The sequence below is a fragment of the Equus quagga genome, chromosome 13 (genome assembly GCF_021613505.1).
Source record: "Equus quagga isolate Etosha38 chromosome 13, UCLA_HA_Equagga_1.0, whole genome shotgun sequence".
Classification (NCBI taxonomy): Eukaryota; Metazoa; Chordata; class Mammalia; order Perissodactyla; family Equidae; genus Equus; species Equus quagga.
Genome location: NC_060279.1, coordinates 14,348,072 through 14,492,250, shown reverse-complemented (window position 1 = coordinate 14,492,250; position 144,179 = coordinate 14,348,072). Strand labels below are relative to the sequence as shown.

Genomic DNA, 144,179 nt, shown 5'->3' with positions numbered 1-144,179 from the left:
GTTTTTCTATTTAAAGCTGTCAAGTACTGTTTAATCAGTGATTAAGACCACAGATTTCTCTAGAGATGGATCAGATCATATAGCCTAGCTCAGTGGTTTTCTCTTATACAGGTTACAATCCCTTATCCACAATTTGAAATTCAAAAATCTATAAAAGTCAGTTTAGAAAAGACTTCATTTGAGTACAAAACCTGAGCTAAGCTGATCTAATTTGGTGGCAAAACTTAGGCTATAGTGAGGGTATTTAAAATCTTTATTTATCTCACTTGGCGCCAATATTTATTCATTTTGGTGCAAAAACACAAAAACATTGATGTGTTTGCTCTTCCAGTCTTTATCAGGGATGTATTATGCTAAGAGACGGGAAATGCACCAAATTGCCTTTCTAAATTTAGGGGGGAAATTGATTTTCAAAAACTGTTCTCCATGAGGCAAGAAGAAGACTTTCTTTTTTCTTTTTTTTTGAAGAGAGAGTCAGGGATATTTATTTTATTTTTTAAAGATTGGCACCTGGGCTAACAACTGTTGCCAATCTTTTTTATTTTTCTGCTTTATCTCCCCAAACCCCCCCTGTACACAGTTGTATATCTAGTTGTGGGATGTGGGACACAGCCCCAACGTGGCGTGACAAGCGGTGCGATGTCGGCGCCCAGGATCCGAACCCTGGGCTGCTGCAGCGGAGCGCGCAAACTTAACCACTCGGCCACGGAGCCAGCCCCAGAAGACTTTCTGTTTCTCCTTGGATGTAAGAACAAGATGGAGGAGAGGAGGACAGTGGACACAGGCATATGGCAGAAGACTTTTCGCTTTATCCTGTCACCCCTTCCTGTGACCTTCCTCTCCCAAATCTTCAGCAAAGTTCCTAAACTAACAATACGCATTTTTGTGAGTGGATTCGTGGGGGTGTGGGTACAAGTGAAGAGGTTTGGCTTTGCACCTGCTTTGATGTGAGTCAGAAAAGAGGCAGCACAGGTGGATATATGAGCACAGAGGCAGAGAGAAAAGTGAGAAAGTGCGGCTGAGAACTCCCAGAAATTGGGGGCGGGGGGTGGGGGGGGTGGTGGTCTTTTCTCACAAGGCCTTGGCATTGGGATTCTGGTAGGGTGTAATCAATTATCTAAGGAAAAGGGGCGTGCTACCTCTATGAAGGTCTGAATTTCATCTTGCATTTAAATGTATTCAGCTCTACATTTTCTCCTCTCTCCCTGTCCTAGTCTCCGTCATACAAGTGAAGCATCTATCCTCTCTTAAGGATAGTCATTTCTTGGGAATCAGGAATTATCGAATTGCATTTCAAATAATCACACTGCAAAAACAAATAGTATAGTCAATAGTCAAATGATTAAGAGCATGAAACTTTTAATCAAACAAATTGGGTTTGAATCCTTTCACAGCCAGAGTAAACCTTGGGAAAATTACTTAATCTTTCCTAGCCTTAGTTTCTCAGCTGCAAATTGGGAGATAAATACTCCCTACCTCTTCAGGTGGCACCTAGGGAGATTGCGTGGCCCAGTGCCTTATGCACAGGTAGTGTGCAATAAATGATAGCTTTAAAAAATGCTGAGAGTTCCCAGGCTCCCTGACTCCTCTCCATGTGCTTCATGTTCACATCACCATCACACATCCCTTTTTACTTTCACACTTTAGCCAGCCTTTCTGAGCAGGTCTCCGTCCACCTCCTCTCCTCCGGCTCCTCTCACCTGTCCTCATGGCCAGGACTGACTGATGCACGAGACTAAACAACCACTTTACAGCCAGTGCAGCTACTTTCAAGACTGAATGTGGTCAGTCTCTTCTCTTGGAGGCTACAAATATTATTCATTAAAACAATGTGCTGAAAAGTATTATAACTATACTGAAGTACTTTCTCATGATTGAGTTAAGGTAATTGGTACAGCAAACTGAGGGTAAAAAGGTGTTTGTGGCTCAATGGGGACATAGTACCAGTGCCCACACCCTAAAAGCTACATTCAGCAACAAAAAGATTTAGGGATCTATGTTTCCATATAAAGCAAAGTTGACATCCAATTTCCATTTTGGCATGGGCCACCAGAAGATATTTAGGGATGAATTGGTTCTTGAATAAAAACTCACGAAAGAGCTATGGGGTGATACAGTAAATGAGTATGGAGCCATCTCTTATTCAGATTTGTAACCTCTGTAAGTGGTTTCTGCAACTGCTGTAAAACCTTAAATCAAAGGAGAATGATTTAAAGAAACAGAATTAGTTTGCCTTTGGTCTGTTTTCAGCCGCCTAAAACATTGGCAAGATATTAACATATTTATCTTTTTTAACACAATTATGTATTTAGCAATTCATTCATATGGTTGGAAGCTTCTTTGGGTACGTGAAAGCTGGGAGTATTAGCTAATGTTACACATGGGGATAGAGTCTATAAGTGATTTACTCAAGATTATGCAAAAGATCTGAATAGATCTAGGAGCTCATTGTTGCACTACAGTCTCTCTTTGCCATCAAGGATGTGATATTTGAGCCAGCTCTGGTGTTCTAGTGGTTAAGATTTGGCGCTCTCACTGCCATGGCCCCAGGTTTGTTTTCCTGGTCATGTAACCACATGTACCCGTCCATCAGTTGTCATTCTATGGTGGCAGCTCACAGAGAGAACTAACTAACATCTAAGATACACAACCATGTGCTGAAGCTTTAAAAAAAGAGTGGGTGGGGGGAATGTGATATTTGTCTTGTTCCTGATCTTAGAGGAAAAGCTTTCAGCTTTTCACTATTGAGTATGATGTTAGCAGTGGGTTTGTCATATATGGGCTTTATTATGTTGAGGTACCTTCTTTTTATACCTAATTTGTTGAGAGTTTTTATCATGAAAGAATGCTGATTTTGTCAGGTGATTTCTGTTGAGATGATCGTAGGATTTTTGTCTTTTATTTTATTAATGTGGTGTGTCACATTTCTTGACTCACATACGTTGAACCATCCTCGCATCCCAGGGATAAATCCAACTTGATCACAGTGCGTGATGCTTTTCTGTTCAATTCTGCTTACTAGTATTTTGTTGAGGATTTTTTGCATCTATGTTCCTCAGGGATATTGGCCTGTAATTTTCTTTTCTTGTAGTGTCCTTGTCTGGCTTTGGTATCAGAGTAGAGCTGTCCTCAGGAACAAGACAAGGATGCCCACTCTCACCACTTCTATTCAACATAGTACCGGAAGTCCTAGCTACAGCATTTAGACGAGAAAAAGAGATAAATGCATCCAAATTGGGAAGGGAGAAGTAAAATTGTTTCCATTTGCAGATGACATGATCTGATATATAGAAAACCCTAAAGACTTCACCAAAAAACTGTTAGAATAAACAAATTCAGTAGAGTTTCAGGATACAAAATCAGCATACAAAAAAATCAGTTGTATTTCTATACACTAACAACAAACTATCAGAAAGAAAACAATCCTATTTACAATAGCATCAAAAAGAATAAAATACTTGGGAGTAAATTTAACCATAAAAATGAAAGACCTGTACGCTGAAAACTATAAGACACTGATGAAAGAAACTGAAGATGGCACAAATAAATGGAAAGATATTCTGTGCTCATGGATTAGAGGAATTAATATTATTATAAATATCCATACTACCCAAAGTGATCTACGTATTTAATGCAATCCCTATCAAAATTCTAGTGGTATTTTCCACAGAAATAGAAAAAAACCCCACTAAAATTTGTATGGAACCACAAAAACCCCTGAATAGCTAAAGCAATCTTAAAAAAGAAGAACAAAGCTGGAGGCATCGTATTTCCTGATTTCAACTATATCACAAAGCTATAGTAATCAAAACAGTAGGTTTTGGCATAAAAAGCACAGGTCAATGGAAGAGAATTTAGAGCCCAGAAATAAACCCATGCATATACAGTCAGCTAATCTTTGACACAGGCCCCAAGAGCACACAATAGGGGGAAAGGATAGTTTCTTTAATAAATGGCTTTGGGAAAACTGTATATCTATATGCAAAAGAATGAAACTGGACCTCTATCTTACACTATTCACAAAAATTAACTTCAAATGAATTAAAGACTTAAATGTAAGACCTGAAACCATCAGACTCCTAGAATGAAACACATAGGGAAGAACTCGTGGACATCGGTCTTGGCAGTGATTTATTGGCTATGTTACCAAAAGCAACAAAAGCAAAAATAAAAAGCTACATGAAACTAAAACGTTTCTGCACAGAAAGGAAACAATCAACAAAATGAAAAGGCAACCTCTAGAAGGGAGAATATGTTTACAAACCGTATGTCTAATAAGGAGTTAATATCCAAAATATAAAAAGAACTCATACAACTCAATAGCAAAAAGACAAATAATCCAATTAAAAGTGGGCAAAGGACCTGAATAGACATTTTTCCAAAGAAGACATACAAATGGACAATGGGTACATGAAAAGATGCTCAGCTTCAGGAATCATCAGGGAAATACAAATCAAAACAACAATTAAATATCATCTCACACCTGTTGGGATGGCTTTTATCAAAAAGGCAAGAGATAACAAACGTTGGTGAGGATGTGGAGAAAAGGAAACCCTTGTGCACTGTTGGTGGGAATGTAAATTGGTACAGCCATTGTGGAAAACAGTATAGAGGTTCCTCAAAAAATTAAAAATAGAACTACCATAGGATCCAACAATTCCACTTCTGGGTGTATATCCAGAGGAAATGAAATAAATGTCTCAAAGAGTATCTACACTCCCATGTTCATTGCAACGTTATTCACAATAGCCAAGCTATGGAAGCAACCTAAGTGTCCATCGACAGATGAATGGATAGAGAAGATAAGGTATATATTTATCTCTAATGGAATATTATTCAGCCATGAGAAAGAAGGAAATCCTACCATTTGTGACAACATGGATGGGCCTTCAAGGCATTATGCTAAGTAAAATAAGTCAGAGAAAGACAAATACTGAATGATATCACTTGTATGTGGAATCTAAAAAAGCTGAACTCAGAAACAGAGAGTGGAACAGTGTTACCAGGGGCTGAAGGGTCGGGGAAATGGGGAGATGTTGATCAAATAGAAACTTAGAGTTATAAGATGAATAAGTTCTGGGGATCTGATATACAGTATGGTGACAAGTTAATAATACTGTATTGTATACTTGAAATTTTGCTAAGGAAGTAGACCTTAAACGTTCTCACTACACACACACACAAAGGTGACTGTGTGAGGTGGTGGATATGTTAATTAACCTGATTGTGGTAATCATTTCACAAAGTGTATGTCTATCAAATCATCACGTTGTAGACTTTGAAATATGTACAATTTTATTTGTCAATTATACCTCAATAAAGCTGGAGAGAAATAAAGGACAGCAACATCATAACAAAAACAGCAAAAGGATGTAATGTTTGCTCTAAAAAGACTTTATACAGCATATTAGTAAGCAGGTGAATGGGCACAGGGAGAAGAATGGTGTTCTAGGAACCGGCAAGCTGCGTGAAGACACAAGGGGATCATTCGATACACCACAGTGTGGACAATGCTTAGTTTTGCTGGCATGGCCCAAGTCTAGAGCATTTTTTATTCAGCCCAAAGCGGGCCCCGTAAGTCAGTATTTTCTTCTTATATCAGAAGTTATAGTTAAAAATCTACCATATAAATTTACTTATTGTCTCATATTTCATGTCTTGTAGAGCAAACTGCCCTATTTCCTCTGGAAATTTCTTTGAGATTGCTCTCATACCATTACCGTGGTTGTCTAGAGAAGAGCCCTAAATCTTCGTACTTGGTTCGGTATTGCTCTCAGGGGTCTCGCATCAGAAATGATTTGCTCATTGTCATTGGACGTGTACTGCTACTCGAGTCCCTCCTTCGCTATTTCACATCCACGTTCACATTTGTAGCTTTTCACGGCATATTACCTCATAAATCTATATCCCTTTTCTCTTCCCAGGCCATTCTGTCCGAACTTGTCTCAAGTCTCCTATACTAAACATACATGGCATTCTGACGGCTTTGCCTAATGGGAGTCAGCGCCTGCAAGCGGGGGGGTAAATGCCCGCGTGTGGTACGGGAGGCGACTGGGCTGTAAGGATGGTGAGTAAGGGCCCTTCGCAATACCAACCTGTCTTTCTTCTTGATTACCAGTCTCAAGCGCTGTCCTCATTTCAGCGGGCTGATGGGAGGCCAGGCCCCAAAGGTAGAGGCTGATGCTCAAATCTCCTAATGGAGCTTGACAGCGAGAGGATTAAAAGCGCAAGTGCAGCACCCAGAAAGCAGCGCAGGGAAGCGCACGCCTCCTCTCGGTGCCCCTTCGCCTGCCGCTGGCTTTCTTTTAGAGAGCTGAACAATAAAGATAAATCTTTTCATAGAAACAGAGGTTTAAAAAAAAAAGAGCGATGAAAGGGCTTGGGAGAGAGGGAAAAGAGGACAGGAGTAAACAGTGCTGTGAGGTTTCCAGGGGCCAGGAGCTGGGATTGTCTGTAGAACAAATTCCTTTTGGGAAACGGAGATATCAGTGTGCAAAGGACAAACGACAGTTGCAGTAATGCCACTGTGCTAGCCAGATTCAGTTGTAAAACCAGGCCAAGTTTCAAGGCTACTGACTTATTCTCTCAGGGCAAGTGACAATTGCTGTAGGCAAGGGAGCGGCTTCTCAGAGTGCAGCAGCCTGGTGACTTTCCCTCCCCTGACAACCTCGGCAGCGTACCTCGTGGGCACTACTTTTCTGTACTACGTCTCTACTTTTGTTGCCTTGTCCTGTCATTGAACTATTTGACCTGGGTATCACTTGCCTCCCCAGTGAAACTCTGAGATCCGTGGGGGTAAAGCAATGCATGAAAACTAGTTCAAAAATATTTACAGAGGGTCTATATTACATACCCAGCTGAAGAGAATTCAAAGAAGTTTAAGGGAACTCACAATTATAATTGGAAAAATAAGACCCATGCACATGAAACAACTGCATATCAGTGCAAGGCAATGATTGATTGAAGTCACAAATACATATAGAATGAATAGACACCAAATTGCTTTGAAAAAGGAGCCCATGCTAGGAAGACTACAAAAGAGGGCTTTAAGAAGCAACAGCTCCAAGAGGAGAAGCTTCAGGATGCTGCCATTCAGCTGGCAGGAGGAGAATCAGAAGGCTCCATTCGGACTCTGTCACCGTGAAGGTGAGAAGGAATGTTCTTCTCTTGCCAGAACACTAGCTATGCAGCTGGGTACAAATAGATATATTTACTAGGAATCTAGGATTAACTGATTCTTTAAAAGGACTTACATGCTGCACATATGCCCAAGTTTTGGAACAAATGTGGATCTACTGCTTGGGACGTGAGATGGTGCCTTGAGGCCCGGGACTACAGTAACTCAAGGATTAGCACCACGAACCCTCTCTCCCTTCTGCTAGGGTAGTTTACCTTGGTTCTAAGTTATCCAAGTTGCTTTATCTTTTTATCCCTGTGGCTTATCTTTGGCCATTTAAGTGATTATAAATAAATAATGACAACTGGGGAAATATGTCTATTTGGCAGACATTTAGCAAACAAAAAAACAGAACAAACAAACCAGAAACATGCCAACACCACCCCTCCCAAATTATGACGGGAAAATATGGAAATGCCAGAGAACCTGTGTGGAGACAAGGAATTCACTGGGTGCTCTCACATCTGTACTATGATCAAGCTGAAGGTGGGACAGAGCAGCAGCGAGAAAAAGGACAAAGATCACTTACTGCCTGGAGTCCGGTCCCTGGCGGCACCCTCCAAAGCAGAGAGCTGTCATCTAATCTCATCCTGCCAACACCAAATGCACTCCGACAGGCCATTACAACACAAATCCCTTCCGTTTACAGTTCCTGGAAAAGTAACTTTCATCTGTAGTGGCCAGAGATTCAATCATTCATAACTCTGGGTGATTCTCTGAGTCACTGTACATTCCCAGGACTCAAAAAAGATGATCATAGGTTGAAAACGTTTTTAGGGAAAAAATGAACTTTGAATAGACATAGAAGAGACTAGGGATAGGAAATATCATAGTAAGAATAGCTTGGTGCCCGCTCTGTGCCAAGCCCCAGGCTCGGCACTTTAAATACGCAATTTCATTTAACCTGGGCAACAACATTCCAGCTACTGTCCCATTTCTCTGCCCACTCATGGCAAATCTCTAGAATGAGCTGTCTAACGTTGTCTCCACTGTCTCATTTCCCACTCATTCTTCTACCCATTAGAATCGAGGTCCTGTCTCTACCCTCCACTGTCAAGGTCACCAACCCTCTTCACATTGGGATATCTAGTAGACATGTCGCTATGTCCTACCCCCTACCTAAACTTTTGGCAGCATTTGACAGAGCTGACCTTGTTCTCCTTGAGAGCCTCAAAGGCTGGTCCTTCTCAGGCTATTTTATTTTTCTTGTAGGATCTATCAGTATCCAGAGCTATTCTGTTTCCTACACTAGAATGTAAGCTCGTTGAGGACAGCGACTCTGTTTTGTTTGCTGCTCTAATTGCCCCTGGGATAAGAAATTGGAAGATTAAGGGAAATGGATGGGAGGGAAACTTTTCTATGGAGACCCTTTTAAATCTTTTAAGTTTTGTACGGTGGGTATGTTATTAACTATAAAATAATAATTGCACAAAATTTCCCAAACATTGGGTTTTATAGTATGGGAAGTTAAAGGATCTTGAGAAGTCATTCATTCCTCTCCCCTGTCTGTTACAAGACCACACTGAACTGCCCAACATATTGTTTTAGAGCAAGAGGAATGGAAACACATGGGAAGTGATTTTTTTTTTAAATGTCACCTCTTTTTTTGTTGCTGGGAAAGATTTGCCCCGAGCTAACATCTGTTGCCAAACTTCCTCTGTTATTTTCTTCCCCAAAACTCCAGTGCGTGGTTGTATGTCCTAGTTGTAAGTCTTTCTTGTTCTTCTACGTGAGCCACCACCACAGCATGGCAACTGACAGATGGGTGGTGTGGTTTTGTGACTGGGAAATGAACCCGGGCCACCAAAGCAGTGAGAGCGCTGAACTTTAACCACTAGGCCCTCAGGGCTGGCTCAGAAAGTGATTTTTGTAGGTCACTTTGATAGTTAATTTTGGTATTCTTGCCATTTCACTCAAACCCAGATGTATTAGCAGTTGTTTTATTAGACATTGTAGGTATCCATTCATCAATCTGAGAACATGTTATACTTGGGAAGACGGGCATTTTTCATCAACAGTATAGTCCTGGGAAAATGTGTAGTGGGATTTCTTGATGTTGATTGTCCTTGGAAACTGGGAGCCAGTTCAGGTTTTATTAAACCTGGCCCTGGTTTCTGGCCACAGATGCAAACTTCTCATCTGTAATTAAGCAGCTGATAACTTTGCAGGGAAGAAGGGTGATTCGTGAGCCCAAGATAGATTCAAGATGGTGTGTGCCCCTCTCTCTGCCAAAGTGTCAGACGTGACCTCTGTAGGTCTGGACCAAATGGTGTGAGTCATCGCTGAGATAAGAGGATCGTAAATCATGGAAACAGATTGAGGCCCTCTGCAGGGTTCTTGTCTTGAGTCATTCTTCTTTTTCTGGGAACCACTATGTTTGGGACAACCCTTGAGAGTTCGTGTTCTGATACTTGCCAAGACTGAGGTTGTGAGCAACAGATTTACATCCATAATGTCATTCAGCGATGAAGGATATTTCCAAGTTTCACTAGAATTCATATTTACTTTTAGATTAACTAGTATTAATCCTTACCTAAATTCTTTTAATTCCAAAAGTACTCCAAGTATTATTACAAAAGCTACTATTCCAAATTCCAAAGCTACTATTAAGGAAAGCTATTCATTCTTAAAGATTTAGGGGCTCAGACATAAGCTGATATAATCAAAGAAGGGAAAATAAATTACATTTATTAATTTCCTCTTACATGCCTGACACAGTCGAGATGTTGGCATGAATTTGGGGAAAGAAGTGTCAGTGACCAATATCCTTTGTAAGTATTCTTCATGAAACGTGAGGTGGACAGCAATTGCTCTTAGGAGAGAATCCTCAGCATAGAACCAAAATGACTTACAAGAAGAGGCATCTGGACTTCTTGATTCTGATTTCTAATGTTGTCCTCTGGGCAGTCGTAAGCATCTAAGCCTGGAATATATAAAATCCTAGGTTCGGTCTGAGCCACACTTTAGGGATAGGATGTGCATGGGGCATGGAAACATTCATGGTCCCACCCCAGACCCACTAAATCAGAAAACTTAAAAGTGAGTCTGTTGACTGTGTAGTCTAAAAGCTCCACACGTAATTCTGATCCACGTCTCTGATTGCGATCCATCACTGGACAGCGCCATCTTTCCCCTAAGCCGCCTCTGGAGTCTATGAGGTCAACAGCTCCCTGCTGGATCAGACAGAGGCTTTTGCTCCTATCAAAAGGCTGTTTTTATTAATTTTTTCCTCATATATAATCCATATGCCATAAAATTCACCCTTTTAAAGTGTACAACTCTGGGGGTTTTAGTTTATTCATAAAGTTATGAAACCATTGCCATTATCTACAATAACATTTTCATCACCCCCAAAAGAAATTCCATACCTGTTAGCAGTTACTTCCTGTTCTCCTCTCCCCACTAGCCATTGGCAATCACTAATCTACTTTCTGTCTCTATGGATTTGCCTATTCTAGAAATTTCGTATAAGTGGAATCATACAATATGTGGCTTTTACCATAATGTTTTCAAGGTTCATCTATTTTGTAGCATGAATCATTATTCCATTCTCTTTTATGACTGAATAATATTCCATTGTATGATATACCACATTTTGTTTATCCATTGATCAGTTGTCATGAAATGGTTAGGTGGTTTCTACTTTTTTGGCTATTATGAATAATGCTTCTATAAACATTCATGTACAAGTTTTTGTAAGCACTAACTTTTCATTTCTCTTGGGTAAATAGCTAGGAGTGGAATTGCTAGGTCATGTGGTAATTCTGTGCTTAGCTATACTGTTTTTGAAAGCAGCTCCCACATTTTATATTCTCACCAGCAATGTATGAGTGTTCCAATTTCTCTACATCCTCACCACCACTTGTTATTATCTGTCTTGTATAGTTATAGCCATAGTGACTGTGAGGTATTACATTGTGGTTTTGCTTTGCTTTTCCCTGATGGCTAATGATGTTTAGCACCATTTAATGTGCTTACTGGCTATTTGTTTATCTTCTTTGGAGAAATGTCTGTGCAGATCCTTTGCCCATTTTCTTTTTAAAGATTTTATTTTTTTCCTTTTTCTCCACAAAAACCCTCGGTACATAGTTGCATATTCTTAGTTGTGGGTCCTTCTAGTTGTGGCATGTGGGATGCTGCCTCAGCATGGCTCCATGAGTAGTGCCATGTCCACGCCCAGGATTCGAACCGACGAAACACTGGGCCGCCTGCAGCGGAGTGCACGAACTTAATCACTTGGCCACGGGGCCGGCCCCACCTTTGCCCATTTTTTAATTGAGCTTTTTGTCTTTTTATTATTGAGTCGTACGAGTACTTTATATATTCTAGATACAAGTGCCGTATCATATATATATTTGCAAAAGTTCTCTCCCATTCTCTGTGCTCCCATTTTCACTTTCTTGATGTGTCCTTTGAAGTGCAAAAGTTATTAATTTTGATGAAATCTAATTTATCTGTTTCTTTTGTTGCCTATGTTTTTGGTGTCATACCCAAGAAATCATTGCTAAGTCCAAGATCACTAAGATTTATGCCTATATTTTCTTTTAAGAGTTTTATACTTTCAGCTCTTAAATTAGGTCTTTAATCCATTTTGAGTTAATTTTGTATGTGATGTGAGGTAGGATTCAACTTCATTCTTTTTCTTGTGGCTATCCATTTGTCCTGGCACCATTTATTGAAAAGATGATCCTTTTACCCATGAATCATCTTGGTGCCCTTGTCAAAAATCAATGCCATAAATGTATGCATTTATTTCTGGACTATAAATTCTATTCCATTGATCTATGTATCTATCCTTGTGCAAGTGTCACACAGTTTTGATTACTGTAGCTTCATAGTAAGTTTTGAAATCTGAAAGTGTGACTCCTTCAGCTCTGTACTTGTTTTTTTGCCCAAGGCTGTCTTGGCTATTCTGAGTCCCTTGTACTGATATATGAATTTTAGGATCAGCTTGTCAATTTCTACAAAAAGCCAGCTGGGATTTTGATAAGGATTGCATTGATCAATTTAGGAGTATTGACATCTTGACAATATTGTTTCCCAATCCATGAACATAGAAAGTCTTTTCATTTATTTAGGTCTTCTTTAATTTCTTTCAGCAAAATTTTGTAGTTTTTTAGTGTACAGGTCCTGGACTACTGTAACTGGAACTGCTTTCCTAATTTCATTTTCAGATTGTTCATTACTAATGTATAGGAATACAATTGATTTTTGTATATGGATCTTGTATCCTGAAACCTTGCTGAATTTGTTTCTTAGCTCTAATAAGTTTCATGTGTGTGTGTTTATTAGGATTTTCGTTTCTACAAGATCACGTTATCTGCAAATAGAGATTTTTTTTCTCCTTTCAAATCTGAATGCTTTTTGTTTCTTTTAGTCATCTGATTGTCCTGCCTAGAACCTCTAGTATAATATTGAACAGAAGTGGCATGAGGGCACATCCTTGTCTAGTTCCTGGTCTTATGAGGAAAGCTTTCAGTCTTTCACCATTAAGTACCATGTTACCACCGGGTTTTTCATCAATGCCCTTTACTAGTTGAGGAATTTCTCTTCTCTTTCTAGTTTGCTGAGTGTTTTAATAATGAAATGGTGTTGGATTTAGTCGAATGCTTTTTCTGCATCTATTGAGATGATCGTGCGGTTTCCTTATATATTTTTAAGCTATTGTCTTAGCGGTTGCCATAGGGATTACAACTAACATCTTAATTTATAACAATACACTTCAGATTCATACAAACTTTCAATTCAATTTCAGTAGTGTGATGATTCATTCTATGTGTCAGCTTGATTGGACCATGGGATGTCCAGATATTTGGTCAAACATTATTCTGGGTGTTTCTGTGAGGATGTTTTTAGATGAGATTAACAATGAAATTGGTAGACCAAGTCAAGCAGATTGCCTTCTCTGATGTAGGTGGGTCTCATTCAATCAGTTGAAGGCCTGAATAGAACAAAAAGAATGACCTTTCCCCAAGTAAGAGAATTCCTCTTGCCTGCCTCCTTCAAACTGTGATGTCAGCTTTTTCTTGCCTTCAGACTTCAGCTGAAACATTGGCTCTTCCTGAGTCTCAAGCCTGCTGGCCTCAGACGTGAACTGCACTGTCAGCTCTCCTGGGTCTTCAGCTCACTGACCAACCCTGCAGATCTTGGGATTTGTCAGCCTCCATAATCACATGAGCCAATTCCTTATAATATATATATATATATATATATGTAAAAGATAGATATATATAGTTTCTGATTATATATATATATATATATATATATATATATATATATATATATAATCTCCTATTCATTCTGTGTCTCTGGAGAAGCCTGACTAATACAAATAGTATTCAAAAACTCTGCTCCTATATTGCTCTGCTTCCCCTCTCTTTGTGCTACTATTTTCATACAAACTACATCTTTGTACATTATATGCCCCTCAACACAGATTTATAATTATTACTTTATACATTTGTCTTTTAAGTCAGATAGCAGAAGAAGAGTTACAAAAACTGTCTTTTAGAGCCAGGCCTGATGGCCTTGTGGTTAAAGTTAGGCGCTCTCACCACTTCAATGGCCTGGGTTCATTTCCCAGTCATGGAACCACACCACCCGTCTATCAGTTGCCATGTGTGGTGGTGGCTCACATGGAAGAACTAGAAGGACTTACAACTAGGACATACAGCCATGCAGTGGGGCTTTGGGGAGAAAAAAAAAAGAGGAAGATTGGCAACAGATGTTGGCTCAGGGTGAATCTTTCAAAAAAAAAAACAAACCAAAACTGTCTTTTATATTTACCTGTGTAGTTACCTTTACTGGTGCTTATTTCTTTATGTGGATTTGAGTTACTGTATAGTGTCCTTTCATTTTAGCCTGAAGGACTCACTTTCTTATTGCTTTATTTTATTTTACTTTTTTGCTAAGGAAGATTCCCACTGAGCTAACATCCATTGCCAATCTTCCTCTTATTTTTCTTTTTTATGTGAGTCTCCACCACAGCATGGCCACTAACAAATGAGTGGCATAGGCCTCTGAACCCAGGCCACCAAAGCAGAGCCTGCTGAACAAACCACTAGGCCATGGGGGCTGGCCACTTTATTCTTTCTTATAGAGAAATTCTGCTAATGATAAAATTCTCTCAGTTTTTATTTATTTTGGAATGTCATAGTTTCTCACTCGTTTTTTTGAGGGATATTTTTGCTGGATACAGAATTCGTGGTGGACAGTCTTCTTTCAGCACTTTGAATGTATCATTCCACTGTCTTCTGGCCTCGATGGTTTCTGATGATAAATCAGCTGTTAATCTCTTTGGGGATTACTTGTGTGCAATGAATCACTTCTCTCTTGCTGCTTTCAATATTCTTTGTCTTTGGATAGATGGATTATGATGTGTCTAGGTGTGGATGTGAGTTTCTTCTACTTGGAGTCCATTTGGCTTTTGGTTTTCATCAAATTTGGGAAGATTTTGGCCATTATTTCAACAAATATTCTTTCTGCTCCTTTCCTTCTGAGACTCCCATTATGCATATATTGGTACACTTGGTAGAATCCCACAGATCTCTGAGACTCTGTTCATTTTTCCTTATTCTGCTCCTAATAATGGATAATTTCAATTGGATTATTTTTGAGTTTGCTGATTCTTCCTCTCTCTACTTAAATGTACTGGTGAGCCCCTGTAGTGAATTTTTCATTTCAGTTATTTTACTTTTCACCTTCAGAATTTCTATTTGGTTCTTTTTCTTTTAACTTCTATTTCTTTATTAATATTCTTTATTTCACAAGGCATCATTCTCATATGTCCCTTTACCTCTTTGAACATATTTTAAACAGCTGATTTAAAGTCTTTGACTAGTAGGTCAATATCTAGGCTTCCTCAGGGGCAGTTTCTATTGAATGCTTTTTTTTTCCTGTATGTAGACTATACTTTCTTATTTCCTTGCATGTCTTGTGATTTTTGTTGAAAATGGAACGTTTTAAGTAATATAATGAGCAACTCTGGAAATCAGATTCTCCCTCCTCCCCAGGGTTTGTTGTTGTTGCTGTTGGCTGTTGTTTGTTTAGTGAACTAGTTCTGTGAAGTTTGTATTCTTTGTCATGTGTGGCCGTTGAAGTCTCTGCTTCCTTAGCTTAGTGGTCAGCTAATGATTGGACAGAGATTTCCTTAAATGCTTAAGGCCAATAAGTCTCCCAGTCTTTGCCAAAGATCTCTGCATGCATGTTGGGGCACACCTTCCACATTCAGCTGGTAGTTTACAACTCTGCCTTAGCTTTCATTTTCTGCTTGCACAGAGCCTCAAGTTTAGCCAAAGGTGAGCACTTAGAGCCTTCTCAAGTCTTTCCAGAGCGTGTGCACAGCCTTGTACATGCACCTGGCTTTCTAGATTCCCAGGAATATGTATGTCAGAGCTTTTCAAAGCTCTATATGTACATCTCATTCCCTACTTTCCTTTTAAGCTTTTTGATTCATCTATTCTCCCAACTATTATCCAATATCTCAAGCATTCGCAAAGCAAAACAATTGCCTCTGATTGTTCTCAATAAATACCCCCTGGGGAAAAGGCTGTTTGCACTGGTTGAGCTCTGGAATCAGGTCAAATAAAGATGTACTTGCTAGTGGAGTCTTCCAGGGAACTGCTAGACAGGTCAAATAGTGAAAGTTCTCTGGTAATGGGGCTTTGAAGGAGCTCCAATCCTATTGTGTCTCTTCCGGTGGCTGCCAGGCTGCTGATTTTCACTGTGATTGTGGGCTGTTTGTTTTAAGTCTACCGTGGAGCTGGGGAGAGGGAGAATGGAAATTGGGCGAGTTAAAATGCCACAAAGTTTGCTCTTCTTACTAATTTTTTCTTGAATAAACATCCTGAATTGCTGCAATTGGTTAATATCCAGAGTTCTGAAAAAGTTGATTCTGACAATTTTCCAGTGTTTTCATTGCATACGAAGGAGATTTTTGTAGATCTTTACTACACTAGTTTCCCGGGTGGCTTTAGGTCCCAGGCTACTCTGTTGTCTCCTTCTCAATCTTAAATAGCCAGTTGGGACCCCAGCCCCCTCCAAGAGATCAGCTTATCTGTCTCTCTACTGCATGTCAAATAAAATACCAAATTTAGCAAAAGAAAATGATGCATTTTTTAAAGGAAAAGTGATTTGATTAGTTATAAATGATTCATTGGAATTGTGAAAATGGAAATTTTCTGTTTTCAAAAGACTGGAGGGGATATAACTGTAGTTCAACATTTCTCCCAGTTCTCCTGAGGCTGCTCTTCCTGGGGATATGGGGGAGTTTTGTGGACTCTTATGTGCAGCATAAGATACAGCAGGAGAGGCCAAATATCAATAGATACTGTCCTCTGAATAGCTTCAAGACACGTAGGTAAAATTCTTGTTTGGAATTTTATTACCTCTCTTCATACAAATAGATTGTGGAGACAAGAGATGGAAAACACTTGCATTTTCTGATAAGATCTTTGGACAGTTTCCTTTTCAAGGGGAGGTAATCTGATCCTCTCTATCCCCTACGCCTTCCTTTAGGCTTTCATTACTTCTATGTGGATTATGGATTATTGCAATAACCTCTTAACCGTCACTCTGTTTTCAGTCTTGCCTCCTTCAGTCTATGCTTCATATTTACTATCAAAGTGATCTTTATAACATGCATTTGAAATCCTTCAATGACTACTTATTGCCCTCAAAATTCCCAACTCCTTTGCATGGCCTGGAGGCCCCTTTTCATTTGGCTCCTGCCTATTTGGGCAGCCTTATTTCTCCATTATCTTAGCTGCACCCAATGATCCAGTCATATCGATCTACTGGGAGCTCCTCAAATACACTATGCCTTTGCTCCCCACATCTCTATGCCTCTGCACATGTGGTCTCTTTGCCTGGTGCATACCCACTCTCCATCTTATTTATCTCTCTATTTATATTCAAGCTCATTTGTCTCTCTATTTATGTGCAATTAATTAAGTGAAGAAGAAATGAAGACCTTTAAAAATATCCATGCACTAATTTAAACATTACTCAGTTTAAACTCAAGTCAAAAGTTTTGGGTCTTGTGATGGCCAACTCAGTAGAAAGTGTCCTAGTCACAGCATTGCGCTATTTCCAGCAGGATGCAAGGTGATTTGCTGGCAGGTATACACATTCTCAGTTGCCACATGCTACCATATGGTTCTGATATTCTCAGATTAATCGCTGTAAATGTGGGTGCTTTCTGAGAGAATTTTTAAACCGCAGGGAAAACACAAATTAACGTTTCCATAAGTCCCCAGAAGAAGCAGTGGAAAACCATTCCCATGAGTGCACACAGGTGCCAGAACAATAGTTGAGACTGCTGCCCAGATGAAAGTGCTGGGTCTAGAACATTGTTGAATATCACTATTTTTCTTACAATGAAAAAACAGAGGATCATGTAGCTAGTGAGGGTTGGGTGATCTAAGTAAATTAAAAACCTTTAATTAATAAGTACTTTGCATATAGCATATGCTTTTATAATGAGCTATTTATTTTCTGCTCGTACTTATCCATCAAAGTGTAATTCTCAAAATATTAAAAACCTAATTCTTAAACAAAAAATAGTTAGCTCATTTCAGTTTTATTTAACTCTTTAGTGATGAAACCAGCAGGATGGCAAAGCTGTTTTCAAAGACAATGTGAAAACTCAGAATTTTTATAACGAGTGGGGGAAGAAAAGGGAGGATGAGATAAATTTGCTAAGTTAGTTGCAAATTGGTTAACATCCTATAGGACGATAAACGATAACCCTTGGAGTCATCAGTACATTTGCGGAAAAGAAAATCACCTTAAAAATTTTAAAGATTTGTAAAATGTTTGGGCCATGGTCAGTTGTGGAAATAAAGTGTGGTAGGCTCATTAGAAAATGCTCTTAGCGTAACATAAAAGGTCAAAAAAATCATCTTTTACCTTCGTTACAAGTTTTCTGTTATTTTCCTTAAACTGATTTTTTTAAACGTTTTTTTCCCAACCAAGTGGAATGTATCTCCTACACTTCCTTTCTTTCTTTTGTGCTTTTGAAATCCCTTTTTAAGTGCTTTTGAAATATTTTCCAAGTATACGACCTTCAAAACCCAGCATAGGTGACAACTTCTGAGAAAGCTTCCTGTGATATATCCTGCTCTCCAGCCCTAGGCGCGGTCAAGCTCTGTGCCGCCAAGGATCCTTTCCAGGCTCACAGAGCACTATTCACAGCCCGTTCGGGTTGCTCATCTGCAAGTTCCCCCTCACCAAACTGTGAAATCCTCAAAGGCAGGAAGAATCACTTGTCTTCGGCAGCTAGTAAAATGTCTGGCACACAGTAGGTCCAACAACAATCTGTGTTGCTTGAATGGAGACGCTGAGCTTTAGCCATTCGGAGACAATCATCTAGACATTTCTTCACACTTGGTGTCAGTGTCTCCTCTTAGAGCCTGTTCCTCAGTTTAAAGTGGCTCCTTTGAGTTTGGGGGACCTGGCAACTTAATTTATCTTGGAAGAAATCTTTAACATCTTTCATTCTGTATGTGATTAAATTATACATTTTTGGATAAAGTGACAAAGAAATTGAAAATATTTTCCAAGTTAAAATAATACCACTTCAAGTTGCCATAGATGAGGAATTAGAAACAAGGGACCTACGCACTATTTGTCCAGAAAAGGGGAGGATTGATTAAGAACTGGGAGTTGTCTCAGTTATAATGAGGGTCAATGGAATGTTTTCTCCCTGGCACAACTCTCAGGATTTTAGTTAATTCTCGTATTCCTTTGAGACATAGTATCTAAGAAGGGCCTGTTTACACCTGGACATTTACAGCCTCGCTTTCTTCATTCATTCGTTGCCTCTCCAAAAGGCAGGCACTCAGGAAGGGTTCTCGGGACTGTTATATTCATTAAGTCATTAGCTCTTCCTTTGGATTTGGTTTTGTCACATTCTTCTGCTAGACAGCTAAGTTTCCTGGGAATTTTTATAGGGAAGACATCGGGGTTTGGGATAAAGTTGTAAGTGGATCCTGTAAGATTCCCGTTTTCTGTAGCTGTGGAAACTTTATTCACTTTTAAAATAAAAGTAACCACTGAACATCCTGCCTGGATGCGTGGCGGTTGTGGACAGCCTGCCAGGCTCTCCCTGAGCATTTCGTTCTTGGGACAAGATCTACTAAACTGATTGAAAATAGTTTTCTTGCTTTGGTGCTCAAGGTGTAATTTTTTTCTAGTAAAATTATTTAATTAATTTTTAAAACATATATATTTTTTGCAGTTCGAATCTTATTTATTCCCACATTCCCACTTCATCAAAGTAATAGGAAGGATAAATGCACAGTGCCAAAACGAGTTTAAAATACTTCCTCATAGGGCATTATTACCAAGAAACAGAAAAGCGTTATATCAAGCCAAAGATAAGGACCGATGGGAAAATTTTTCAAATTGTTGAAGAAAGTATGCAGAAAGCATAGATTCTCTCCCCTTTTTACATGTGTTGTTAAAAAAAAAGGGGGGAAGATTTAGTGAGGGGAATAGAGTTCACTATAAGGCAATAATAGTTACTAACAGTAATAGATAAAAGTTTAAACTGGGTAGCTAAATCCTGACTCTAAAATGTGGAACAAGGGTCAGTGCCACCTAGCAAGGGCCTGGATGCGTCATAACGGGGGAGGGCAGGCAGGGGAACTTCGTGGCCAGTCGTGGGGCACCGGGAACAGAGGTCAGAGGGAGAAGAGCTGAAAATGAAAATCAGAGAATGCTGAGGATCAAGAGGGCTCCCAGTTTTGCTGGGCCTGTTCTGCCTGACAAGATCTGCCAGGTCTAGGATTACTCTCTACAACCCTGGGCTGTCATCTAAGGGGTCCTTAGGTGGTCATTTTTACAAGAAGAAAGAACAGGTTCCTGCGACCGGGATTTCGTTGGTCCCAAGGCCCACATTTTCTTACCCCCTCTCTGCCTGGTCAGTTGCGCTAGGGCGCTGTTGTCTTTCAGTAAAGGATGAGCTCTTTTAGTAAATTTAATACCATGGAAACAGGAAGTTAGGCAGCCTGTGTCAGACAGGTTCATGGTGAATCTTTGAATTCCAACAGGACAGCCTCTCATTTAGCAACTAGTACCTGCTGAAGGTCTGCCCGGGCTGAAGGGGGAGAGGCAGAAGAGAACACCATCCTCCCGCAAAGATGCTTCTTTCCCCATCTTCTAGTTTATGCATTTCAGCCATGTTACTACTACACTTCTGCAAACCGCCTAGATTTTCCCAGTTAGCAATTGCACGTTAAGATGGTAATTTCCCTAATCAGTGATTGAGGAACACAACAGTGCAGAAACAAGGTGGGTTGAAATTGTATACAAAGCTATTGAGTAAACATTATTATCCCAGTTGTAATGGTTTTCTTTCCTCCTGGGACACTCGGGGGGAAATGATTTTCAGCAGCAAGTCTGCTTCTCTGAGCCCGTGTGTGTACCCGCACATCCCCCCTCTCCCGCCCCACCTTCCTGTTGGCGTCATTCGAGACTGACGCCAACAGGCTTCCTGCAAGCACTGGCTTTAATCTGTCTCTGCGGAGCTACCGCACTGGGGTCACAGAGAGGTTAGAGCAGATGAGCTCTAACTGCTCCTGCTCCATATTCACTGTGTTCTTCTCCTGGGGGTTCCCCAAGAGTAGGACAAAACTGGGGGGAGATGACAGGATATAAAGGACACCTGGGAGCTGTAGTGCTTTCTTTGGAAAGGGGCAAATGTGGCCAGTCTGGTCCAGTTCCTTCATGTTATCAGACAGGCAGGAACCTCAGCCTCACTGTAAGGTCCTTCTAGGTAGGAATTTTCTTGATGATTCTCGTATTCTTTTAGTTTAGCAAAGGGCCTGGCAATATAGAAAATAAACAAGTGTTTTGTTAAATAGCGGACAAAGCTGAGGATGTGGGACACGGTAATTGACTGGGGCAGAGAGGCGTGGACAGTTCTGTGCCCTGACCCAGAACGGCCCAGGACAGAAGGACCGTTCCAGCTGGGATGTCAGTGCACATCTCGTCTCTCCAGGCTGTGCACTCTCAGGTTCTTCACATATTTGTCATGGGACAAGTTGGAACACGGGGGATTTTATGCAATGGAAAGGAGCACAGGCTTTGGAAATCATTCATTCATTCAACAAACATTCATCGTGTACCTATGTGCTGTTGTTTTAGCCTCTCAGGATACAATAATGAATAAAATGGACAAAAACACCTGCCTGGTGGAGTTTATAGTCTGGTTTTTGGAGACAAACAATACACAATAAAAAGTTGTATCATAGGGGCTGGCCTGGTGGTGCAGCAGTTAAGTTCGCACGTTCCGCTTCTTGGCGGCCCAGGGTTCGCCGGTTCGGATCCCGGGTGCGGACATGTCACTGCTTGGCAAAAGCCATGCTGTGATAGGCGTCCCACATATAAAATAGAGGAAGATGGGCATGGATGTTAGCTCAGGGCCAGTCTTCCTCAGCAAAAAGAGGAGGATTGGCAGTAGTTAGCTGAGGGCTAATCTTCCTCAAAAAAAAAAAAAGGTTCTATCATATGTTAGAAGTTAGGTGCTATGGAAAAAAGTAGAGCAGAGTAAGAGGGAGCAGGAGGGCAGGGGTTGAGAGGTAATTTTCAAAATGACCTCTTGGGAGATGCAGACACTGGAGAGAGAACAGTCAAGGCAAAGCAAAGGGTGGGAGCTGCCTGTTTACACTCAAGGACAGGAAGGACAGTGTGGGTGGAACGGAGTGAGCAAAAGGGAGATAATGGGGGATAAGGCCAAGAAAGGTAACAGGGGGCACACATCACATACGGGCCTTGTGGGTAGGTTGGCAGACTTAGCAAATAAAAATGTGGATTCTCAGTTAAATCTGAATTTCTGATAAACAATGAATATTTTTTAAGTATAACCATGTCCAAAATCTTGCATGAGACATACTTATACTAAAAAATTCTTCGCCGTTTAGCTGAAATCCAAACGTAACTGGGCATCCTGCATTTTGTCTGGCAACGCCACTGGAGCGCCAGTGTTGGGACTCTGAGTAAAACTGGGAGCCCATGGAGGGTCTTGGGCCGAGGAGGGATTCCATCGACTTATGGTTTGAAAAGCTCTCTCTGGCTGCTTTGTGGAGAACAGAGTGAAAGAGCAAGGTGGGGAGCTGGGGACCTGACGAGGCTGTTGAAGTCTTCCAGGCTGAACACCGCGATTCAGACCAGGCAGTAGGAGGGAGGTGGTGAGAAGGGTCGGATTCCAGACACATTTTGAAGGTATAGCCAATAGGACTTCCTAGCTGATTGGGTGCGGGGTATGAGAGAAAGAGAAGAGTCTGTGATAATGCCAAAGCTTTTGGCCTGCATAGTTAGACGGAGGGAGTTGCAATCACCTCAGGTTACTGAGGACCCTGTAGGTGGCGTGGTTTGGGGTGCAGATGGGGCAAGAACATGAGTTCCATTTTGGAGCTTCTAAGTGTGAAATGTCCTTTGGATATCTGAGTGGAGAGCTCAAGCAGACATTTGAGTATGGAGTTCAGGAGGGAGGTCTGGGCTGGAGATATAAATCTGGGTGTCTTCAGCATCTAGATGGTGGTTAGAGCCATGAGACTGAGGAACTTGCCAAGAAAATGAGGCCTGCTGCCTCCAGCACTAAGAGACCAGGGAAAAGAGGAGGAGACAGAAAAGGAGATGTGAAGGATTGACCGACGAGGCCAACGAGTAGGAGGAAACACTAGAGAATGTGACATCCCTGAAGGAGAGAAAGGGTGTCAAGCGCTACTGATAGGTCAGGCAAGATGAGGAGGACTGACTCCTGGCTTCAGCATCGTGGAGGTCACTGGAGCCCTCCCAGGAGCGCTTTTGGTGGAGCGGTGTGGGTGGAATTGGAGGGGGTTTAAGCGGGAAAAGGACGTGTAATGGAGACAATATAGACAACTCTTGGGAGGAGTCAGATAAATTTAGTTCCTGCCACTTACTAGGTGTGACTCTGGATAAGTTACTTAATTTTTTGAGCCTCAAGTTTCTACTCTTGTAAAAAAGGAATAGTCATAGGGATTTTGTGAATATTAAATAAAATATCTAAAGGGTATGGCATATAATACGTACTTAGTAAATTGATATTATTAACATTATTATGACACAATATTAATTTCTTTCACCATGTGGGCAAGATCCTTAACCTTTCTGAGCCTCTATTTCCTTCTCTGTAAAATGGGAGTAATAACAGTACCTATCCGGTAGTGTTATAAGGATTCAATGAGATAATCTACATAAAGCACTGAGAACAAACAGCATGTGGCACATTATATGAACTCAATAAAGCTCTATTATCCAAGCAATTCTTTTGTGAATGCTGGTCAACCTCTTTTGTAAGCACAGTGCTGCCGAGAAGTGAACAGGGTGCTGAACTTGTGAAATAACTTCCTGTCTTAGATACTATCCTTGTGTTGATATGGCCTAAACTCATTAGCTTTTGTTGGCAGCTGTCTCTGCTGCTTTGTGATGTGTAAAGCCCTCCGCAAGTGATGGTTATCATAACTGACTCAGATCTCGTTGGGAGCTAACGCCACTCTCTGCACCATGGAAGCTGCTCGTCTTCACCTGGGTGTGAAGGCACAGGGTTAACAGCTGTGTTCCATCTCCGCAGAGACCCTGCACAGCACGCAGTCTCACAACACAGGATGCGGAGCTCCTGCAGGTATGCGTCCTCATTTTTGAGAATCTCAGGAAGCCAAGGACCTTCCCCCAGAAAACATACAAACACACAAAATTTAATGCCCTGGGATAAGAAAATCCTTGTAAAGACTCAGAATGCAGCTAAACTAAGAATTTTGCTTTTTTTCTACAACAGAAACTTATAAAGGAGGTAAAAAGCCTCTCTGCCTGGAAAATCCAAAATAAAGATGGAGAGGTGATATTTTTTTCTCAGAACTTTTTCAATGGAGCGAGATAGAATTAGTAATTGTAGTTTTCCAAATAGGATTAGAGACTTGTTGGTGTGTCCCCACCGCCTTCAAGGAATAAAGATGGACGTACAGGATGAAAGTCTAAGTGCTGTAAACAGGGAGGGCTCTGGCAGCTTCCTGTAGGGTCAAATTAGGAGAAACGTTAAACTGTAGGAAGGAAGATCATCTTATGAGAATTAATCTAAGACCCTTATTTCCCAAAGAATTCACTTATGTCACTTTTACTTTTTTCAAGTAAAAAGAGAGGTTGGACGAAGTGAGCTCTAAGCTCCATTTCCAACGCTACAATTTCACAGCGCTGTGAGACAGGATTTCAAGGAGAGGAGCTTTAGCACCAGACATGGTAACAGAACTCCTGTCCTCGAGCGCCACCTAGCAGTGAGGAGAAAGCAAAACCTAATCTCCAAAGAGTAACTACTTCATGTGACTTTTAGAACAAAATAATTTTTTTAAAAATCCAGCTTTGGTGAAATAGCCCCTTCACCAACTCTGCGCTGAGAAATAATTCGGGTGGAGGCACCCAGGGTTATAATCCCCAAGCTGAGTCTCGCGAGGAGTCCGGAGCTGCTTTCTCCTGCTCGCCCGTTTCAGCGGCGGGCCCTGCAGGCCGGGCCGTGTCTGGTCCTGGAGGAGCCCGGCGATGCTGCCAACAAACCCGCAGCGACACCAGGCCCCTAGCCCTCCGACAGACTTCTCCCACAGACGGCAGGAAATGGAGCTGGGTTGAAGTTTCACCTCAAGGTCCCGAGTGTCCCAGTTTATCTTGAAGATAAAATGATTACTGGTTGGTTTCTGCTGGCTGCACCGGTGGGCATGTTGTTTCAACACTTTCCGTGCTGCTGTAACATTTGGTCCGTGTTGAGAGAGGGGAAGAGCCACCATTCAAGCCTATGGCACCGCCCATATTAAATCTTTACCGGAGTTGGTGGGAATGTGCCGCCGTGAGAGAACAGAGAACATGGGATTTAGACATTAGATAATCAAATTAAGATCAGTCTGGGGGAAATGGGGAGTCGCTAATCAGTGGGGTTAAAGCTTCATAACGCAAGACGAATACATTCTAGAGATCTGCTGTACAACAGTGCGCTGACAGTTAACAATGTTATATCGTGTACCCGGAAATCTGCTTAGAGGGTAAATCTCACGTTAAGTGTTCTTACTACAATTAAAAATTAAAATAAAAAATTCAGTTGCAGTAGTCGATCACTACCCTGTCTCATTTATTTAAAGTAAAAATGACTTGAGCACAGTAGTTAACTCTTACTCCCACGCCGGAGTTTCTGAGGGGGGAACACTCCCACCTGTCACAGCGGCTCACGGCGTCAGAGATGCGGGGGACGGGGGTGGACGGTGCGCTCTGTCAGCACGAGGCAAAAGCGGAGGAAATGGGCGGCCAGGACGGGGCAGCATGAGGGGAAGACGCTCTCCCCTCACCGGGCGGTATGCCCCTCTAACCCCCTCGAGGATGCCCACTCCAAAGTTCACGGTGAGAAAGGTCAGGAGCCGCGTGTGTGGTTTTTTCTCGCGGCTGGATTATCCTCCTGGACCGCGGTTCTCAGCCCCTGCTGCTCACTGAACCACTTGGGACCAATTAAGTCAGACCCCGTGGAGGCTGATGTGGTCCAAGCTGTGGAAGTTTCTGAAAGCTCCCCCAGGCGATTAAAATCGAGGCCAGGCTTGCACCCTGCTGCCCTCCCCACCGCCTCGGTGACGCTCCGGAATGGTTAGTCGTCAGCTTTCAGTTTTCAGTGAGAATCCATCACTTAACCTTTGCCATCTAACAAATTTAAAGCTGGTGGTAGTTTCCCTGCTTATCTCTTTAGTTGCGTTAGCAATTTTTTTAAAATCACATTTTCTCACGCTACAAAGAATTCAAAACAGAACAAAAACTTCACAATGGCAATTTTCAAAGTAAATATATTCGCAAAAAGTATTAACGGCAGAGAAGTTGCCAAAAAACTAAAAAGGAGTTCTTGGGTTTCTTTCATTTCGCTTTTGCCCCTGGAGTTCAATATTTGGCACAGCTCTCTCTCTCTCTCACTTTAGCCCCAAACTGAGAGGCCACCAGACAGTCCACAAAAAGCAATTTACGTCCAAACTAATACGTTAACCATTTTAAATGAATTTCTTCTGTTTGTCCACTGAACTGGGGTCTGTGGTGCTGAAAGGATTTTCTGGAAAATAAACTGGGAAGTCAGAGGTGTGCCTCCAAGAACAAAGAACGATCAACAAACTGAAAGAAGCCAATTTGGTAAATCAGACTTTCCTGAACAGAGGCCAAGTGGCTGAGAAGCTGCACGCATTGAACTGCTTCTTTTTCTTCTTTGCACTTTCACAAACCGAACCAGGAAAATAACCAAATGAGGTTTATGCAGAAGAATAACCTTGACAAAATATTTCCAGTCTTTCTACTCAGTTCTCTTATCTGGAGGACATGCTCTTTATTCAATTTGAAATGCAAAGGTTAAATGGGATGTTTGATTAGACTCTTCTCGATAAAGCCTTCTGTTTTACAGATGTTCAGAATATGGTGTTATAGAAAAGGGATCAAGGTTTCAATCGACCTTATTTATATCATATGCTCTGTCCTGTTTACTCATTAATTCACTCAATAAAACTTACTAAACCTCTGCCACATGCCCGAAAAGACATGAAGGCGGCTCGGCTCGGGTGGCGGCAGTAAATCGAGAGAGAAATAGGTGGACTAACGAGATCCTTAGGAGGTAGAATTTGACAGGCCTTTCTAGAGGATCCAGTGGGGGATGAAGGCCAGGAGCAGTGAAGGATCCTTCTCCTAGGTTTATGTCCGAGGCAACTTGTGGATGGTGGCAGGGAACACCCCGGGAGGAGGTGGAGGTGGAGCCGGGGGAGGAGGGAGATTTTTCTGACCTTTCCCTGTTCAAGAAAGTATAGGGTGAGCTTCAGAAGTCATAGACTCCTAGAAATTAGGGAACAATTTTGTATGAATGTGTACTTTCTGGGAAGACAGTCCTCAGTGCTTGACATTTACTTAAAATAGTTAATGACCTCATGGTTCTACCAAGTTGCTCAAGCAAATGGTTTTTAATAAGGTTATGTCTCAAGAGTATTCTATGCTTATGATCTGGCACAAGCACAAGGTAGTATGAGTGTTAATCCCCTTCAACTTAACTGAGAGACTTGACAAAAATTCCATAAACTCTAGATTTGATACCAAAAATCGATTTCCACAATATGTTGAATGACTCTGTAAATCTGAAAAGGTCCTAAGCAAAGCCAGTACAGGATGCAGATTTACTGATAATTAATGACATGATGTTTCCTACAACTGATTTGGCTTTTATTGTAAACTCATCATTTTTCTCTTAAATCAAGTTGATTTTTTCCTCTGGTGAAGAAGATTGGCCGTGAGCTAATGTCTGTGCCAATCTTCCTCTATTTTGCATGTGGGACGCCGCTACAGCATGGCTTGACCAGTGGTGCACAGGTCCAACAGTTGACTTTGCTGAGCCTCGTGAATTTGGGTAAAGTCAACTGTTGGGCCAATTTCAAGTAGAACCTAGATAAAGACCAAAAAGTTTTAGTGGAGTAATGTTTCTAAATATAAAAAGTTTAGCAAAAATAAATCTGCATCAAGTGCACAAAAGGTTGTTGAAAAACACATTGTTTACCTGATCATAACAGATGTTCCACTGCCTAAAACGTGAGATGTAGAAAGCTTGCTATTACTTAATTACAGCCAAACCTTTCTACTCTGTTTAACTGTCCTACTCCAGATCAGTATAGGAATGTTATTACTTTTGAAATTCAGAAAAGAAAGGATAAACTTTTGGCTCTGGCCCATATCACGTACGTTTGCTTAACTTTCATCTTTCTAAGGGGAAGACAGGTGTCCACTAGGAGGAAGGATTCACGAAGAGGAATCAGGGAACATCCTCTGGGGATGTCCTTTGCCTAAAAGTATCCTAAATAGGACACAGAGAATCTTATTTAACTGACAGATATTTTCACATATATGAAACCACATATATTCACATATAGGAATTATATATTCATATTTCATATATATGAATTCATATATATCAGGAGAGATTTTTCATCAGAACATGAGTAACAACGCTGCAGTAACAGGACTCTTTGTTGAGGAGTCATTTGTTCCAGTAAGAAATGAACTGGGCTGTCTTTGGTTTCTATTTATGGTCCAGTGGAATGACAGACTAAGGAGAAGTTTGTACTGAACATCACCTCACTGGAGTTTGAGAAGCACCTGGAAATGACCTGCTTGAGGCAGAGAGCCACTGCAGCAAGGCCCCGACTGCGGGATCAGGAAAGCGCTCTCTGCATTGCGGCACAAGGGGGTGCTGGTATTCAGTGTGCACAACAGTCTCAAAAGAGAAGCGAAGACACTGGAAGATGGCTTAGAAGGGTTTGACATGTTGCTAGAAACAAGAGGAAGAAAACAAGTCTCTGAAATGTGGCCGTCAGGTACTCAAGAGGAGGCTCCAGGGTGAAGGAACTTCCAAGTTCATGGAATAAAAGTATTTGCCTACAATATAGCAAAGATTTGCAAAGGCCAAAGTACTTTAAGAATAAAGAGGTTGTGCCAAAAGTGAAGACAAATATTTTAGTCAAGAAGAGTGTCAAACCTCTGTTTTTTACAACCACACAAGGAAATTTTGTATTTTACTCAACTAAGTCTTTTGGGTCACATATTTAAGTGAAATCTTCATTCCTGCACAATCATCACACAAAAACTAATTACACATACAAAAAATCTATAGATATTTTTGACAAAACAAATTCCAACTTCACAAATATTTAAATAAATCAAACAAAATGCTCTTACAAACTCCAAAGTTTGGGCTAATCATAATTCCTGGATCCCAGTAACTTCCCGTTAGTTCTGTAACAAAAGTTTAGAGAGCAGAGAGAGTCATAAATCTGGTTTCCTCATCAAATTATTTATCTAAATTGCACCAAGAAGTAAACATTCTTCCTTGTAACTATTTTTCCATAAATTAAAAAAATCTTAAAAAATTTTAACAGAAATATAAAACAAAGTTTATACCAAAGAGAAAGCTAAAAGCATTTCCTGAAAACTATGCTTATCGGCAAGAAAATTTAGCTGTAAATAAATCCTCTACTCAGTATTGGGGTAGAGATATACTCAATTTCACGTGAAAAGTGGCACACAGTCTATTGTGAGTTTAAATATTGAAGAAGGCCTTGAATGAGAAGTTACAACAGTTTCTGTCTACACAGAGTTTAAAGGATTCTGGTTCCAACAGGCTAATGACACCAAAAGGTTACTAGGTTGACTGGTGACTGGCTGAATGAGAAAAATGACGCCTGTTAGGAAGAGAGCCACATTCAAAGCGCACAGATAGATTTAGTTGATAAGCACCTTGGCTGGCATCTTGGAAAATGTCAAGATCTGAATGGATTACAGGAAATGAAATCTTTTAAATGTCTTAGTGATGTCTCACGCAAAATTATGAATAATGCTGTCTGTGGCACTGCATATATAAAAAAGATAAATTTAATGCTGAAAAGATATCAAAAGTTTGTTAGAAAAGCCTTGCTACACAGTTGACATTTATATGTTAACAGGAAGCTTCAGAAAGATTGCTCTGTAAAAATGTTGGTTTCTCATCCCTGACAATGCCCTCCTTTCAGGTTCTTCAGCTGGAGAACGGGCCCACTGGGACTTAGGCTGCGCACATTCAAGAACATGAGACCTTCCTCAATCAGCCCCTCCCCCCAGCCCCAGGGGTGTGCTCAGCCATCAGAACAACCATTCGTCTGGACTCATCTACCAAACTACGTCTTCTGGCATCAAGTCATTAAACTACACAAGATGGAGTTGCAGTCTTTTCCTGTGGGAAATTTCCTGCGGGCACTGAGCTAGGAGAAAGCAGATACGGGAATTTAAGCTGTGTGACCATAGGCAAGTCAGTTTTCTTAGGCTTCAAATTTCCGTATGTAAGGTCCCTTCTAGATCAAAATTCTGTAATTCTAAGTCTCTAGGTTAGGCACAGTCTGACTGGAGGCAGAAGTCTCTCGTTATCTCCATGCCTTGAAATGGGCAACTGGCATCTCGAATGTGTGAGAATTAGAGGGAAAAGGGGTGGCTGACGGCAGCTGGAATGGCTCCTCTTTGGATATCCCACGGTGTGTTTTCGGATGGGAGAGGGGTATTGGCCACAAGCCACTGGAGCTAAAACCTGAGTGGCAATTAGTAAAGTCACTCCCTCTTCCATCCCTGAGGAGTTTATAACCAGGATTTTCCTATGTGTTCTCACTCCCAGACCCTCTCACGCACCTCAGGGCCCCTTTCCCAGTTAACATTTCTTGAGGACCTCTATTATTTCCAATAGGCCTTTAATGCCAAAAACGTGCGGAGGGAGGGCTGTTCTTAGTAGACGGCAGCCCATCTTTTGACAATAAAAGATAATTAACAATAAAACCACACAGCATCTACCTATCTTTTGAACATGACCTATTGCTGTTCCTGACCATACAGAGAAATTTGTTATTTTCAAATTATCCATTAAATTTGTTTGATGCTTTGGGCTATTTTAGTTAACTACCTAACAAAGCCCACCTTGTGGGTGAAGGTAGGTGAACAGATTGGTTAGGATATTAACTATTAATTACTAAATAGGCTTCTTTCAAAGTGTGTTGACACTCATCAGTTTGGGATGGCTTTGTCTAAGTGATTCTGTATCTGGCCATTTGCAAATGGAGAGGATTCTGAAAGAGCCTTAGTACAGTGATTTTATAATCCCGATCTAACTGGCAAAGCGTAAAATCAGTCACTGTCAGGTTACCCAATGTTGGCAGAGTTCCTCCGGGTAGTTGAGTCTGTTATAGAGAGGGTTACAGTTTGACCTAAATATGTAAATCTTGCTTCTACCAGATTCACCCTGCCCCAAACCCAATGACTGCCTATCTGGAGAAGTGAAATATATCACTCAAACTTGGTTTCTTCTTTAAGGGAAGAATTCTAAGAAGCATCATTCCAAAATGAATTTTCTTCTTTAGAAACAAATTGTAGATAATTACCTAAACCTATATGAAAAACAGAGCTTTTCCAATTCTTATCGCAGTTGCGTATGATATATCTTTGACTGTCATATGATATTCAACTGTTCACTGACCTTCCATATAACTCTTCAATTGTCTTCTCCAACAAAGACGTCTGACGTAAAATCACAAAAACTCAAATGGGAACCTGTTCTTTCTGTTGGGTCAACTATCAGTGATGTTTCCTGATAAAAAACTTTTTAATATAATGTCATTCTTATATGAGAATTAAAGGTGAATCTGGATTTTTAAATTTTAGTGCGTTAAACATGTTTTCTTTAAGGTTTTTAAATAGAAAAAAATATCAGTATTTGGGTTTAACTTTGTTTCATGGTTACTTAATTCTCAGAAAATTTTAGCCAGTAATACTCTAAATTTAAATGCACTTTTATATTTACTCTCATCTCACTCTCTTCCACAGTGGACATTTTGCGGATTACGTAGTTGAGAAGGAAAGAGGAGAAATTCCTTGTTGTGGAAAGAGAGAAAGGAACTAGGGGTCAGCTCTGCCCTTTACTGCCAAACAGGAGGCCTTGGAGGAGCGGGTGGCGAGGCGAGAACCTCGTCAAAGGCAGCCTGCTGGCAAGTCACACTCCTCCTCCGATTTCACTTCTAAGAAACGCTTCCGTATTGGATTTTTTAAATTTGGGGATAAGTCTGGTATTTTGCCACAAAGAAATTAGAATCACTCTCATTCTTTAATTTCATCTGTCAGTCTTTTCTCTTGATGATGTCATATAATATTTCACACAATTTGACGTCAGAGAAATCATGTTAAGTAAATGCTTACACAATACCACTGTTGAACTACTGTTCCATTCGGGCTCCTGGGAAGTGTGAGGACTACACAGATGGCTAAGTTTCAACAATCGGTCGCTATCATTTTGTTATTAGTCTTCAAGAAATTGCCTATACTGAAAGACAGCTTAATTTTTTAAAACGTAAAAGTGTTTACGTGACCAAAGCTTCAGGGTGTGGGTTTTAGTACTTAATCCTATTATTTCAAAGAAATAACGAGGGTAAGGACTGCAGCCCTGGATTCTCTCTAATATGGAAGGTTTCAAATGAGATCAAAAAAGCAGCCTTAAAATTCAGACATCCGTTTTCCTGGAGATAGGGATGTGAGAGAATTTTTGTCTTACTAAATATGGATCACAAAACATTAGTTTTTCAGTTTTCATTTATCATTCATGATATGTACAAGAAAAACTTTTACAGAAACAAAAAAACAAAAAAAATTAAAACTCCTTTAAACTACTACATTAAAGGTGGACAAACCTATACAGAATAAGAAATATGGTCAATAAAAATGGAAATTAACATTAATATCAATACACAACAAAGTGGACTATTGGCAAAGTGCAACTAACACAGTCACACAGGAAGACAAAGGCATCAACTATCAACATACCATTTCCTCTCAATACCTCCTCCTTATTTTGGCCTGAAATCCCCAAGCCCTAAGTATCTGGATTACTTTCCCTCCCTCCCCCCTCCCCCTCAGGCGTCCATCCTTTTCACACTGGGGTACCAGTGCAGGAGGCTCCTGGACGTGGCCAACCGCGCGGCAGCTCCTAAGGCAGCAGTGGCTGTACTTCGAGGAATGTAGAGCTTCTGAGGAATCTGGTGCTGAGGAGACAAAATGAGAGAAAGCTGGCCCATGGCTCCCTCACTCTTGTCTTTGAACACTGGAATAGCAGGGCTACTAGAAAAATCTTCATTCTTGAGGCTCCCTGGAGAGCTTTCCACTGAAAAAGAAAGAAAACGTCCGTCTTTTCAAGGGGTTCTCACACGCACCGGCTTCTCTCTCCCATTCTAGACATCTACTAACATGTGCTTAGTCATCTTCTGTTAGGTGATGACAATTGCTAATGGCAAATCAGAGAGGAAGGAACTCCGAAACCAATCAACAAATGGTAAGGAAATGAAGATGGGAATCAGGCAGAGATAGTATAAATTCTTGTCAGGATGAGGGCAAAAAAGAGAGTGAAAAAATGCACTTTCGAATAAGGAAGGGAAGATTTCTCCTAGGACATTATAAAAATGAATCAGACGTAATTTCACTTCCAGGTAAGAGTCCTCAAGCTCCCCTACTTCTTTACAGCAGTGAGCAAGAGGGCATTCAAAGGGCCTTCAATGGGCCTTCTCTGTTGCAAAGTGCTTCTAATCCAAGTCTTGTGCCAGCGTCAGAACAAAACTGACCAAGACTCTGGTTGCTTTGAAATTCCAAAAACCAGTTATTGGCTATAAAATGAACTCCTTAGGAGTTAGTTTTAACTAAGAAGAAAGAACCTTTTAAATGAAATGAATTGCTGGGAACTCCAATGTCTCAGAGTTCCAAACAGCCAAGGAAAGGCATTCTCACACTTGTGCTCTAGACCAGCGCTATTATTTATTACCTGACTGCAACGAGTGAAGGAGCTTTCGCCAGCATCTAAGCCGACACACTGCTTCCTTCAACAAAGTCCTGCTTTGGGAAAAAAAATCTAGGTGAGCTAAACAATGCGCTATTGTGTCGTCCATCATGGCGAACACTTCGTGGACTAGCACCAGCGTGCTGACTACATCCTGAAAAGCACTGCTCTAGACCCCAAAAACACAGATTTCAAAAAATTCAGAGAAAAAGCAGGCATAATGGAGTATTTCATTCATCTTTGCATCTTTAGCATCTAGCATGGTAGCATGTGGTAAATGTGCCAAATATTTGTGATGAATTATGTTCAAGGAGGATTTGACAGGGTAGTCTAAAAAGTAAAACTTTAGTGCCCACTAGAGAGGAAAAGAGATGGTGAATTCCAATGAAATTTTTTGGTGAGCTCATTTTAAAAGGTATAAAAATATGAAAGCAGGGACCATGATGAAAGAATTAAAAGAGGAGCAAAACTTCTGCTTCCAGACATCATGTTAATTCAAAAGGGATTGGAAAAAAATCTCTCTTGCTTTAAGCAACTGGAAAACTGGACAAAATAAGAAACAACAGCTTCCAGACACTGAAGACCAAGCGTGCAGGACACCAAGCCCTGAGAGAAAGGAAATAAATGAAGTGAGCCCATGAGTGCCTTAGCTCCCCGTCTGAAGATGATTTCCAGGCTGCACCACAAGGAGCGAGAATCCACACCGAGCCCGAGGTCGTACTGGGTTGAGAAGACAGAGTTTGTTATTCATAGAGGCCGAGGTGTCTGGACTTTTTAGGGGAAAAAGTAACAGAGAAGAGGCAGCTGCAGAGAGAGCAGCAGCTGGGATCTGCACAGTCGTCGGCCGAGCAGTGATCTGGCTCACACACATGAAGAAACCACCACGGCGGGGGAACCAACCTGAAAGGAGTCGGCAGAACAACCACTGGAGCTTCCATTGGTGCAAGCGGTTCATGTTCCCACCAGACACAGTGTAAAAAAGTCCTCACACACAGGACGTCAAGTCCCGTCAGTCCCCTCAGAAAGGTGCTGCCTAAATAGCAGGGCCGACAGAGTAAAGGTTCTGCTAGGCCAGGCTGGTGAAACTAAAAGAAACACAGAGATAATAAATCTAATTTCATTGCATCCCTCCCATCCAAACAGATGGATGGATAGATAGATACAGACAGACAGGAAAGGAAAGAAGGGAGGGAGAAAGGAAAAAATGAAAGAAAGAAGAAAGACCCAGCCAACAATGCAAAATTCACAGTGTCTGCCATCCAATAAAAATTACCAGACAAGCAAAAAAGCAGAAAAATATGACTACTAGTCAGAAAAAAATCAATCAGTATAAGCCAATTCAGACAGGATACAATTGACAGAATGCAGAAATGATACATATGCTCGATTCCCAAGACAAGGATTAAAATAGCTTTATAAGACTACTCCAGGTATTCAAGAAGGCAGAGAAAAATATGAGTATAAATGAGGAGCGAAATGGGAGATATTAAAAAGATCCAAACCAAGTCTCTTGAGATGAAAAATACAATTTCTGAGATGGAAAAATATACCGGATGGGAAAATAACATATTAAACACTGAACAAGAAAAGGTTAGTACACTTGGAGACATAGTAACAGAAACTATCCAAAATGAAACAGAGACAGCAAAGACTGGGAGAAAGAAGAGAGTATTGGGGAGCTGAGGAAAAACATGAGTGGCCTATCACATGTGTAACCTGTAACTGGAGTGAAAAAAAAAACGAGGAGGGAGGGAACATCAACAGAAAAAAATATTTAAAGAAATAATGAAGGAAATTTTTCTATATTTAATGGAAATTCTGAACTCACAGATCCAAGAAGCTCAATGAACCCCGGCAGAAGAAATATGAAGAGAACCACACCAAGGTGCCTTATAATCAGATCGTTGAGAACCAGTCTGCAAGAGAAAAATCCTAAAAGCAGCCAGAGAAAATACTTTACAGAGAACAAAGAAAACAATAACAGAATTCATGTCAACAGTGACAAGCAGAGTAACATCTTTTTTTTTTCTTTTTTTGAGGAAGATTATCCCTGAGCTAACATCTGCTGCCAATCCTCCTCTTTTTTGCTGAGGAAGACTGGCCCTGAGCTAACATCTGTGCCCATCTTCCTCTACTTTATATATGGGACACCTACAACAGCATGACTTGCCAAGCGGTACCATGTCTGCACCCAGGATCTGAACCAGTGAACCCCAGGCTGCCAAAGCAGAATGTGCACCCTTAACCACTGTGCCACCAGCCGGCCCCTGAGTGATATCTTTTAATGCACTGAAAAATTTGTTGACCTATCACTTTATATCTAGAAAAACAATCTGAAAGAAATGGAGGGAACATAAAGGCTTTTTCTAATGCACAAAAGCTGAAAGAACACATCAGACCAGCACTACAAGAAAAGTTTAAGTTCTTCAAGCAAAGAGAAAATAATACCAGATGGAAACTTGGATCTACAACAGGCACTGGCAGACTACGCCCACCGCTTGTTTCTTAAATAAAGTTGTACTGGAAAACAGCTATGTTCGCTCATTTGTGTACGCCTGTGGCTGTCCTGGTGCTACTTGGCAGAGGTGAGTGTCTGCAGTGTAGACTGTGTGGACTGCAAAGCTGAAAATGTTTACTTTCTGGCTCTTTAAAAAAAAGTTTGCTGAACCCTGATGTACACAATGGAATAAAGAGCACTGGAAATGGCAAACATGAGTAAACAACAAAAAATTTTCTCATTTTTAATTTCTTGAAAAGAGAAGTGACTGGGTAGCAAAAATAATAAGAGTGAATTCTGAGGTTTACAACACATGAAGAAATAAAATATATAACAATAGCTCAAAGGCCAGGGTGGAGGAAATGGCAACATGGATGGACCTTGAGGGTATTATGCTGAGTGAAATAAGTCAGAGGGAGAAAGTCAAATACCATATGATCGCAAAAACAACGACAAAAAAAACACATAGCATTGGGGATTGGATTGGTGGTTATCATGGGGGAAGGGGGAGGGGGGAGGGCAAAAGGGGTGATTAGGCTCACATGTGAGGGGATGGACTATAATTAGTTTTTGGGTGGAGAACATGATGTAATCTACACAGAATTCAAAATATGATGTACATCCAAAAATAAATTTAAAAAATTAAAATTAAAATTAAAAAAGGAAATGGAAGTAGGCTATTGTAAGGTTTTCATACTATACAGATAACAATCTGAGAATGATAATTTAAAGATATGGATTATAAATCCTAAAGCAACCATTCAAAGAGCAAAAACGAAAGAAAGAAGTAAAACTACTAAGTCAATAAAGGAAACAAATGGAATCATAAAAAAATAATTAAAAAGGAAAGAAAAGAGAAAAAAAGCATAAGAACAAATGCGAAAGATAGAAAACACCAAAATGGTAAATTTAAACCCAAACATACTGATTATCACACTAAATTATCCAAACACTCCAATTAGAAAGAAGAGATTATGAAATTGAATAGAGAAGCAAGACCACACTACAATACTGCCTACAAGAACTCCACTTTAAAGATAAAGATACATTAAAAGAAAAAAGGTGGAAAATGATATACCATGCTAATATAAATCAAAAGAAAGCTGGAGTGGCTATATTAATATCAACAAAGTAGATTTCACAGCAAAGAATACTACAGTGGATAATGAGTGTGTAATTTAATAATAATAAATGGGTTGATTCATCAATAGGGCATAATAAACCCAGTAACAGTGTCAAAGTACTTGAAACAAACCTGATAGAACTGAAATAAAAAAAGACAAATCAACAATATAATTGTAGAGTTCAACAATTCTCTCTCAATAATTGAGCAACTAGACAGAAAATTAGTAAGGCTATACACTATCCATCAACTTGACTTAATTTATTATAAAATACTTATCCTAATATCAGACTACACATTGTTCTAAAGTATACATAAAACATTTACAGAGATGAAACATATTCTAGACTATACAATAAGTGTTGTAATTTAAAAGGATTAAAAGTATGTCCCTTAGTCAAAGTAAGATTAATTAAAAATCAATAGATAAGAGAAACGAATTTGGAAAATCTCCAAACAACATACTTCTTGAAGAGAAAACTCATAAGGGTAACTAGAAAATATTTTGAACTGAATGAAAATAAAAACAACATATCAAAATTCATGAAAAAAAATTCATGAAATGCAGCTTAAAGCAGTGCTTAAGAGAAATATTATGAACATTTCATGCTAATTTTACAACTTGGATAAAATCTTTGAAATTCAAAACTACCAAAGCTCATTCAAGAAGAAACAGATAACCCAAAGAGCCTTATATCTATTAAAGACACTGAATTTGTAGCTTAAAAACTTTCCTACAGAGAAAACTCCAGGCCCTAAAGGCTTCAGTATTGAACTCTACCAAGTGTTTAAGGAAGAAATAACATCAATTCCACACAAATTCTTACAGAAAAGAAAAGAGCGGGGAACATGCCCCAACTCATTCAACGAGGGCAGCATTCTCTGGATACCAAAGCAAGACAAAGACATCACAGACACACAAAAACTAGAAACCAGTATCCTTCATGAACACAGACACAAAAATTCTTAAGATTTTAAGAAAAGAGCCCAGCACTCTATAAAATAAATAAGACATCATGGGGAGGACTGCTGGGAAGATGGCAGCATGGGAGGACTCTAAACTCACCTCCTCCTATGGACGCAACAAATCTACAAGCCCCTGTGCAACAGTGGCCTCTGAGAGAGCAGGAACCTGGATAAAAAGAACTCCCACAACAAGGGACAACACTGACAGAGGTGGAAGAGGCAGAAACACCCCCTCTGCTGAGGGAAAAACACCTTCCAGCTGTGGCGCTTCACGGCCGGGAGCAGTCCTAAGGTATGAAGCTTCTCCTGGAGGAGCGGGTGATCTGAGGAGAGCTTTGCCACAATAAGCAGCCTTTGAATTCAGCACAACTGAGACAAGTGCCATAATACCTGGCTTTGCTAGCTATTAAAATCAATGCGGAATAACCCCAGAGAAGGTGTCAATCACAAGAGAAAGAAAGCCTGCTCTTAAAGGGTCCATGCACAGACTCACCAGTTCTGGAAACCAACACAAAGACACCAGAAAGGTGCATAGACCTTTGGTAACAGAGACTCACTTGATAAACTCTGAGCGCATCTCAGAGATGCAGGAGATGGATGGGCCCACCTCCTCACGGACTGAGACACTGGCAGCAGCCATTATTATGACCCAGTACAGGCATGACAGATGCTGGCAGATGCCACTGGAGTTCTTCCCTTGGCCTCTTAGCACATGGGTTTGCCCCGCCCACTACAGCACTGATTTAATCCAGCTAAGCCAGAGGAGGCAACCCCCACTAGGGACTGGCCCCACCCACCATCAAGTCCACAGGGAACTTGTGGGCCCACACAGGTGGGGTGTGTGGGACCTCCGCAGCAGGGCAAGTGGGCCTGCCTCAGTGGGGCAGGGCATCCATTTGGGGTGGGACTGCATTGGTGGGGTGTGTGGGCCCGAGGGTTTGTTGGCTGCAGCAGACTTGTGCTGCTGGCCATGTCAAACAGCCACACAGGGGATCTGCCCCACTTCCAATGCCTGAAATGACTGTGTGCTGCCATGCTTGAGGCCAGCCCCACCCAGCTGTGCTCCTGAGAAAGCTGACAATAGCCTCACTGGCTTGAGGCCTACAGCAATTGTGACCCCTAAGCCTAGCAACCAGCCACACTGGGGGCCTGACTCACTTAAGAGCAAAACAGCAGCAGGTGTGTGCCATTAGACCTTGCAGCCAGCCATGCTGGGGCTTGCCCCACCTAATAAAGTGACTAAAGTGACCATAGCAGCCACATGCAGCTGAGCCTTACAACCAGCCAGCCCGGGGGCCAGCCTAGCCTACCTGTGCACCCACAGCACGATTAACTCCAGCACAACAGAAGGACACATGTAGCCCACAAAGGAGACACTCCTGGAACATTTGCATCTGGTGATGAGAGGAAAGCACACTACTGGGCCCTGTAAGGCATCTCTTACATAAGGCCACATCTCCAACATGAGGAGATGTAGCTGATCTACCTGATTTATAGATACAAGCACAGAGAAGCAGGCAAAATGAGGAGACAAAGGAATATGTTTCAAATAAGGGAAGAGGACAAGTCCTCAGAAAAAGAACTAAATGAAACAGAGATAAACCATCTACCTGATAGAGAGTACAAACTAATAGTCATAAGGATGCTCACTGATCTTGGGAGCAGAATAGATGAACACAGTAAGAATTTCAACCAAGAATTGGAAAATATAAAAAAGAACCAATCAAAACTGAAAAACTGGGGCCAGCCCAGTGGTGCAGTGGTTAAGTTCACACATTCCACTTCAGCGGACCAGGGTTGGTTCAGATCCTAGGTGTGGATCTATGCACTGCTTGTCAAACTGTGCTATGGCGGGCATCCCACGTATAAAGTAGAGGAAGATGGCTCAGGGCCAGTCTTGCTCAGCTAAAAGAGGAGGATTAGCGGTAGATGTTAGCTCATGGCTAATCTTCCTTAAACAAAACAAGACAAAACTGAAAAACTGAAAAATGCAAAGGAAATGAAAAATTCACTACAGGGAATCAATGGCAGAGTAGATGACACAGCAGAACAGATCAGTGAGCTGGATGAAAGAGTAGAGGAAATCACCCAAGCAGAACAACAAAAAGAAAAAAGAATTAAAAAGAACAAGGACAGTCTAAAGGACCTCTGGGACAATATCAAGCATACTAACATCTGTATTAATGGTGTCCCAGAAGGAAAAGAGAGAGACAAAGGAGCAGAGAACCTATTTGAAGAAATAATAGCTGAAACCTTTCCAACCTAACAAAGGAAACAAACATCTAGGTATACAAAGCACAGAGAGCACCAAACAAGAGGAAGCCAAAGAGAGCCACACCAAGACACATTATAATTAAAATGTTAAGAATTAAAGATAGAGAGAGAATCCTAAAAGCTGCAAGACAAAGGCAACAAGTGACATACAAAGGAAACTAGCTGACTTCTCAGCAGAAACTTCACAGGCTAGAAGGGAGTGGCATGATATATTTCAAGTGCTGAAAGGAAAAAACCTACAGCCAAGAATATTCTACCCAGCAAGGTTATCATTCAGAATTGAAGGAGAAATAGAGAGTTTTCCAGACAAGCCAAAACTAAAAGAGTTTATCACCAATAAACCAGGCTTATAAGAAATGCTAAAGGAACTTATTTAAGTGGAAAAGAAAAGACCACAATTTTATCAAAGAAAAAAATGACTGGTAAAGGCAAATATACAGTAAAGGCAGCAGATCAACCTCCTTTAAAGCTAATATGAAGGTCAAAAGACAAAAGTACTAAAAACATCTATCTCCATGATATGAGGTTAAGAGATACACAAAGAGGTTAAATATGATATCAAAAACATAAAATGTGGGGGGAGAGGAGTAAAAGTCTAGGACTTTTAGTAAGAGGTCAAACTTAAGAGACCATCAACCTAATATAGATTACTATTTACGAAGGTTATTGAACATGAACCTCATGGTAATCACAAACCAGAAACCTATAATAAATAAATGAAAAATTAAGAGAAAGGAACTCAAACATAATACTAAAGAAAGCCATCAGATCACAAGGGAAGAGAGCAAGAGAAGAAAGGAACACAGAAGAACTACTAAAACACCCAGAAAAAAAAGTAACAGAATGGCAATAAGTACATATTTATCAGTAGCTACTTCAAATGTCAATGGATTAAATGATCCAATCAAAAGACACAGGGTGGCTGAATGAACTTAAAAAAAAAAAGGACCCATATATACGCTGCATGCAAGAGACAAACTTCATACCTAAAGACACTCATAGACTGAAAGTGAAGGGATAGAAAAAGACAATCCATGCAAATGGCAATGAAAAGAAATCTGGGGTAGCAATACTTATATCAGACAAAACAGACTTTAAAACAAAAACTGTAACACGAGACAAAGAAGGGCATTACATAATGATAAAGGGAACAATCCAACAGGAAGCTATAACACTTGTAAATATCTATGCACCCCATATAGGAGCACCTACATACATAAAGCAACTATTAACACACACAAAAGGAGAAATAGTAACACAATAATAGTAGAGGACTTTAACACTCCACTTACATCAATGGACACATCATCCAAATAGAAGATTGATAAGGAAACACTGACCTTAAATGACACATTAGACCAGAGAGACTTAGTAGATATACACAGAACATTCCACCCCCAAAACGCAGAATATACATTCTTTTCTAATGCATTGAGAACATTCCCCAGGATAGATCATATATTAGGCCACAGAACAAGTCTCAATAAATTTAAGAAGACTGAAATAATACTGAGCATCTTTTCTGATCACAATGGTATGAAACTAGAAATCAACTATAAGAAGAAAACTGGAAAAGCCACAAATATGTGGAAATTAAACAAAATGCTACTTAACCACTATTGGATCAATGAAGAAAGCAAAGGAGAAATCAAAAAGTACCTGGAGACACATGAAGATGAAAATACAACATGCCAAAATTTATGGGATTCAGCAAAAGCAGTACTAAGAGGGAAGTTTATAACAATACAGGCCTCCCTCAAGAAATGAGAAAAATCTCAAATAAACAACAGTTCACCTAAAGGAACAAGAAAAAGAACAAAGCAGCAAATCAGTAGAAGGAAGGAAATAATAAAAATCAGAGCAGAAATAAATGAAATAGAGACCAAAAGAAAAAAAAAGAAGTTCAATGAAACTAAGAGCTGATTCTTTCAAAACACAAACAAAATTGACAAACCTCTAGCTAGTCTCACCAAAAAAAAAGGAAAGAAGGCTTAAATAAAATCAGAAACACAAGAAGAGAAATAACAATGGACACCTCAGAAATACAAAGGATTATAACAGAGTACTAGAAAAAGCTATATGCCAACAAATTGGATAATCTATAAGAAACAGATAAATTTTTAGAATCATGCAAGCTTCCAAAACTGAATCAAAAAGAAATAGAGAACTTGAATAGATCAATCACCAGTAAGGAGATTGAAACAGTAATCAAAAACCTCCCCAAAAAACAAAAGTCCAGGACGAGATAGCTTCCCCAGTGAATTCTACCAAACATTCAAAGACGACTTAATACCTATCTTTTTCAAACTCTTCCAAAAAATTGAAGAGCAAGGGAAAGTTCCTAACTCATTCTATGAGGCCAACATTACCCTGATACCAAAACCAAACAAGAACAACACAAAAAAAGCAAATTATGGGTCAGTATCCTGATGAACATAGATGCAAAAGTCCTCAACAGAATACTAGCAAATTGAAGACAACAATACATTAAAAAAATCATACTCCATGATCAAATGGGATTTATTCCAGGGATGTAGGGATGGTTCAACATCTGCCAATCAATCCATGTGATACACATCAACAAAATGAATAAAAGTCATATGATCATCTCAATAGATGCAGAGAAAGCACTCAACAAGATACAACATCTATTTACAATAAGTCTGAATAAAATGGGTGCAGAAGGAAGTACCTCAACATAATAAAGCCCATATATGACAAACCTACAGCTATTATCATACTCAATGGTGAAAAAATGAAAGCTATCTCTTTAAGAACAGGTACCAGACAAGGATGCCCACTTTCAGTGTTCTTATTTGACACAGTATTGGAAGTCCTAGCCAGAGCAATCAGACAAGAAAAAGAAATAAAAGGGATCCAAATTGGAAAGGAAGAAGTAAAATGGTCACTATTTACAGATGACATGATTTTATATACAGAAAACCCTCAAGAATCCACTAAAAAACTCTTATAAATAATGAATACTGTAAAGTGGCAGGATACGAAATCAGCATACAAAAATCAGATGCATTTCTATACACTAACAACAAAATAGCAGAAAAGAAATTAAGAATAGAATCTCATTTACAATCTCAACAGAAAATAAAATACCTAGGAATAAATTTAACCAAAGAGGCGAAAGACGTGCATACTGAAAACTATAAAATATTGCTGAAAGAAACTGAAGACAACACAAAGAAATGGAAAGATATTCTGTGCTCATGGGTTGGAAAAATTAACATAATTAAAATGTCTCTACTTCCTAAAGCAATCTACAGATTCAATACAATCCCTAGCAAAGTCTCAGTGACACATTTCATGGAAACAGAACAAAGAATCCTAAAATTTATATGGAATAACAAAAGATCCCAAATAGCAAAAGGAATCCTGAGAAAAAAGAAAAAAGCTGGAGGTATCACACTCCCTGATTTCAAACTATACTACAAAGCTATAGTAATCAAAACAGCATGGTACTGGCACAAAAACAGACACACAGGTCAGTGGAACAGAATCAAGAGCCAAGAAACAAAACCACACATCTCTTGTCAGCTAATTTTCAACAAAGGTGCCAAGAATATACAGTGGAGAAAGGAAAGTCTCTTCAATAAATGATGCAGGAAAACTGCACAGCCACATGCAAGAGAATGAAAGTAGACCATTATCTTACACCATACATAAAAATCAACTCAAAATTAATTAAAGACTTGAATGTAATACCTGAAACTATAAAATTTCTGGAAGAAAACATAGGCAGTACACTCTTCAACACTGGGCTTAGCACCATCTTTTCAAATACCACATCTCACCAGGCAAGGGAAACAAAAGAAAAAAAATAAACAAATGGGACTACATCAAACTAAAAAGCTTCTTCCCAGCAAAGGAAACCATCAACAAAACCAAAAGAGAACCTAACAATTGGGAGAAGATCTGCAAACCATATATGTGATAAAGGGTTAATATCGAAAATATATAAAGAACTCATACAACTCAACAACAAAGAAACAAACAATCCAATTAGAAAATGGGCAAAGGATCTGAACATTTTTCCAAAGAAGATATACAGATGGCCAACAGGCACATGAAAACATGTTCAACATCACTAATTATTAGGGAAATGCAAAAGAAAACAATGAGATATCACCTCATACATGTCAGAATAGCTATAATTAACAAGACAAGAAATAACAAGTGTTGAAGAGGACATAGAGAAAAGGGAACTCTCGCACTGCTGCTGGGAATGTAAACTGGTGCAGCCACTAAAGAAAACAGTATGGAGATTCCTCAAAAAATTAAGAATAGATCTACCATATGATCCAGCTATTCCACTTCTGGATATTTATCCAAAGATGACGAAAATACAAATGCATAAAGATAGTTGTACTATGTTCACTGCAGCATTATTCACAACAGGCAAGACCTGGAAACAACCTAAGTGTCCATCAATGGATGAATGGATAAAGAAGACATGGTATACATATACACAATTGAATACTACTCAGCTATAAAAAAAGATGAAATCCAGCCATTTGCAACAACATGGATGGACCTTGAGGGTATAAGCAAAATAAGTCAGATGGAGAAAAGTCAAACACCATATGATTTCACTCATAAATAGAAGATAACAACAACAAACAAATGCACAGACACAGAGATTACATTGGTGGTTACCAGAGGGGAAGGGGGGAGGAAGGAGGGAGAAACAGTTGATAGGGCACCTGTGTACAGTGATGGACGGTAATCAGTCTTTGAGTGGTGAACATGATGTAGTCTACGCAAAATTCGAAATATGATGATGTACTCTGAAATTTATATAACATTATAAACCAATGTTACCTCAATTAAAAAAAATCATGATCAAGCGGGCAGTATCCCAGGAATGCAAGGTTGGTTTAACATTGGAAAATCAATGCAATTCACCCTAGGAACAGCCTAGTAAAAAAATTCATCTCAACTGATAGAGAAAAAGCATTTGAAAAGCTTTAATACCCATTCATGATAAAAGCTATCAGAAATCTAGGAATAAACTGGAATCTACTTAGCCTGACGAGGGCATTTATGAAAAACCTACATCTAACATTATACTTTATTTGTGAAAGACTAAATCCTTACCTGAAAGGTGAAGAATAAGGCAAGGATTTCATTCTCACCTCTTCTATTCAACCCCATATTGGAGTTCATAATCAGCACACAAAAAAGGGAAGAAAGCAATTTTCACTGAAAGTAAACTGCTTTCCCCCCCCCCAGATGATATAATTCTTTACAGAGAATCCCAAAGACACGACCACCTAAATTTAGTAGGGTCACAAGATATAATGACAATATATAAAAATCAACCATATTTCAATAAACTAGCAACAATCAAAAATTAAAATAAAAATACCATTTATACACTAATTTAAAAACATGAAATACCTAGGGTTGAATTTAACAAAATATGAGTAATACCAATACAACTAAAAACTTCGAAATACTGCTGAAATTAAAGACTGAAATAAATGGAGCAATAGATCATCATCACAGATGAGAAGACTCAATATTGTTAAGATGTCACTTCTCTCCAAACTGATCTATAGATAAAAAAAAAAAAATCCCAATAAAACTTTTAGGTTTTGTGTAGAAATTAATTCTAAAATTCATGTGTAAAATGACCTAGAATAGCCAAAACAATTTGAAAAAGAACAAAATTATATGACTTTAAGACTTATTATAAAGCCACAGTAATCAAGACAGTGTATACACAGACTACTAGAACATAACAGCAAGTCCAGAAACAGACCCTCACATACACAGCCTATTGACTTCGACAGAGATATCAAGGCAGTTTAATGGAGAAAGGAAAGTCTTTTCAACAAATGGTGCTGAAACAACTGAATATTTATATGTAATCAAAATAAATATTGATCTTCCCATCACACCATATACAAAAATTAATGAACTGGATCACGGACTTAAATTTAAGACCTAAAACTCTAGAACTTTTCTGAGAAAATCTTAGTTTCTTGGGTTAGGAAAGATTTCTCAATAGGACACAAAAGGCTCAAACTATAAAGAAAAAATCAGTAAATCTGACTTCATCAAAATAAAAACTTTCGCTCTTCCAAAGACGTTGTTAAGGAAATGAAAAGGCAAGCCACACACTTGAAAATATTTGCAATACATATATATATCTAACACATATTTTGTGTCTGGAATAAAGAATTTTTACAAATGAATACAAGGATGATAATCCAATAAAAATGAGCAAATGCTTGAACAGGCAATTGACTAAAGATATACAGGTGGCATATAAGCATACGAATGATGGTCAACATCATTGGCAACTAGAGATATGTAAATTAAAACCACAGTAAGATATCACTTGACACCCACTAGAATGGCAAAATTTAAAAAGACTGATGGTATCATGTGCTGGCCAAGCCGACAGAGCAACAAAACCATCATATATTGCTGGTCTGAATACAAAATGGTACAGCCACTTTGGAAAAGATTTTGGCAGTTCTTAAAAAGTTAAACATGCAGTAACCATATGAGTGAGCAATTCCACTCCTAGGAACATACTGAATAGAAATAAAAAACATGTCTGCACAATGAGCTGTATGTGAATGTTAAGCAGCTTCATTCACAATGGCCCAAATCTGGAAACAACCCAGATATCCATCATCTAGTGGACAGATAAATAAATTATGGTATATCCACACAACTGGGTACTACTTGGCAATAAACAGGAACAAACTTTTGACAATGGAAACAAACTAAATAAATCTGTAAGACATTATGCTAAGAGAAAGAAGTAGGACATAACAACTACATACTGTATGACTCCCTTTATACAGAATTCTAGAAAAGGCAAAGTAACATGCCAGGAGCCAGCAAGTAGTGGAGGGAAGGACTGACTGCAAAGGGACATGAAGAAACCTTTCAGATTGATGGAAATGTTCTATACGATTGTGGTCGTGGTTATAAGACTGTATACTTTTGTCAAAACTCACAGAATTGTACACTTAAAAATTGGCGAATTTTACTGTATATAAACCTGATGCCCCCAGACACACTGAATTACAGAAAAAAAGAAGAGTGGTAAAGTAAAAGGAAACAATGGAGCCTAGAAATAATATGAGGATTTGAGACAAATGATACAATCAGCAATTTTTCAAGTTATGTTCTGAAAAAGATAAACAAAGGTTTTTGGCAGGATAGCGAACATTATATTTGCCGATTATACGTAAACCTACCTGAACTAGAGTGATTTTCTGGGGAATCAACCACTGTAGGAGCTGAACTGAGTGCTGCCGTGGACAGCTGAATTTGCTTTTCCTGATTCTGAACATCGTTAGGCTCAACCTGGTCCCCTTCTGCTGACTGCTGTGACTGGATAAGAGAGATGTAGAACTCCTCCAACTGGGGCAATGTGGAAGAATCTGAAGAACTCTTTAAGACTGGCTGCTGCAGAATGGGAAAAATGAGGCAAAAGCATGAAAAGTAACTGTTAGTATAATAGGAACAATTAAGCCTGTTTTGGTCCCTTACTTATATACAAAAGACAGATATTTTTCATATCATAATTAATAAACAAAACTCACTTTTTTTTCTTTGGAAGATTAGCCCTGAGCGAAGATCTGCTGCCAATCCTCCTCTTTTTGCTCAGGAAGACTGGCCCTGAGCTAACATCCATGCCCATCTTCCTCTACTTTATATGTGGGATGCCTGCCACAGCATGGCTCAACAAGCAGTGTGTAGGTCCACACCCGGGATCCAAACTGGCTAACCCCAGGCTGCCAAAGTGGAACATGTGAACTTAACTGTTGCGTCACCAGGCTGGCCCCAAACAAAACTCACTTTTAAGAACCTAGATACTCTCTAGGAAAAACAAGTCCTTCTCTAAATTAGTGACCATGAATTCAATTCAAGAAACACTTTTGAACACATATTATGAACAAACATGGCACTGAGTGCTGCCATGTACAGCTAAGGAAGAGTGGCAGGAAACAGAGAAATAACATTCAGTGAGCACTCACTGTCGGGCAGTGCTAGGCTATTTGCAAGCGTTTCTTCATTTAAACATTGGTACAACCATTCTAGGATAGGTGTTATGTCTGAAGACGACTATGGCTTCTTTCTCTTAGTGTAATGCTTTTTATGAGAGGCAGAGCAGGTTATCCAATGTCAACCAGGAAGTGGCAGGTAGAAATCTGAACTCAGCCCCATCCATGTTCTCTGTGCTCCACCACACCGCCTCCCAGCAAGAAACGATCCCTGTCCCTAAGGAGCTCCCGGTTCTCCATTAGGGAAACAGTCTATGTGCTGCAGCTAGCCGTGAAGGGAGGTATTCTGCAGTGTGAACACCACACCAGGAGAACACAAAGGAGTTAAAGGAAGGCTCCTTAGAAGAAGAGACAAAATGGAGTATTAAGAAGCAGAGTTTGAGAGAAAAAGATTAACGTCCCAAACAGAGGCTAAATTTGGGCTAAAGTAAATGGAGTGCCAAATTTTAACCATTAGATGCTATGTCGTACCTTATAGTCATTGCTGAAGTAGAAATAGTCTATGGTAACTTAGCAGCACTTACCTTCTGTGATGTTAACTGGCATTAACATGACTAACACAGGCCCTACCAGGACTAGGCTGTAACAAACTGACCCAAGTGGCTTACAGTCTGGGAGTGGCCTAGAGTAAACTGAAACAATGATCATACACAAACAGAAAATGCAGCTTTGTATGTTCTTCAGGTTCATGTGCAGTAGACATTTTAGATTAGCTGGTGTTCCTCTTTTGTCCTGTGACAAAAAATCTTGCTCACTTTCAAACATGGCTGGCATGAATGTGGCTTATATAATCATGTAATATACAAATGGCTACATGTGTAACCTTTTTTTGACAGAAAAAAATGAAACTCTAAAATTCCAGATGGCTAGGGCCAGCCCTGGTGGCCTAGTGGTTAAGTTTGACGTGCTCCACTTTGGCGGCCCAGGTTCGGTTCCTGAGTGTGGACCTACACCACCCGTCAGTCAGCGCTCGTGCTGTGGTGGCGGAACACATACAAAAAAAAACGAGGAAGACTGGCAGCAGATGTTAGTTCAGGGAGAATCTTCCCCAACATAAAATAAAATTCCAGATAGCTATACTGGCCATATAATATGGTACTTTGGGAAACCAAAGACCTGGATTCAAATTTTTGCTTGGTTTATGCAACTTACGTGTGTGCTTTAATTACCCTTTAAGTTTACTCTCACTTAAAATAAGGTTGAGCACCAGAGAGTTCTTTCAATAAAGCTTCAGTAACAATTCAGTAAACATTAATATGATAAATTTTACAGTTCTAAAGATCACTAGTCTAAACCAGTCTTTGCAGATGGACAAACTGAGGCTCCAAAAGGTAACTTGTTGAAACCTGTAAATTTAGTTGGTGGTAAAGACTAAGCCCTGGTTTATAAAACTCTCAGACCAAGTGCTTTTTACTGTATGCCCTGCTGCCTATTTTCAGTAGTTTAATAACAATCAAAATCAGAAATAAATTTTTAAAAGCTCTATCTCTTTTTTTTCTCATAAACATGATTTTGAAGAAAGATGCACTGTTACAACATATTTAAGACACATTCCGACAGATTTTCATGCTGAAAAACAAGAAGACAGGGGGATGCTTTCTAAATTTGAAGGACACTTTGAAAGCAGGTACCTGTAGTCAATTGAAACATTTAATTGAAAAGCAAGCGTCTCTTCCTCTGGAGTGGTCTAGCCCTGCTGCTCAAGGTGTGGTACGCCAACCAGCAGCTTCAGCATCCCCTGGAAGCTTGCTGGACATGGAGAACCTCAGTCCCCATCCTAGACTTGCTCAATCAGAACCTGCATTTTCACAAGATTCTCAGGTGATCTGTACGCACATTACAGTTTGAGAAGCACTGCTATATCAGATTTATCCCTCCATAGTTATCAATGACTGACTGCCCCATAGTTGTCTGAAAATATACCTTCATGGAACTAGAGGTTAGTGGCAGAAGCTCAAGAAACAAGTTCATGATTTCTGAAACATTAACATATGCGATCAAAAGCACAGCCCCAAACCAAAATAACACGCAACTGCACACCCACTAAGATGGCTATAATAAAAAAATAGATAATAACAAGTGTTGACAAAGATGTGGACAAACTGGAATACTCTTATATTGCCAGTGAATGTAAAATGGTGCAGATGCTTGGAAAAGTCTGGCAATTCCTCAAAACATTAAACAGAGTTACCAAATGGCCCACCAATTCTACTCCATGGTATATACCTAATAAAATTCAAAATATAGGTCCACACAAAAACATGTACACAGGGGCCAGCCCTGTGGCTGAGTGGTTAAGTTTGTGTGTTCTACTTTGGGGGCCCGGGGTTTTGCTGGTTCAGATCCTGGGTGTGGACGTGGCACTGCTTGTCAGGTCACACTGAGGTGGCATCCCACATGCCACAACTAGAAGGACTCACAACTAAAAATATACAACTATGTACTGGGGGGAATTTGGGGAGAAAAGCAGAAAAAAAAAAGATTGGCAACAGTTGTTAGCTCAGGCGCCAATCTTTAAAAAAAAAAATTACACAAATGTCACAGCAGCATTATTCATAATAGCAAAAAACTGGAAACAACTCAACTGTCCATCAGCTGAGAATAAACAAAATGTGGTCTATCCATACAATGTATTATTCAATCATAAAAAGAAATAAAGTACTGATACATGCTACATGATGAAACTTGAGAAGATTATGCTAAGAAGCCAGACACAAAAGGCCACATATTGTACCGATTCCAATTACATAAAACATCCCTAAGAATAAGCAAATCAATAGAAACAGAAAGTAGATTAGTGACTGCCTGGGGGCATAAGGGCCTTGGGGGGGGGGGGGCAGTGACAGCTAAGGGATGCTGGGTTTCTTTTGGGATAATAAAAATTTTCTAAAACTGCTGGTGGTGATGGATGCACAATATGCTAATATACTAGTGAATATACTAAAAGCCATTGAAATGTACACTTTAAATAGGTGAACTGTATTGAAAGTGAATTATATCTCAATAAAGCTGAGGAGCCAGAGGATGGAGTCTGAGCCCCAGCAAGGTTTGCAGCTGAGATCCCCACAAGGTCATGCTTTATGAGTAGGAGCCACATCTAAGGAGTTAGGACAAAGTGAAATAGAGCAGTCCATACAAAGCCTAAAACCAGCCTCAGAGCGTGTGTTAAGGTGAGTGGCTGGTATCTGCTGGGCACAGGACAGCTTACCCTCCCTGGAGGAGGGTGAGCCATCCAGTACCTCCGTAACTTTTTATCCATAATGTCCAACATTCAATTAAAAAGAATCATGAGGTACGCTTCCCTTTTCTCCACCTCCCCCACTCCCTGGCCCATGCCAAGAACAGGATCAAATGACAAGATCAACTAGGGAAGGAAAAAAAAAAACAGACAAAAACATACCCAAAGCTGATTCAGATATTGACTTTATCTGAAAAAGACTTTAAAATAACTATGATTAACATGTTCAAGAAAGTAGAGGAAGTGATAGGCAAAACTCATAAAAATATGGAGAATTTGAACAGAATTTAAATCTATAAAAAAGAAATAAATGGATATTCTAGAACTGAAAAAATAATATGTTTTAAATTAAGAACTCAATGAGCAGGTTTGACAGCAAACTAGATCCTGTAAAAGACAGGATTAGTGCACTGGAAAAATCAACAGAAAATCTCCAAACTGAGGTACTGCAAAAGAAAGAAAGTAAACAAGAGAACAGAGCCCATGAGGCATGTGGAACTTAGCCAAAAGTTCTAACATATGTATAAGTGGAATGCCAGCAGGAAAGGAGAGAGATAATGAGGAAAAACAATATTTGCTTAGATAAACGGGCCAGAATTTTCTAAAACTGATGAAGGGCATCAATCTTCTGATTCAAGAAGCTCAGTGAACCATAAGCAGGGTAAACCCAAAGGACATAACATCTCAATATATAATTATCAAAGAGCTGAAAGCAAAAGACAGAAAAATCTTAAAAGAAGCCAGAGGAGAAAAAGACGTTACCCTCAGAGGAGCAATGCTAACAGACAGCTGACAATTTAACAGAAGCCAGGACAAAATAGAATAACATCTTCAAAGAGTTGAAAGAAAAAAGTGCCAACCTAAAATTCGACACTCAGGGAAAATATCCATCAAAAATAAAGATTAAATTCAGAAATCTGGGAAATTAAACACAGTCCTGAACCACCACTGGGTCCCAAAAATAAATTAAGGAAAATTAGAAAATATCTTGAGACAAATAAAAATGAAACCACAGCATATCAGAATTTATGGGATGCACCAAAAGCTGAAGAGGGACATTTATAGTGATTAATGCCTAGATAAAAAAGAAGAAAGATCTCAAATAAACAGCCTGACTTAACACCTTAAGGAACTATAAAAAGAACAAACTAAGTCCAAAATTAGCAGAAGGAAGGAAATAAAAATTAGAGCAGAAATAAATGAAACGGAGAATAGGAAAAAAAATCAATGGAACGAAGAGTTGGTTTTTTGAAAATATAAACAAAATTGACAAACCTTCAGCTTGACTAATGAAGAAAAATAAATAAAATCAGAAATGAAAGAAGAAACATTACAACTGATGCCACAGAAATAAAAAGGGTCTTAAGAGACTACTACAAAAAAATTACACACAAGCTGGATAACCTGGAAGAAATGACAAATTCCTACAGACAACCTACAAAGACTAAAACATGAAGAAACAGAAAATCAGAATAGACCAACAGCAACTAAGGAGATTGAATCAGTAATCAAAAACCTCCCAACAAAGAAAAACCCAGGATCAGATGGCTTCACTGGTGAATTCTACCAAACATGTAAAGAAGAATTAATACCAATCTTTCTCAAATTCTTCCAAAAAACTGAAGAGAAGAAACATTCCCAAGCTCATTTTATGAGGCCAGCATTACCCTGATACCAAAGCGAGACAAAGACACTACAAGAAAGGAACACTACAAGAAAGGAAAACTACAGGCCGTTATCTTTGATGAACACATACACAAAAATTCTCAACGAAATACTAGAAATCCCAATACAACAGCATATTAAAATAATCATACACCAAGTGAGATTTATCCCTGAGATGCAAGGATGGTTCAACATATAAAAATCAATTAATGTGACACATGACATTAACAGAATGAAGGATAAAAAAAATCACACAATCATCTCAATAGATGCAGAAAAAAGCATTTGACAAATTTCAATACCTTTTCATGATAAAAATTCTCAACAAACTAGGAATACAAAGAAAATTACCTCAAAATAATAAAGGCCATATGAGAAAAGCCCACCACTAACATCACATTCAATGGTGAAAAACTGAAAGCTTTTCCTCTAAAATCAAGAACAAGGTAAGGATGCTCACTCTCACCACATCTATTCACATAGTACTAGAAGTCATAGCTAGAGCAACTAGGCAAGAAAAAAAAATAAAAGGCATCCATATTGGAAAGGAAAAAGTAAAATTATCTCTGTTTGCAGATGACATAATCTTATACATAGAAAACCCTAAGGACTCCACCAGTAAATTGTTAGAACTAATCAACAAATTCAGTAAAGTTGGAGAATACAAAAATCAACACACAAAAATCAGTTGCATTTCTATACACTAACAATGAACAATCCAAAAAGGAAATTAAGAAAATAATCCCATTTACAATAGCATCAAAAAGAATAAAATAACAAGGAATAAATTTAACTGAGGAGGTAAAAGATCTGTACACCAAAAATTATAAAACACTGATGAAAGAAATGGAAGAAGACACAAATAAATGGAAATACATTCCATGTTCAGGAATTGGAAGAATTAATATTATTAAAATGTCCATACTACCCAAAGTGATCTACAGATTCAATACAATCCCTATCAAAACATCAAGGGCATTTTTTACAAAAATAAACTTTACCCTAAAATTTGTATGGAACCACAAAGGACCCCAAAAAGCCAAAACAATATTGAGAAAAAAATAAATTGGAGGGATAACACTTCCTGATTTCAAAATATGCTACAAAACTATAGTAATCAAAACATTATGGTACTGGCATAAAGACAGACACATAGAGCAATGGAATGAAGAGCCCAGAAATAAAACCACACACATTCAGTCAGCTGATGTTTGATAAGGATGCTAAGAGTACACAATGGAGAAAGGATAGTCCCTTCCACAGATGGTATTGGGAAAACTGGATATCCACATGAAAAAGAATGAAACTGGACCCTTATCTTACACTATAGACAAAAGTCGACTCAAAATGGATTCCAGACTTGAACATAAGACCTGAAACTGTAAAACTCTTAGAAGAAAACATAAGGGAAAAGCTTCATGACACCGGCCTTGGTAATGATTTATTGGAAATGAAACCAAAAGCACAAGCAACAAAAGCAAAAAGAAACAAGTGGGACTACTTGAAACTAAAAATCTCCTGCACAGCAAAGGAAACAACACAATCACAATGATCATATATTATATGACATGCCCCAAACAGGCAAACCTACAGAAACAGAAAGCAGATTAGTAGTTGCCTAGGACTGTGGGAGGATGGGGAAGGGGTGGGACTGCTCATGGGTACCATGTTTTTTTTGAAGAGGTGATGAAAATGTTCTAAAATGAATTGTAGTGATGGTTGCACAAGTCTGTGTATACTAAAAATCATCTGCATTGTACACTTTAAATAAGCGAATTACATGGTATGTAAATTGTATTTCAATAAAGCTGTTATTTCTTAGAAACAAACTACATGAGAAATAAAATATAAAAGTCTATTTTATCCTGAAACTAAATCAACGCTCTCAAGAAATTTACATTTCTGGAACAGACTATTCTATGTAATACAGCATACTTTGAGTGCTCTCACACAAAGTAACCACATTCTGCAGGAAATAGATCACTCAGAAGGTTCATCTTCCACAAATCTGCTTTTCAACGAGTCTCCTAGATTTGACTCCTTTATTTTCAATGTAACACGCAAGAGTACAGAGGCCTGGTAGCCAAATTTCATGATTCACACAAATTGTGCTGCTGTTTTCAGGACACTTGATATATTTGAGAAACACAAAAGAAACAGATTTTGTTTCAGGGTTAGTACTTTCTGCCAAAGCAATATTAAAAAAACCTGGCCTAGATGATAGGACAGATACAGAGCTCATGAAAATACTATTTTCTCTATCCCAACATAGAGTTTAATCAATATTTTAATTCTAGCTTCGAGATTTTCTTCTGAAGAGATGAATAACTATATTAAGTTAATTGAAATTAATCTAAAAATCAACATCCATTTTATGTATATGTATTCTACCAAATGCTGAGAGAGAGATCATTAACCAGAATTTCACTTTCTAGAAATGAAAGCACTTGCTCATGAGAACCTGTCACAACATTCATTAGACAGTCACCTTCTGACTCCTGGCTGTGTCTGTACTGTTTTCCTGAGCGCCCAGTCCTTCTGGTTTTTGAACTTCTACTTTCATTCCATTCACAAGGCCTGAAGGCTGCCATGAATCATCCCACATATCTTTCGGCATAGAAAAACACCAATCCTAGAGAGAAAAAATTGCAACTATAAACTGAAATATAGTGCCACATGATCCAAACAGAAAATAACTTGGGCAAGGTAAAGGCAAGGCAGCAATGCATATTACACAGGAAAAGGTATTTATTAACTTTTTATGTCAGTGTGACTTTTCCTTCTTGCTTTATTGGTCCATAACCAACGTCTTGAATTCTTTTGAACACCCATGTGTTCTCATAAAAATAAATACAACTCTGTAGTATTTTCCTCAATACTGTTTTCATGGCCAGATGATTCTTAATGACCATCCAGTATTCAAATGGCACAAATAGTGAGGAGCAACTTAACTGTAGATATTTCTTCTTTCTAATAATTGTGGGAAATAAATTTTAGATAGATAGGCCCAATATTAGCAAATATTTGTACTGCAGAGATCCAGACGTTATATTATAAGGCTAATGCAACAAAAATAAAATTAGATAAAACAGTTTATTTACAGATCCTAAAACCATGATTAGGTGCCAAGAATAAAACAAAAATCACAATGATTGAAAGGGTAGACAGGTACAATAAGTACATTGTTTATTCTCTCCTGCTTCATCCTGTCCCCCTCCCTACCACGACCATCTTTGGGGGGAAAAAATGCATTCCTCTGAATTACTGTCTGATAAATCCTTTTGAATTCCAGAATGTATAGCTTTCCTGAGTCTCAGATAATTTACATTTCCTTTTTTCAGTAGTGATTTGCTTTCTGTTTCCCCAAGGATCTAACCTTCGGTGGCATTTCTTTACAGGATGGATATGGCTTCTTCCCATCAAGGCCTGAGGTAAATAAGTGGGAGACAGCATCACCTCCGTTTCCCATTTTAGTCTGCAAAAGCAACCAGTTCTCATCCCAAATATCATCATCTATGGTCACTGACTCCAGGCATGGCATTCCAGTGGGGATCTCATCCTGGAATGTATCAGAAGACAAAGAAAAACTTTAATTTATAGTTCCTGTAAAACGAGATTTTAAAATTTAGGTTTACAAATTTCCTGATTCTAGGTAAAGATGGCAGTTTGAATACAGAATTTATTCCCTTCTGAAACATCACTAAAATATAAGTAAAGAGATTTGGGGTATGGTCAAAGAGAACAGAAGAGGAGAAAATACTATCTACATTCTGGATACAGGAAAACAGAAAAGTGACAACTTATTAAGCAGTCTTAAGAAAGCAGAGTCCTGAGCTTGTAGCAGAAAAAAGCAAGCAGCAACCGCAATTGATACCACAGATACTGCAAAAGCTCAGGAATTGCTACTGTGAGGTTTTTGGAAGTGAGAGTGTAAAGTGAGAACGAAAATAAGAGCATTGGTTGAAAGTCTGTGTAAGCAGCAGTCAGATCTCCAGTTACCCTCCCCTATTTCAAGAACCTGGGAAACTATGCCTCTTCCTCCTGCTGGAAGACTAAAGGGTCTTCTGGAGGGTAGAACTGAAGGTGGAGCAAGCATGATAAAAAGAGTGGAATTAAGTGAAAGTTTCTATACTGAATATTGAGATTCCTGACTCTCCTTTCAATAGCAGGGCAGAGATGAGAATAAAGAACGCATGAACTTGAAGACAGTTCCATAGAAATTATCTAATCTGAACAACAGAGAGAAAAAAATTGGGAAAAAAATAAACAAACAAACAAACAGAGCCTCAGGGACCTGTGGGACAATATCAAAAGGTTTTAACATTTGGGTCATTGGAGTCACAGAAGGAGAAGAGGAAGAGCGAAGTGCAGAAAAATTATTTGAAGAAATATGCCTGAAAACTTTCCAAATTTGGTGAAAGACATAAGCCTACAGATTCAAAAAGCTTAGCAAACCTCAAACAGGATAAACCCAAAGAAATCCATGCCTAGATTGATTATAATCAACCCGTTGAAATCTAAAGACAAGCTTCTTGAATGTAGTGAAAGAAAAATGACACATTATTACAGAGGAACAATTCCAGTACTGCATATTTTGCATCAGAAATAATGAAAGCAAAAAAGAAGAAGAATGAAATTTTTAAAGAGCTGAAAGAAAAGAACTGGCAATCTAGAATTCTACATCCAGCAAAAATATTCTTCAAGAATGAAGATGAATAAATTCACTCTCAATGAATAAAACTAAAAGAATTCACCGTCAGCTGGCCTGCCCTAAAAGAATTGCTAAAAGAAGTTCTTTGGCCAGAAAGGGGATGGTACCAGAAAGAAACTGGAATATCAGAAACCAAGGAAGAACAACAGAAATAGTAAATATCTGGGTGAATAGAACAGACTATTATTTTCCTCTTGAATTTTTTAGAATACGTTTGAAGGTATAAAGCAAAAAAATACAACATTATAAATTCTCAACATATATAGATATTATACATAAGTATAGCAGAAAGGAAGGCAGTAAGGAGTACACGGTGGTAAGATATCTACCTTCCACTCGAAGTGGTAAAATACCGATTAATTCCTAGAGTAACCACTGAAAAAAACTATACAAATAGCGATAATAAAAATATAATAAAAATTTAAAAATAATAAAGTAATAGACCTAAAATCAAAACATATCCATAATTATATTAAAGGTAAATGGTCTAAACATAGTAATTAAAACTCAGATTGCAAGGGGCCGGCCCTGTGGCCAAGTGGTTAAGTCCGTGTGCTCTGCTTCAGTGGCCCAGGGTTTTGCCAGTTCGGATCCTGGGCATGGACATGGCGCTGCTTCTCAGGCCATGTTGAGGCGGCGTCCCACATGCCACAACTAGAAGGACTCACAACTAAAAAAAATATACAACCATGTACTAGGAGGATTTGGGGAGAAAAAGAAGGAAAAAAAAAAACCCAACTCAGATTGTCAGAATGGATAAAAAACATGACCAAACTCTATGTTCTCTCAGGAAACGTACTTCAACTATAAGGATGTTAGAAGTAAAAGGATGGAAGAAGATATACCATGCAAACACTCAAAAAAATAAAGCTGGAGTGGCTATAATGCTATCAGACAATGCAGGCTTCAGTGCAAAGAAAATAATCATGGATAAAGAAAAACATCTCATAATGATAAAAGGGTCAATTCACCAAGAAAACATAATCCTAAATGGATAGCGCCTAACACTAGAGCTTCAAGATAAAGAAAAAAGCTGACTGGAAGAAAGGAGAAAATAGACAAAATAAAGATTGTGGCTGGCGAATTCAACGTTCTTCTTAGTAATCAATAATCTAGTAGACAGCAAGGATATAGAAGAACTGAATGATAACACCAATCAACTGGATCTAATTGACATTAATAGAACATTCTACCGAACAATGCCTACATTCCAGGAACCAGAGCCCTCCTGGAGGGCCTCCTTGTTCCCTCAGACTGCAAAGGTCTCTGTGCTAATTCTCCCACAAGAAAACAGCTGGGTTGGCCAAGCCCAGGACTGTTATCATCATGAGTGCTGGCACGTAGCCCAGACAAGGAGCCTTAAGGACACATGGTTTACAGGGCATGTAGGCTAGTGCCCCTATACTATCCACCATTCTTATTCAGATTTCCCCAGTTTTACTTGTGCTTATTTGTGTGTGCGTGTTATTTAGTTCAATACAGTACCGACATGTGTAGGTTCGTGTATCCAACAGTGTAGTCAAGGTGATGAATAAATCTATCATCACAAGGTTCCCTTGTATTGCCCTTTTATAGCCACACCCACCTTCCTTCTACCAGCCCTCTCCTCACCATCCCTGATCCCTGGCAACCACTGATCAGTTCTCCATTTATAATATTTTGTCATTTTAAAAATGCTATGTAAATGAAATCATGTAGGCTTTTTTCACTCAGTGTAATTCCCTGGAGATTCATGCAAGTTGCTGCGTGTATCAACAGTCTGTTCCTTTTGTTGCTGAGTAATAGTCCATGGCATGTGTGTGTCACAGTGTGTTTCACCATTTGCCCATTGAGGCTGTTCCAGTTTTTAGCTATTGCAAATGAAGCTGCTGTGAACACCTGCTTACAGGTTGTTGTGTGAATGTAGTTCTCTGGAATAAATGCCCAGGAGTGCAATTGCTCGGTTGTATGGTAATTTCATGGTTAGTTTCAGAAGAAACTATCATCCTGTTTTCCAGAGTGGCTGTACCATTTTACAGTCCCTTCAGCAATGTATTGAGAAATCCAAGCCCACCAGACAAGATGCCCAACAATGGTAATACATCAACTGAATGAACGTGAGAGGTGTACCCAACCCAGTGCATATCAGAGGCTGACAAAAGGACGTGATGTGACAGTACATCTACAGACAAGAGCTAATCAAGGAGAGTCACTACAACCACAGATGGGCACTCCAAACAACTTGCTTTTTCCTCTGCCACAAGAGCTCCCTACTGAGACCCACACAGTCACTTGGTCCTGGGATGGGCAGGTGGTGCCCCACTGGTGTGGTCTCATAGCCCCCTGGAGAAGAGAGTTAAAATTGGGTATCACAGTAACACCTTCAGTTCCCCAAGGTACATTCATCCTTTCCCTCTGGTGTGTCTTGTTAGGCAGTTATGACCTCACTGTTTTAGTTCCTTTTAAACATCTTACTTTTTGCCCTTAGAACAACATCTGCCAACCTTTTCACTGCTTGGACACGCACCATTGCTGACATACAAAACCACTCCAACTTCTGGGTGTGCAGCGAGCTGCCTCTCTTCAACCATGGGGTTACCATGGCGTCTCCAAGCTGCCAATGCCTCTGTCTGGAGAGCCCTGCAAGAGTGGAGGAACGTTGTGCAGTTTCCCATTTCTACTCCCCTCCTGCCAAGTAACCTGTCCTTGCTTTTTACTACTTCTTTTATTTTCGTGTTGTGCTCTGTATTGCTGTGGTGGACTCTGGCTACAATGCTCCTCTCTGTGTCTGGCTCAAGGGAAACTGCGGAAGACTGGCACGATGAGATTGTAAGGGCCACCTGGACACATGAGGGGTGAAATGTAGGGGCACTAGCCAACGTGCCCTTTAAACCATGTGTCCTTGAGGCTCCTTGCCTGGGCTATGTGCCAGCACTCATGATGATAACAGTCCTGGGCTTGGCAAAGCCAGCTGCTTTCTTGGGGGAGAGTTAGCACAGAGACCCTCGCAGTCTGAGGGAACACAGACGCTCTCCAGGAGGGCTCAGGCACTTGGAAGACAGGTCACACAGGGACAGTCCCCGTTGACAAGCACGCAGCCTTTGTTCCTCTGCCTACTTAAGCGAGCTTCTCTCAGGGGGAGATAGCAGGTGCACGTTGCCAGTCCAGCTGGGTGCCACTAGACCTTCCCTGCAAGTCAGTCCCCAGTAAACCCATATGTCTTATTCACTGTCTCTGGGTCTTTTCTTTGGTCTCTCAGCAACCTATCCCACACCCCTCACCCAGCTGGGCATGTGGCGGGACAACTGTATCAATATCAATATCCTGGTTGTGATAGTATACTACAGTTTTGCAAAGTGGGACCATTAGGGGAAGTCGGTAAAGACTACATGGGATCTCTGTATTATTTCTTATAACTGCACACGAATCTTCAGTTATCACAATAAAAATGTCAGATAAAAAATAAAAAAGAAATAAATGAAATTCTACATTCTCTTTTCCAGCAAACAGAAGAGGGAGGAACACTTGTGGACTCATTTTATGAGGCCAGCTTCACCCAGGAACTAAAACTAGGCAAGGACAGTACAAGAAAACTACAGTCCAATATCCTTCATGAAAACAGATGTAAAACTCTTCAACAAAATATTAGCGAATGGAATCCAGCAATATATAAAGAATAATAAACCATGACCAAGTGGGCTTTATCCCAGGAATGCCAGTCTAACTCAATATTTGAAAAGCAATTAATATAATACACCATATTAATAAAGGAGAAAACATGATCACATCAATACATGCAGAAAAATCATTTAATAAAATTCATAGCCACATGCACATGATAAAACCTTTCGGCGGGATAACAAAGATGTTCTCTCTCATGACTCCTGTTCAACATCATATCTGAAATCCTAGCCAGTGTAATAAGAAGTCAGGAAGAAAGATAAAGATGTACAGATTAGTGAGGAAGAAATAAAACTGCCCTAATTAGCAGACAACATTATTGTCTACGTAGAAAACCCTAAAGAAATCTACAAAATACCTCAAAGGACTGAAAAGTAAGCTTAGTTAGTTCACAGGATACAAGGTCACAACACAAGAATCAATTTCTACATACTAGCAATGAAAATAGGGAAAGTGAAATAAAAAGATGTCATTTATAAGTGCTCCCAAAATAAATGAAATACTTAGGTATAACGCTAACAAAACATGTTCTGTATACTGAAAATTTTAACACCATAATAAAGGAATAAAAGATAATCTAAATAAATTAGATATACTGTATTCACAGATTAAAGACGTTAATTCTCCTCAAGTTTATCTATAGACTTAATGCAATTCCAACGAAAATCCTATAGATAAGTTGATTCTAAAACTTGAAAGGAAAAGGAACTAGAATATTAGAAACAATTTTGCAAAAGAAGAATCAAGTAGGAGGAATCATACTACGTGATTTTAAGAGGTATTATACATCTACGCTAATCAACACAGCGTGGTACTGGTGAAGGGACAGACACATAGATCAATGGAGCAGAACAGGGTCTAGAAACAGACTCAGAAATACAGACAACTGATTTTGGTAAGTCTGCAAAGACAGTTCAATGGAGAAAGCACAGTCTTCTCAACACGTGGTGCTAGAACAATTGGACATCCATATGCAACAAAATGAACCTTGATCTAAACCTCACATCTTCTACTAAAATTAATTCAAGATGTCTTGACATTGAAAACACTGTACATGAAAGAAAAAAACTGATAAACTGGACTTTCTCCGAATTAAAAACTTTTGCTGTATGAAAGACACTATTAAGAGAATGAAAGACAAGCTACAAGTGGGATAATACATTTGAAAATCACGTATCTGACAAAGGACCAGTATCCAGAATACACAGAGAACTCTCAAAACTCAACGTAAGAAAACAAAAACCCAATCAACCAAAAAATGGGCAAAAGACTTGAACAGACATTTCACCTAGAAGTATGTATGGATGGCAAGTAAGCACATGAAAAGATATTCAAAATCATAGCCATTAGGGAAATGCAGAGTAAAGCTAGAGTGATACCACTGCACACCTGTTAGAATGGCTAAAAATAAGAATTACTGACAAGCCCAAGCGCTTTTTAAGATATGGAGCAACAGGAACTTGCACATTGCTGGTGGGAAAGCAAAATGCTACAGCCAGTCCACAGAACAGTGGGACATATACTTACCACATCACCCAGTAATCCTATTCCTGATTATGTTTATATGAAACCCTGCATAAGCACATTTACAGAAGCTCTATTCAAATTACCAAAACCTGGCAACAACCCAAATGTCCTCCCACGGGTGAATGGATATATAAACTGTGATATAGCCATACGACAGAATGCTACTCATCATCAAAAGAAACGAACTACTGATACGTGCAGCAATCTGGATAAATCTCAAAAATTTATATTGAATGAAAGAAGCCAGTCTCAAAAAGCTACATACCATATGATTCCACTTATATGACTGTCCTAAAAATGGTAAAATTATGGTGACAGAAAACAGATCAATGGTTGCTGGGGTTAGGGATTTGGGGAGATGGTGATTATGAAACGGTAGCACCAAGGAGTTTTTTTCAGGTAATGGAACCATTCTTCATCTTATGGTGGTGGTCACACAAATGGTGTATGGTCACACAAATCTATACACGTACTAAAATTGATAGGATGGTATTCCAAAAAGAAAGTCAATTTTACTGTATGTTGATTTAAAAAAAGATTAACACCAGAGAAAATAAAAGTTATGAAGGAAAGGAAAAGTTGCCATAACATACTACTTGACTGTGAATAGCATTTACAGAGTCCTAATAATGTAAATATTGAATGGTGCTCTAATAGAAAGTTTGATACAACTATATTAGTAAGATGGTGGAAGGGGACAGAAAGGATATGTTTGTGTATGGTGAGGGTGAAGGGATGAAAGAACCAACCCTCCTCCTTCACAGTGGGAAAACCATACAAACTTAAAACTGAAAAATCAGAAAATAACAACATAAGCATGTTATGTAATGAAAGAAACAGAGGTGAATTCCAAAAGCAGCAGCTAAAAGAGATGAAAATGGTTGTTCTGTGAAACAGGAAATGTAGGGGAAGGGGTTATGGGGGACTATAACCTATATGAACATAAACATTTGATTAAGACAAAAATAAGAGGGACAGCTCCACGGCCGAGTGATTAAGTTTGTGCACTCCACTTCGGCGTCCCATGGTTCCCTGGTTTGGATCCTGGGTGCAGACCTACAGACTGCTCATCAAGCCATGCTGTGGCAGCATCCCATACAGAAGAACTGGAATGATCTACAAGTAGGATAGACAACTACGTACTGGGGCTTTGGGGAATTAAAAAAAAGAGGAAGATTGGCAATAGATGTTAGCTCAGGGCCAACCTTCCTGGGCAAAAAAATAAAATAAAATAAAATATATTCTCTAAAAAAGTTGTCAACATTTTTCCTGATGGGTTTTCCTAGTATTGTTTCTCAATACTAGTTTCTAATCACCGCATAATTCTTGAAGACTACCCAAAGATGCGGGATAGTAACAACACATCAAAGCCAGTTAACGCCTTTTCATTTTTGTGATCAAAGCCATGTTGCTTCAACTTTGGTCTCGGTGACCGCTGAAGAGGGAATTTGTAATTCATCTGTGGGGGGTGCTCTGACAGTACTGAAAGCAGCAGGGTTAAGAGCTATTTTATTCTAGTCCCCTTCACTTATGAAGTAATTATACTAATTACATTTTCAAAAAACTGTCTTTCTGGGGTTGGCCCCTTGGTATAGGGGTTAAGTTTGGCGTGTTCCACCTCAGCAGCCCTGGTTCGCAGGTTTGGATCCTGGGTGCAGACCTACACCACTCATGAGCCATCCTGCAGCCACGACCCACATATAAAGTGGAGGAAGACTGGCTCAGGGCTAATCTTCCTCAAGCAAAAACGAGGAAGATTGGCAACAGAGGGTAGCTCACGGCTAATCTCCCTCAGCAAAAAAACCCCCCAAAAACAAACTATCTTCCCTTCTCCTACCTCATTTTCTTCCTTTGGATCCTTTAACCTGGGGATGCACCACTTTGGATCTTCTTCACAGCTCTTATCTTGGGTTTTCAAAGAACTGAATTCAGAATCCTTTGGCTCCTTTGACTCAGATTTAAGGCGACTGAAAGCCTTCTCATCCTTAATATCTTGCTAATAGATATGAAAAAAGAAATTATTTTATTTTCCGTACTAATGCTGTTTCCAAAATCTATGTGTCTATCAACTCTGGGGGGGAATTTTTTGCTATGGTTCATACAAATGCTACATTATTTTCTAACTGTGTCCATGACCCTAGGTCTTCCCATCCTGCTAAACCAGTTCAAGCTGACAAACACTTATTGAGCACATAGTACAAAAGGTGTAGCTCTTTGGATATAAGCAGGAATCCTTTAGAGGTCCCACCTCTAAAGGAACGCAGAATATACAAGACACACAATCAGAGAACCACAGCACAACCTTCCATGTCGAGCCAGCACAGAGATATGACGAAAATATTACCGGGGGAGGAGGATGTCGAGAAGACACAGTGAAGGAGATAACACACACTAGCTGTTGGGATGCTTAAAAGAAAAGGAATTACAGGGAGCCAGGTGTACAGATGCAGGTGCATGCGTGTGCAGCATACGGGAGTCTTGATACGTTAAAATATAGGCTGGAGTGGAATAGGGGAGTTTTAAGTCATCTCTTTTGCAGAAAAGCTTGCCTTATTTCATTCTCTGGACTGAACTATGATTGTCTGAAGACATCAACAGAATAATGATAGGATATTTAAAAATTTTTAAGGTTGAATTCAAGAACCAGGCAATATAACTGTTCTAGTCAAATAACAACTAAGAAAAATTCAGGCTTCAGAGAGAGTTACAGGCCAAACAAGCTCAATTAATTTTAATGTAAACCAGAAATCTAAAATCCTTATGTTGTTTTAAACATGCAGCAGTAAACACTCAAACCTATTTTTCAGAGCAGGTTAATCTCCCACTAGTCAAAATGGCTTTCCTTTTTATCTTTTCTAGTAATTAGTATATGTGTACGAAAGAAGTAAGGTCATCTCTATAATTTTATTTTAACAGTCAGATATAGAAAACATACTTAAAACGAGATTTTCATATTTTATTCAAAGGAAATAAAAAGCCTTGCTCTGTCCAAAAAAACACATTTTTGGCTCTCAAACTCAACACATCCTATATTCTTAGCCTAGTACTTGTGGTCATGAAGAATGTAAGACTCAGAAGACATGTCTATTTGTTCATTTGTTGAAAAATCATTTAAGTTCTTACTATGTGCTTCACTTTACTCATATCTAAAATGGGGATAAGAAACTACCAACCTGGTCAAGTGCTTGTGAAGATTAAACTAACTAGCACATGTGAGCACTTAGAACAGTACCTGCCACGTAGTGCAAGTTCAGTAACTGTTGCTGTTGTCGATATTTTTTTATTACTACTACTGTGGGCTGGAATAATATATAATAAAAAAATTATTATTGTTATTACTGTGGGTGGGAGTTGTCAAAAGGTTTAGAGAGAAAGCAAGAAGTGAGAACAGCTGATGAAGAACCTGAGCGCAGAGGGCAGATGAAGAGCGTCTGGACAGGCGCAGGTGAAGGCACGGCCGCACCAGGGGAGCAGGGGAACCGACTGTCGGAGGGAACCTCACAGGGAGAAGCGGGACTGAAGCAAAGGGGTAAACCAGCAAACAACGCGAGACGAGGGAACTGGGAAGATCACTGCGTAAAGTTTCCAAACTTTCGTGGGTTTGGAAAGCCTCAGTTTCCTTATCTATAAAATAAGGACAATTATAGTCACTATGTTACAAGGATTTTATGAAGATTAAATAACGTGTCATATTTAAAGTGTTTGGCATATAGTAAGTACTCCCTAAATGTTAACAATTATAAAAACATTTGTAAAAACCTCTTACCAGGGTATACAGTTCACTCTCTTTTGACTGTGGACTTATCTCTCGGTCTTCATGAAAATAGTGCTGCTGGGAAAGATAACCCAGGTCTGTCAAGCCCACGTCCTCCGGCCCCGCGCTGGACTCAGTGTATAAAGCTAAGGGGTTGAGTTCTCTGAAACCCTAGGATTAAAAAGAGAAGGAAGGGTTTAATTACTCGGAGGAAAAGTGAAACAGTCAGCACTTCATAATTTTCAAATGTTGTGGAAATGTATTATCTTCTAAAATTTTTTCTATATTGATGATATTCGATATTGTTTTTCCTAGTCACAAAAATTATCTACATCAATATTAACGGTGATGTAGACATTGCTATCAATAATTACAAAATAAGAACATGTTCTTCTCTAAGACCTCAGAGAATTAAATACTTTGGGGTGAGACAGAATCCTCAATCAATTATTTAAAATAAAAATATTCACATTCTAAAGGACAACAAGCCAAATGTAGTTTTCTGTGGTCACCTGAAAATTAAGAGAATGCTCTGCATTAAGAAGGTGGGAATCTCACAGATGTCTCTAAGATTAAACAATAAATCAAATAACCTTCTGTATTAAATTCGGTTATACCTTGAAGTGTTGAGATTCAATGAAATACGTTACAAAATACATCCAGAGCGCTCTACCTTAGAAGGGACATTTTCCCGGCACACGATAGCATGGCCCTCTAGCCTCAAGACATGATGGAAATAGACGTCTTCGTTTGAGGATGTATCACACAGAAAAATGTTGAGGATTCCGTCTACATATTCATCCACTACCCCCACTAATGGCTTCAAGCCACACAACTTCTGGAACTGCAAAACAGCTCTCGATGTCCAATGTTCCTGAAATATAACCAAGATACGGATTCAGATGAGAAATTCAAACCCAAATTATAGTAACCATATACAAAAATGAATTCCTAATGAACTAGAGAGTGTGGTGTAAAAATAAAACTGTAAAAGTACTAGAATAACACATTGGAAGATGCTTACAATTTGGGGATGAGAAAGTCAGAATAAAGGAAAAATGATAAAAAATGTGATTATAGAAAAAATTTTTTTTATTTATGTGGTGAAAAACTTTCATTTTCAGAAATCGTTCAGTTAGATTATTGGACCAACCTTCCCACAGAAACAACTAAAATTTCTAGATAAAATATTTCCACAAAAAGTATCAAAGAACTAACAAGAGAATAACAAATTATCAGGCCAAAATTAAAAGCAAGAGTTCCCACTACTTTTGCCTTAATGTATCTGTCAATCCAGGCAAATGCGAACTTTGGTTTCGGTGGCTTCACAGGTCAATGGAGACAGAAATCAAAGCACTATCCACCCACGGTAGGGGGAGAGGAGCACTTTTCTTCATTAAGTCGAGTCCCTGTAGGGCTACACATTCAGGAGAAGGGGAGAAAGAAAGGAACCAGCCCTCACATGGATCTGCAGCTCAATTTCACATCACCTGGGTGGTACACAAATCCTCAGGTTGTGCAGTTAAATTAACATGGTTCCAGACTGGTAGTATTCCTAGGTACCTGGCAGAAGTGAATGGAAATCTCTCTAGAGGTAGGCAATCTCAGCCTATATTATTCAACCATTCTTATAAATAATTTTTACAAAGAGAGTGAGCAGTACGTAGGCAAAGATAAAAAGCATACAAAGAGGGGCCCGCCTGGTGGCGCAGCAGTTAAGTGCGCATGTTCTGCTGTGGCGGCCTGGGATTCGCTGGTTTGGATCCCGGGTGCGGACATGGCACCACTTGGCAAAAGCCATGCTGTGGTAGGTGCCCCACATATAAAGTAGAGGAAGATGGGCATGCATGTTACTTCAGGGCCAGTCTTCCTCAGCAAAAAGAGGATTGGCAGCAGTAAGCTCAGGGCTAATCTTCCTCAAAAAAAAAAAGAAAAGAAAAAAAAATCTCTTCAAAGTAGGAGATGCAAGGTGAGAAAAAGAATAGGCAAGCCAATAATTTTTCCCTGGGGCCACTGGGTTCTCCCCAGAGCCTGCCAAGTTTAGCTGTCATCTAGGGACCTGGGCAGACTGAACACACTGACTTTGGAACTCCCCCATTCTGTGGCTCCCTCCCTTCAAGTATTTCCCCCTAACTTCTGGTTGTTCTGGCAATCCCAAAAAATATCCTTTAACTCTTCAAGTCAGCAAGGCTGTAGACTGGGGAGCGACCTCGGGAAAGAAGCTGAAAAATCCCTGATTTTCCCGACTGCAGTTTGACTTCCAAAGGAGACCTTTGCTTTTCTCCTGCTTTGGATTTTGTCTAAGAGAGTATTAGTCCACTATGCTACTCTATTGCTAATCTGCCATTATCAAATGCATTAACTACTTTTTTGTTTTTTTGCCAAGGAAGCTTTCACCCTGAGCTAACATCTGTTGCCAATATTTCACTTTTTGTATGTGAATGGCCGCCACAGCATGGCCATGGATGAGTGTTGTAGCTCCGTGCCCAAGAACCGAACCTGGGCCACCAAAGTGGAGTGTGCTGAACTTAACCACTAGGCCACCAGGGCTGGCCCTACATTAACATTTTTGAAACCAGAAAAAAGACATAGAAAAAAAGTGAGATACAGTCATTCAGTTAGAAACATGTACTGAGCACCTACCATGCACAAGCATTGATGTAGGCACTGGAGATAACGGCGGTGAACAAGACAGACAATGTCCCTGATCTCAGCAGCTCACACTGCTGTATGAGAACAAATAATCAAGATAATACCAGATAGTGTTATGAAGATAAAACAAAGTAACAAGGAACGACTGAAGTGGACAGGACCACTTTAAGTTGGCTGGTCAAGGAAGTCCTTCTTGGGGAAATAACACTTGGGCTTAAATCTGAATGACAAGGAGTCAACCATGAGAATTCTTTGAATAAGCTATTCTAGTGATCACAGTGGGCAAAAGCCCTAAGGCAGAGGCAGTTTAGGAAGGAAACAGGAAAACACAACAAAGAGAACCAAAACTGGAAGCCATCTGGCTGACTTGAGAATAATGCACATCGGCTATAAGTGGGTCACAAAGCCAGCCCCGAGCTTCCTGAGGGAAGGGGTAAAAGAGAAACTACTTGGGGCTAAAATGCACTCTAGAAAACAATCCTGAATACTGACTTGCACAAAAACCATACTTTGCACACATTGTTTATAATTCTCAAAAGCCAGAAGCAGACTGAATGTCTACCGATAAAGGGATACGCAGGCTACGACGTCTATTTACCCAACAGATTACTATCAATCTATTAAAATTGAGAACTATAATAATGTATAAATGTATTTATGCTATAATGCTGACTGAAAAAGCAGAACACAAAATAATGATTACTATTTTATACAACCCTGAAAACCCTACAAAAGCCCTTACCCCCAATATCCAATAAACTAAACTGAAAGAAACACATCAAATTTCTGAATTGAACACATTTGAGTAGTGGAACTATAGGTAACATTTTTATCGTGTTTTCCAGATAAAAAAAATTTTAAAGGAATAATCCATGCATATGTAAGCAACTGATAAGTTATTTAGGTTCAGCAGACAAATACGGTACAATTAATGTGTACGGCATGTATAATTAAGAGTTGCGAGGGAAAAACATAAAATTAGGTGCATAATTATAACTACACAAACAAATGTATCTGTATGGATGAAAATGCCTCCTGCTCCACCCCACTCCAATCATCTCCCACACTGATGTCACTAGAGAATTCTTTAAAAAACATATCTGACTGTGGCAGTTCTCTATTTGCCCCCTTTAGTTGCTCCCCAGGTGCTAAAGGACAATGTCCAGATTCCTGAACACAGATATGGATCTCCCCGTTAGATTCCTGCCTATTTCTCTGACATCATTCGCCACGCACCAACTCCAGCTCATTCTGTAACATGTAGCCAAACAGGTCCACTCAAGATTTTTCAAATTTGAGATGTTTTACGCTGCTCTCCCTTTGCCTGGAATGTCCTTCTTCTCTTTTTTGTCCAGGTAGAGTCCTTATCTTCCTTCAAAGTTCCACTCAAACGCCACCTCTATGATGGGGCCTTCCCTGATTGCCCTGAACGGGGATGAGCACTCTTCCTTTTGCAACTCCACCATACACTATAAAAATCTCTGTAGCAAACATGACACAGCACAATTATTTTTGTCTACATGTCCATCTTCCATACTGTGTACAATGATTTCTTTGATGGCTCATTCCATGTTTTATTTTTGTATCCTGAGAACCCAGAATTGTTCGTGGCATCAAATGTTTGCTGATTAAATGAGAAACAAGCAGAGGCCGGCCCAGTGGCACAGTGGTTAAGGTCGTGTGCTCTGCTTTGGTGACCCAGGGTTCGTGGGTTTGGATCCTAGGGGTGGATCTACGTACCACAGGTCAAGCCATGCTGTGGCAGTGTCCCACATGCAAAGTAGAGGAAGACTGGCACAGATATCAGCTCAGAAACAATCTTCCTCAAGCAAAAAAGAAGAAGACTGACAATAGAAGTTAGCTCAGGGCCAATCTTCCTCACTACAAAAGAATAGAGAAACAGCAAACATACCTCTACTGGTCTCACCCAAGCCAAAGAACAAGGGATAGCCTGAGCTGGAAGCTTTGTGTAGCAGCACCTGCAACAGATAATCAAATACATGAATATTTAACCACACTTTAAAACTGCATTTTATGGAATCTCTAATCCATTTCTTGATTCTAGCTATCCATGCCATTTTGGAGTGTTCTATTCATGCATTTTTAGATTAATATCTTACACTTTAAAGCAATCTAAGAAATAAAATTGTAAAACATAATAGTCTTTGAAAACCATGCAACTAAAATATAGGTAGGAACGGTTCAACCCTCCTGCTGTATAAATGTGACTCTTAGCTTGACACAAGAATCATTTCCTTAACAAGAGACTGAAATTTAGTCCATGGCCCATTCAGATTCACAGTCATGTGAAAGAAGACACGAGAGAGTCTAATCAAACTGTGACCCTAAACAACCATTTGCTAAGCATGCACTAAGAAGAAAGAGGGACGGAAGGGAGGGAAGGACGGAGAGAGGAAGGCAAGAGGAAAAGAAGAGCGATCCTAACGCCACAGAGCTTCAGCATTGTGATTCAGAACTTAAGCTGTCCTTGTTAAACGTGTTAACTCACTTGAGGAACCTCAGGGCAGACTTCTGAACAGTTCCGATGTTTCCAAAGTCTGGGTAGAACACTTCAACTTCCTGTTTCCCCAGGACTCGATGGATAATGACCCGATACCACCACTTATCCTCAGAAATCTTTACACAACAGAGATGTCCTGGTTGGATAAAATATTCTGGCATGGCATATCGATCAGAAACCAGCTGATTAGAATAACAGCGCCTGTGGAATTCCATAACACAGAGAAACCCATAGGGGAAGAAAAAGTCAAAGATGATTTTTATTGATGTATCAAGAGCAGCAAAATCTTGGCAAAAAGCAAAGATAACATCCCCACTTTTTCTGATTTATTAAGGCTTATTAATACCAATTAATTTTATTTTCCTTTTTCTTATCCAAATCCTTTCTCCTCACCAACAAACTTCTTCAAATAGAAACTTACACACTCATTTTATCCCATGTTCTCTGCTGAACAGAATGTAATCCAACTTCACTCCCCAGCACTTCCTAAAATGGACGTTTTTAGGACATCAATGGCCAGTTAATTCCCAAATCCAATAGCCCTTCTCCTCAGCTTTCAACACACTTGCTCTGTGCTGCATGATCCCGATCTTGCCCTCTTCCAAACTCTGTCCTACTTAATTTCCAGACACTATTTTCTCCTACTTCTCCCGTGTCAAGAACTATTCCTTTGTTGGCTCTGCAACTGCTTTAACAGCTTGGTTTCCTGGGGTCTTACCTTTCGGACATATAATAAGAGCTCAGGCTTTGGAACCAGTAACCTGGGTTCACACCCTGACTCGAGAGTTTACTAGCTGTGTGGCTTTGTCTTTCTCTGCTTCAGTTTACTTGGTGAAGATGGGGATGATGATGATACAATCTTAGTTAAATAATATGAATGTTTAGCAGAGTCCAAAAATAGTAAGCACTCAAATATTAATCATTTATCATTATTCTTGCTGTAGAGCATCTCATCAATTTTCATGTGTTATACCACTACTGATAAAGTGATGATTCTCCATCTCTCTTTAGACCCTGCATCTCTCTGAGCTTTAAAACTTTATTTCCAACTATATGGAAAAGATGTTAGTTGTCCCCTAACTTCCATTCTCCTCTCTTTTTCCCCTAGTAACAGAATCCCCAATTTTAACTGAGTAGACGGCCATTCCGATTTCCCAGGCTCCCTTGCATCTAGATCTGGCTATGTGAACACTAAGTTCTACTAGTAGGATGTGAGAAAAAACAAAGCATGTATGCTTAAGATGGTAAATTTTATCTGTCTTTTACCACAATTAAAAAAAGTAAAGTGTGGAAATTCCAACTGGTGTCTTTCAAAGAAAAGGGCATGCCTCCAACGCCCCCACCTTCTTCTTTTTCCCCGTCATTCTGGCTGGAATGAGGGCCCAGTGGATGTGGTGGTGAGCTGTATCCTGGGCCACGTGGATGAGGCTACACATTGTCTGGGGCAGTAAGACAGAAAATACTTGTATCCCTAACACCATGGAGCTAGCTACCTTATCATCCTGTATTGCTTATACAGGGACTATTATGGGAAGAAGAAATAAACTTTTATCTTCTTTATGCTACTATGGCGAAGTTACATCTTTGTAATTCTAACTAATATTGTCCATTCAACACTGCCAATTCATTATCTCATGGACATCTTAGAGGCACTATGCATAAACTTCAAACCCCAGTTCAAACCTACCCAATCTCTAAGGTCAACACAATTTTCATACTCTCCTGCTTCTCAACCCCATTCTTGTCACCAAGACCTGACAATTTTACTTCCCTAATTTCTCTTAAATTTATTTCTTCCTTTCCACTCACTCTCTTTCACCAAGACCAGCCTATTAATGGACATTTTCCTCTTCACGCCATCCATCGTCCACATTGCAACTGGAGTTATCCTTCTAAAATACGAACTTGTTGATGGCCTTCCTTTCCTAAAGCCTTCAGAGGCTCCACATTGTCTACAGAATAAGGCAAAATTCCTTCCCATGGTGTTCATATTCTAACTCTTCCCTAATCTTCCAGTTTCACATCCAGTCACTGTCCCCCCAACCTCATGTGGCAGTGACTTCACTTCCCTATTTGTTCCCAGAGCACGCCGCTCCCTCCTGTGTTAGTGCTGGCCTTGGTGCCAGTGAGTGAACCTGCACACACCCACTCACACCTCCCTGACTGGCAAATTCTTGTTTTAGAGTCCTAGCTCAAGTATCTCCTTTGTGAAGCTTTCCTCCACCTTGCCCAGGCAGAACTACTGCCTTGTACAACATCCCACTTATCCCCTACCTATCTTCCTAGCTAATCGTGGTGTTCACAAAGGCAAAGACATGTCTGTCTTCTCCTCGTACCACCAGTGCTTCAACATCCCAACACCAAGCACACAGCAGATACAGTTTTAATAATAATAGCAGCCAACATTTGAGCGAGACTCTATTCTAAGTACTTTAATCTTCACAACTCTGTCACGTAGGTACCATTATTATCTCCACTTTGGAGAAGACAAGACCTAGAGAAGTAAAGTAGTTAAACTTCAAGGTCACAGAACCAGTAAGTGTGCTTGAAAACGTGCACTAACTCTTATAGGAATACTGGAATGGAATATTTGATAATATTTTTAATAAGTGATTATTATGTGACTCGCATTATGCTAGGGGTTCTTGGGTGGTAGATGAGTATATAACATGGTAAAATTAGAAAAAAACATGAAATGCTTTTGGAGAGATACAAAATAAATAAATTATTCTTATATGTGACACCAATATAAAAATCAGACGTTGTTCATGAACAAATCTAAAGAGATTGAAAATGTACATATTTTACATAGTGTTTACTAACAAAAGAGCATCATTTTTCAGGAAAGAAAAGGTATTTAGAGCAGTAGTCCCCCAAGTGTAGTTCAGGAACTCCCAGGACACTGATATCCTTTCAAGAAGTCCGTAGGATCAAAGTTATTTTGCTATTTTAGTATTCTTATGCAAATAGTTATTTGCCCCCTTCACCGTGTTAACATTTGCATTGATTGTGTAAAAGCAAGGGTGGGTAAAACTCCAGGCACCTTAGCTAAATCAAGCCAGTGGCACCAAGTTTTACTAGTTGTCATTTACTTGTCACTGTCATGCATTCACAGTAAATAAAAAAGGAAAGAAAAAAAAGGCAAATCTCACTTAAGAATGTCCTTGATAAAGGAATAAAAATTACTAAGTTTATTAAGTCCCAACCACTGAGTGACTCTTCTCAATATTCTCTGTGAGAAAAATGAAAGTAACATAAAACACTTCCCAAGCTGTCTTAAGGAAAAGCACTTGTCCATTTGAATTGTGAACTGAACTAGCAGCTTTTAGTTCATCTTTCAAGTAAATTATTTTTACTTGAAAGATGAACTAGACACTATTTTCATGGAACACCATTTTTGCTTGAAAGGACCACTAACAAACTATGTTTATTCAGACTCGGGTAACTCATACACTTTCTCCAAAACGAACTGAGCCTGCCATTGGAAAACATTGATAAAATTCAAAGCTTTCAAGTGACAATTAGAATTTTGGAAATCTTGCATCCACCACCATGAGCTTGACAGCTTCCTAATACTTAATACTTTTCTGATAAGATCAGTGGCGATATTAATGAATGTGATTTTTTAAAAATATATTGTGTGATGAAGTATGTCAACATTTGGAAGCTCTACGTAACTCAGTGAACCAGTATTTTCCAAATGACCAAGGCATGTTTTGAAATCACAGCCGGGGGTCACACAGCCATTCAGGGCCAGTTTCACTGAGTCCACACTTAGGAGGGCCTATGCTTGCTTCAATGCTCTGCTACTGTTGTCTTGAAATTCTTAATTTTTAAACAAGAAGCCTTGCATTTTAATTTTACACCAGAGCCTCCAATTACACAGCCAGTTCTAGATCCATTAAAGTGCAAAGGCAGGGGGCAAGCCCAAGGCCGAGCAGTTAAGTTTGCATGCTGTGCTTCAGCGGCCCAGGGTTTCTCTGGTTCAGATCCTAGGCATGGACCTAGCACCGCTCATCAGGCCGTGCTGAGGCAGCGTCCCACATAGCACAACCAGAAGGACCTACCACTAGAATACACAACTATGTACTTGGGGGCTTTGGGGAGAAGAAGAAAAAAGAAAGACTGGCAACAGATGTTAGCTCAGGTGCCAATCTTTTAAAAAAAAAAGTGCAAAGGCAGAGCAATGGATTTTAACACAGCAGAGAATGAAAATTCAAATTCCACATTGCAACTAATCTTTAAAAACTACCATTTGTCAAGATTTGGTACACTATCAAAGATATTCTTCTGAAAAGGCTATTAAAATACTCCTTCTCTCAGCTACCTATCTGTGCGAGGCCAGATGTTTTCACATACTTCAACCAGAACAACGTATCTCAAGAGATTGAAGACAGAGGGAGATATTAAAACCCAACTTTCTTCTTTGAAGCCAGATATTAGAGATCTGCAAAAATGTGAAACAATGCCACTCTTCTAATTTCCATAAAATAGTTTCTTTTCATAGAAACAGGTTATATTCACACAAATGGACTTATCATTATTTTTAAACTTTCGCGATTTTAATTTCTATATGATAAATATCAATAAACAAAAGCTCTCTTAGGTCCTTAATTTTTAAGAGCCCTGAGACCAAACTGTTTGAGAACTGCTGATTTAGAATGAGATACAGGGAAAATACATTGAAAAGAACAGATTCCTACCGCATTTCAATCATCATGTCTTCAAGTTTCTCTGATGAATCCCTGCTATAGATTCGGATGTAGAATTGACTAGGAGAGATGACGTACTCCACAAAGACTCCCACAAGGGTACTGGTATCTAACGGTGGCAACCTGCACAGTTTCTTGTCCCGCACAGCATCTGGTGGGATATCATGATTTGCCATTGCCAGGTTGAGCTGTGATTTGCTAATTTCTACTTGCTATAAGTTAAAAAAAGAAATCATAGAAACCACTATAAATCTTTGGGTGACATTTCAAACTCTATGACAATGTATTCAAAGTATATTTCACGAGTCACTTTTATCAGAATCACCCGGGAAATTACAAAAATGAAGATTCTTAGGCTTTAGCCCAGATCTACTGATGCAGAATACCTGGAAGTGGGGCCCACAATTACTCATTTAAAAAAATTCCTTAGGTGATCCTTACCTGTGTTAAAACACGAAAACTCCTGCCTTATGATGTTAAGAATTAAGTGTGCTACACAACTGCCCTATACAAAATTGAAAATATAATACTGCAAATATTCAGGCTGAACTAAGATACTCATCTACCCAACCCTTCCAACAAAGGTAACTTTAAAGAATGGATTTAATTTCAGACTAGTCTTCCGATCAAAAACAGGGTTTCTCAAACTCTGTCATTCTAAAATATATTATTTTCTTTATGTTTTCCTACTGTCCTTGAGAAAATATAGCAGGCTCCCCAAACAAAATGTTTTCCTTCCATGAAAGAAGCCACAAATAGAGGGTAGAAGGGAAGAAGAGTAAGCAATTAATTCTTTAATAACAACAAAATAAGTAATAGGAGATGAGGACACAAAAAGGGAGAATTGTGTGTGGAGATGTAATGAAGGAGAAAAAAATAAAAGCACCCCATAACTGAGGATAGGGGCAGCCTGCAGCAGTGGTTGAGGCATACAGCTGAAACACAGCTCCTCTGTTCTTCCCACTAAAGCTCTCGAGGGTTTCAATACTACATTTTGAAAAACATGGACAGAGAATCAGCAATGTCATCTTGAACGAACTGTCAAATCTTCAAAGCGATCTGAAAAATTTAAAATGAGACTTGAGGGAAAGCTAGTTATAAAGAAGACAAAAACCAGAATAAATCCTCATAAGGTGACTTCCAAGAAATCACCTATCTAGAAATAAGACTTTTCTAAAACACAATTTTGGTTTAAAGAAACATTCACTCAGTTACTTTCCATAATGCTGAATCTCCAATGCTCAAAGTCTTTAAACCTTACTCACCAGCTGTAAAGGCTTTACCACCAGATTAGGCTTCTTGCAAATCTTCTGTTTCTGCTCTTCAAGGTTTTTTGAAGGGCAATCCCATGTAGTCGCCTTGACAGCAGCAGTAGACAGTGAATTTCTAGGGGGACTGGAGACACAAGCTTTGGCCTCTGTTTTCTTATCTGATTGAACCAGACATGAATTTCTAACTGACGAAACAGCTCCATCTGAAATGACCAACAGAGTGTCCTATGTATATATATTAAAATAACTTGTATAACTGTTCCTAAGCACATTCCATGTGCCAGGCACTGGGCAGATAATGATAAATGAGAGAGAGGAATCTGTCTTTGCAGATCCAGTATGAAGGGATATAAATGAAGTTCCAGATAGGAACAAATCTTTATTTATGTTGTGGGGGGAGAGGGTAAGTCTGGTAAGGTTTCTTAAACTTCGGTGAAAGGTTTTATTTTTCAACATCCTGATTTCGATTCATTTCTCATTCAACGTTAGCAGTGAACATTCATCACTGCTTAATGTACGTGACTACTTAATATTTCATAATACGTGTCTTAATTTTTAGGGAATTCCCAATAAATCACGTATTTTATTCAAATTTACATGTGTATAATGATTACAAGAGGTTGACACATTAAAACAGACCCCATATAGATCTAAAATCACGGTGGCTCCTAAAGAAAAACTAATACGTGCACAAAGAGGGAGATACAAGAATATTTGTCACTGTATTTTTAATGATAAAAAATGGATAGACTTTACATGTCCATCAATAGGAGACAGGTTAAATGAATTTATAATACAATCACATAAAAGAATTATATGTAGTTAAAAAGGATGAAATAAACTTGTATATGCTGATATGGAAAAACATCCATAATATATGAAGTATAAAAAGCAAGGACTTACACAAAACTATTATATCAATAATCAATATTGTATAAGAAAATTATACATATGATAAATAACTATATTACATAGAAGAGGTCCAGAAAAAGACCCACTAAAACTATGACTGCTAGTTATCACCTCTGCATTGTACTATAGTTCGGCAAGACGTTACCATTGAGGGAACTGAGGAAAGTGTATATGGGATCTCTCTGTATTAGTTTTTAATAACTGCATATGAATCTATAATAATCTCAACATAAATTTCAAAAGAAAAAAAGTTAAGCCCAAACAAACAAAAATCAAGTTCCCTACAGATGTTAGCTCAAGGCCAATCCTCCTTACAAAAAACAAAACAAAACATCAAGTGCCCTAAATGCAATGCGGTATGCAGGAGTGAATCCACAAACAGAAAAAGAACAACGGTGGTAAAACTGGTCAAATGGGAATGAAATCTGGAATTTAGTTAATAGTAAGGTACCTATGTTAATTTTTTACTTTTGACAGATGTATCATGGTAATGTTAATATTAGGGGAAACTGGCAGAAAGGCACATGGAAACTCCGTAGTATCTTTGAAACTTTTCTATAAAATTCTAAAATTATCCCAAAATAAATAGTGTATTTAAAAAAAATACAAGTACAAGGTCTCAGTGCACACCCATTTATTCTAAATCTCCATGTATTTCTAAAAAGCTTTTGATGCGCAGCCAGAGTTAAGGACCACTGAACTATCTAGCGCTTCCCCACCAGATCTTTTCAGAAAATTGATCTCCTCAGAATTATCCAAAAATCTGGACAATGAAGAAACTAAATTTTAGAAATTCAGATGGTCTTTATTAATAATATAGGTTAGCCTTATTACAACAAATATCACCAGAAAGAAGGTCATTATATGCAAAACATTTTCAAGGCTAACGTGTGATCTGTTTGGCTGATGCGGTTACAATAAGGAACATTACATAACCAGTGCTTTCTTTTTCCTTGTCTATACAGGGACAATTAAAAATCAGGTTTGCATCATATTGTAATTCAACTCACCAGGTGGTAGAGGCTTCATATCAGCATCAAACACCAGTAAATCTTGTTCTCCTTCCCTGAACTCAACATGGAGAATGTCACTTAGAGCTCCAACAAGTTCTGTTACATTTAAGAAGCCCAACTTTTTTGGTGAAAGTTGCTCTTTAAAATGTACCTGTCAGGAAAAAAAACCACACACACAAATAATATGAAACAACGTTAGATACCAGGAACACAACATATACAGCTGCCCTTGGACAACGCTTCAATCTGGACTTAGCCAAGCTAAATTTGTAAGGCTCAGTGAATGCAGGCATTCTCAAGGCTGCTTCCATGCAAGTACAATGCAAACCAAGAGACCTAAAAGCCCTCACCACGAAACTTCTAGGACAAGCTCCAGCTCCTCTTAGAGCATATGACAAACTGAGGTGAAAACTAGGGGACCTTTTTATCTCTCATTTTTAACGTCTGATTATAAAGTGAAAGTCAAAAAAAAAGAGAATGAACAAAATACAAAAATTCTAATAAAACTGTTGATATTCCCCTATTTTGAGAGAGAATATTCACTACCACTTTCAATATGCAATAAAGTAATACTATTTTAAAACATTTCCTTAAAATTTTATTATTTCACCCAACAAGTTGAGACAAATAAGCAGGTGTCAGTGTATTTCTTACCGTATACTGTTTGATTTCCTTGCCTTGGAAAACAAGAAAAATTATACCAAATATAGACAGAAGAGAATATATCTAGGATAGATACTAAATGTTTGGTTTAAACTGTACAGTGAATTAGGAAGTTTGCTTCCTCATTAATAAGACCTCCCATTAAAATGTTCAAATGCTTCTTCTTCTTCTTCTTCTTCTTTTTTTTTTTTGGTGAGGAAGATTGGCCCTGAGCTAACATCTGTTGCCAATCTTCCTCTTTTTGCTCAAGAACTATTGTCACTATTGTCACCAACCGTCCTCCATTTTGTATGTGGGATGTCTCCTTAGCGTGGCTTGATGAGCGGCACATAAGTCAGCACCCAGGATCCAAACCCGTGAACCCTGGTCCACCCAAGCACAGCACACGATAAAAATGTTCAAATTCTTAACTAAACTTGTGTCTCCCAAACTGAGGTAAAGCACTTAAGCTAATCATAATTCTTGCTTTCTTCCTCTGACTAGGTGTTAGGAAGAAATAAATCCTTGCTCTGACTTACACAGTGGGGAAGATGGACAGGTACACAGAAGGCAGACACTCTAAAAGGACCGACCCTGACAGAGGCTGGGACTAATGCAGGGCAGACCTTCCTGTTCATGTGATCCTCTGAGGCCCAACTTAACTCTTTATGACTTCTCCCAGGACTCTTCTAGAAATGGGGGCCCACCATCAGTCAAGCCATGGTTTAAAACAGTCATTCATAATCACACCTACAGCCAATCGTGAACACCCCAAGAGCGAAAGAACTGGCAGAGGCCCGGGGGAGCGCGATGGTGAACCAGACTTGGCATCTCTGTCTACTTGTTTGTACGTTACATATCGTGGCTTCTTTTCCTTTTATGCTCATTAATCTCTTTAATTTTTTTTTACCTTCTCTGTAAGAGCCTAATACTATGAATATACAAATCAGTTGAGCACAAGACTAGTTTGGCAAGGATTTTTTTAAATGTAAGTTATTAATTTTTTGAATAATTAAGTGATATTTGGAAGTTTCAAAGAGGTATCCAGCAAAAACTCAGTCTCCAGTCCACTCCCATCCATCCCTCAGTGACCCAGGAGAGCACCTGCCTAGAGGTAGTTTCTTGCACAAACCATCACCACCAGTTTCTCGTGAAACTTTCCAGAAATTGTCAAAACATGAACACGTGTCATCCTTCAATATAACACATTACATCTATTATACACATTTTGCTTTTTTCAGTTAATATAGAGATAATTCCATGTCAGTATATGAAACATAACTGAGCTTTGCTTTGTGACCCTGGGACTCAGTTTTTCAGTAAGTTAGTTTAGTCCACTGATTGACATGTCAGATATATTTTGCCCTAATTCCTTTGTTACGCTTTCTGCTTTACAGACTCCCAACCATAAGCAAGGAAGTAACTGGTATATTTCTACTCCCATTCTCCTCACTCCTCTTCCATCTCCGACCCATTTTTAGTTATATTATTCTTTCCTTAGAGTTTATATTTATGCCTTCAAATATATGTATACATCCCTATTACATGATTTCATTTCCTCGCAGTTGGATTCTGCAGATGACACACACGTAGTGCAAACACTATTTTCTGTAAATTGACAGCTGGGTCCATAGGCTTGATCAGACTCATGCTCCATCTCTTTGACAACACTGTAAGCGATGCTGTGTTCTGAAAAGAGGCACATAGTGTCTGGCTGTCTCTTTTTTGGCATTGTTAGGAGCCATTACTGATCAATGCCTAGATTCACTATTTTATTGAGGGTTTTAACATAGTGATAATCTAATTTTATCAAATTTTTTTGGTTATTTAGTTGGAACATTTTATAGAGATATGCTCCCCTCATCTGCTATTTGGTTAGCTAGTCATACCAGTTCATTTAGGAAAGCCAGGATAAGTGACTGGCTCTTTCTCTTTATTTACCATTTTTCAAGAAAATGATTGGTTCTCTATCATCCTCCATGGTGACCAAATAGTTTTTAATATCACATGAACTCAAAGAATTAAACATATTTGATGGGCTTCAAACCACTGCAATTATTATCCATATTGAAATCTGAAATAACTCCTCAAGTGGATTTCCTGAGCCCTCCTGGTGTTGACCTAGTCTTTAAGAGCTTCCTTGTGGTCTGGAATGATAAGATGTTCCAGGCTCGATTTACTTAATTATAATATCCTTGTACATACAATTAAAATTATCCCATAATTACTCCCATATATCCCGTAATTATTAATATGCTCTATACCACATTACACCATAGTCTCAGAATAATAGTACTAATATTACCACCAATATAATTAATAAAAGCAGTTAAAATTTTTTGCCCATGCTTACCCCTTCTCTTTCTACTATTTTGTGTAACTGTCGTTTATCTACATTGTAAGGGTATATAGCCATTATTTACTATATTCTCCCCTTTCTAACGCTCATTTGGTCTTAGTTTTATAAGTGGCGCTGTCAGTTCTGTCATGTCTCCTTAGTGAGTTTGGTCATTTGAAGTTCCTTCTTCAGTAGACTCCTTGTGAAGGGCTCATGGGAACAATAGTTCTTGAATTCTTGCACAGTGATAATAGCTTGTCTGGTTCTCTATAGTTGAAAGTCAATTTTGCTACCTATAAAATCCTTGGCTCACATTTTCTTTCCTTGAATACCTGAAACACGTTGCTCCCTTTTCTTCTAGCATAGAACATTGCTGTGAAAATGTCTATAACTTAATTCTGTCTCCCTTATAAGTCACTTGCTCTTTTTGTTTAGATGCCCAAAGAACAGCTTTCTCTTTTTCTTTAAGTCCAATTATTTGGTGTTGGTCATTCTGGGTTGATATTCTCAGGTATGCAATGTGCTTTTTCAATATATAGTTTCAAATTTTCCATTTCATTAAAGTTTACTCAAATTACAGTTTTCAGTATTTGTTCTGTTCCATTCTTTGGCTTTATTACAAACATATAACCATTTACATTACAACACATGTAGATGTAAGACATGTAATTACATGTACATGTAACACAAGAATGGCATACTGTTGACCAAGTATTTCAAGAGGACTAATCACACAGGTAGCTTTAATATCATGTCGGATAAATAAAGGGTTAGAAAGTGTTTCTACAAGTTAGAATACAGGTTAAATTAAATCTATACTTACTATATACTTCTAATCATAAAGTTGGATTTCTGCTTAAGTGTGTTTATAAAGAAGAGCAAAGAGCCTCTCCATAAAATTTAAATGTTTGTTTTAATTTCTCCAAAACTGTTGACTTGTAACCTTAACACCATGCATTTTTATTACAGGAAACTACATTTACTAAAATGTTCATGGCAGAAAACTGTTCACTTTGAGTCATGAATCTGGCATAAGAGGTTGATTTTACCCATAAATTTTAGGACAATTAAGTCATATTCTATTATTCCCAGACTTTATTCTGTAATTTCAATATTAGATAAGTGACTTTATTTGTTAATCCAAAAAACATCAAGACCCTTTCTCCCATGGGCCTATTTAAATAAACTTTTTGGCTCTAAAAGATTCATTTCTTTAAAAGAATGTGAATTTAAGTTTTCTCCATCATTGAGAGATGATGTGTATCTTTCCTATCTAAGTTTTCTTCTTCTTCTTCAACTATGAGTTAACATTTATTGAACAATTTCTATGTGGCAGGCACTGTTCTAAGCACTTTATTTTAAATCATTTAAACTTCACAAAACTCTATAAAGTAGGTAATATTATCCTGACTTTACACATCCTCTATAAAATAGCACATAGAGGTGAGTGACGCATCTTAACCATTATGCTATAGTATCTCATAATATCCATGTTTATATTTACAAATATATGATAGTTTTCACAGCATAGTAGTTAAGAGTTAGGATTCTGAAGCCATGTTGCCCAGGGTTCAAACCCTGTCTCTACCCATTACTGGCTATCTGACCCTTAAGCAAGTTACTTCTCTGTGTCTCGGTTTGTTGTGAAAAATCAAATGAATTACTATATGAATGGCAATCAGAATAGAGCCTGGCACACAGTTAACCTATGTACAGTCTTACCATTTTTAAAAATTGGATATGTGGCAGTATCTGAATTATCATTCTGCAACTTGATTTCTTCACTAAACATTATGATTCCAAAAATGATCATGCTACAGAGCAGATCCAGTTCAGTTATTTTCTCTACTACATATTATTCCATTGTATGGAATGTCAATCTCAATTTATTTATCTATTCTCCTCTTGATGGCCATTTAACTTGTTTCCAGTTTTTTGCCATGCTGCAATGTACATGTCTCATGTATGTCTCCATGTGCACACGTGTAAGAGTATCTCTAAAGTGCATACGTAGCAGTGGAACTACTGGATCACTGGGTAAATATCTTCAGCTTTACTTGATAATGCCAAAATGCTCTCCAAAGGGGTCTTGTCCCACAAGCAGTGTAGGAGGTATTCTGTTTCTCCACATTCCCACTAACACTTGGTATTATCAGACATTAAATAAATTAACTTTTAATCTAACAATAACAGAAAGTAGTAAAAAAAATCCTTCCTATGCATAATCAAACATTTATTAAGGACCATGTTCTTAACTCTTTAGTAAAGAAAAGGACACCAAATTGCAAAACAAGATGTTCCAGAGCACAGACTTGGAGAATCCAGGGAGTAGCAACAAAACCTCTATCACAAGAAACATAAGCCATAAAAAACCAGGTTGGTGAAAAAGAAAACACTCACCTCAAACTCTCCAAGCAGTTTAGAAATAAGCAAGCCTTCTGGAAACTTGGATACAACCTAATACATAGAAAATAAAATACAATATAACCATATTTAGCTTTAGCTCTCATAAAATAAATATTCTACAAAATAATTTCAAGCATTTTAAATGGCAGAAAAGAAGTACAATGGACATTCTAGAAAACTTTGGAAAATACAGTTAAGCAAAGAGAAAATGTCCATAAATAGTAGCCATTGTTGTCCATATGCACAACAATATACCTATATTTAATATAAAAATAAGGCCATTATTTCCATAACCAGTTTTTTACTATCATACCACAGACATCTTTCCATGTTGGTAAATACGGATCGACATGTTTACTGGCTACAGACTTTTCAAAAAGTATTCAATATACTTAAATTTATTTACTCTATCCTCTATGACTATTTCCTATTTTTCATCATCACAAATACTGTAACAATTATCCTCACACTTGCATCTTGCACACCTGTCCAATTATTTTTTAGGATAAATTCTTACAAGTAGACTTACTCTATTCCTATAAAGTATAAAAAGCTTTGTGTTTTCCTAGATTTGTCCAGATATATTTTATAAAAATTTCTAATTCAAGCTTCAGAAAAATATAAAGTAAAAATTATCCCCAAATTCTGTGACCCAGAGATAATCATTGCTGCTTTTCAGAAATCATCCTTCCAGAAACCTCTTTATGCACACATATATGCAGACTGTTCATGATTTTATACAAACGGACAATACTAAACATGCCATTCTATAAAATCTCTTTTTAAAGCCCAACAACATGCCAAGGAGATACTTGCATGTAAATAATAGTGACATACATCAACTTTCTTATGAGCTGCATGATATTCCCTAGTTTGAGTGGGTAATTTAACCAATCCTTTATCAAAGGATTCTTAATTTTTCTCTGATTTTTTTGTTACCATAAAGAAGTCATATTGAGCACTGCTGAGTAAACCCAATTGTTGGACACTTGCTAAAATGTCCAAACAAAAAAACGGGGCCTGAATCCACCAAGGTTTTTGTATTTCTCCCAGTAAAATCACAACAGCTAAAAAGGAATAATATAAGGCAGTTAAGTGTGGTAATAGCACTCTGATTATTCAAATCAGAATTAACAGCTCCCACCTAAATTTTAAGTGTACATACTCTCTAGCCCAACACGTAACAGTCAGAGGGCTTTTACAAATTAATAAGGCAAAACAGTAAATTAGGGCAAGGACATCAACAGGCAATTCACATAACAAATATAAACAGCTACTAAGCATATGAAAAGATACTTAATGTAGAAACCAAAAGGTATAAACTAAAACAACATGATTGGATAATAACATTTCACTGTAAGCGGGAGTGTAAATTTGTTCAAACATTTTAGAGGGCAATTTAGTAATATTTAACATCAAAATTTAAAATATTCAATACCATTGGCAATTCCACTTCTAGATAAATGTTTAAGGATATTAACTACAGCATTTTTTAATAGCCAAGGCTAGGAATAACCCAAATGTCAGTCAATCATGGATCTCATAAGTGAAATATGGTACATCAACACAATGGCATACCATGCACTGTTTAAAATAATAGTTCACATATATGTATATAAAATTGGTATTTGAAGGATCTTGAACTGTTTGTTAAGGATGATTTATTGGGGTGAGGGGGAGAAAAAAGAGGAGAGAGAATTTATGGAGGAACAAATTTTCTAAATAATTTTGACAACATTTAAAAATTTTTAGGGGTGTGTAATTTATCGGGTTATTTTCCTGATCTTAAAAGAACAGCCCCTCCATTTGCAATACATTTGAAAAGATCAGGTATAAATACAAAACTAATAAATAGTTGTAGGCAAATTAAATTTATCCACAAATGATATCTAAATGTACAATTACTTATTCTTATCCATTTTCAGAAAGAGAAAATACTTACAAATTTTATCTTATCTTTTAGTTCTGGATTGATAGTCCCTCCAGGTCCAATTTGTGCAATAACTGATTTGAATGTGTTCTCCAACTATGAAAAAAGAAAAAAAATCTAGTAAAAAAAATGTCAAAAATAAATCTAAACTGTATGTAAAGGAAATATCTATCAGAGGAAATGTATTTCAACCAAATGGATACAATACCTCTTAAGAGGCACTGTAGCATTTCATAGCATATAAAATACATTTAGAGTAGATGGAATATTTATAAAACTAAACACTCTGGAATCTTCCAGGATAATTAACATTCTCTATAACAATTAGATTCTAGTCTTCAATTACTCCATCCCATACTCTTATCCAGAAAGGACTTTTGTTACTCATTTTCTTCTGTTTATGAAAGTATTCAATGTTTATTAAACACATACATAGTGAACGCCTAATGCGGGGAAGAGATGGGATGGTGGAAGGTCCCTGGAAGGTGGGACTAAGTGTGAACCAGGGCACTGGTGGAATGACTGGCCCTCAAGCGAGCACAAGAAGGAAATCTCCTCTGATGTAGAGAAAAGGGGAAAGACAGACCCAGCAGGGATAGGGAAAAAGCTCCACAAATGTGGGTCAGAAGGTGGACAGAGTTACTATCTGATGGCTTCAGTATTTCCTCTGTGAGTTCAGAAGCAAAGCCCATTCCTAAGAGTGGACAGAAAGGGGAGAGAGCTCAGACAGTTGAGAAAGTAGAAAAAGTGGTAAAATAAAAGTTGAGGAAATAATGGATGATAATCTAAACTATAGGGAGGAGTAAAGACAGGAGGGGCCTGAGTTAAGAAAGCAGGGGATCTGAGGATCTTAGCAGAGAGAAGCCAATGGCATGGAGAGGCCCCAATAAGGTAAAAAGATGATGTATGGGAACAACTGAAAACATAAGCTGGAAGCACAGGAGATTACGATCAGAGAGTAGGATGGAGCCTATCCAGATAGCCAAGGTCCAGCGAAAAGCCACAGCAGGGGAGATCTAAAGTGGAGTGAAAGATCATTATGCTTAAAGAGAAACGTAAAAAAACACACATTAGAAAAGACACAAAGATATAAAGAAAAACACAAATTACCTAAAATCCTATCACACAAGCACAATCACTTAATATTTTTTCCTTCTAAACTTCTTATTTTTTAATCTTTCATCTTATTGTCACTTGTAAGGAATGACAAACTGTGTGACCTTTTATGTCTCAGTTTCTTCAACTGAAAAATGAAGATAATCTCTGTATCTCATAAGGTTAATGGGAAAATGGGATCTGGGAAGCGGAGGATTAGATTCCTACGATTACGTCACCAGCTTCACGAAAGGCCTCAGCCCTTGGTCTTCTGTTCTTTGTACTCCTGCTGCCATGAGACGATTCCCTGAAGCTCTCCCAGTGAACAGTAAGAGAATCTAAACATAACTGACTTTTCACATCCCAATATGCTCCTACCACCTGAAGATTCAATACAATAACTTATTAAATTATTACTGTGCTAGGTGTTTCAGGGGACAAAAAAAGGTCATCTTTGACAGCATCATTCCTCTCAAGCCACTTACACAATTAGGTGGGGAAATAAGATCAATGCATCAACAGCTCCAACCTAAGGCGGGCTCTAAGTGCCATTAAAGAGGTACAAAGTGCAGCGGGATATTCATCACATTCAGTTATAAATATACGGAAGGCTTCCTTTTAGAAGGGCCTTGAAGGATGGGGAGAATACTGCAGAGCGAGGTGGTAGAGAGGGCAATGAAGGTAGAAGGAACTTCACGAACAAAGGAAAAAGAATGAAACAGTTTCCCTGAAGGCATTAAGGATGAAAGAGAAAACTGAGAGAGGTGGACTGGAGGATATCACAGAACCTTAAATCCAAACTAAGGAGCTTTCCTTGGCCATGTAGACAAAACTTCCATCAGAGATTTTTGGCAGGGGAAAGACATTACCAGAACTTTAATCCTGAAGCAGAAAATTAGACTGGAGGGTGGACAACCAGTTAGGAGACCACTGCAACTCTCTGAGTGAGAGCTGTCACAAGGCTGCTAAGAGAACAAGAGGAGAAAGGGGGATATTACGTAAGTGGAATCCACAGAAACTGGGAAAGAAGACAACAGAGAGGAAGGAATTGCTGATTCCACAAGAAGGAATAAGAAGAAACCATGGAAACAGCCTCAAGAACTTCAAGTTTTATGCAGGCAACTAAAGGACCTTGAAACACAGAGGTAGGTTTTTAATCAATTGCAAGAGTTTGGGAAACTGGAATGTAAATGGCGGGATGGTGATTAAAAACTTGATTTGTCTCTCTTGAGCACGGACTCTGATAGGTCAGCAAACTGTGGCCGTTGGGCCAAATCTGGGCTGACATCTGTCTTTGTGAGGCCATGAGCTAAGAATGGCCTTGACATTTTTAAATGGTTGGGGGAAAAACATCAAAAAAAGAATAACATTTGTTGACACATGAAAATTATATGAAATTCAAATTTCAGTATCCATAAATAAAGTGTTATTGGAACATGGCCACACTCATTCACTGACATTGCCCACGTTGCTTTCGCTCTACAAGGGCAAAGTAGGGTGGGTACCACAGAGACCATCCGGCCCCCAACCTCAAATACGTACTATGTGGCCTTTAGAGAAAATACGTGCCAGGCCTGGGCTTAAGATGTCACATGATGGGCTCTTAGCTAGGAACAGAATGCTTCTCAAAAAAGTAAGAAAAAAATAATTTTTGCCTCAAGCTAGATGACTAAATTAAGCTGACTTTAAACCAAAAGTGGTGGGAGCGATTTTTTTTACATCTTTTAATTTTAAAGTCCAGGTAAACTTGGGGAAATGTATAATTAGAGAATAGAAGTTATAACGTCGGGGGATAAAGTAAGAGTGGGAGGTAATCAGTGACTGACAAGAGGAGAGTAATCAAGAGGGGACCCTGATTTCAATAATGCTTTAGTCTCCGACGCCTACATACCAAAACACAAGGAACGGGCAATAAATCAAGAGGACAAGGGGCATAAATAAAGATGCGAAGTGACCCAAAACAGGTTATATTCAGAGAGAAGCCTCTAGGACCAGAGAAGAGTTTTGAATCAAAAAGATACACTCCTCAGAAAAATGGACAAAGACATGAACAGACAATTCATAAAAATTAATACTAAATAGCCAACAAAAGCAGAAAGTTCAACTTCTAATAAATAGGCACTGATATACTTATTTTCATATCAAATTGGAAAATTTTTACAATAATGCCCATTTCTTCATTCAACAAATATGTACTGAACACACCCTACGTGTTTCACATCATACTAATTATACCCCGGGATATACAGGGGTAATAAACTGGATATGGTCACTGCCCTCATGCAACTTGCAGTCTAGTGTGAGGAGACAGACATGAAACATCACACAAATAATACATAGTTACAATAAATATTATGAAAAAAGCCCAGAGTGTCATGAAAGGATAATATGCCTGAAGGTGCTGGGAAAGCAATGAGAGACCTAACTTCCACTGGGTTTGGTGAGGAGGGAGAGGCCAGGGGAGGTCTTCTGAAGAAGTGCTCATCTATTCTGGGTATTAGCAAAGGGACAAGAAGTACATTCACGTACATCTATGTGAGCATTACCCGAAACAGCTCTTATGGAGGACAAACTAACTGCATACATGACAAGCCTTACAAGTACACATTCCTTCGAAGCAGTGACTGTTCCTCCAGAAATTTATCCTGCGGAGTAATGGAGATATGTGCAAATTTGAGCAAGATTTTCACCATAAGGTTTTTCTAATAGCAAAAACTAGAAACAGCTTAAATGCTCAACCGAGGTTATAAGTTAAATTATGGCATATCCATACTGCCATTAAAAATTATGTTACATGACAATATTTAAGAATGTGGGATGTTCATAACATGTAATTAGGACTAAAAAAAAAGCAGTTCACAAACCTAGATCAAAATGATTCTAATTTTATTTATTTTTTAAAAACTTTTCTGGGTGATAAAAGTATAGGTGATTTTTATTTTTCTTCTATCCTTTTTTGTATTTCAAATTTTCTGCAATCAATCTGTATTACTTTTGTAACAAGAAAAAGTTTTAAACAGACACCTGGACACCTGGGTGATATTCAGAAACACGAGGGCAGAAGCATTTTGGAAGGAAGATGCATGAGGCTAAAAGCAGAAAGGAACAGAAGTTACATCTTAGAGGAATATACTACAGAAACTTTTGGCCATATGGTAAAACATTAATACGTTTCTGATAAAGATCACAAAACTGGCAGAGACACACATGCAGAAGTGATGTTTTCAACTGCTTAAATATTTGCTAGGTAATCTCATTTGACTAAAAGCTAGGCAATATGAAATCTGACTTGCCATACTAAAAATTTCATCTGAACTCATGGGAAAAAAAAAACTATTTTAAGTTGGCCAGAAAATGCAACTTCCAGAGAATTACATTAATTAACTCAATGAATGGCTCTTTCTAACAATAATTGTTTAACATATCCAGTCACTTGTCAAGGATACTCTTAAAAGATAGTTCAGCCAGATCATCAGGTGACATAAAAAAGCTTCTTTTCTTATATGCAATACCAAGTATAACACCCAACTCACATAAAAACTATCAATCGTTTAGGTACAAATTCAAAATTAGGTGCAAACTAAGACCCCAGCCCTCATTTTTAATTCATTTAAGACCAGAAGATCTTCCTTTATAATTCCAGGTACACTACTTTAAATCTCATGCTGAATGTTACAAAAAAGTTTTCTAACGTTTAAGACAGTGGGTAGGGTAGGATGGGGTACTCTTAGATGGTCTTAAGGCTAGAGAACATAGAAATGCCAGATCCCTGGTTCCTTGACCACTCTTACAGGCAATGACCTACTAATGGCAAGCAAAGAAACACCAGCGTTAGCTGTGGTCTAGGACTGGACACTAATGCAGAGAATTCTGATGAGCTGGGCTGGACAGCACATCTGAGGCTTCATTCACCAGAAAATATAGTTAATCCATACTCACCCACTCACAATTTCATTCCTCACCTCAACTTCCTCTCAAGAGCTCAAAATAAAGGAAACTGAAGGGTAAAAAACTTATTCGTGTCTTATAAAACAGGCTTCTAACCATTTGCTGTGTGAAACACAGCATGGCAATGGGCAAGGATTGGATGCTAATGACCAAGCCTGCCTGTTCCTCTTGCAGTAGAAAAATGAAGAAGGATTAATTCTCATTTCACAAAGCAGAAACAAATATTTGTCTTTTTTTTTTTTTTAGATTTTATTTTTTTTTCCTTTTTCTCCCCAAAGCCCCCCAGTACATAGTTGTATATTCTTCGTTGTGGGTCCTTCTAGTTGTGGCATGTGGGACACTGCCTCAGCGTGGTTTGACGAGCAGTGCCATGTCCGCGCCCAGGATTTGAACCAACGAAACACTGGGCCGCCTGCAGCGGAGCACGTGAACTTAACCACTCGGCCATGGGGCCAGCCCCAAATATTTGTCTTTTTAATAACATTTTTCTCTTATAACAAAATAACATATTTTCACTGTAGAAAAATATAAAATACAGACGATCAAAAGAAAATAGAAATCTGCAAATTTACAACTTTAATATTATTAACATATTTATGTTTTTTTCTATGCACATAAAGAAACATATACTTGTAGAGTTTTGAGGGACTACCTAGCAAAGTGATAGGTCTATAATTTTAAAGAAATGGAAAGTTATACTTTTTATAAATAGGATTACATGGGATCTGATAATTATGTAGACTCTAGCCTGCTAGGAAATTAAAATATATAGTTTAGGAATAGAGCCCACTCCTTAGAATAAGATTTAAATAGTTCTGATGGCCAAAACTTCAACTGGAAGTGAGATGTGGTTGTTAGGTTACATCTACGAGGAATTCTTGGAGCTGCAAAACACAGGATGAAATGCAAAGGAAAACAAACATAGAAAAAGTGTACCTGGCATCTCTCTCACTCCATTCCTTGGAGCCATGCCCAAAGCAAAGGTCTCATCTTTGCAGTTGTTACTGCCTGGCTCAGCAGTTAAAGGCAGAGTCTTCCCACTCAAGTCTACAAAGTTTAAAGTCTCGGAAAAAAATTATGCACTATCATATTTTAATATTTTTTCTGGAATTCTTAGTCGGTACAAGAAATTTAGAAAATGCAAATAAGAACATTAAATATTGGAGGGGCCAGCCCCATGGCTGAATGGTTAAGTTAGTGTGCTCCACTCTGGTGGCTCAGGGTTTTGCTGGTTCAGATCCTGGGCATGGACATGGCACCGTTCATCAGGCCATGCTGAGGCGGTGTCACACAGAGCACAACCAGAGGCACTCACAACTACAGTATACAACTATGTACTTGGGGGTCTTTGGGGAGAAGAAGAAGGAACCAAAAAAAAGGAAGATTGGCAACAGCTGTTAGCTCAGGTGCCAATGTTTAAAAAAATAATAATAAAAATTTAAAAAGAACTTTAAACATTGGAAAAAACAAAGCAAACATTATTCATAAACATTACCGTGGTCTATTTGGAAAACCTGTGAGGAATCTATTTAAAACAAACAAGTTCAGGGTGACGTCAACATCACGGTGGAGTGAGTTATTCCCTTTGTCTCTCCCCTCTACGTTACCAGCAATGGGACATCCATTGGCCAGCAAAGGACTCCTGACACAGTACAAGAGGAGGCCTAACAGATCCATGCATCTATACATCTGAAGGTAGGTGAACTAGACCTCCAGCAGGCAGTGGAACCGGGGGAGTAGCCCCCACTCCCTCCCACAGCAGCAGCAATCCAAGGGGTGAAGCCTCACACCAGTGCCCGCACCTGTGAACAGAGGCTGCAGGGGGTGCACTCGCAGCTCAGCCCCTGCCAATAAAAGGGATCCAAATTGGAAAGGAAGAAGTAAAAAACTCGCTATTTGTGGACGACATAATTCTATATATAGAAATCCCCAAAGAATCCACCAAAAAACTAATAGAAATAATCAACAAACACAGTAAAGTTGCAGGGTATAAAATCAACATACAAAAATCAGTTTCATTTCTATATACTAATAATGAACCAGCAGAAAGAGAAATTAAGAATACAATCCCATTTACAATCTTAACAAAGAGAATAAAATACCTAGGAATAAATTTAACTAAAGAGGTGAAAGACCTACACACTAAAAACTATAAGAAATTATTGCAAGAAATCAAAGACATAAAGAAATGGAAAGATATTCCATGCTCATGAATTGGAAGAATAAACATAGTTAAAATCTCTATACTTCCTAAGGCAATCTACAGATTCAATGCAATCCCAGTTGGAATTGCAATGATATTTTTTCTTTTAAAGGTTGGCACCTGAGCTAACAACTGTTGCCAATCTTTTTTTTTTTTTAATTGCTTTTTCTCCCCAAATTCCCCCAGTACATAGTTGTATATTTTAGTTGTGGGTCCTTCTAGTTGTGGCATGTGGGATGCTGCCTCAACATGGCCTGATGAGCGGTGCCGTGTCCACACCCAGGATGTAAACTGGTGAAACCCTGGGCTGCCAAAGCGGAGTGCACAAACTTAACCACTCGGCCATGGAGCTGGCCCCGCAATGACATTCTTCACAGAAATAGAACAAAGACTCCTAAAATCTACATGTAACAACAAAAGACCCCAAATAGTCAAAGTGATCCTGAGAAAAAAGAACAGAGCTAGAGGTATCATAATCCCTGACTTCAAAATATACTACAAAGCTACAGTAATCAAAACAGCATGGTACTGGCAGAAAAACAGACACACAGATTAATGGAACAGAATGAAAACCCAGGAATAAAACCACAGATCTATGGACAGCTAATTTTCAACAAAGGAGTTAAGAATATACAATGGAGAAAGGAAAGTCTCTTCAATAAATGGTGTTGAGAAAACTGGACAGCCACATGCAAAAGAATGATAGTAGACCATTATCTTGCACCATACACAAAAATTAACTCAAAATGGATTAAAGGCTTGAATTTAAGACCTGAAACCATAAAACTCCTAGCAGAAAACAAAGGCAGTATGCTCCTTGACACTGGTCTTAGCAGTATCTTTTTGAATATCATGTCTCCTTGGGCAAGGGAAACAAAAGAAAACATAAACAATGGGACTACATCAAACTAAAAAGCTTCTGCATGGCGAAGGAAACCATCAACAAAATGAAAAGACAACCCACCAGTTGGGAGAAAATATTTACAAATCATATACCTGATAAGGGGTTAATTTCCAAAATATATAAAGAACATATACAACTCAACAACAACAGAAAGAACAACCCGATCAAAAAATAGGCAGAGGATATGAACAAACATTTTTCCAAAGAAGACATACAGATGGCCAACAGGCACATGAAAAGATATTCAACGTCACTAATTATTAGGGAAATGAAAATAATCTAAACTACAATGAGATATCACCTCACATTCATCAGAATTAAAAAGACAAGAAATAACAAGTGTGGAGAAGATGGAGAAAAGGGAACCCTCATACTGCTGGTGGGAATGCAAACTGAGCAGCCATTATGGAAAACAGTACGGATATTTCTCAAAAAATTAAAAATAGAAATACCATATGATCCAGCTATTTCACTTCTGGGTATTTATCCAAAGATTATGAAAACACTAATTCAGAAAGGTTTATGCACCCCTATAGTCACTGCAGCATTATTCACAATAGCCAAGACTTGGAAGCAACCCAAGTGGCTATCAACTGATGAATGGATAAAGAAGATGTGTCGCGCACACACACACACAATGGAATACTACTCAGCCATAAAAAAAGACAAAATTGTCCTACTTGCAACAACATGGATGTACCTTGAGGGTACTATGTTAAGTGAAGTAAGCCAAACAGAGAAAGACAAACACCATATGATTTCATTCAAATGTGGAAGATAAACACGTGGACAGACATAACAGACTAGTGGTTACCAGAGGGGAAAGGAGTTAGAGGGTGGGCATAAGAGGTATAGAGGCACATTTATATGGTGACTGACAAATAATAATGTACAACTGAAATTTCACAATGTTATAAACTACTAGGACCTCAAAATTTTTAAAAACTGGAAAAAAACATTTCCAGATTTTGAGAAAATTATAAATCCACATACAAGAAATGCAATGATACAAGAAGCTCAATGAATCCCAACCAGAACAAATCTAGAAAACTACACCAAGGGACATCAGAATCAAACTGCAGAAAAATAACGACAAAGAGAAAATCCTGAAAGCATCAGAGGAAAAAAACATTTTATACAGAAGAACAAAGATAAGAATTACTATAGACTTATTGTCAGAAACTATGCAGACCAGAAGACAATGGAATTGCCTCTGAAATTCTAAACTGAGGAAAAACCTATCACCCTAGAATTCTACACCCAGCAAAATTATCTTCCAAAAATGAGGACAAAGACTTTTTCAGGTGAACAAAAGCTGAGAATACTCGCTGCCAATAGATTTCTGTTATATGAAATGTTAAAGTTTTCAAAGCAAAATTACACTGGAGGGAAATTTAGGCACAAGGGATTGGAGAGCACCAGAAATAAATGTGGAAAAATATACAAGTTTTTTCATTTTTAACCTCTTTAAAAGATAGTTGACTTATTTTTTAAATAAACAGTATTTTAATACTTATATTAAATTTATATTAAATATTGTTTATTCAAAATACATATTTTATAGCAAAAATAATGATGCATTAAGGAGTATATAAAATGTAGAATTAAAATGTATCACAACAATAGGACAAAGAATGAGAAGGGAGAAATTTAAATCCATTGTTCCAAGGTTCTTACAATCTACATGAAATGGTGTGATATTATATGAGGGTCAAATGTGACTATATGTTGAAAAGCCTTACGCATCCACTAAAAATATTTTTAAGGGCTATAAGTAGTTAACAAATAGCAGCAACAAAATGGAGTCACAAAAAAATACTTAATGAGGAACAAGGTAAAGATGTCCCCTCTCATTGTTGCTTTTTGACATTTTACTATGAGTCCTAGCTAATTCAATAAGACAAGAAAAGGAAATAAAAAGTATACTAATTTAGAAGGAAGAAATACAACTATATTTGTTTGCAGATGACATGTCTACGTAGAAATAAAAAAAATCAACCAAAAAACTCCTGCAACTAATATGCAATTATAGAAAGGCTGCAAGATACAAAGTTAATAATACAAAAGCCAACCACTTTACTATATGCCAGCAATGAATAAGGGGAATTTGAAATTAAAAAAACACACAACCATTTACATTAGCACCCCCCAAAATGAAATACTTAGGTATAAATCTTATGAACAAAATATGTATGAGGAACTGTACAAAACTCTGATCAAAGACAACAAAGAAGTAAATAAATGGAGGGATGTTCCATGTCCACAGATAGGAAGACACAATATTGTCAAGATGTCAGTTCTTTGCAACTTGATCTATAAATTCAATACAATCCCAATCAAAATCCCAGCAAGTTTTTTTGTGGCTATCAGCAAACTGATTAAAAAATTTATAAAAGACCAAGAATCACCAACCCAACACTGAAGAAAAAGAACAAAGTTGGATGACTGACACCACCCAACTTCAAGACTTACTATGAAGCCACAGTAATCAAGACAATGTGGTACTGGCAAAAGAACAGACAAACCAATGGAACAGAACGGAGAGCCCAGAAATAGATTCACAGAAATACAGTTACGCATCGCTTGATGACAAGGATACATTCTGAGAAACGCATCGTTAGGTGATGTTGTTGTTGTGCAAACATCAGAGCGTACTTACACAAACCTAGATGGGACAGCCTACTACACACCTAGGCTACATGGTATAGCCCATTGCTCCTAGGCTACAAACCTGTACAGCATATTAGTGTACTGAACACTGTAGGTAATTTTAACACAACGGTAAATATTTGTGCATCTAACCCTATCTAAACATAGAAAAGGTACAGTAAAAATACAGTACAAGAGATAAAAATGATAAGCCTGTATAGCTCACTTACCATGAAGGAAGCTTGCAAGACTGGAAGCTGCTCTGGGTGAGTCAGTGGTAAGGAAATGTGAAGGCCTAGGACATTACTGTATACTACTACTGACTTTACAAACACTGTACACTCAGGCTACACTAAATTTATTTCAAAAAGCTATTTCTTCAATAATAAACTAACTTTAGTGTACCATAACTTTTTTACTTTATAAACTTTTTAATGTTTTTAACCTTTTGACTTTCATAATAACAGCTTAAAACACAAACGCACTTCATAGGTGTACAAAAATATTTCCTTTATATCCTTATTCTAAAACTTTTTTCTATTTAAAAAATTCCTTATCTTTTTACTTTTTAAACTTTTTCGTTAAAAACTAAGACACAAATGCACACATTAGTCTAGGTCTACACAGGGTCAGGATCATCAATATCACTGTTTCCCACTTCCACATCTTGTCCCACTGGAAGGTCTTGTCTTCAGGGACACTAACACACACGTGGCTGTCATCTCCTATGATAACAATGACTTCTGGAACACCTCCTGAAGCTCTTATTGAAGAGGTGTCACTTTTGAGAAATATGTCCATGGTGGTTTGCATGATTTGGTTCTTTTTTTCATCATAGATTTGATTGTAAACAGATAATACACCATGAACATTCATCTCTATGATAAAAACTTTTTGTTGTTAGGGTCCATGTTTTCAAACGTTTTAAGGAGCTTGCTGAGGTCTGCAAAAGCTTCTGCTAAACACTTTGTGAATTTTCTTGGTAGTTCTTCTTTTCCTGCAGTTTCCTTTTCTCTTGCCTCTTCTTCAGCTATGCGTTCCTGTTCCAGTTCCAACAACCCCTCATTAGTCAGTTCCTCAGGAGCCACCTCTAGGAGCTCCTCAATGTCATCCTCATCCACACCCAGGGTAAAGCTGTCTGCCCTGTCAACCACAGCCTTGTTGATTTTTACAACCTCCTCATCCTTGGAAAATCCTTCGAAGTCATGGACAAACCTCTTGACTGTCTTCTTCCAGATATACTAGGCAATAGGAATTTTTCAGCTTCATTATAACCTTATGGGACCACTGTTGTATATGTGGTCTGTCACCGACTGAAACGTCAATAAATGGCAGATGACTGCATAGTCAATTGATCTTTGATGAAGCAGCAAAGGCAATACAATGGAGCAAAGACAGTCTGTTCAATAATGGTGCTGGAACAACTGGACATCCACGTGCAAAAAACTGAATCGAGATGCAGACCTTACATCCTTCACAAAAATTAACTCAAAATGGATCACAGATCTAAACATAAAATAAAGACTATAAAAATATCCTAGAAGATAACGTAGGGGAACAGCTGGATGGTCTTGGGTTTGACAATGACTTATTACACAAAACACTAGAGCAAAATCCATGAAAGAAAGAATAAGCTGGACTTCATTAAAATTTAAAACTTTGGCTCTGTGAAAGACAACATCAAGAGAATGGGAAGACAAGCCACAGACTGTGAAAAAATATTTGCAAAAGACATATCTGATAAAGGGTTGTCACTGAAAATATACAAAGAACCCTTAAAACTCAACAATAAGAAAACAAAGAACCCGGCTAAAAAATGGGCAAAAGAGGGGCCGGCCCTGTGGCCTAGTAGTTAAGTCTGGCATGTTCTGCTTCGGTGACCTGGGTTCAGTTCCCAGGCACAGACCTATACCACTCGTTGGCAGCCATGCTGTTGTGGTGACCCACATACACAATAGAGGAAGACTGACACAGACATTAGCTCAGGGGAATCTTCCTCAAGCAAAAATAAGATTGGCAACAGATGTTAGCTCAGGGCACATCTTCCTCAGGTTAAAAAAAATAAAGGGGGGGGGCCAAAAGACCTGAAGAGACATCTCACCAAAGAAAATATACACATGGAAAGTAAGCATTTGAAAAGATGTTCCACATTATATGTCATTAGGGAATTGTAAATTAAAAGAGTGAGATATCACTACATACCTATCAGAATGGCCAAAATCCAAAACACTGACAATACCAAATGCTAATGATGTAGCAACAGGAACTCTCTTTCATTGCTTGTGGGAATGCAGAATGGTTATAGACACTTTGGAAGAGAGTTTGGTGGTTTCTTATAAAACTAAATTTATTCTTATCACCCACCCATCATGTTCCTTGGTATTTACTCCAAGGAGGTGAAATCTTATGTCCACACAAAAACCTACATTTATATGTTTACAGCAGTTTATTCATAATTACTAAAACTTGGAAGTAACCAAGACGTCCTTCAGTAGGTAAATGGATAAATAAACTGGTACACCCAGATAATGGAATATTATTCAGTGCTAAAAGGAAATAAGCTTTCAAGCCATAAGACATGGAAGAACCTTAAATGTATATTTAATAATTAAGTAAAAAAAGCCAATATGAAAGGCTATACATTGTATGATTCAAACTGTACAAAAAGGCAGAAGTATGGAGACAGTAAAAAGAGCAGTGGTGGCTAGGGAGGAAGAAGAGATGAGCAGATGGACCACAGATCATTTTGGGAGCAGTGAAACTATTCTGTATGATACTATAATACTGGATACATGTCATCACACATTTGTCAAAACCCATAGAATTTCAAATACCAAGAGTGAACTCTAATGTAAACTACAGACTTTGGGTGATTATGATGTGTCAATGGAGGTTCATCAATTATAACAAAGGTACCACTGTGGTGCAGGACACTCATAGAACAGAGGCTGTGTGAACGTAGGGGCAGGGAGTATAAGACAACTCTCGGCTCAATTTTGCTGTTAACCTAAAATTTCTCTAAAAAAATTTTATTTAAAAGAATTAATTCAAAATAAAGAAGGAAAAAAAATGGGTGAAAATCAAAAAAATAGCAAGATGATAGATGTAAATCCAACCATATCAGTAATCACATTCAATGTAAATGGTATAAACACTCCCGTTAAATGACAGAGATTGTCATATTAGATAAAAAAGCAAGATATAACTATATGCTGCTTACAGGAAGCCCATTTTAAAAGTAAAACAAGTAGGTTAAAAATAAAAGGAGGTGGGGCATCCCTGTGGCACAGTGGTTAAGTTCAGCACACTCCACTTTGGTAGCCCAGGTCTGCAGTTTCGGATTCTGGGTATGGACCTACACCACTTGTCAGTCATGCTGTGGTGGTAACCCACATACAAAATAAAGGAAGATTGACAGGGCGAATCTTTCTCAGCAAAAAATAAAATAAGGATAATTTTTAAAAATAAAATAAAAGGATGTAAAAAGATACACAATGTTAACATTACACCTAAAGAAAGCTGGTATGACTTTGGTAATACCAAACAAAGTAGACTTCAGAACAAGGAATATTATGAGCAATAAAAAGAGACATTTCATAATGATAAATAGGGCAACTCATCAAGAACACATATCAATCCTAAATGTGTATGCACTAAGAGAGATTCAAAAATATCTGAAGCTAAAAGGTAAAATAGACAAATCCCCAATTATATTTGAAGATTTCAACATTGCTCCCTCAGTAATTAATGGGAAAAGCAGGAAAACATCAGTAAAAATATAGAACTCCTGAATGACATCATAACTAACTTTACTAATTGACATTTATAGAACACTCTAATCAAATACAGCAGGAAGCACATTACTTTGAAGTGCATATGAAACAGTCACCAAGACAAACATTCTGGGCCATACAACAAGCACTAATACATTTATAAGAGATGAAATCAGACTATGTTCTCTGAACACAATGCAATTAAATTAGAACTCAACAACATCTCTGAAAAATCCCAAAATATTTGAAAATTAAACACCATACTTACAAATAATCCATAAGAGAGAAGAAATCACAACGGGAACTAGAAAATATTTTGAACTCAATGAAAATGAAAATACAACATATCAAAATTTTTGAGATGCAGCTAAAGAAATACTTAAAGGAAATTCATAGCCTTAAATGTTTATATTAGAAAAAGAGGGACCAAAAATCAATGATCAAACGTCTACCTTAAGAGCAAGAGGAGAAAATTAACACAAAGGAAATAATAGAGATAAGCACAGAAATAAATGAAATATAAAACAGAAAAATCAATAAAACCAAAAGCTGGTTCTTTGAAAAATAAATGGATCAATCTTTAGTCAGACTGATCATAAAAGAGAGAGAGAAAAGACACTGATTATCAATATTAGGAATGAGAGAAGGAGCTTCACCACAGATCCTACGGACCTTAAAAAGATACTGAGTGGATATTATAAATAACTTTACTTCAACACATTTGACAACTTAGATGAAATGGACAACTTCTTGAAAGACATAAAGTACCAAACCTCATTCAAGTAGAAATAGATAATCTGAATAGCTCATTATCTGTTAAAGAAACTGAGTCCATAGTTGAAAATCTTTTCAAAAGAAAACCCCAGGCCCAGTTTGCTTCACTGATGAATTCTACAAAACGTTTAAGAAAAATTAATACAGACTCTTTCAGAATAAAAAAGAAAAACTTACCAACTCATTTCAAGAGGACTGTATTACCATGATTCCAAAATCAGATAAAACATTACAAGAACTACAGAGCAATATACCTTATGCACATAAACACAAAAATCCTTAAGTCCAGCAATATATAAAAAGGATAATACATAATGACCAAGTGGGAGTCATCCAGCAATATCAAGTTGGCTTAACATTAACAAAAAAACAATGTAACTTATGATATAAACAGATTTTTTTCTAAAACCTATAAGATTCTGATTCCAATTACAAGGTATGTGTGGGTTTCCCCCCACATCTAAGCAATTCTCCAACAGCAGCTGGGTATCCTACAATTCAACTCATTCTGACACTATCTACCCGGAGAGTTAAGGGCCAAGTCCCACAAGGCTGTGTGCGGTCCCTATCCCCCACTTCAGATGCCAATCACAAGTCCAGGCTATTACTTGTGTTTCTGACCAAGTGCCTATATCAGAGGTTCCCATGACCTCCTCCTTGGGTTCACTTAATTTGCTAGAGCAGCTCACAGAACTCAGAAACGTTTTACTTAGTAGAGTACTTATTTTTTACAAAAAGGATATAACTCTACACTATATACAAAAATTAACTCAAAATGAACTAAAGACTTGAACATAAGACCTGAAACCATAAAACTCCTAGAAGAAAACATAGATGGTAAGCTCCTTGACATCGGTCTTGGCAACGATTTTTTGGATTTGTCACTCAAAATAAAGGCGACAAAAGCAAAAAGAAAAACCAAGTGGGACTACATTAAACTAAAAAGCTTCAGCACCGCAAAGGAAACCAACAACAAAATGAAAAGGCAACCTACCAAATGGGAGAAAATATTTGCAGATCATATATTTGATGAGGAGTTAATATCCAAAATATGTAAAGAACTCATAAAATAGCAAAAAACAAACACTCCAGTTAAAACATGGGCAGAGAATCTGAATAGATATTTTTCCAAAGAAGACATACAGACGGTCAACAGGTACACGAAATGCAAATCAAAGCCACAATGAGATATCACCTCACATCTGTTAGAAGGACTTTTATCAAAAAGACAAGAAATAACAAGTGTTGGTAAGGGTGTGGAGAAAAGGGAACCCTGGTGCACTGCTGGTGGGAATGTAAACTGGTGCAGCCACATGGAAAACAATACAGAGGTTCCTCAAAAAACTAAAAGTAAAACTACCATATGATCCAGCAACTCCACTTCTGGGTATTTATCCCAAGGAAACAAAAACACTAACTCAAAAGGATATCTGCACCCCCATGTTCATTGCAGCATTATTCACAACAGCCAAGACATGGAGACAAAGTAAGTGTCCATTGATGGAAGAATGGGTAAAGAAAATGTGGAATGTGTGTATACATATATACACAATGGATTATTATTCAGCAGAAAAAAAAAGAAAATCTTGCCATTTGCAGCAACATGGATGAAGCTTGAGGGCATTAAGCTAAGTGAAATAAGTCAAAGAAAGACAAATACCATACGATCTCACTTATATAATCTAAACAAACAAACAACAAAAACCCAAACTCACAGATACAAAGAACAGACGAATGGTTGCCAGAGACAGGGAGCTGGGGGTGGGCAAAATGTGTGAGGTGGTCAAAAGAACAAACTTCCAGTTAGAAAATAAGTAAGTCCTGGGGATGTAATGTACAGCATGGAAACTATAGTTAATACAGTATTAATAATAATTAACATATATTAATATAATTAGATAGATAAAATTATGTATTATATATAAATTATATATTATATAAAACTCATACAGCCACTTTATAAAAAAATGCCAAACTGTTTTCCAAAGCTAAGCATACATTTTCTGTATGACCCAGCAGTCCTACTTCTGGGTATTTACCCAAGAAAAATGACGTCTATGTTCATACAAAGTGTGCATACTTTGTTCATAGTGGCTTTATTCATAATATCCCAAACAGGAAGCCACCCAAATATCATCTAATGGGAAATGGATGATAATTTTAGGTTTATTAATACAGTGGAATGATACTCAACAAGAGAAAAGAACAAATTATTGATACACACTAGATGAATTTCAAAAGCACCATGCTAAATTAAAGAAGCTACACACAAAAGGCTAGATGTTATTTAATTCCATTTATATGACACTCTTGGAAAGTCAAAATTATAGAAAGCAGTGGCTGTCTATGGCTGCAGCTAGAGAAAGAGATTAACTACCAAGTGGCATGAAGGAACTTTCTGAGGGATGATGGAAACGTTCTGTTTCTTGATTTTATGGTGATTACATGACTAGAAACATTTGTCAAAACTCAAACTGTACATTTAAAATGGATAAATTTTACTAAATGTAAATTGTTACTAAAGCTAATTTTTTTAAGTTATAGAAATAAGGCACTTTTATGTCTTGAATTTAATTTCCATGTGCTTATTCTGAGCTCTACTTAAGTTGTTATCTTGCTATCTTAACCAAGCCTTTGTTGGTTACATTCTAGTAGTTTTTATTCAAAGCCCTTCAGTACTACAGTCACAGAAAAACAGCAGAACTGCAGTGCTCAGGGCCAGCCATTCAGGTGAAGATGCTCATGAGGTAAGTTGTAAATATGCTTCTATAACTTTGGTGAGAAGCTGGAACTAGAAATACTGATTTGGGAGTCATTTGCAGAAAATAGTACAAACCACAGAGTTGATAAAATTGTACTCTTTTCTCACTGCCACCTCGCACTTCTTCCTAACCACAGAGCCATAGAAAATACTTGAGTTAAATCTGAAATAAGTAAATGACTGGAATTTTTAAAGGTCAGCTTTTCCATTAGATCTAACTTAAACCCATTTTTGGTGTATTTATATCTCCAAACTCAGATATCTCACCTGGTTTAATTTTTCAGTGTGATTCAGCCTTGAGGTCTCCACTACATTTGACTTAGAAGCCTTTTCCACGTTCAGTACTTGCTTCGGTGGTTCCACGTTTGAAGTGGGTTGTGAAAAGCGTGTCTTTGCTACTGGGGAGCCTGTGGGGTATGACCCTTGTTTTTTCACTCTAAAAGGCTGGGTAAAAATTTTACCTTTTGTGAATAAAAGAAGAAGAGAGAAAAACGGTCACTAGCAATTTCTACTTTATTTTCTGGCAGTTATATATAGAGGCTACTGTGAGCTAATTACCCTCGACTCAGAACTAAAAGTTAAAGTAAGTAAGCTTAATATTTTCATAATAAGGTGATAAAATTTACATATAATGGAAGTGATTAGTTATCTATAGAAGAAAACCAAGAGACCCTAAGTGTGTTACTGAAAAGGCTGGGGCTACCTGAAACTCCACTTAAGGTCACCTGAAGATAACTACAGAAAGGCAGGCTTCAATAGATAAAAACCTAAAAAGCTGTTTAGGAGACTAAAAGGTGTCTCAGCAAGGAGTCTGCTTAGAACTATGCTTCTCAAACTGGATAACTACCTAGCAGGATGCGTGTGGGGGGGGGGGGGGAAAAGCTACAGAATAAAGGATATTATTCTAGAGTTAGATTTTTTTTGTTCAAGATTTGTAGGGAGGGGACTACCAGTGGAGAGGTGTATTCTGTTGTACAACATGGAAGGTGTATCACTGGACCTCACCATAGCCTAGCTCTTTATTTACTCTAAGATCAAAGTCACAAAAAAAAACCTTTACTTCCAAGATCTCCTGATGATAGGAACAAGAGACCACGGACGGGGAACACGAACAATCCAATCACTAGAAAGGAATATCCACCTGCACTATTCAATAAGTTGGCAGACTGCTGTATACAACTCAATCTCTTATAAGCTTAATAGCATGAGTTGTCTCCCTAAATTCGAGCACCTCAAGAATACTGATACGGGTGAGGGCTAGACTCAAAACCCTCAGTGCCCCCCCCCAGCTTTCCCTGACCAGAGTATGTAACCCCCTGCATATCCTCATCAAATTACATTACACACAGAGTTTAAATACCGGTTTGTAAAGTCATGACATTCGCAGGGTTCACCCATATTAATCTAAATACAGATTTTGGAGAAAAAGAAAAATCACTGAAATAGGCACAGAATTCCCCAAATAGGCTCAGTGTATAGATTCTACACTGTCTAGGGTCTAGAGAGACACTATACAAATGATCACATTGGTCTGATGGGGGAGGAAATGCGCTAGACGAGCAGTAATTAAGAGCTGTACTACTTTTCTAGCCCTGTAACTCTGAAAAAGTCATTTGACTTTCCTGAGCTTTCGTTTCCTTATCTATAAGATGAGGTTACCCACCCTACCTGTCTATGGTACCACAATGAGAATCCAAGGTAAAATGCTATACAAAAAAGGTGGTTATCATTACACCATATAAATTACTGCAGTGCCTGCCATGATACCAAAAATCAGTGACAGCAAAGATCAGATAGCAAATGCTATTATTTTTAAAACTTTTCATTTTCCATGTTTCTTTACATGAACACATACAACTAATGTTCATTTTCAGTGCCCTAGAGAGCACTGATCTTGTGTTTTTATAATAACAGCTGCCACTTATTACGAGCTTACTAAATGTCAGGCACTTTACAGACCTCGTCTCATTTAATCTTCAGCACAACTCCAAGAGGCAAGTATTATTATTCCTATTATACAGATGAGGAAACTAAGGTTTAGACATTTTAAGTAACTTGCCTGAGATCACTCAGCAAGAGGTAGAGCCAGGATTCAACTTCAACCAACTCTTGGAGCTCACATACCTCTATCTGTGCCACGACTGCTCCAGAATTTGCTGACCACAATAGTTACGAATGCTAACATGCTTACCTGCTGGCCATCCTCTCTGCTTTTCCTCTGATACGCTCTTCTTTAGCATCAACAAAGAACCTCCTCTGGTCTGCTCTACAGAAATTACATCTGAAGCAGCATTCAGCACTTCAAACATAGAGAGGAATCCATACTGCACATACTGGAATGATCGTCCAAATCGCTTGGCAAACGCCTTTTCAAAATCAGAGAGGAGAACAGGAGAAAATGCCAAAAGGTCTTTCAACTCACTCTTCACAACAGCTGGAAGAATAGGGGGCACCCTTCCTCGGTAAGGTACTCGCGGACGAGAGCTTGGCCCAGAGCAAACACTGGCCCTTCCCTTCTGCACGGAGTTTCGAACCTTATGGCTGCTCCTCTGTTTTGCAACTAAGCTTGCTATTCCTTTGGTGGATTCATCTGGAATGGCTAAGGAGGTGTGAAAAAAGAAATCTTATTTAGGTGAAAATTCACTCCCTTCTTGATCCTTTGCATTTATGGTAATACAGACAATTTTTAACTCTCCAAGGAACTGTGCATCTAGGTAGCATGATAAACAGGAACCCTCAGTTCCTCTATTTCTTGCAGTTTAGCAAGAAATGGGCTTGTTAGCTCCTGTACCAGAGGATGGAGAAAGATAAAGCCCAATATATTCTTACTACTACTAATTGACTCCTTAAAGATCTGAAACTCTGAAGATAAATAATAAACTTCCCTATGATTTTTTTTGTGCTTCATGAAACTTAAAGCATGATTTCATAACTAAAAAGTCCCACTGTTATGTTCCTCCTAATGGTGCAATAATCTGAAATCATATGCAAGATGTAGTTTTTATGAATGCACATCTTTCTGAGGAAAGGTTTCTTGATTTTGCTAAAGCTCTAATTCTGCCCCAAATCTCAAAGGTGCCTATGACCCCCTCCCCTTCAAAGAATTAAAATCCCCTGCCTGGGAGGCAGGATAATTGGTGGAACAATTCTTTACTAAGTGAGTTATTATTACAAAGTTTCTAGACCTTCGAATCTTAAACCTACCTTTCAGTATTACAGTACCATCCCCACAGGGGCAGACACTGACAACATCAGGCATGTCCAACACGAGTTCCATAGTGGACCGATACCCAAGGATTCGGAGTGGTAAATGGTTGCCAACCATGGAAAGGTACTCCTTTTCCAACTGCTGCGGGGTCAAACCATCTTTGGTGGAAATGAGAAGTGACCTTATTTCTTTCCTCAGGCATTCCTGCATACGCTCTTGTTCAGACATTGCACCCTACGGGATTTAAGACAGAAACAGTGCTCACGAGGAAAAGCAGACAACCCCCCACCAAAAACGTAAAAAATAAAACGACCAAGAGCGGAATATAAAACGGAGATGAGAGTTTTAAAAGTGGTTAAGGCAGAAGCAATATGGTGAGGGTTTTCTCAAACTTGTGAAGCCCATCCCCCAAGTCCCCAATTCAAACTGTAAAGCTCAACCTGTGTTGATTAACCCACGTGCGTCTCAAGGAGTCCCTGCCATTGGCTAAGGTGTGAGAAGTCCAAGTTTCCGTCTCGTTTTCGCGGAAGCGTTCACTGGGGTTCGTTTGGGGTGAGTCTACACTGCAAACATCGTATCAGATAGAATCTCTCGTGGACTCTCTGGGAACCAGGACTGGGGTGGAGGGCAACGCAAGCCCGCCTTCCCCAGCGCAGGCAGGGCGCCCCATAAGGGCGCTCGCACCAGCCTCCTTTCTCAGCCCAAACCCGCGGGCAGCCTCCCCGCTTGCCCTCGCCGGAGTCAACGCCCTGCCCTCGCCAGCCCCTCCCCATTCTGCCCAGGCCGGGGTCCCCTTCCCCGCCCGGCCCCCAACGTCTCTCACTGCCCCTGGCGGAGTGCGGCCCCGCAACTGGGGCGGCCCCCAGACGAGACCCCTCAGCGGGCCCGCCCTGCCCGGCCGCCCTCACCGTCTCGCCCCCGGCGCCGGCGCTGCCGTTGCGGGCCCGGGAGAGTCGAAGGCGCTGCCTGGACTAGCGGCCCGGACAGAGCAGCGGCGGGGGCGGCCCGCGCGCCTGCGCACCAGTGCCCGGGGCCGGCGGGGTGCGCCCGGGCCCACAGGCCAGCCCCGCGGCGCGCGGCCAGGGCGACGGTTGGGCATGAGTGGCAGCTCGAGGGTCTAGTCTGGGGGCCGTCCCAGTTGCTGGGCCGCTTGGCGGGACTCTCGGGCAGCGGGATCGCCGGCGCCTACCTCCTCCGACGTCCTTGGAAGACGTGAGGTGGGGCTGCGGCGCGAGAACCTCTCCAACCACCTCCTGGGCAGGGGGCCGTCCCGCCTTAGGGACCCGCAGCCAGCGGGGAGGAGAAGGCGGCCGCGAGGTTCTTAACCCGGGTTTGCCTCAGAATCACCTGTGGAGCTTATTTAAGGGGGAAAAGAAGATGCCCAGGTCTGATGAGCAGAGATTCTGATTCAGCAGGTCTAGATCTCTTTGGGGGGCAATTACAGGCAATTCTCATGCTTGGTGGAGAATCACTGCAGAGCTAGATGCAATCTAGGCTCCCTGAAGAGAGGAATGTGGGCCGTGGACAGCTTTTGGAATGAGCGGAGACCATTCCAGGTGCCACTGGAGATAAAAGAGGTGGGAAACTAAAGAAGAGGCTGTATGGGGAGAAATAACCTGGGGATGTAAGGTCTTTGAAAACCAGGAAACAGTAGTTTAAGAAGTATGGAATAGAGAGGCATAGTATAAAGACTTCCACCTTAAAATGTACAGTCTAATTAAAGGAACAGACAAACCAAAAGAGAACCAAGGAATGTGAATCAAGAAGGAAACCTGAGCACACACATCTACCTTACCTCCCATGACCTATTAAATCCAAAAACAAGCTCTGGGGAACAAAACCTTCCATCAATGAGCCAGGAATATTGAGGAATCCCTAAAAGACAGAAAATAGAAAAGATTTATGGGCTGGTTTATAGCAGAATGGACAGTACTAATTAGCAAATTAACAAAAAGGAAAATGATGAGACATGAAGAATGGATCCAGATAGTCCAACATCTGAATGACAGATGTTACAGAAACAACAGAAAGAATGGTGGTGAGGGTTAGAACGATGAAAATGCCCCAGATTTTCAGATTAAAAGGGCCCACTGAGTCCCTAGACTAACTAATGAAAAAAGATCCCATCCTAGACAAAGCCTAGGACAAAGGGAATCAAGAGTTCTTATACAGAAATATGTTACCTATAAAGCAATGGAAATTAGATTGCCATTCGATTTCCCAATGGGACAAAGCTGAACCTGGAATCCGTTACCCAGCAAAATCAGCATTCAAGTGGAGGAAAAGAAGACTCATGCAAGGATTCAGAAAGTTTATCATCTCACTAAATAACTTGAAAATGATTCCTGCAAAATAAACAATGAGGTGAAAAACACATGATCCCAGATGCTCATCCCCAATTATCTGAGCTAACAGGTAACACATTGAGCACTTAACTACATGCGATTTACAAAGATTATTTGATTTTCTTCCCAATTACTCTGAGAAAGTTACAATTATCCCTATTTTAAAGTGAAGAAACTGATAGACACGGACAAGGATATAAAAAGAGTGACAGGCAATAAAAATATAAAACTAATGATTGCATCTAGACAGTTATTGGTGTACATGGTGAAAATAGAGTTTTAAAAAGATATACTGAAGCTAAATCCCAGATCAGTAACTGCAAACTGAGTGTCAGGGGCTGTTTGAGTCGCTTCAATAAGAAGATCCCATTTGGGGGCTGACCCCGGGGCCGAGTGGTTAAGTTCTCGATCCGCTTTGGCAGCCCAGGGTTCCGTCAGTTCGGATCCTGGGCTCGCATGTGGCACTGCTCATCAAGCCATGCTGGGATGGCATCCCACATGCCACAACTAAAAATACACAACTATGTACCAGAGGGGCTTCGGGAGAAAAAGGAAAGATAAAATCTTAAAAAAAAAAAAAAAAGAAGAAGAAGAAGACCCCATTTGGAAGAGGAGCTACAAGGAGTCGTCATCACTCGGTTGGGTTTACAGTAACGCATTGTCATTCTCCAAGACCTGTCAGTGTTTTGTGGTGGCTAACCTGGGAAGTGAATGGGAGTGAGGTAGGAACCATCATACCCACATCCTTCACGCCTCGGATGGTGACACTCACCGCTGCGATTCTCCAGGTATGTGGTCATGCTTCCAATGTACAATTCTGGCCCTCCACTGGGCGCTTCGTACCAGAATAGCCCTTACTCAGTGAGCGAATGCACCAACGTAGGAATTCTGTCAGTTGCTAAGATCACTTACTCTACCTACTCACGTGGCAGGCAGGGTACATAACCATAGGATGAATCCACAGTCCCACTAGACCTGCCCAAAGGTGAACTTGGACCAGAATTCAGTTCATTTATCACCTAACCCCCATAAGCTCAAAATGTTGAGGGCAAACAGTGATATTTTGGGTCCCAAAAATTAGTGTTAGTTTGTAATTAGTAAGTGATAGTCATGGGAAAGTTTGGGTACTTTTCTCCAGATCAGTTATCTATAAAGTATCACAAGGCCTCAGGGGAAAGGCTGGGATCAAAGTTTTCAGTGCTTAGCTACAGCGTTTCAGCAGCATCCTTCCGTAAGAATATTTAGGCTACTCTTAAGAGGGCCTGTGTCTGGGATCTGATTTAGTTCTGGGAATAGGGTGACAAGTCCTGTCTCTTTTGCTCATGAGAGGCCTCTGTTCCCCAGACCTAGAATTGTGTTTTCTGGGTTTGCTTCCTTTTGTTGTTACACAAATAAAAAAGGAATAGTGGGTCTTTGTTGAGTTTGTTGAGTGGGTTTGTTGAGTTCATTCCCTGGGATCCTACACTTAATTAACCACAACAGAAAGCTCTGTGAGTCAAACCAATGTGTTTTCCACCCTGCTGCCTATAATAATGACCAAGTCCACTTTTCTCCTGGTAATTAACTGTCTCCACCTGCTCTCCTCCCATCCCTGCTTGCATCTGGGAGTATATTTCAATTGCAGCTGCTCCTACCAGCATTCCTGCCTTAGAAAACACCAGTAAAGAGGTTTTGTCTGTGTTTTTTCAAGCTTCTGAAGCTTTAACATATGCCTCATGACAAGAATGAATCTTTTGGAAAAAGAAAAACAGTGAGGGAGTGGGTGAGTTAGAAGCTGGTGACAGAACCAATACAGCATTCCTGCTTGCCAAAGTTTTTTTAACATTATGCCCAATCTGGGGCCATCTGATGCCACTGGTTGATTCTATTTCCCACTGCAATTACTTCAAGCATTTGCCATCCTTCTTACACTTCTTACCCACTCCTGCCTCGCCATTAGAAAATGACTTTGTACCAGCTCCCAGAGAAAATGGAGGCTCTCATACATGAACCCCCTCCACTTCCAGCCCAGGCCTCAAAACTGGCCCCGCTCAATCTTTCCTAATGGTCTCAGAGGGTGAGGGGCCATCCATCCTAGCCATCCATCCCATTCTTGAGTCTATCCCCTCGACTCCTCTAGGACCATGACTTTGACCTTTGGTTATTGTTACACAGTCCTGTATATTCAACAAGTCTGTACAGACTCCTTTCCTATAACATAAAATTATGCTCTAATCCTTTTTATGTTATACACACGCACACCAAATACAGAGGGAGAGAGAGAAAAAAACACTCTTTTGAACTGCATCCCCCTCTCGCCATTCCTTCATGGCCAAATCCTTGAATAAATAATCCACACTCATTTTTTCCCTCTTTTTCATCCACCATTCACTAATCAACCCAAAGCAATCTGCCCCCGATATTCTGCACATCTTAAGTTATTTTTAGCAAAATCATTGAGAAATCTTCTAATTGACAAGTCTTAAGGACTTTTCACTCCTTTCATCTTGGATGATCTCTGCTGTTTATTCTTGGTATCTCCTCCCTTTCTGAAAATCTCTCCTCTGTGGGTTTCCACGCTGCTGCTGCACTCGGCTTGGCTCCTAGCTTTCGGCTCTACTTCTCATTTCTGTTATTCCATTAAATGTCCATGTACTCCTGGGTCTGTCCTCAGCCCTTCTCCTTTTTCCTCTTACCCCCTCTTCCTGACCTTTTCACTCTCATGGTTTCAGCTTTGGCTGATGCCTTCCAACAGGCATGCTCACTCAAGCAACAAATATCTTTTAGCTCCTACTAAGTACCAGGCACTGTTCTAGACGATGGGACTACGAGAGAGTGCAAAACAAAGCTCCTGCTCCCCTGGACCTCACCAAGGACAAACGAAAAGCAGATAAATACATTATATATAATGTCAAGGAATGGTAAGTGCTCTTAAGAAAAATAAACCAGGTTAAGGGAGTGAGAAGGGGGTGCTTGAAGTGGAGTATTTAGAAAACACTTTTGTTTAACCTCTGTGACAGTGGTTCTCAATGTGTGATTACGGCATAAACTGGAAACTTGTTAGAAATGCAAATTCTCAGGCCCCACCCTGACCTGCTGAATCAAAACAGGGGACGAGGGTGGCGGGGAGGGAAGTCCGGCAATCCGTCGTTTAACAAGCCCTCCAGGTGATTCTGACGCGTGCTAAAGTGGGAATCACCGCTCTAGAGCAGCTCCTCGCCTCTTGTGCCGTGAATAGAGCACACATGTGCAGTCTAACACCGATTTTTCTCAGCCCACGGGGCAGCTTGAGGGTTGAGGGGAAGGGAGGCGCTGGGAGCCCTCCAGCCCAAAGTAGCCTCCACCCAGACTTTGCAGAAGGCAACCAAGCTGGGTCAGCTGGCACGCCCACAAGCCTCCAGCTAGTAACATAAGAGCCATTCAACACTCACTGACCTGCAAGCCGCTGGGCTCTGCTAGGGTCTCCGTCCACCCACTCGGATCCGCGAGCGAAGTTTCGGCTCCAGTGCGCAAGGCGGCTGCGCAGCGCACAGCGCGGCCGGGGCGCGGGGCGGGGTTCCCGCTGGGCGCGCGCTCCTGCGCTCACTGCAACTTCCACTCCAGCCCCGCGGCTCCTGCACCTGCTGGGATCCCGGACGTCTCATCGTTATCTTGAGATACTCGTTATGAAAAAGTTTGATTAGACTTGAAATCCAGTTACATCATCACAATAAATATCAAAATTACCCTTGTCGATGAAAGACATTCGATCCTTTAAGACGTAAATTTTTAAGTGGTTGTAAAAATGGTTTTCAAAACTTTTAATCATTTCACAATGTATACGTATATCAAATCATCACCTCGTATGCCTTAAATATATACAATTTGTATTTGTCAGTATACCTCAAGAAAGCTGGAAAATATATAAATACACGAAACTTTTTAAATTGTGTGAACACTTTTCTAATCAGTAACAAAAATTTAAAGGGCTTATTAAAAAGTCTTGATTAGGAATTTCATGTAACCATTTCAAACATAAAACTTGTATCTGCGGAAGCAAACTCAAGATTCTATCTTACATTTTGAAAATATTAGTATACAAATTTAATTTACTGATATTGAATCACTAATACTTTGCATTTTATTTTTCTTACCATGATTATATATAAAAAATATCACTTTCTCACCAAGCCCAATACAGATACCCTCAAATCCCCTCAACTTTGCCCCAGTATGCCATTCGAAGAGTATCATTTTCCATGTTTGCCATAATGGGAAAAGGTTGGAAGCACTGTTCTAGGATCTCCACCCCCCCAACCCCTCACCCCCCAACCCTTGACAGGCCCCATTCCCTCCATAACACAACACTGAACTGGACAACGTACAAAATAAGTCCTCAGGGTCACACATGTCACCAGAAGCAGGAAATGTTTCTTTAGTGATGGGAACAGAGAGATTCCAGATGGAAGTATAATGGAGCCAAAGCTACCAGCGGTCACTTTTCCGTGCGCTGTGTTCTCTGTCAGTGGTTCCCTGTCTTCCCTTCCATGTGGCAATCAGGGATACCTCCTGCTCTGAAGAGAAAGATTACCTAAAAATCAAGGAACAGCCGTATACCTGAAAGGCTGAGTGGGCACTAGGATGGGGTTTGGGGTAAAGGAATTATGGAGTGGCTGGCTTAGGCCAGCTCTGCACTTGATTATAATGTCAAAACCAGAGTGCAGGCCTAAGGAAACTGGGCCTCAGATCAAGCCCCCTGACTTTTTTCCTGATCAGCTTTTTAAGTCCTAAAGGAAAGAGCCAAGAGAGGCCTCAAAGCCTACAAAGCATCTAACCCAACTGGCAAGGGTGGAGGGCCAGTTAGGGGAGGGTCCAAAGCTCAACCCAGCGACAAGCACGGTGGTGGAGAGTCTGTGCTCGTGTCTCCTGAGGACCCCACCGAGAAAGCTGAGGCCATGTTGGCAGCTGGTGAAAGATCAAGCTCTTGATCACAGAAGCACCATTTGTCCTGAGCGTCAAATGTAAATATTCAACTGTCTACTGTGCATTTCCAGACAGATACCCTATAGACACTGCTAGCTCAGTATGTCTAACCCTGACTTTACTGTGCCCACCTGCCTTTAAACAAAATCTGTTTCTTCTCTTGTATTCCCTCAGCTGGATGTCAGCCCCATGCACCCAGTCACTTTGACCAGAGTACTGAGAGTCATCACCTTTTCCTCTGAACATAACTCATATTCCCCACCTCGACCTGCATTATTGCAAGTCTCCTTGCTAGTCTCTCTGCCTCCATCCTCTTCCCTTTTCAATTAACCTTCCACCTTGTCCACGAAGGCACTTTTCTAAATTGCAAGTCTGACTATATGATTCCTTGCTTAAAATGCTTCAATGGCTTCTTCTGCCTATAAGATAAAATCCAGATTTTTACATCTCTTATATGATATAAAAGGCTTTTCATTTCTTGGGCTGCCTATCTCTCTGGTCTCTTCTTTTGCCAGTCTTTCAAGCCACCAAATGACCTGCCATAGATGAGGTGCTATCTTCTCAAATGCTCCCTCTTGTGGAAGACCCAGTTCTTAAAGCTCACCTGATCACCTGAGGATCACCCACCCTTTTCTTAATATGGCCCAAACTGGGTCTCCTCTGACTCCACCCAGGTAGAATGACTTACCTTCTCCTCTGTGTCCTCATGGTACCATATTGATTAGTGGTATTGCTCATATTCTCAACCAGGACGGATTTTGCCCCCATGGGATACTTGACAATGTCTGAAGACACTTTTGGTCATCAAAATTGGGGGTGGGGGGCCCAGCCCCATGGCCCAGTGGTTAAAGTTCTGCGCACTCTGCTTCAGCGGCCTGGGTTCATGGGTTCAGATCCTGGGTGTGGACCTACTCCACTCACCAGCCATGCTGTGGTGGTGTCCCACACACAAAGTAGAGGAGGATTGGCATAGATGTTAGCTCAGGGTTAATCTTCCTCAGCAAAAAAAACCCCAAAAAACTGGGGGTAGGGTGCTACTGGTATCTAGTGGGTAAAGGCCAGGGATGCTGCTAAAGATCCTGATACCAAACCTCTTAATCTCAAGTGTGTGTGCCCAATGCCCAGCAAGTCAAACACTGAGACATCCGTGCTTGGAGATAGAGAAAGATTTATTTGAATTGGCCAAATGAGTAGGTGGGAGCCTGGGTTCGCTCAAATCCACCTCCCCAAGAACAGAAAGCTGGGGTGTTTATAGAGCTAAGGGGCTTCTCAGAAGGAGCTTCAGGGAAACAAAGGGGTCACTCCCAGTAAGCTCCTGGGCAATCTGACCTCTGGGCTTCAACGCTGCTAAGGGCCGGCCATTTGGTGATCACAACCTCCCGGAAGGCATTGTCTTTCTCCTGCAAAACAAGCTCACAAATCCTCGAGACCCCTGAGTCACCCCTCAAATTAAAGAGGAAAAATAGCAAATTGGTTTAATATCTAGAGTACCCCTCAGGTAACCGAGTTCAATCTTAGAATGCAGAGGACAGCCCCCAGCAACAAAAAAGTATCCACTCCAAAATGTCAACAGTGCTGAGGTGGAGAAACCCTGATGTAGAGCCTTCTGTCATATACACTTATCGCACCTGTCTGTCTGTTTACATATCTGTTTCTCCCTGTTAGACTATAACTTCCTCCAGGGCATACACTATGTCTTCCCTTTACATCCTCAGAAGGGAGTGATGCTAAATATACAGTAGATGCTCACTAAGTATCTACGGAGTGAATTAATGAGAAAAAAGTCAAGGCAGTCTTATCTTACCACAGCGCCTAACAAGCTGGCAACTGCATCTCCCGGCCAAGAAGGTAGGAACACAAGATGCTTAAGGTCAGTTTAGTTAGAGGAAGTGGGTCTGCCAGAGATCCCTGCAATAAGGACCAATTGCTCAGCCTACAGAGGTTGAAATCTCCATCCTTCTCAAGTCTGCTATCCCCTCACTGCTCCCCCTCTATAACCCCCTGTTACCAAATTCTGTTGATTCTCTGCCTCAGAAAGGTTTCCTGAATCCAGGCCATCCCCACTGCCTAAGCTTCAGACCCAGATCTCATCAGCATCTCTTTCCTAGACCACTGCTGTGTCCTCCTGGTTGGTCTTTCTGCCATCTGCAAATGGAGAAAGTAAAATTTAATAGCTCCCGGTAGTTTCTTCCAGCTCTAAAATGATAAAATTTGCAATTTTATCTGGTGCCAATGAATTTCAGGTTTTCCATGAAATCATTCATTTAAATCAATATTCACTCCTTCATTTACCCATATGGATATAAAATTTCAAAACACTAAATGGGAATAAGTATAATAATTTAGAAAGCCTTGAAATCTTTCATGACCTTTTTTCTTGGAGACAAACTCAAAAGTCAACAACTTTAATTGGTCCTCCCATTCTTCCAGTAACCCTGTTCCCACAGATGTCAGTCTCATAACATATCCAAACAAGGAGGAAAGTATTAAGGGTTTAAAAATGTGTACATATAATATTTTCAACAAAGGGATGACCAACAGTTTCAATTAAAAAGGAATTTAAAAGAAAACAGCAGCATCATTACAAGAGCCAACGAGGCCAGCCAGCCAGACTCACACTGCTGCCTCAGCACTCCCCAGCCCCTCCACCATTCAGAGATGCTGCGCTAACCTTTTTACCACAGAATGTGATGCACTTTCTCGGGTATTGTCAATGTCATTCATAATTCCAATAGACTTACGTTATAAGCAGGTGCTTGTATTACGGTTCTATATAGACAAGGAAAATGAAGTCACAATCATGTAACTTGTCAGTGGTCCCACAGCAAAGGAGACGGAGAACAAAAGTCCACCGTGGACTCCAACACCAGGCAGAGTCTTTCTCATCAGTTTTTGTCCCACAAGAAATCCCTCTGTCTTATTGGGAGACAGGGTCCATTTCTGAGATTATCACTTAGCCAGATAACCTGCTGATTCTTGGAGTAAAAACTGAGGTGCAATTTTAATTTAAGAGTCGATAGCTAGGACTCTAGATCAAATTAATCTGTAACAGAATCAAAGGCCGAGAAAAAAATCAATAAGTGCTATAGTTTTATGCTTTCACTAGCAGGAAAACATTTACAGGATGATAAAGAAACTAGCTATGTTTAATAGCAAATATTAACTTGAGTGAATAGTAAGTAATCATGATACTTTTCCCTTTATGCGCCAAATGCAGCTTCAGAATTTTCCTCCGGTCATGCTCTAGGCAGGAGCCATTAACTGAGGACAGCACCTGGCTGGGGGGAACATTTGCCCTCCCTTACATAGCCCTCACAATAATCAGGTTTAGAGAATAAAAAATAAATTTATTTAAATCACTTTATTGCTAATCTTCTAATTACTTTATTCACAATGGCCTAACTTGGAATATATGGAAGAAAGGAGTGGAATGGTTTCTCCAGACCCATTTGAGTTACTTTAGATCCTCATTCGTTAAGAAGGTTTTTGAGAGGAGGAAAAAGCTATCCTGTATGAACTCACTAAATACTGAAAAATAAAAAAAATAAATGAACATTATTTCTAACATCATGTGCTCTGAGCTATTTGAGCAGAATCATGAATCTTGAGTTTGAAGAGTTACCTAGACCAACTTCCCATTCAGTGAGAAACATTAATAGGGATTAAAAGAAATCTATTCAGTGTTTTAAGTGGTCAGAAGCGAGTGGGGCAGGTCCGCCAGTTTCCTGCTGGATGGAGCATGACCAGTGAACCCTGAAAAAGCAAAACTCCTGCCTTCATCAAGGAAGCACTGGAACAGGGCTAGCCAAGGACAAAACGTCTCTTTCCTAAAAGGAAAAGTTAAACCAGATCCCTTCCCTTCCATGATTTTCAAGAAGCATGACATCATCGACAGGCTAAAGCATTACTAAAAATAATAATAAATTAATAAAAGCAAAGATATACAAATAATAAGAGAGAGTGCATGTGTGTGAGAGAGAAGGGAAAGAGGTCTAAAAGAGTTTTCCTTCCCCGTTTTAAAATGCAAATCCTGCCTGGAGTAGTCGGCCAACACCATTACCCCTTAAAGCATTAGCAGAAAGAGAAGGGGCAGGATATAAAATAAATTAGGGGGCGAGGGGAAAGGCACACTTGGGAAGACTCCAAGGGAGTAACGAGGTTGGGGGGAGGCTTGGGCAGCTGTTTCTAATTTTGCCTGGAAGTTACCCTAATTCGATGACCTTTTGTGTCCCCTTAGGCGCTCTAGCATTACACGAGGAGACCTACCCTATTTCACACGATGTTTACAAATCATAAAGCGCCATCACACCTTCAGCGATTTGCAAGCCTCCGTGGTATTTCAGGTAACTGAATGTTCTTTACAGCTCAAATCTCCGTCTGTAGAAACACGTTTAAACCTCATGAACTGGGACACCGGCTCTCAGACGAACTCATCGTCGAAAGCGGCACCCAGTCTCCGGGTTGGCGGGCCCCGCCTACAGCCCTCCTGGGCACCTGCTGTGGGGCTTCACGGCGAGCCGAGCCCCGCCCCGGGGCCCGCCCCCGCCCACGGTCCTTAAGGTCCTGCTCCGGACGCGCCCCATAGCGCAGCCGGTGACTCTGCAGGGACCGCGCTCCCGGACCGGCCGCTCTGAGGATGGAGAAGAGGGCTCGGAGCTCCTCCAGGGAGGCCCACGGGAGAGGCGGCGGGTCCCCCTACAAGGAGAACAAGAGAGCAAAGGCCGAGAGGGGCAGCGGAGGCCGCGGACGCCGGGATGCCGGGCGCGAGCGGCCAGGCTCTGGGCGGGCAGCGAGCCCAGAGGAGCCCCGAGCGCCAGCAGCCACCGTGGTGGATGTCGATGAAGTCCGGGGCTCCGGCGAGGAGGGCACCGAGGTGGTGGCGCTGCTGGAGAGCGAGCGGCCAGAGGAAGGTACCAGGCGGCAGGTCAGGTACCAGGGAGGGTGAGCGACCTTTCCAAGTGGTACCCAAAGGATGTCAGATAAGGTGCACCCAGAGCCACCGAGAGCAGCCTGCTGGACCTGCTCAGATTCCTAAGAAATAAAAGGCACGAGTTAAGACCCACCGACCCCCCAGGGGTGGAGACCACAATACATCAGAAGAAATACAAATAAGCTAAATACTGTACCGTTGGTCTCAGGGGGCAGCCATGTGTAAGAGGTAGGAGTGTGGTCCAGGTTGGGGACCAATCAACGTAAAAAAGGAACCATGCAGCTGGTTTCTGTGGCCGTGGAAGAGTATATAGGCACCTAATTTAAGTAAAGACATGCATGAGCTGGTGGTTCTGGGTAACTATGTAGCTTATTCTTCTCTCCTCATCCTCACGCCTCAGTTTTACCTAAAAGCATTTTAGACTTTCTTTGGGATGATCATTCTTTCTAAAAAGTAGAGGCAGCAGAGGCAAGTAGAGAAAAGGCAGACCCAAGCTGAAATCTCAGCTAGCCACATGATCACAGTCAGGGCCTTAACCATCTGTCTAATGGGGATAACAAGGGCACCGACCTCAGAGGGTGGTTGTGAGGATAAAATGAGATAAGACATCCAAAGCACTTTGCACAGAGCCTGGAGCAAGGAACATACTCAATGAGAGCAGAAGCCTTGCAAGCTCAAAGAGAGGAAAGTTGGACCAAAGGAGAGAGTCACCGGGAAAGGTATCTCTTTGGCTTCTGCAGGTGAAGCAACTCTTAGGAACAAATTTATCTGCTTCCGTTACCTTTTATAATGAATGGAAGAAGAAAACTCATTACACCTTAAGTGTAGGATGAGGGAGATTTAAAGGAAAGTAAATAAAGAATAGTGTGTTTTATTGCTTTCTGCTGGCTATGAAATTTTAACATTTCCTGGCTGCTAGCAATGCAGTATATGCTGGAGCTTTGAAAGCTATGACTTGAGAAAGATTCCTGCAGTTGGGGTATAGTTTTTGTGGCCCATGTTAATTCTGGTTTGCCTAACTGATGCCCTTTCTTCAGTCAGAAACTTCTGGTCATTAAAATGTTGTTGGGTTCAATGTTACAGTAATGTGGAGGTTAGAGGTCTTGTAAAGATTGTGTTTCAGACCACATTGGTGGGGGTGGGCAAGGAAGGGAGCCCCATTTATGGAGCCCCTACTATGTGCCAGGCACACAGTAGGTGTTTTACTGAGTAGTATCATTCTCATGTCACACATGAGGAAAAATGCTGAGAAATTAAGTAACTTGCCCAAGACCTACAGCTGGGAAGTGAAGAAGCCAGAATTCCAAAGACAGACAGTCTGACTGAAAAGCCCATCCTTGCATGGTGCCGCTCCTGATTTCTGGTCAGGGTCCCAGCACTGCCACCAGCCAGCTGTGGCCTTGGGCAAGTAGCTTCACCTTGGTGGGCTTCACTCAATTTCTCCAGCTATAAAGTGACTAGAGCCCAAGATCCCAAGCAATGGATGAGAAGTCCCATTAAGGACAAGGCAGCCTTGCGGAGCCCTTGTCTGGGAAGGTTTCTTGTGGCTCCCGGAGGAAAAGGCAGCAAGACGCAGCAACATCCCCTCCTCCTCCTCCTCACTTAACTCCACACTCCCACAGCCAGGCTACTTAAGACTTGGGAGAAACAAAAAGGAGCTTCATTTTACCAAAATGTTGGGCATTCTTGGCCTGTGTCGAATCTAAAGGCTCTTCCTGCTTTAACATTTAATGTTTCTAATGTTTCGCTATTTACTTAACCCAAACCAATTGGATATTCAAGGAACTTCTTCCAGGAGAATAGTCTTTTGTGAATAAAGCTTCAAGTTAGCTTTTGGGTATAGATATTAGTTTTCTCTTCAGCTCCCTAACTACTGTATGAAAGAATTTTGAGGACTTTCTTCACTTATAAAATGTAATTTTGCCTGTATGTACATTTATTTATTTTTACTTACCATGTTTACCTCTGGCAAATTAAATACATTTATAAACTAATTAAACATGTAATAACACTGTTATTGCCCTCAGGGAAGAATATTGTAAAAACTAACATGATATTGATAGAGCATTTTCCAAAGTAGGTTGCATGAGAAATAAAGTCTATAGAACATGAATTCCTTAAAGAAACATGCCTGGTTAAATGTTTGGGAAATACTGGGTTAAAGGAAGCTGAGAACGCTTCATTGCAGGGCTTCTCCTGGCCCCAGAATGCTGATAAACACTGGGGAACTCCAGGGGTGGGATACAGTCCGCAATACATTCATGCTTCGCTTAACAACAGGAGACACTCTGAGAAATGCATTGTTGGGTGATTTTATCGTTGTGCCGACATCATGGAATATTCTTACACAAACCTAAGTGGTCTAGCCTACGACACACCTAGGCTGTATGGCACTAATCTTATGGGACTGAGCTCTTTCTTTGGATTAGGGTGTGGCTTCCCAGACAGTCTTTGAAAATCGCCTTTCTGGGATTAACATTAGTCCATCAGTGTCTGTAAAAAAGTGATAAGGAACTGGAGTGCACAACATCCAGGTTGCTTGGGTGATAAGTGAAACAGTGTCAGGGAAAGTCGATCTCAAGAACACAAGCTTCCCGGGGCCTTGTCTTGTTTATGTTGTGTCGTCAGGGCCTGGGATAGTGCCCGAGGCAATATAGGTCCTCAATAAATATTTGTTGAACGTAAGAAGGAAGGACAAGTGGATAGTGAGAATGATTTAAATGTAATAGTTTTGTAAATCTCAAGAATTTTAATCTCCGGGTACTAGAAAACTGGTCAAAGGAATTCTATTTGTCAGTTTAAAAACCTCAAAGAGGACTAGAAGGTGAGTAAAGATTTGGAAGGGTGAAGAGTCTATTTTGAAGGGATGGGAAGAAAGAGGATAACTCATCGGCCTGAAAATTTTATCTCCATGTCTGAAACAACTAGAAAGGTCATCATCAAATTGATGTGCATATCACTTGAAGGGGGCAGATATGCAAGCTGCGCCACTGCAAAACTAACATCAGCACTAGAAAGAGGGAACTGAGGTTCGAAGAGGTCATATGCCTTGCTTTGACAGAAAATGGTAGAATCAGAATTGGAACTCATACTGCTCCGCCTTCCATAGGCCCAATTAGCCCTTCCCACAGACAATGCCCCAGGTCCTGTGAACTGACCACTCTGATATCCAGCTCATGCTAATATTTCCAGCAGTGTCTACAAACTGCTCTGACCTTGAGACCAAGGAGTGGACCAACAAGTACTAGTCAGTGAATATGGTGAAGTTCCAATATAATTATTCTTCTGCTTTTTTTTTTTTTAAGGTACCAAGTCTTCCAGTTTAGGGGCCTGTGAGTGGCTTCTTGTCCTCACATCCCTGCTCTTCATCATCGTGACCTTCCCTTTTTCTATCTGGTTCTGCATAAAGGTGAGATTCCATGAGGACCCAGTAAGTAATTTCCTGGTGCCTCTCACTGACCTCAACGTGTCCACCCCTACTTCTTTATTTTGGTACATGCTGTCTGCTCTGCGTGGAATGCCCTCACCACCACTCACCTTCCAGGAGAGTTCTTACTCCTTGAAGACCTTTCCCAAATGTAACTGTGAAGCCTTCCTTCACTTTCCCGTACTGTCATTCCCTTCCTTGTACTCTTGTGTCCTCTGCTTTCACATCTGTTCTAGCACTTACCCCATGTATGGCATTTGTTGACAGCTGCTCTCTCCCATTAGACTGAGAGCCCCATCAGGACAAGGGGCTGTGTCTAGGTCATCTGTACTCTGTAACACAAGGACGAGCCCAAAAGAGATCATGATGTCTACTTCCACTGCTGACACTTCAAGGAAACTTGTTAGACAGCTTCCGTAGACCATGAATGACACTTATCTTTGGCCCACAGGTGGTTACACTTGCCTGCCCTTGGAGTAAATGAAGACCTATGTCAGTTCAGGAAGCACATGCCAGGAAGGAATTAGAAGTACAAGGAGCTTATTGGGAGCCATTGTCTGTGACAGATTAAGGGGAGAGAGAGCAAGAGAAAGCAAGGAAAACCTTCAGACGATGATGCAGGTCTGACACCTGTGCTACGAGAAGGGGAAGGAAGGATTGAACAGAAAGAGCCTCAGACTGTGGTGCAGCTCTAAGAAAGTCTTGGCTAGCCTGAAAGGGAACTCCAGAGCAAAGTTTGCTTCATAGAGGAGTTTCACTATGGGCAGAAATGGCCAGGCCCTAGTACCCTCACCATTCTTGGTCATTGGCTGAAGCTGCCAGAGAAGAGCATGTCTATGGCTGGAACCCTACAAATGTTGCTGGGGCCGTCGCTGATTGCACTCCTCATGCAGGCTCTTCTTCCTCTCCTCCTCCTCCTCCTCTTCCTCATCTTCCTTCCCTTCCTTCTTCTCCTTCTTCATGAAAAGGTATTGGATTTTGTCAAATGCCTTTTTTACATCTATTGAGGTGATCAATATTTTGATGATCAATAATTGAGATGAGTGGTATTTGCCTTTTATTCTATTGATATGGTGTATTACATTCATTGAATTAAACCAACTGTGTATTCCTAGGGTAAGTCCCACTTGGTTATGGTGCATAATCCTTTTATATGTTACTGGATTCAGGTTGCTGGTAATTTGTTGAGGATTTTTGCATCTATATTCATAAGAGATATTAGTCTATAGTTTTCTTATGTTGTGATGTCTCTGTTTTGTTTTGGTATCAGGGTAATACTGGCCTCAGAGAATGGGTTGGGAAGATTCCCCTCCTCTTCTATTTTTTGGGAGAATTTGTGAAGAACTGGTATTACTTCCTCTTTAAATGTTTGGCAGAATTCACCAGTGAAAGTATCTGGTCCTAGACTTTTATTTGTGGGAAACTTTTTTTTTTTTGAGGAAGATTAGCCCTGAGCTAACATCTGCCACCAATCCTCCTCTTTTTTTTTGCTGAGGAAGACTGGCCCTGAGCTAACATCCATGCCCATCTTCCTCTACTTTATATGTGGGATGCCTGCCGCAGCATGGCCTGACAAGCAGTGCATAGGTCCACACCCAGGATCTGAACCGACGAACCCCAGGCTGCCAAAGCAGAATGTGCGAACTTAACCACTGCACCACTGGGTTGGCCACCTATTTGTGGGAAATTTTAATACTACTAACTCAATCTTTTACTTCTAGATCTTTTCAGTTTTTCCTTCTCTTCTTGTGTCAGTTTTGGTAGTTTGTGTCTCTATAGGAATTTGTCCATTTCATCTAAGTTATCTAATGTGTTGGCATAGGGTTCATAGTATTTTCTCTTATAATGTTTTTTATTTCTGTAAGAACAATGGTGATGTCCCTATCATTCCTCTTTCATTCCTGATTTTGGCAATTTGAGTATTCTCTCTTTTCTTGATCAGACTAGCAAAATATTTGTCAATTTTGTTAATCTTTTTAAAGAATCAACTTTTGGTTCCTTGATTTTCTCTATTATTTTTCTATTTTCTATTGCATTTATTTCCACTCTAATCTTTATTATTTTCTTATTTCTGCTTGTCTTAGATTTAGTTTGCTCTTCTATTTCCAGTGTCTTAAGGTAGAAGATTAGGGTATTATTTTGAGATATTTCTTCTTTTTTTCTTATAGGCATTTACAGCTAGAAATTTTCCTCTAAACATTGCTTTAGTTGCATCCCATATGTTTTGGTATCTTGTGGTTTTGTTTTCATTCATCTCAAAGTATATAATTTTTGGGGGGTGATTTCCTCTTTGACTCATTGGTTATTTTAGACTGTGTTGTTTAATTTCTATATATTTGTGAATTTCCCAAATTTCCTTCTGTTATTCACTTCTAATTTCTTTCCGTTGTAATCAGAGAATATATTTTGTGTGGTTTAAATCCTTTTGAATTCATTGAGGTTTGCTTTATGGCCTAGCATGCAGTCTGTCCTGGAGATGTTTCATCTGTGCTTGAGAAGAATGTGTATTCTGCTGTCGTTGGATGGAGTTATGTGTAGATGTCTATTAGGTTGAGTTTGTTTATGGTGTTGTTCAAGTCTTCTGTTTCCTTGTTGATCTTCTGTCATCTTGTTCTATAAATGATTGAAAATGGGATATTAAAGTCTCCAACTATTGTTGAATTGTCTATTTCTATATTCTTTTCTCTGGATTTTTGCTCTATTTTCAGGTTTATTTATATGTTTATGAGTGTTATACTTTCCTAATGCACTGACCCCTTTATCATTATACAATGTCCTTCTTTATCACTAGTAACATTTTTGTGTGTTTGTTTTAAACTCCATTTTGTCTGATAGCAATATGCCACTCTTGCTCTTTTGGTTGCTCTTTGTGTGGTATATCTTTTTTCCCTCCTTTTACTCTCACCCTATTTGTATTTTTGAATCTAAAGTGTGTCTCTGGGCCAGCCCCAGTGGCCTAGTGGTTAAGTTCAGTGCACTCTGCTTCAGCAGCCAGGGTTTGGTTCCCAGGCGCTGACCTGTACCACTCATCTGTCAGTTGCCATGCTGTTACAGCAGCTCACATACAAAAAGAGAAAGATTGGCAACAGATGTTAGCTCGGGGTGAATCTTCCTCAGCAAAAAAATAAAATGTGTCTCCTATAGACAGCATATAGTTGACATCAGGTTCTTCTTAAAGGGTGATCTGAGCACCTGCATGGCTGCCATGAGCTGCAACACTGACTCAGCCACAATTTGTGGAGAAGTCTCTCAGGTCTGATCACTTAAGAGCAAGCCCTAAGAAGCCAATTAGGTAGACATGAAAGTAGAACTAGACAGTTACATTTGAGCAAGGTCTTGAAGGAGTAAGATTCCTCTTCATCTCTGAGAAGAATTTATTTCTTCCAATAAAAGCCGAAAAGAAACAAGAAATGCTAGGGAATCAAGAAACTGGGACTGTCCGGGGCAATCATTGTTTCAACAAGCAAGGCAGTGTTCAGGCACAGGAGTTCTAAATCTCACAAGGATGAACAAGACATGGTTCTTGGCCTCAAGGGACTTATCAGTAGGGTAGTAGAACCTGTTACCTGAACCCATTCAAAATGTGTTACTTCTGGTTTCTCCATTGCGTTTTCATACTTGACTAATTATATTCAATGGAGCTTTCTAAAGTGGAGGGAGAATGAAGAAGGAAAACAGACTTGTCTACAGTCACAAGTAAATTCTTCATTCATTCAACAAATATTTATTGGACACTTACTATGCATCAGGCATTTTTTAGGCACTTAGAAAAATGCTTAACTCCATATCATTAGGGAGTTCACAACCTGGTGGGGCATATATATAAATATGACCAACAAAGCTACTGATAAGCAAGCAGTAGAACCCAGCTTCTGATACTGGGCCAGAAAGTGAAGTTCATTTTTAAAGTAGTGTGCAGTAACTTTCCCATCTCTCTTCTAAAAGACAGACATTTATACACAGAGAATCTCCTTTTTTGTCACTTAAAAATAGCACTACACATTTTCAGGGAACACTGAACTTTTTCTTTTTTTGGAAGATTAGCCCTGAGCTAACATATGCCACCAATCCTCCTCTTTTTTGCTGAGGAAGACTGGCCCTGAGCTAACATCCATGCCCATCTTCCTCTACTTTATATGTGGGACGCCGGCTACAGCATGGCTTGACAAGCAGTGTGTAGGTCCACACCTGGGATCCAAACCAGCGAACCCCATGCCGCCAAAACAGAACATGCAAACTTAACCACTGCGTCATTGGGCTGGCCCTGAATTTTTCTAAATACATCACCAGTGAAAACTGACAAGTAAAATCCAACTTAATCCTGTTTAACTGACCTCAGAAGAAATTTAGTTTGAAACAAAATATAAGAAGTGATATTAAAATATACTCCATCTTTGGAGGCCAGCCTGGTGGCACAGCAGTTAGGTTCGTGCATTCTGCTTTGGCGGCCTGGGGTTTGCTGGTTCGGATCCCGGGTGCGGACATGGCACCGCTTGTCAAGCCATGCTGTGGTAGGCGTCCCACATATAAAGTAGAGGAAGATGGGCATGGATGTTAGGTCAGGGCCAGTCTTCCTCAGCAAAAAGAGGAGGATTGGCAGCAGTTAGCTCAGGGCTAATCTTCCTCAAAAAACATATATATACACACTCCCTCTTTTTGTTAAAGAGTAACGATTGATATATATAAAAGATAATAATGCAGAACTCACAGAAAAATACAAAATTAAACACGCTGTGATAAATATGCTGTAATTTCTTTGATTTAGGGAACATTGTGGAAGCATTATTTTTTAGATAATCATGACTCTTTAATCAAAATTCTGTCCATGGGCTCAAAAATTAACATGGCCAATATACTTTTTCACTGGTTTCAGAAATTCTACACTTACTAAATATAGATTTTGGAAATATAAGTATTAACAAATTTTTTTCTTAGTTCTCAAAACACAAGATTTCTGATACCTAGGATCACTCTCATGCCAAGGCCTTTTTTTTTTTTTTTAAGATTTTATTTTTTCCTTTTTCTCCCCAAAGCCCCCCGGTACATAGTTGTGTATTCTTCGTTGTGGGTCCTTCTAGTTGTGGCATGTGGGACGCTGCCTCAGCGTGGTCTGACGAGCAGTGCCATGTCCGCGCCCAGGATTCGAACCAATGAAACACTGGGCCGCCTGCAGCGGAGCGCGTGAACTTAACCACTCGGCCACGGGGCCAGCCCCTCATGCCAAGGCCTTTTGAAGACTTTCTTTTTCTTTCTTGGAGTGATTCAAAAGTATTAAATTTCTTTTTAGGTTGTACAGGAGTATGAGAGAGTAATTATATTCCGGCTGGGACATCTGCTTCCTGGAAGGGCCAAAGGCCCTGGTAAGAAATACCTTTTTTACCCCCTATAGACTTGCTGGTTTCTTCAATCCACGCATATTTGTAGTATGGACCTCAGATTACATGAAGCAACTAGATTCATGATATCTTCATTTTCCAGTCTGTTACTTGTAACACAGTTTATTAAGAAATTCTTCGGAGAGCATTACTACCAGGTCACAGTGACCCAGAGAGAGGATGGGTGCCGAGAGCCAAGTGCCAGGACCAGGCTGGCTGGAGTAGCAAGAAGGCTTAGGACCCAGGGCCAGGCACCCGTTTGAGCAGAATGTGTGCGTGCTCAGTTAATTCTCAGAGCAAAGCTGAGCTAGTTCAGAGTCCAGAGGGTCAGACCAAACTATGGGAGATGGGTGAAGTTCAGCATCCACATAACAAATTGGCCTTCAGTTAGTGGAATTTAAGAAACATAAACTGAGCACTTCTTGTGTTTCAGATGCTGTGTAACTCCCAGGGAGATGAAGATGGATGAATGAGACATAGTTTCCGATCTCTAGGACCTTAAAGGCTAGTGGTGTTGATGTCCAGAGGTCCAATCTGATCATGGGGCACAGATAGAAGTATGGTTAGTCTGAAATTCTAGTAGTTGGGGTTTGGCGATGCCAGCTACCCAGGAAGGCATGAGAGGGGCATAGTCCCACTGTGCATGTACTGGAAAGGGTCCAAGTTCCAGGCCACTTCTACAGAAACAGGCAGAGAACAGACCAGAGTAAAAGACACAAGTCAGAGTTTGAAGATTCAGAACCAACAGATGGGTTCTCACAAAAGTAGAACCAGACCCTGAGTTCTAGGACGGGGACTGTCCTGTTCTGATTCTGGTTTTCAGCATCCTTCTTGACTGGGGCTAGAAAGGGCTGGTAGTTGGGCTGCTCCTCAGAGAGATCCTGGGCTCTGTGAGATGCTGCTTGTTTCAACAAAGCTTTGTCTCTTGCAGGAGCCTGCAGTGTCCGTGGGCTTTCAGAAAATATGAAATCAATCTAAAAATGTTTATTTCACATTTACCCTGTACATTACATTGGATGGATGAGGAATAACTAGCCAACCAGAAGGCTGTGGTATCAGGATATTGCTATTCTGATTACCTCTGGGGCTCACATTTTAAGAAACACCATATGGAGGTTGCTGGCTCTAAAGTTTATCACCTTGGTACATAAATGAATTAAAAAATAATTTTACAGAGCACCTAAAAGGCACTAAGTCAAGCAATAAAGCTAACAATAGTGCATAAGATATTCTTGTGAGGGAGTTCAAATCTAGTGAAGGAGACAGTCATGGGACACAAGATCTAGAGGGGTCAGCACCGTAACCAAGGTGACCATACAGCCCATTTAACTGGGGATAATCCCTGTTTATGCCTATTTTCCTGGAGTAAGTGGTAACAGTGTTCTCCTTTTACCCTCAAAAGTGTGCCAGATTAAACACCAGGTTATCTGGTAACCTTAGCAACAACAAACACACTATGCGGAGGAGGTGGTGCCCAATGGTCTGTGTGTAGTTAGAGGCTAAAAAAAAGCAATGCATGGGCAACCTGACCCCAAAAAGGTGAACCCAAAACAGTATCCATGCTAGCCATTCACCTGTCACTTCTCTCTCCCCCTCTTCTAGGCCTTTTCTTCTTTTTGCCTTGCCTGGACACCTACCACAAGGTTGACCTTCGTCTCCAAACCTTGGAGATACCTTTTCATGAGGTAAGCCAAATGATGGATTTTGCTTTCTCTCTACGTGTGGCTGAGCCACCAATTCTCATCTAAAACAAAATGATTATTTAAGCTCAAAAGTAGAAAAGGCAAGTAGAGGTATAGACTACATCAAAATTAAAGACTCCCGTGCCTCAAACGACACAGTCAACAGAAAGCACAGGCAACCTATGGAATGGGAGAAGATATTTGAAAATAATATATCTCACAAGAGGTTAATATCCAGAATATGTAAAGATATCTTATAACTCAACAACAAAAAAGCAAACAACCCAATTAAAAGTGGGCAAAGGACTTTGTGATGGTTAATTTTATGCATCAACTTGGGTAAGATATGGTACCCAGATATTTTGTCAAATGCATGTGGATGTTGCTGTTAAGGTATTTTTTAGATCAGATTAATATTTAAATTGGTAGGCTTTGATTAAAGCAGATTACCCTCCATAATGTGGGTGGGCCTAATCTAGTAAGTTGAAGGCCTTAAGTAAAAGACTAACCGGGGCCAGCCCCGTGGCCAAGTGGTTGAGTTCGCACACTCCGCTTCGGCAGCCCAGGGTTTCGCCAGTTCAAATTCTGGGCGCGGACATGGCACCACTCATCAGGCCATGCTGAGGCAGCGTCCCACATGCCACAACTAGAAGGACCCACAACTAAAAATATACAACTATGTACCAGGGGCTTTCAGAGAGAAAGGAAAAATAAAATCTTAAAAAAAAAAAGGTAAAGAAAAAGACTAACCTAACCTCCCCTGGAGAAGGAGGGAATTCTGCCAGCAGACTGCTCTCAGACTCTAGCTGCGACATCACCTCTTCCTTGGGTCTTCAGCCTTTTGGCCTATCCTGAGGCTTTTGGATTTGTCAGCCTCTACAATTGTGTGAGCCAATTTCTTAAAATCTCTCTCTCTCTTTCTCTCCACACACCCCCCCCAATGATTCTATTTCTCTGGGAAGCTCTGACTAATACAGACTTGAATAGACATTTCTCTAAAGAAGATATACAAATGGCCAAAAAACCCACAAAGAGATGTTCAGCATCACTAATCATTAAAGAAATGCAAATCAAAACCACCATGATGGCTATTATAAAGGAAAAAAAAGAACCAAAAAATAGCAAGTGTTGGCGAAGATGCAGAGAAATTGGAACCCCTGTATACCATTGGTGGGAATGTAAAATGGTGCAGCTGCTGTAGAAAACAGCACCGTGGTTCCTCAAAAAATTAAAAATAGAGTTACCATTTGATCCAGCAATTCCACTTCTGCACGAACACCCCAAAGAATTGAAAGCAAGGTTTTGAAGAGATATTTGTGTACCTATGTTCATAGCAGCATTATTCACAAAAGCCAAAGTATGAAAGCAACCCAAGTGTTCATCAATGACTGAATGGATAAAGAAAATGTGGTATATACCTACAATGGAATATTATTCAGCCTTAAAAAGTAAAGAAATTCTGACATATGCTACATCATGGATGAACCTTGAATAGTATGCTAAGTGAAATAAGCTAGTCAAAAAAAGACAAATGCTGTATGATTCCACTTAAATAAGGTACCTAGAGTAGTCAGACTCAGAGAGACAGAAAGTAGAATGGTAGTTGGAGAGGGGAATGAGGAGTTGTTGTTTAATGAGTTTCAGTGTTGCAAGATGAAAATAGTGCTGGAGACCAGTTGCACCACAATTTGAATGTACTTAACACTACTGAATTGGACATCAAAAATGATTAAGATGATAAATTTGATTATCACAATTAAAAATTAAAGGAAAAGTAGGGTAGCATCTAGATTTTTCTGTTAGTAATTCAGATTTATAAGCCTGTCCTATATTATCTCCTACTTTCAGTTTGAAGTTCTTTCTCATTCTTTCTTTTACTAAGTAGAAATGTAAATGAAATTATATATTTTTTAAAAGTCTTGTTTTAGATAATAAAATGTAAAAAAGGAAGAAATAAAATTTGCCCCTAATCCTATTAGCTATAGATAAATGTTGATATTTTGGAGTATATCCTCTCAGATTTTTCTATATGTGTGGTTCTATTTACAGACGGGTATATATAGCATACCATACACAGTATTTTGTAACATGCCTTTTTACACTCAACAATCTATTGTGATCATCTTTTCATATATTAGCTACGTTCCTCCCCTTTTATTTTAAGTGGACACATAGCATTTCATTGTATGGACGTACCACAAGTTATAATTCCCTATGGTTGATATTAAGTTATTTCCAATTTATTATTGCAACACTATCAATAACAGCCTTGCAACTAAATGCTTAAAATATGTCCTTGTGCTAAGTGCTTAAAATGGAAATGCTGAGCACGTGCATCTTTAGGGCTTTGGGTGTGTGTCACCAGTCTGCCCTCTAGCGTACGCCCAGCAAGCCAAACAGGAAAGTGCTTGTTTCCCAGAATGGTCTTCTCTCTTGGCACAGTTTTTGGCATCAGTTTAAAAAGACCGGATATACAATTAACTGAATGTCTTCATATCAGGAAATTCTTCCTGATTTTTTTACAGAAGGATTTACAACAGGATTAAACTGCGAGTTCTTTAGTGTATTTAATAAAAACTCCATAATCTTCAAAACCACATCTATTTTGAATAAAGGGTGAGCCAGCTACTCTTTTTTTCCTTCTTGCTATAATCTTACTCTGAGAAAATGCCCTTTGAACACGTTTAGCTCCTCTCCGCCCACATGGGAAAGGAGCCCCAAAATCAGGCCTGTCATGCATACATTTTTTTCTGCCCAGATTGTGACCAAAGACATGTTCATAATGGAGATAGATGCCATCTGCTACTACCGAATGGAAAATGCGTCTCTTCTCCTGAGCAGTCTCGCTCATGTGTCCAAAGCTGTCCAATTCCTTGTGCAAACCACCATGAAGCGTCTCCTGGCACATCGATCCCTCACCGAAATTCTTCTGGAGAGGAAAAGCATTGCCCAAGATGTAAAGGTACTTCGATAAACTTAACATCAAATAGGTCGAAATATGGCTCTATCTCTTTTTCATTTCTTCATTGGCCATTGTTGAATCTTCCATGTGCCAGGCACCCACTGCTGAAGAGGTCATCCCTTAAGGAGCTGATAACTAAGTAAGAGGTTGCCAAATGGACCCTGAGCCTATCATAGTCACCAATCTGGTGCTGATTACTCAGTCATTGACACAGTTTTTGCTCTCAACCCTACCCAGTGGCTTTAGACTAATTGTAAAGGGCCCACATGGCACAAAGTGGTGGGAGTGGGAGCTGGCAGGGGTGGGGGGGCTGTGCAGGAGGGGATGGTGGTCCACGAAGATGATGAGGAATGGTTCCCGGCAGCTTACAGTCTAGTGGGGGAAACAAGCAAAGTTAAATAATGATAAATTCAAATAAGACTTTCAGAGAACAAGAGGTAAGATGTCATTGACCTTTACATGATTAATTACCCAATCAATCATGTAGATTTAATTGATTTCAATGAGAGGAGGCAGAGAAGAGCAAGAACTGCCTCATGAGCAGCCTCCGCTAGCCCGCAGGCAGCAAGCTCAGCAACCTCGCCCACGCCAGGGCAGGCATCTTTGATTCTCCCCGAGACAAGCTGGCAAAGATATTCAGAAGAGAGGTGAAAACAAAACAGGATTCCAGGCAGCTGGCCAGTCAAGTAGCAGTGACCATGATGGAGCCTGTCATTGAGGCCATGGGGCACCCAGGCCCGGAATTGAGTTAGGAGGTTACAAATCACGTCTAGCTGAAAGGAGAACCTCCAATAGAAGGATCTAAGAATCAAAGACATTGATAACGATTGTGCTTGATGAAGCCTGGGCAGTCATTAAACTGAGAAAATGAGGTTTCCAAATGTTTGTGACTTGTCCAACTTGGTACGGATAAAACCGCGATTAGTATCCTGATGGAAAAGGGAAGAACTTAGGAAATAAGAGAAGCTGGAAAGGAAAAATAAGCACACTCAGGAGTTGTTGCTCTGGAATTTAAAACCACTCAAGTGGGGCTGGCCTAGTGGCGCAGCGGTTAAGTGCTCACGTTCCACTTCTCAGTGGCCTGGGGTTCGCCGGTTTGGATCCTGGGTGCAGATATGGCACTGCTTGGCAAAAGCCATGCTGTGGTAGGTGTCCCATGTATAAAGTAGAGGAAGATGGGCATGGATGTTAGCTCAGGGCCAGTCTTCCTCAGCAAAAAGAGGAGAACTGGCAGTAGTTAGCTCAGGGCTAAACTTCCTCAAAAAAAAAAAAAAAACCAAAAAACAAACCACTCAAGTGTGCTCCCCCTCTTTTCCCTTCAGCCTCTCCTCCTGGTCATCCTTCCCTTCTAAAGGATAAAGGACAGGGTCCAGACTCTTGACATTCAAGCTTGCCTTTGTTACATTGGATTATAATTTATGTATTTATACATTTGTCTTCCCCGATTATGAACTCCACATTGGCAGGGGTCATATTTTATTCATCTCTGTCCTTAGCACCTGGCAAAGGGCTTGTTGAACAGCAGCCAGATAATGTTTTTTGGATGAGTGAATAAATGACCCAACTTTGGTAGCCTCACCTCTCGCTATCCTTCTCCCACCCTATCTGATACTCCAGCCTACTTACCTTACTCCAGCGTCCAGCACTGTGATGCTTCCAAATGCCTCCCCTTAGGCTGTTTCCTCTCCTTGGAATACTTCCCTTTTCCCCACAGGCAAAATTGTATTTGTTCTTTAAGATGCCACCTCCTCTGTGGCATCTTTTTCAACATTCCTTCCTCTCACCAACCCCCAAATTAGTGTTCTAGGGTTCTCAATGCACTAAGCTAGCTATTTATCTGGCCACAAAGAAATCATCAGAAATAAGTTAAAAAGGAAAGAGTGTGATCCCACATGCCGAGCTCCAAGCCTTGCCTCTCCTTTCCAGAACCCACAGTTCATTTTCTTCCCCGTCCTGGGACCGAGAAGGGGGGGAAACAGATGCCACCAACAGGAAGGGAGAGGAATCACCCGTAGATGAAAGCCGTCTGGGAGAGACAGGAGAGACTCTGGTTCCCTAATGAGAGCGTTTTAAAACAGATTTAACAAACACACCATCTGCATTATTTTCTATTGCTTCTGTAACAAATTACCACAAACTTGGTGGCTAAAACAGCACCCATTTAATCTCTTACAGTTTTGAAGGCCAGAAGTCCAAGATCAGTTTCACTGGGCCAAAGTCAAGGCGTCAGCAGGGCTGGTTTCCTCTGGAGGTTCTGAGAGGAGAATCTGTTTCCTGGCCTTTTTCAGCTTCTAGAAACAGCCTGCATTCTTCAGCTTGTGGCCCCTTCCTCCATCTGCACAGCACGTCCCCCCAGTCTCTGCCTCCATCATCACGTCGCCTTCTCTTCTGTCCTCAGATCTCCCTCTGCTTCCCTCTTACAAGCACTCTTGTGATTGCATTCAGGGCTCTCTGGGAAGATCTAGGATAATCTCCCACTTTCAAATCCTTTACTTTAATCACATCCACAAAGGCCCTTTTGGGTAACATTCACAGGTCCTTGGGATTAGGACATGGATGTCTTTGGAAGTCATTATTCAGCCTACCACATCATCTTTAATTCCACAAATATTTATCAAGTGGCACTGTGCAAATTAAACAACTTTTTGCAAAGCACCGTGATGTTGAAACAAAAGAGGGGAACAATGTTGTTTCAGGAGAAATGTGCTTTCTCGGTACAGAACGGTGGCCATCGGTGCACAGGGGGCTCTACTCCCACCTGGACGTTCTCACTGACATCTTAACCCTTCCCTCCACAGGTTGCCCTGGATTCAGTGACTTGTATTTGGGGAATCAAAGTGGAGAGAACAGAAATGTGGGTAGGAAATTAACCAGGTAGAACAATATGATAAAGGAAAATATTTTGGTTTCATTTAACATTTTTTATTTGAAAATCATTTTCATGGAATGAGCACCATAGCCGTATTAGCATAAATTTGGAAAAAAGAGGAAAAAATCATTTATTACCTCATAGCCATACATAACCATTGTAACATTTGGGCAAATTACTTTCACATTTTGTCTCTATAGATTTTAAAATATATTTTTTTACGATAAAATTCACATAACATAAAACTCACCATTTTAACTATCTTAATGTACAACTCAAGGGCCAGCCAGTGGCTTAGTGGTTAAGTTTGCGCACTCCACTTTGGTGGCCTGGGGTTCGAGGGTTCAGATCCTGGGCATGGACCTACACAACACTCGTCAAACCATGCTGTAGCAGCATCCACATAAAATAGAGGAAGATTGGCACAGGTATTAGCTCAGTAACATCTTCCTCAAGCAAAAAGAGGAAGATTGGCAACAGAGGTTAGCTCAGGGCCAATCTTCCTCACCAAAATAAATAAGTAAATTAAAATTAAAATTAAAATTAAAAAAATAATAATAAAGTACAACTCAGTGGTTTTAGTATATCCACAGAGTGGAGCAACCATCACTACCATCTAATTCCAGAACATTTTCATCACCCCAAAAAGAAAGCCTGCACCCATTAAGCAGGAGCTCCTAATTGCCCCCTCACCCCCAGCCGCTGACACCCACTAACTGCTTTCTCTCTCTCCGGATTTGTTCTTCTGGACATTTCATATAAATGTAATCATACAATATGTGGCCTTTGATGTCTGGCTTCTTTCACTTAACATAATGTTTTCAAGGTTCATGTATGGTGTAGCACGAATCAGTACTTCATTCCTTTTTATGATCGAATAACCTTCTATTGTGTGGCTATACCACTTTTTGTTTATCTGCTCATCAGTTGACAGACATTTGGGTTGTTTCCACTTTGGGGCTATTATGAATAATGCTGCAGCGAACACGCGTGTGCAGGTCTGCGTGTGAACATGTTTTCAGTTCTCTGGAGTATATACCTAGGAGTGGAATTACTGGATCATATGGTAACTCTGTTCAACTTTGTGAAGAACTGTCAATTGGTTTTTGTCTGTGTATTTTTCATAGATAAAAGGATAAAAATACAATTTTGTATCTTTTACGCCATATACTAAGTATTGTTCTTATTTGGTTAGTTATATCCTTTTGAAAATCAATTCTCTTTTATGAATTAAATTTCTTCCCTTATTATTAATAGTATGGTTCTTCAAGGCTGTTTTTCAGTATTCAAATTTAATAATTGGGATTTAGAAACTTTAAGTGGGAAAAAAATAATCATAATACATCCACAAAATTTGTTTTACTTGTAAAGAGAAAACCACAGTTCTACTGTAGCATCAGCGATAGTAAAAGTCTGCCTTTGAAGCCCTGACCCTTGAGACACTCCCCTCTGCCCACCGTCCGCCCAGAGGTCCAGGGACGGCACGTTCTGCTGAATCAGGACTTGCTACGCATCAGGAGACAACAGTAGGGAAGGTGGCAGGTCTGCGTGAAAGCCCTGGCTGCTAAAAGCAGTGCTGCGTATCTACCTACCCACATGTTCTTTCTTTTTCAGCAAGGATGTGAGGCTGCCAGCCGGCCTTCAGCACTCACTGGCTGTGGAAGCCGAAGCACAGAGACAGGCCAAAGTGCGGGTGAGCCAGCACTGAGCAGGCTGTCCTTCCACTGAGGCTGCTCTTTGAGGAGCGCTGGAGGATCCAAAAGGCCCGCTCATAGAGAGCATTTCCCCTCTGCCTTCCCACCTCTCATTCATCCAGGCACTGGGAGGAAATGGGGCTTCTGTCTCTCCTGCCAACTCTATTGCTCTCTTAAAGTGTGTTAATAGCCGCCTGTCTAATGCAACATCTCTTTACCTGTTACACCCCCTCTCTGAGGCTCTCCTCCTTCTTGAGTCTTACCTCCTCCTTCTTGAGTCTTACCTTCACTGTCTCTCCTTAAAGGCATCTCCTCACACTTCATCCCTCTTCTATCGTGCAGGCATCTTTCCCTGGATATCAGTCACCTGTCACCTTTAGGTAAATGACACCCAGACCTGTATCCCTAACCTTGCACAAGCTCTGGAGGGACAACCATGAGCAGGGCCCATTCCCTCAACACCAGAGCCGACAGAAGTCTGTGCTACTCATAGCCTCTACTCAGGCATGCCAGTGAGAAGCAAAGATGTGGCTGCCAGCAGCTCCTAAGGATTGAGGTGTGGGTGGGATGGGGTGTTGGGAAGAAGAAAATGAGGACCAAAAAGAGGCAAATTTCTTTTAAAGAACAGAAAGTAGGTGAAGACAAAACTCCCACACATAAGAAAGTCAATAACTTTGGAGCACTGGGGAGGAGGACAGTGGTCCTCTGGGCAGAGTTGCTTCTAGATCTCTGAATCTAGTCCTCTTTGCCCACTTTCAGCTGGCATTTGGGTGGTGAGCTTGGTGCTTTTTCTTCTGAAATGCTTACCTGAGTTGGCAGTCATCCTTTCAGGATTCCATGTCTTCACCTGGAATGCTGACCAACCTTTTCTCTATATGGCAAAATCCTACTAATCTTTCAAGACCCACTAGACAGAATTAATAACTCCCCTTAACACTGCATCTATGCCTGCCGTGGCCCTTAACAAATTTGGCCCTAAGTTACAATTAATAGTATAATCTGTCTCCCTAGACCAAGATCTTGAGAAATACAGTCTGTTCTCCGGTGCTTAATAGCGCCTGTGCACAGTAGATACTCCGTGCTTGTTGGTTGTGTCACACTGAATAGTGATTAAAACCTTCATGGAGCAAAGAAGAAAAATCACTTTGCTTTTCCGGACATCTTTTCTCTAGATGATCGCTGCGGAAGGGGAGAAGGCTGCCTCGGAGTCCCTGAGGATGGCAGCTGAGATTCTCTCAGGCTCTCCGGCTGCTGTTCAGCTTCGATACCTCCACACCCTTCAGTCCTTGTCCACGGAGAAACCTCCCACGGTGGTTTTACCTTTGCCGTGTGACTTGCTAAATTTCCTGTCTTCTCCTAGCAACAGAACTCAAGGAAGCATCCCCTTCCCAAATCCTCCCAAACCTGTTGAGCCACTGAATCCTAAAAAGAAAGACTCTCCCATGTTATAGGAGGAGCCGAGGATAGTGTGCTGGAACGGGGCCTGCCATATACCAGCCACGTCCCTGAGCGGGCTGCTCTGACCTCACTGCCTGCCTTTCTTTGGTTGCCATATGGAATGTCCCTGTAATGCATGCAGTCACAGTGCAGCAACATACCTGAGAAGCCATGCAAGAAGTTTAGGTGGATCATCTGATCAGAGTAACTGTGGGAAAGAGCTTTAGCCAACACTCCTCTTCAGAAAGAATTTAGAGTCTATATGTGGCTAAATTCTGACTTCTGAAAATCTAGGTCAAATGTCCTTTTGCTGTATGCCCTCTGGCCCCTTTGGCAAGGTCTTTGCTGCTCCCACGGCCCTTTCCACACCTCCATCATTGTGCTTATCACACTCTATTGTAATCCTGGACTTTAGATGCAGGCTCCTCTCCAACTGTACCATGCGCTCCTCAGAGGCACGTCTTAGTCATTTCCCGACCACGCTCACCCTTGTACACTCTACCCCAGATTCCTCGCACCTAACCCTGGGAGTCGCGCCACGGTGACACTTAAACGTTCCTGAGTGAATGAAAGAAAAAGAGATGTACTTGGGTTGGATATAAAATTTACACTTAATTAAAGAATTTAAAAGGAATTCTTTTTGTGGGCACTCCTTTTCTATATAGAGCAATGAAAGGACAGAAACATTTATCTCATACATGTTGCTTAAAATCTGAGGAAGCGTCACTATAAATATGGAGCTGATGTATTTTCAGTATGGAATTTACCAGCTTGCTTATTTTTCAAACAATAATAATGTTATGTGATCTATACATGCCCTGAAGTATTCTTTTCTTGTACAGATATTCCCTAGTAGGAATACATTCCTCTAATATCATTTAAGTCTTATTTTCCATTAACTTGCCTTATACAATTGGAAATACATATCTACAGAAAAAAATTAGCCAAGTAAATAAGAAAGCATACTCAGGTATATAGCAAATGCTCTGTAATCTTAGAAAAAATCAATAATACATAAGACATTACAAAAATATAACTAAAATTGTCATGCTAACAAAGTGCTACTTAAAATGGGAATTTCCATGGTGCTGGTACCGAGAGAAATGGTGGTAACCATCCCCAGTGCCTCCCTATTGGGTGATTTCTCTGTCCTTCAGCTCTCTCTTTACTCTTCGTGTTATCCAATGTTATTATTTTATATTGGGGATATCTTCCTGCTGTCCCTCATCGGAACTTTAAACATTTTGCATAAAAACACCTATAAGGTGGTTTTGTTTATGAATGTTAGCCCATAAAACTCTACTGAACATTATTTCAGAGAGAAAAATGTATTCTGAGCTCCTTGCAGTGGACCTAGAAACTTGTGTAGCATTTTGTCCATTGGAGAGAGGCTGTTTTCTCACTATGTTTAAGTGACAGAAATAAGGCCCAAGATCAAGGATGCTTTGCCTAACCTGTTGTCTCTCAATCACTTCATTCCTTCCCTCTCTGCCATCCTTCCTGACCTCTAAAAAAAGAAAGAACAAAAACTCCCTAGCAGTATATAGTGATGCCAGCCTTAGGGTCATCTCTGTCACATCTCTAGGCCACCTCCTCACCTCCATCCACACCTGGGAAAACCAAACATTCTAGCCCAACCCTGCTATGCTCTAGAACTTTAGCCAAGCAATGTGTCTTCCCAAGATTATGCAGGACTGTTAGATGACTTCAAAACCTACGTATTCATGACAACCATGTCAAATTCATTTATTGTTATAACAATCAGCTTATACGGTTATTATGTACTGAGATGATAACTTTGAATTTTGTTTCAAAAGGCTGCTTCATCCAGCTTTGAGAAATATTTCCATATCTTATTAAAAGAAAAATGTCCCCAGTCCCTACTCCCAAGGACCATACTTGCTTGTGGGGGAGTGGCAGTGTTGAAAGCCATAGATTGAGTAATCTCTGCTGCGGGCAATGGGAGACTCTGAAGCCAAAGGAGCAGGCAAAGCTCTAAACTGTGCAGAAGTGTCAAAATACAACACGTGGAATCCAAAAGGCTGTCAAATCCAAGTAAGCCACAGGCAGGTTACAACATCTGCCAGAGCCAGCAGTGTGGTGCCAGAGAGGAAAGCAAGCACTGACAAGGCAGCAGTGGATGAAATGAGAGTTAGGGGCCACTCCTGGGTGATTTCCTAGAATGTCTAATCTCTTAGGGTTTCTAGTTTGCTTTTGTGGACCAGCCAGGGCACAGTCATAGATAGTCTAGCCCATTTAAAGGGCCAATGGCAATTAGAACATCCCTGAAGGGGGAAGTATTTCTCATTACCATTGTCTTGGTCCATACCCATCCCAGGGCACTGCTTACTGGAGTTAAGATGACATCAAGAGTTGTTGGTCACTTTTCACCAGTGTGGGTGGTTCCTGATCTCACTTTGGCAAATGTCGGCTTGAGTAATGAAGAAGGAGGTAGGGTCATGCTAGTTCAGGCATAACCAGAGTCAGGAATAGAACAATTAGAAGTGAATGCCAGGGTCATAATGTAATGATGGTTTTTATGACCCTTAATAATTCCACGTTGCATGGTTTTGTTGTTTTTTTGTTTTTGTCAAGGCAGATGTGCCTATATATCTGGGGAGTGCCTATGATATTACCCACTGGTTATTCTCCTCTGATGTCTAGCTCTAGTCAACATTTAAATTTCTCATTAGCTTGTCGGGGGGTACCTTCCAGGTCTGCTTGAGTGGCCTATGGTATCTTCAGGTACTAACCAGCTGTTGGGGTGAGAGGGCTTGATGGGAAGGAAATAATGGGGAGAAGTTGCTATGAAACTGTGTTCTGGGTGAAAAAGTATAGTGAATAGTCAAAGGCAAATTCTTCAGAGACTAGCTAAGTAAGCTGATAGTGCTGTTTGCAAGGTCCCAGCAGCAGAAGTCTCTTGAGACCCAGGTGCTGCATTCCACCTGGGAACTGACCTTGAAATGATGGGTAGAGGACAAGCTGGACCGTGTAATCCAAAGCTAAGATACATACTAGGGAACAGTTTTTCTCTGGAAATTTATTTTAATATTAATAGAGGGGCAGTATCCTAGTCAGTTTGGGCTGCTATAACAGCATACCATAGACTGGGTGGCTTATAAACAACAGAAACTTATTTCTCACAGTGCTGGAGGCTGGGAAGTCCAAGATCAAGATGCCAGCAGATTTGGCATCTGGTAAGGCTGCACTTCCTGATTCAGAGACAGCCATCTTCTCGCTGTGTCCTGACATGGGATAAGGGGGAAGGGAGCTCTCTGGGGTCTCTTCTATAAGGGCACTAATCCCATTCATGGGGCTCCTCCTCATAATCTAAGCACCTACCAAAGGCCCCACATCCTAATGCCATCACATTAGAGGTTAGGGTCTCAACATATGAATTTTAGGGAGATACAGTCAGCCTATTGCAGGCAGTAAGCTGATAAAACATGTTCCAATTTGATGTTGGAGTCCACCATGACCAAAACAACATGGCGGGAGACTGGGACAAGTCTATGACAAATTCTATGACAATGGTATTCCAGGGCACTTGGGGAATGACATTGGCTCTTTGGTCTGTCATTTATTGTGCAGGCATGTCACTTAAGGGCTGGTGTACTGCAGGTTGCTGGACTTGAAATAACCAGAAAGAGGTCATCCTAAGGAGGCTTTGCAGGCCCACCTTAGAACTTCAAGGGCCACTCTGGCTCACCAGAAGTATCAGGGTAGGGCCGGAGCTCTGCAGTTTGGACTGTGCTATGTGTGGGAGGCCCAGCAGG

At 39.8% G+C, this 144,179-nt stretch overlaps 2 protein-coding genes across 5 annotated transcripts; one reads left to right on the top strand and one right to left on the bottom strand.

The window, feature by feature from the left end:
- Positions 1–32,658: 32,658 nt before the first annotated feature.
- On the bottom strand, positions 32,659–109,738 carry TDRD5 (tudor domain containing 5). The gene is made up of 18 exons (XM_046683204.1): positions 109,650–109,738; positions 108,738–108,975; positions 107,725–108,132; positions 105,801–105,994; positions 87,439–87,522; positions 85,491–85,547; positions 80,108–80,261; positions 78,180–78,388; positions 76,906–77,126; positions 72,191–72,403; positions 71,594–71,660; positions 67,703–67,903; positions 67,042–67,200; positions 65,113–65,271; positions 56,754–56,936; positions 55,866–56,009; positions 47,665–47,875; positions 32,659–32,906 (listed from the first exon to the last, which is right to left on the bottom strand). The coding sequence occupies exons 2-18, from the start codon at positions 108,967–108,969 to the stop codon at positions 32,659–32,661; spliced, it is 3,144 nt and encodes a 1,047-aa protein (XP_046539160.1). The 5' UTR covers positions 108,970–108,975; positions 109,650–109,738.
- A 10,925-nt stretch (positions 109,739–120,663) lies between these two features.
- Positions 120,664–141,013, top strand: NPHS2 (NPHS2 stomatin family member, podocin). 4 transcript variants are annotated; one of them, XM_046680692.1, is made up of 8 exons: positions 120,664–120,937; positions 124,263–124,366; positions 129,672–129,744; positions 131,362–131,444; positions 134,200–134,403; positions 137,202–137,257; positions 138,887–138,965; positions 140,139–141,013. In XM_046680692.1, exons 1-8 carry the CDS (start codon positions 120,664–120,666, stop codon positions 140,415–140,417), a joined length of 1,152 nt encoding a protein of 383 aa, XP_046536648.1. In that variant the 3' UTR covers positions 140,418–141,013. The 4 variants fall into 4 exon arrangements, with proteins under 4 accessions (XP_046536648.1, XP_046536652.1, XP_046536651.1 ...); XM_046680696.1 differs by having other exon boundaries at positions 137,202–137,261; positions 140,139–140,333; XM_046680695.1 differs by having other exon boundaries at positions 120,671–120,956.
- The last annotated feature ends 3,166 nt before the right edge of the window (positions 141,014–144,179 follow it).

Excerpts from the sequence above, each read along its gene's own strand:
- NPHS2 (XM_046680692.1), top strand. The coding sequence starts at position 120,664 with ATGGAGAAGAGGGCTCGGAGCTCCTCCAGGGAGGCCCACGGGAGAGGC. Across the intron at positions 120,938-124,262 it reads GAGCGAGCGGCCAGAGGAAG|GTACCAAGTCTTCCAGTTTA; the intron begins GTACCAGGCGGC and ends TTTTTTTTTAAG. Across the intron at positions 138,966-140,138 it reads AGAGACAGGCCAAAGTGCGG|ATGATCGCTGCGGAAGGGGA; the intron begins GTGAGCCAGCAC and ends TCTTTTCTCTAG.
- TDRD5 (XM_046683204.1), bottom strand. The coding sequence starts at position 108,969 with ATGTCTGAACAAGAGCGTATGCAGGAATGCCTGAGGAAAGAAATAAGG. Across the intron at positions 72,404-76,905 it reads GACATGATGATTGAAATGCG|GCGCTGTTATTCTAATCAGC; the intron begins GTAGGAATCTGT and ends GGAATTCCACAG. Across the intron at positions 65,272-67,041 it reads AGAGTGAACTGTATACCCTG|CAAGATATTAAGGATGAGAA; the intron begins GTAAGAGGTTTT and ends CATATCTATTAG.